The sequence below is a fragment of the Brassica napus genome, chromosome C8 (assembly GCF_020379485.1).
Source record: "Brassica napus cultivar Da-Ae chromosome C8, Da-Ae, whole genome shotgun sequence".
NCBI classification, from domain to species: Eukaryota; Viridiplantae; Streptophyta; class Magnoliopsida; order Brassicales; family Brassicaceae; genus Brassica; species Brassica napus.
Genome location: NC_063451.1, coordinates 35334189 through 35474995, shown reverse-complemented (window position 1 = coordinate 35474995; position 140807 = coordinate 35334189). Strand labels below are relative to the sequence as shown.

General features: G+C 35.1%; 16 protein-coding genes, 3 long non-coding RNA genes and 3 pseudogenes across 29 annotated transcripts; 14 read left to right on the top strand and 8 right to left on the bottom strand.

The window, feature by feature from the left end:
- Positions 1–10522: 10522 nt before the first annotated feature.
- LOC106383945 lies at positions 10523–10828 on the bottom strand. Its single transcript, XM_013823990.2, has one exon. It carries the CDS (start codon positions 10826–10828, stop codon positions 10523–10525), a length of 306 nt encoding a protein of 101 aa, XP_013679444.2.
- A 15149-nt stretch (positions 10829–25977) lies between these two features.
- On the bottom strand, positions 25978–28203 carry LOC106385428 (26S proteasome non-ATPase regulatory subunit 2 homolog A-like). The gene is made up of 3 exons (XM_048764564.1): positions 27309–28203; positions 27003–27103; positions 25978–26882 (listed from the first exon to the last, which is right to left on the bottom strand). Exons 1-3 carry the CDS (start codon positions 27423–27425, stop codon positions 26735–26737), a joined length of 366 nt encoding a protein of 121 aa, XP_048620521.1. The 5' UTR covers positions 27426–28203; the 3' UTR covers positions 25978–26734.
- Positions 28204–31712: 3509 nt separating this feature from the next.
- Positions 31713–32692, bottom strand: LOC106383947 (zinc finger BED domain-containing protein RICESLEEPER 2-like). Its single transcript, XM_013823992.2, has 2 exons — positions 32507–32692; positions 31713–32444 (listed from the first exon to the last, which is right to left on the bottom strand). Exons 1-2 carry the CDS (start codon positions 32690–32692, stop codon positions 31713–31715), a joined length of 918 nt encoding a protein of 305 aa, XP_013679446.2.
- Positions 32693–36328: 3636 nt separating this feature from the next.
- On the top strand, positions 36329–40629 carry LOC106388173 (sulfate transporter 3.1-like). Its single transcript, NM_001316188.1, is given in 12 exon segments — positions 36329–36757; positions 37007–37214; positions 37742–37913; positions 38065–38130; positions 38321–38434; positions 38725–38841; positions 39047–39173; positions 39277–39563; positions 39661–39851; positions 39949–40034; positions 40110–40186; positions 40319–40629. Coding segments are annotated over 12 exon segments (1977 nt in total). The 5' UTR covers positions 36329–36411; the 3' UTR covers positions 40505–40629.
- A 202-nt stretch (positions 40630–40831) lies between these two features.
- On the top strand, positions 40832–42622 carry LOC106388174 (high mobility group B protein 1-like). Of its 2 annotated transcripts, none has more exons than XM_013828184.3 (8): positions 40832–41055; positions 41171–41251; positions 41480–41590; positions 41682–41739; positions 41808–41852; positions 41941–42021; positions 42100–42168; positions 42277–42622. In XM_013828184.3, exons 2-8 carry the CDS (start codon positions 41184–41186, stop codon positions 42376–42378), a joined length of 534 nt encoding a protein of 177 aa, XP_013683638.1. In that variant the 5' UTR covers positions 40832–41055; positions 41171–41183; the 3' UTR covers positions 42379–42622. The 2 variants fall into 2 exon arrangements, with proteins under 2 accessions (XP_013683638.1, XP_013683639.1); XM_013828185.3 differs by having other exon boundaries at positions 40914–41055; positions 41168–41251.
- Positions 42623–43480: 858 nt separating this feature from the next.
- On the bottom strand, positions 43481–48086 carry LOC106383950 (calcium-dependent protein kinase 13-like). Its single transcript, XM_048764563.1, has 7 exons — positions 46182–48086; positions 45635–45778; positions 45312–45464; positions 45069–45184; positions 44812–44979; positions 44385–44615; positions 43481–43941 (listed from the first exon to the last, which is right to left on the bottom strand). The coding sequence occupies exons 1-7, from the start codon at positions 46804–46806 to the stop codon at positions 43792–43794; spliced, it is 1587 nt and encodes a 528-aa protein (XP_048620520.1). The 5' UTR covers positions 46807–48086; the 3' UTR covers positions 43481–43791.
- Positions 48087–52172: 4086 nt separating this feature from the next.
- On the bottom strand, positions 52173–53533 carry LOC106383954 (annotated as a pseudogene).
- A 6009-nt stretch (positions 53534–59542) lies between these two features.
- Positions 59543–62787, top strand: LOC106406258 (acyl-coenzyme A oxidase 4, peroxisomal). The gene is made up of 13 exons (XM_048764561.1): positions 59543–59789; positions 60088–60192; positions 60275–60381; positions 60475–60552; positions 60643–60766; positions 60850–60923; positions 61034–61093; positions 61174–61283; positions 61475–61634; positions 61758–61834; positions 61931–62102; positions 62291–62383; positions 62461–62787. Exons 1-13 carry the CDS (start codon positions 59762–59764, stop codon positions 62590–62592), a joined length of 1320 nt encoding a protein of 439 aa, XP_048620518.1. The 5' UTR covers positions 59543–59761; the 3' UTR covers positions 62593–62787.
- Positions 62788–63004: 217 nt separating this feature from the next.
- On the top strand, positions 63005–65927 carry LOC106402842 (chlorophyll synthase, chloroplastic). The gene is made up of 14 exons (XM_013843645.3): positions 63005–63329; positions 63400–63444; positions 63529–63620; positions 63862–63949; positions 64071–64156; positions 64228–64314; positions 64394–64459; positions 64533–64616; positions 64716–64777; positions 64861–64936; positions 65022–65166; positions 65325–65401; positions 65490–65537; positions 65672–65927. Exons 1-14 carry the CDS (start codon positions 63185–63187, stop codon positions 65732–65734), a joined length of 1164 nt encoding a protein of 387 aa, XP_013699099.1. The 5' UTR covers positions 63005–63184; the 3' UTR covers positions 65735–65927.
- Positions 65928–66234: 307 nt separating this feature from the next.
- LOC106383955 (ERBB-3 BINDING PROTEIN 1-like) lies at positions 66235–68941 on the top strand. Of its 2 annotated transcripts, none has more exons than XM_022705439.2 (9): positions 66235–66496; positions 66564–66648; positions 66731–66880; positions 66969–67122; positions 67669–67884; positions 67974–68110; positions 68199–68290; positions 68383–68559; positions 68665–68941. In XM_022705439.2, the coding sequence occupies exons 1-9, from the start codon at positions 66403–66405 to the stop codon at positions 68733–68735; spliced, it is 1176 nt and encodes a 391-aa protein (XP_022561160.2). In that variant the 5' UTR covers positions 66235–66402; the 3' UTR covers positions 68736–68941. The 2 variants fall into 2 exon arrangements, with proteins under 2 accessions (XP_022561160.2, XP_022561161.2); XM_022705440.2 differs by having other exon boundaries at positions 66241–66496; positions 68668–68941.
- Positions 68942–69427: 486 nt separating this feature from the next.
- Positions 69428–70575, top strand: LOC111206493 (cytochrome c-type biogenesis protein CcmE homolog, mitochondrial). The gene has a single exon (XM_022703495.2). It carries the CDS (start codon positions 69528–69530, stop codon positions 70284–70286), a length of 759 nt encoding a protein of 252 aa, XP_022559216.2. The 5' UTR covers positions 69428–69527; the 3' UTR covers positions 70287–70575.
- Positions 70576–71315: 740 nt separating this feature from the next.
- LOC111206492 (BAG family molecular chaperone regulator 4-like) lies at positions 71316–72778 on the top strand. Its single transcript, XM_022703494.2, has 4 exons — positions 71316–71672; positions 71770–72029; positions 72123–72269; positions 72426–72778. The coding sequence occupies exons 1-4, from the start codon at positions 71483–71485 to the stop codon at positions 72621–72623; spliced, it is 795 nt and encodes a 264-aa protein (XP_022559215.1). The 5' UTR covers positions 71316–71482; the 3' UTR covers positions 72624–72778.
- Positions 72779–80328: 7550 nt separating this feature from the next.
- Positions 80329–84451, top strand: LOC106402774 (ethylene-overproduction protein 1). Its single transcript, XM_022705423.2, has 4 exons — positions 80329–82812; positions 82907–83198; positions 83279–83588; positions 83677–84451. The coding sequence occupies exons 1-4, from the start codon at positions 80816–80818 to the stop codon at positions 83907–83909; spliced, it is 2832 nt and encodes a 943-aa protein (XP_022561144.2). The 5' UTR covers positions 80329–80815; the 3' UTR covers positions 83910–84451.
- A 210-nt stretch (positions 84452–84661) lies between these two features.
- LOC106424998 lies at positions 84662–85808 on the top strand. The gene is made up of 2 exons (XM_013865741.3): positions 84662–85038; positions 85113–85808. Exons 1-2 carry the CDS (start codon positions 84790–84792, stop codon positions 85638–85640), a joined length of 777 nt encoding a protein of 258 aa, XP_013721195.2. The 5' UTR covers positions 84662–84789; the 3' UTR covers positions 85641–85808.
- Positions 85809–87534: 1726 nt separating this feature from the next.
- LOC111206494 (putative receptor-like protein kinase At5g39000) lies at positions 87535–90467 on the top strand. 2 transcript variants are annotated; one of them, XM_048764560.1, is made up of 2 exons: positions 87535–88190; positions 88285–90467. In XM_048764560.1, the coding sequence occupies exons 1-2, from the start codon at positions 87905–87907 to the stop codon at positions 90396–90398; spliced, it is 2400 nt and encodes a 799-aa protein (XP_048620517.1). In that variant the 5' UTR covers positions 87535–87904; the 3' UTR covers positions 90399–90467. The 2 variants fall into 2 exon arrangements, with proteins under 2 accessions (XP_048620517.1, XP_048620516.1); XM_048764559.1 differs by having other exon boundaries at positions 87537–90467.
- Positions 90468–104595: 14128 nt separating this feature from the next.
- LOC125591109 lies at positions 104596–109449 on the bottom strand. The gene is made up of 2 exons (XR_007327094.1): positions 106898–109449; positions 104596–106804 (listed from the first exon to the last, which is right to left on the bottom strand). It is a non-coding gene; the product is annotated as an uncharacterized LOC125591109 (long non-coding RNA).
- Positions 109450–109916: 467 nt separating this feature from the next.
- LOC125591108 lies at positions 109917–112108 on the top strand (annotated as a pseudogene).
- A 2591-nt stretch (positions 112109–114699) lies between these two features.
- LOC125591107 lies at positions 114700–119097 on the top strand. 4 transcript variants are annotated; one of them, XM_048764555.1, is made up of 9 exons: positions 114701–115138; positions 115534–115653; positions 115830–115943; positions 116028–116110; positions 117307–117430; positions 117550–117631; positions 117727–117844; positions 117929–118077; positions 118211–119097. In XM_048764555.1, exons 5-9 carry the CDS (start codon positions 117421–117423, stop codon positions 118335–118337), a joined length of 486 nt encoding a protein of 161 aa, XP_048620512.1. In that variant the 5' UTR covers positions 114701–115138; positions 115534–115653; positions 115830–115943; positions 116028–116110; positions 117307–117420; the 3' UTR covers positions 118338–119097. The 4 variants fall into 4 exon arrangements, with proteins under 4 accessions (XP_048620511.1, XP_048620515.1, XP_048620512.1 ...); XM_048764557.1 differs by having other exon boundaries at positions 114702–115138; positions 116028–117430; positions 118211–118348; positions 118454–119097; XM_048764554.1 differs by having other exon boundaries at positions 114700–115138; positions 116028–117430.
- Positions 119098–121949: 2852 nt separating this feature from the next.
- On the top strand, positions 121950–123271 carry LOC125591106. The gene is made up of 2 exons (XR_007327093.1): positions 121950–123040; positions 123147–123271. It is a non-coding gene; the product is annotated as an uncharacterized LOC125591106 (long non-coding RNA).
- LOC106367756 (prosaposin-like) lies at positions 123242–124941 on the bottom strand. Of its 2 annotated transcripts, none has more exons than XM_048764552.1 (6): positions 124747–124941; positions 124517–124616; positions 124182–124330; positions 123862–124059; positions 123692–123751; positions 123242–123578 (listed from the first exon to the last, which is right to left on the bottom strand). In XM_048764552.1, exons 2-6 carry the CDS (start codon positions 124608–124610, stop codon positions 123435–123437), a joined length of 645 nt encoding a protein of 214 aa, XP_048620509.1. In that variant the 5' UTR covers positions 124611–124616; positions 124747–124941; the 3' UTR covers positions 123242–123434. The 2 variants fall into 2 exon arrangements, with proteins under 2 accessions (XP_048620509.1, XP_048620510.1); XM_048764553.1 differs by lacking the exon at positions 124747–124941 and adding an exon at positions 124670–124682.
- A 4315-nt stretch (positions 124942–129256) lies between these two features.
- LOC106367755 lies at positions 129257–132607 on the bottom strand (annotated as a pseudogene).
- Positions 132608–138246: 5639 nt separating this feature from the next.
- Positions 138247–140499, top strand: LOC125591105. Of its 4 annotated transcripts, none has more exons than XR_007327092.1 (7): positions 138248–138600; positions 138806–138962; positions 139066–139298; positions 139388–139508; positions 139585–139753; positions 139929–139990; positions 140082–140499. It is a non-coding gene; the product is annotated as an uncharacterized LOC125591105 (long non-coding RNA). The 4 variants fall into 4 exon arrangements; XR_007327091.1 differs by having other exon boundaries at positions 138797–138962; XR_007327090.1 differs by having other exon boundaries at positions 138247–138962; positions 139066–139322.
- The last annotated feature ends 308 nt before the right edge of the window (positions 140500–140807 follow it).

Here is a 140807-nt window from a genome sequence, read left to right as displayed (position 1 = left end):
TACATCATACTTATATCGATGAGATCGAATCAAATCTTGTAGTAAAACGGAACCCAGAAGAGTTCACGTTATGGCATGATCGCCTTGGCCATCCAGGCAGTACAATGATGCGTAGAATCATAGAGAGCTCACATGGTCATTCACTGAAAATCCAGGAGATTTCTCAAGGGAATAAAATGACATGTGTTGCATGTTCTCTAGGAAAATTGATCGTAAGGCCATCGCCAACCAAAATCGATAAAGAATCACCAAAGTTCCTTGAAAGAATTCAAGGTGATATATGTGGACCGATACATCCACCATGTGGACCATTCCACTATTTTATGGTATTAATTGACGCATCCAGTAGATGGTCACACGTTTGTCTATTATCATCTCGAAATGTGGCATTTGCGAGATTTCTAACTCAGATAATCAAACTGCGAGCACAGTTTCCTGATTATACTATTAAAAGAGTTAGACTAGACAACGCTGGTGAATTCACATCCCAAGCATTCAATGACTATTGTATGGTAATGGGAATTGAAGTTGAACATTCAGTTGCTCATGTTCATACGCAAAATGGTTTGGCTGAATCTTTAATTAAGCGTCTGCAATTGATTGCAAGACCATTGATCATGAGATCAAAACTTCCAACCTCTGTATGGGGACATGCCATTTTGCATGCAGAAGCACTCATTCGGATCAGACCGAGTGCATACCATAAGTATTCCCCACTTCAGTTAGCGTTTGGTCGAGAACCAAACATTTCCCACTTTAGAATCTTTGGTTGTGCGGTATATGTGCCTGTAGCACCACCACAACGAACAAAGATGGGACCACAAAGAAGGTTGGGAATATATGTTGGTTGTGATTCTCCATCAATTATAAGATACCTAGAACCACAGACTGGTGACGTCTTTACAGCACGTTTTGCTGATTGTCATTTTGACGAAAATGTATTCCCAGTTCTAGGGGGAGAAAACAAAAATGTTGGAAGTGATATAAAATGGAGTGTACCATCATTGTTATATCTTGATCCTCCTACTAAAGAGTCAGAACTAGAAGTTCGACGAATTATGCATTTACAGAGTATAGCTAACCAGCTACCTGATGCATTTGCAGATACCAAGACGGTAACTAAATCTCATATACCAGCTGCAAATGCTCCTGCTCGTATCAAAATGCCAAATGAACAAGAAAAGGAGGATGACACACGAGAACCAAAAACACGCCTGAAGCGTGGTAGACCTGCTGGTTCTAAGGATAAGAATCCTAGGAAACAGAAGAAAGCTGAAATATATGATGCACCCAAAATAGCAGAAAATATTTTGGAAGAAATAAATGATAAGGACTCTGATGAATCAGAGCATCATGAATCGAAAGATAATCATGAGATTTCTATTAATTACATCCACAATAAAAGGATATGGAATAGAAATGAACAAAATGATCTTGATGATGCTTTCTCATATATCGTGTCAGGTGAGGTAAATGAAGATACCGATGATCCAGAACCGAAATCCATATATGAATGTCAAAAGAGACATGATTGGAATAAATGGAAAGAAGCAATACAAATCGAACTTGATTCGCTTAACAAACGAAAAGTGTTTGGATCTATTGTACTCACACCTGAAGATGTGAGACCAGTTGGGTACAGATGGATTTTCGTTCGAAAACGAAATGAGAAAAATGAGATTACAAGGTATAAAGCTCGCCTTGTAGCCCAAGGATTTTCTCAAAGACCTGGTATTGATTATGAGGAAACATATTCTCCTGTAATGGATGCGATCACATTTAGATTCCTGATGAGTCTAGCCGCTGATAAAAATCTTGAGATGCGTCTCATGGATGTTGTTACAGCTTATCTATACGGATCATTAGATACTGATATCTACATGAAAATCCCTGATGGATTTAAAATGCCAGAAGCATTAAGTTCCAAACCTAAAGAGTTATGTGCAATAAAATTGCAAAGATCATTATATGGGTTAAAACAATCTGGACGTATGTGGTACAATCGTCTCAGTGAACATTTAACAAAAGAAGGATATGTGAATGATCCTATATGCCCATGTGTTTTCATCAAGAAAACAACATCCGGATTTGTGATAATCGCGGTATATGTTGATGATCTAAATATTATTGGAACTCAAAAAGAAATACAAAAGGCATCAGACTATCTCAAAGGAGAATTTGAGATGAAAGATCTTGGACAGACACAGTATTGTCTTGGCCTACAAATAGAACATTCACAAAATGGTATATTTGTGCATCAATCCACATACACTAAAAGAGTGTTGAAACGATTTAACATGGATAAATCAACTCCTCTTAGCACCCCGATGGTCGTTAGATCACTTAACATTGAAAGTGATCCATTTCGACCACCTGAGGAAAAAGAAGAGATACTTGGTCCGGAAGTACCATATCTAAGTGCAATTGGAGCGTTGATGTACCTTGCAAATTGTACACGGCCTGATATATCATTCGCTGTTAATCTTCTAGCAAGATTTAGCTCATCTCCAACACGAAGACATTGGAATGGAATTAAACATGTCTTTCGTTACTTACAAGGGACTATTGATTTAGGCTTATTTTACCCTAAAGATTCAAATGGTCAAATGGTTGGTTTTGCAGATGCAGGATATCTTTCAGATCCACACAAAGCCCGATCGCAAACAGGATATGTTTTTACGATCGGAGGCACTGCTATATCTTGGCGTTCTCAGAAACAAACGCTTGTGGCTACCTCTTCAAATCATGCTGAGATCATCGCACTCCATGAAGCAAGTAAAGAATGTGTATGGCTAAGATCAATAAGCCAACACATTTGTTCAAGTAGTGGGATTGACAAAAGTACGGGGCCAACTATTCTATATGAAGACAATGCAGCATGTGTTGCTCAAACGAAGGAAGGATATATCAAAAGTGATAGAACAAAACATATACATCCAAAGTTCTTCTCATACACCCAAGAGCTCGAGAAGAAGAAAGAGATTGAAGTAAGATATGTCCGATCATGCGACAATGCAGCCGACCTCTTCACAAAAGCACTTCCTACTTCGGTATTCAGAAAACATGTCCATAACATTGGAATGCGTCATCAGAAGGATCTATGACTGCTCAATCAAGGGGGAGCTTACGTAGTTGTACTCTTTTTACCTAACTATGGTTTTTCCCATTGGGTTTTCCTAGAAAGGTTTTTAACGAGGCAACAAAGACGTTATGCGAGAGCGGAGAGTGACACCGGTTCCCAAGGGGAGTGTTACGAAACTTAATTTAATACAAGATGGATGATCAAGGGGGAGTGTTATAAGATAAACTTTGAAATGATCCTCCACTCCTTTACCAACTCAAGCACTATGATCATCTACTCATCAAGCACTATGATCATCTACTCATCAAGCACTATGATCACCCACTCATTTACCAAATCAAGCACCATCTTTGATATTTTATGTATTGTTGTTCACTATAAATACCATCACTCATCTCACTATTTTGTACACCATAAACAAGAACAAGAGTTTATAAGAAAAGAACCATTACATCTTCTTCTTCTTACTTATAATAAACTCTCTCACTTATAGTAGTGTTATTTGCTTCCTACGGGTATTAAATTCTACTCTTATTTAAATTTTTCGATACTATAAATTATAAGTTATTTCATAACATTTAGTAATATGTTGTTGGACCGAAGTCAAACTAAAAAGTGTTATCACATTGGTTCGAGAACAAACAAAACTAACAAAAAAAAAATACACGAGCGTTGTGTCATGATATGTTGTTGGACCTACAAACCGCATTGAATATGAACATATGAATATAATTTACTATTAACCTCAGTTTATTTTTGAGAAATTAACCTGAGGTTTTTACTACATTCATTTTAACCGATTAATTAATTCAAATCACTTGTTATAATGGTGACACTTAAAAAGTAAGGAAAACTGATAAATAATGATTTTTTTTTTTGGTGTAAAATAAATAATGATTATAATCCATTCGGACCTGACATTTGCGATCCATGTGTATAGTTTTGCTTTAACGAGCCACCTGCTCTATCTCCCTTCCAAATATGCAGTGCATACGGAGACATCACACGACTGCTTTCTTCTCCTTTCCAAATATTTGATCCGAATAGAGCACACAAGACCAAAAGCTCAATATATTATCATATCATTCAAACCATTAACAACAAAATCGTTTTAACCAAAATGAATGAAAACCATATCCCTTATATACTAAATCGCAAGTTGCCCGGCGAATCAGAAACTGTTATGTGAAAAAACTTTAGAAAACAAAAAACAATCTCCATGTTGAAATGTTTTAAAACAATAAAAAACAATTTCTACAGATTTTATTTTTCTGTAGTCTAAGATGATGATTGTTTGGATGGTTTTCAGATTTCAGATTTTAGTTTTTGGCTTTTGATTTTTAGTTTTTGGATTTTGGTTTTTAATTTTTGGTTTTTGATTTTGCATTAGTTTTTAGATTTTGAAAAAAAAAGAATGGCGATTTTGGTTTTTAGCTTTCGATTTTTGTTTTAAAAATTAATAAAATATTTATTTTAATTTTTTGGTTTTTGATTTTACTGTAGTTTTAGTTTTTAGAAAAACACAAATGATAATTTTTCAGGTTTTAATTAATTTTAGTATATTTTAGTTAATTATTATTTTTTGAGGTTGAAATAAAAATTAATAAAAAAATATAACAATAAAATAAATTTCTGAATTTATTTCTTTGCATTTTTTTTCTAAAATTTGATAACTGATATATTTCAATTTTTCTGACATTTTTAAAATATTAACTTATAATTTAATTTATTTTTTAAACAAACTTAAAACTACTATAAGAATATATTACAGTTTTCAATAAAATAACACCAATAGATTATTAACAAAATATGCAAAATTTATATAAAATTAAATTTAAATAATTAAATTAATTTTAGTGGCAAATTTAAAAGAATGTTCTTAATATAAATTATTTTGTATTATATATGTTAAACAAATTCTTCTTACTAAAACTTATTTGCTCATACTTATAGTAGTTAGCATTTTATTTATTTATTCCTATAATAGTGCACAAATGTAACAAAACTTTTAAATTAAAAAAGAACAATCATCGTAAGATGTAAAAACCAAGGAAACTTGGATTTTGGTTTTTCTTTAGGTGATGATTGTTTCGGTAGTTTTTACCTTTAGTTTTTGGTTTTTAGATTTTAGTTTTTGGTTTTTAGATTTTGGTTTTTGGTTTTCAGCTTTTGGTTTTTGGTTTCTAGATATTGATTTTGGTTTTTTGGTTTTGCTGTAATTTTTTCAAAAATTAATTAATACATTACTGTAAAATATATAATTAAATAGCAATAAATATTTAGATTTTACAAATTTATCAAAATATTGTGATTATTATTTTAAAATAAAATACAATAACATATTTTAATTATTATATTTTTATAAAAAAATATATTATAGTAAAATATAAATAAAATATATATAAAATTACACAAAAATAAAAATATTTAAAAGTCTGAAACTACTTAGAAAATTTTATTATATAATCAATACATCATTTTAAAATAAGAAAAAAAAAATTAAAATTATAAAATATTATTTATTTTAGTGTGTCTAATAATTCTTACAGTCAAAAAAATAATAATAATAATTCTTAGAGTTATTCAATAATTTTATTTAAAGCAATTAATAACTAATGATTTAAAATTAATTAATATTATATATAAATATCAAAATTTATTTGCAGATATGAGACACAAATAAATTATTTTACATTATTGTTTAAATGATATCTTAAAAACTTGTTTGGAAAACTTCTCTTTATGAAATATTATTTATTTAATTATAAATACATAAATGCATTACTTTCTATAAAAAAAAGAAATAAAATTCGTTTTTTATCAAAAACCCACAAAAGTTAGTTTTTGGTTTTTCTTCATAAATATATTGAAATTTTGAAAAACTAGTTTCCCTAAAATTTAGGGAATCTATTTGTTAAAAATCTTGATTGTCAAATCTAATGATTTTTACAAAAAATAAAAACTAAAAACTAAAATTTGATTGGAAGAAAAGTGGGTTTTCCAAAAACAAAAGCCAAAAACTATCTATTTCCCAATTTTTCTCAACAATTTTAAGCTACGTTGATTTTTTTATTTTTCTATCAAAAAAATCCCTGGTATTTTTCCACTACTCCCATGTCTTCAAGATTTTTGGAGCAGTTTATCTTTCTTCTACAGAAGATTTAACTCATTTATTATTCTGGAAACTGTAAATTCCAATATTATTTGTAATGGCTCCGATCCTAACGCTCTTCGAAGTGTGGTGAAAATTTCAAATCCCAACCAGATAGATCGAAACTTCTATTGGCCAAAAATTGCATAACATAGTCTTCGAAGAAATCCTTTCGAAGACTTGGGAAAACACACAAATTTGTTGTGGATGGCGGAACGTATGCCAAATTTGCCAAAATGAACGATAAAGTCTAGGTTAGTCATTCTAAAACACCTAAACTCTTCTTGCCCAAATTATAATTTCCCTCATTCGATTGTTTCTAGTTTTTAGAATAGTTTTTGGTTTTTGTTTTTCCAAAAACCAATTTTCACCTAATCAAGCTTTTTGAAAAATGGTTTTCCTAAAATTTAGGAAAACTAGTTTTTTAAATAACTGTCAATTTCTAAACAAAAACTAAAAACCAGTTTTTCTTAGTTTTCTTGCCAAAAACATTTTTTACATTTATGCATTATTACAAATTTACTTACGTAAGGCATTTTGGTACCATGGAAAAAACGTAAGACACTTTACCTAAGGCATTTTTGATTGCTAATAATAATTCATGAGCACATCTATATAATACTTAAGGCACACGTAAGGCATATTACATATTCTTATTATAACACAGTTTAGTTTTAGTAAAATTATAACAATATTTGAATAATATTTTATGAAATAATAAACTGATGGTCACATTTTTTTAATATAGTAAATTACATCTATGCTAATTATAAAAAAGCTTTATTGTAATAAAAATATTATAATATTTGAATGTTATTTTTATCTGATAATAAACTGATGTAAAATAAATAACTCCTATACATATAAATAAAATATATTTTTGATTCGAAGTTAGTCATCACAAAAAAAAAATTGTTGATACATATAAGCTATATTTCCTTTTTTTTTGTTTTACTTAGTATTACCTAGGACTAGGACTAGTATTTTTTATTTCTTTTACTCTTAATAATATTTTTATTTTATTATTTTTAAAAACAAAAATAAAAAACCAAAAATTAAAATCTAAAATCACCATTCAAGTTTTTCAAAAAACTAAAATCTACTGCAAAACCAAAAACTAAAAACCAAAAGCTAAAAACCAAAAACTAAAAACCAAAAACCAAAATCTAAAAACCAATAAAACAATCATCACCCTAATCTATTTATAGATTTCTTTTTTTTTTTGCTCTTACTTTTATAGTTACAGGCAAAAGCTACATATTGCATTGTGAAAAAAGATAAGCTGTGAAGAAAACAAGTCAATAACATTTTCAAAATGGATTAAATCAAAATTTTCTTTGCTGGGATGTGCATCTTTGTGTGATGGTGATATGTTAGGGAAGGAGACTGTAAGAGAGACTTGCCATAAAGCATACATACACCCGTAGAAGGCCCTTAAGAGACATGAGACATCCCACAAGAAAAAAAAAAGCGATGATAATTAGAAGGCAGCACATGGGTCTTAAACTCTGGTAATAAGGGCAACGTCCTGTGAGAAACACTCATGTCTACTATCTATATGAAGACGTAATCTGATGAGGTTGGTAATCCTTTTTATGTGTTTATAGTTTTATATATATGTGATGTTTTTTGTTACCTTCCAATAAATATGTACACATTTTGTTATCCAATTTGTAGATTTTCTTAAAAACAAAAATGTCTGAACAAGTATAACACTGGAAATGAAGAAATATAGAAGATACAACTAAGGAAAACAAAATATAATAAAGAAAAGACTACAAAAGATATTAATGTCAATTATATACTAAAGTTGGTATTTTAATTGTATTTAAACAGTTGATAAAAAAAAATTGTATCGATACAAAAGATATGCTTTTCTTCAATTTGATTTTCAAATGTAATCTTTTATTTTCGGTTTTGGAAAAGAGATCAGAATTTTACACTCATCTTGGACTATTATAAAATATAAACAGTACACTTTTATTTATTTAAAGTTCAAAATAACATTTTCCATTAAAATTCTAAATATATTATATTTAGTACATATTTAAACTAGGCCCGTGTGTAGCCAGGAGATATACTAGTCGTTACTATATAAATCTTTAACTTTGCCGAAAACTACCAACCATGTTACAACAACAAAAAAATTAAACCTAAATAATAAAAACCATATTGTTACTATATAAATCTTTAACTTTGCAGATAACTACCCAACCATATAACCTTTAGTAGAAGTTAGTGGGTCCAATGCCTCAATCCATGTATGGGGAATCTCCTTTTAGGTTAAAGTAGATGGGTTGGGAAGAAGACTTGCCTACTTTTACAATCATGGGGATCACAATCGAAACTTTTAATCATTGTATAACCCATGATCTCGATTTTCCCATTCTTTTTTCTTTTTACCAAGAGATATTCATGTTCGTCCACTCATTTCCGCAGTGAACTAAGGATCGAATCTACTTTTCCACAACAAATTATGGATTCAACCGGTTAAAGTCGAACGATTGAGTATTTTATCTAAATATAAGTAATCAGGGCTTAGAATTTCACTATTTTCTATGTATCAAAATATACATTGGTTAGTTCTCAATAGTACTAGTGACAACTGCACATGCATATATGTAGTGTATATATCATATAGTTGGTATATGTTTCGAAAATCAACTTAATTATACTGTTTCTTGTTTGTTAACGGATGAATCATAAACCAAAGGCCAGCATAATCAATCTTTGTACGTAACTTGTGAAAATAGATTTACTTGCATACAAGCGGCGCCACAGCTTATTTAACAATTTCATTACTGTGTAGATTGATGTATTTAGGGAAAATAGCCGTTTTAAAGATCATGACAACTCAATTTCAGCTAGTGCTCAATTAAAGAAAACCAACCCATGCATTCTGAGTAGATTCTATTGATATTATTCTATCCACATCGTTTATATGCGTTGTTACCATATGAATTTGTTTTATAATATATACATATCCAGCTTATTTTTTCACAGACATACGCATATTTGTATAGTTCTGATGGCAGCAAGTGCTCCATTTATGTCCGCACAATACGTGTGACTTACAAATCATGCACCCCAGAAACAGTGGATGCAAATCACTTAAACATGCACTTTGGCATACACATGTGTAGGAGACTGTAGATCTGCGAAAGGCCAATGTCATCGTACACATTTTTTTGGTGTGATATGAGAACCCATTTACGTTGTCTGCCAGGATACCACACTTCACATTTCAGATAATTCGTTACTTCAATTTACATATGTACGCGTATAATCAACGAGTTATATATACAAAATTTTCGAGTTACTAACTTTAAATATAAGCTATATACGAATATATATAGACATATGCATGTGGTCTAATAAAAGGAGTGTAAATGTAACCACTTGATTTTTTTTTTGAATGAATGTGAAAATTATATTCAAAAAAAATACTGTATTATTTACTCCTAGTACCTAGTGCTTCTATTTTTTGAGAAATGTTTCTAAGGTTTAAATAATGAAGAACAAATTAAAGAATGTTCTAACTATTTATCCTTGAACCAAACCATGTGGCGAGTTCCTCTTCATATGCTCTGTTTCTTTGAAGGCAAATTGTGCCAAGTCTGTTTCTTATTGTCATGTCGATGAGGTGCTTTTCTAGCCTGATTGGTGGTGAAGAATCTGCTCCATATCTCCATTCTGTTTTTATTTTTGATGATTGTCTCAAATATTTTTATCATGTTACGATCAAATTCCAGTTCAAAAAAATGTTACGATCAAATTCTTAATTATTATTGATTCTCTATAGACAGATTAATTGTTTTAAAATATTTAAATTATAGATCTTATTAATTGTTATTGTCTATAGACAAATATTTAATTGTTGTGAAACAAGAAAATATAATCTGTATGTTTATGTATTATTCGTAAACATAAAGAGCTCTTTATATATAAGGAATTACACCGTCGTAGAATAATAGAAAGACTGGAGAAAAGGAAATACAAATATGTAAATAATACAAATCATAAACTAATAAAAAAAAAGGAAAGTAGGGTTGGCCGACTCTCTCTCTAGGCGCCGGCTCTCTCTCTCTCTCTCTCTCTCTCATGTATGGGCCGGTTATGGACATCCACAATATGATTTATAATACTCCCCCTTCGATGTCATAACCATACAGAGTTTGTAATACGCTTTAGATGTTGCATCATTAAAACCTTACCAGGAAAACCCAATGGGACAAAACCATGGTGAATGAAAAAGAGTACAACACGTATTACACCCCCTGTTCTGAACATCATTGAAGGTTTTTCAGTCTACGCATCCCTATCTGATGCGTGAGCTTCCTGAACGTCGAGGTAGGAAGTGACTTGGTAAATAGATCAGCTGAGTTGTCACTGGAACGCACTTGGACAACTTGGACCTCGCCGGTTTTCTGTAGTTCATGCGTGAAGAAGAACTTAGGCAAGATGTGCTTCGTCATGTCTCCTTTGATGTAGTCGTCCTTAAGCTGAGCAATGCATGCTGCATTGTCCTCATACATCACGGTTGGTGCGTCCTTGCCTTCGGACAGCCCACAATCAACTCGTACATGTTGGGTCATGGACCTCAACCAAACACACTCGCGGCTGGCCTCATGTATAACCAATATCTCCGAATGGTTTGAAGATGTGGCCGCGATTGTCTGCTTCATGGAATGCCATGATATGGCCGTTCCACCATGTGTGAAAACATAGCCTGTCTGTGATCGAGCATTGTGTGGATCCGAAAGATAACCTGCATCAGCAAAGCCAACTAAACCTTCTTTGTTTTGGTTAGTATAAAATAGATTCAATTCTTTCGTTCCTTGTAGGTAACGAAGAACATGTTTAATCCCGTTCTAGCGCCTTTGGGTCGGACAAGAGCTAAACCTAGATAGATTCACAGAAAAACATATATCTGGTCGTGTGTGACTAGCCAGATACATCAAAGCTCCTATGGCACTGAGATATGGCACTTCGGGACCTAGGAAGTAACTCGCCGAACACCACTGAAGCTCGTACCTCACCGATAACTGAAGCTCGTGCCTCTCCGATTTGGAATATACTCTCTCAGCTCTATTTCAAGCAAACCAATCGAAACTTTTCTGGTTTGTTTGTGATTTTTTTGCCATGTCTTTGTATCTTTTACTTGAGTTTTTTTTAATCATAGTTTGACTGTCATAGGTTTCGATTTTAGTTTATGTGAAGGATTTAGGCTTCTATCTTATCAAAGTTGCATACTTTTTTGATTGTTGGTTTGTGGTAACCGATCTCTTGTACCTGTTGTTGTTTCTCGTGACATTGAGGGAGAATGGATTCGTATTTGATTGGGTATTGACATCTATAAAGCATGTAAAGTATGTGGTTTGCATTTTTGTATGTCTTAGGTGATTTTGTTTGATTTATTTTCACTAGTATGTCTGTCTTTGGACTATTGTTTTATGATTAAAAGTAGCATGAATATTGATTGTTGTGATTGTATTTGTTTCCTTGTGCATTGTTCTCAGACACCTCGAGCTTTTCAAGTTTGTATAAGAACTTGTGACTTGATTTTCATGTCTTTCTTTTTAAAATTTATGTGTTTCTTTATCATAGTTTACGCTTGATATGTATCGACTTTAGTTGAGATAGTTAGTGTTAATGATTTAGATGTCTATGGTATCAAAGTTTAATTCTTTTGATGTTTTTGATCGTTAAGTAAAGTTTCATACTTTTTCTTGTTTGTCAACGCTTAAGTATTATGAACTTGTATTATGATGACTTTGTTTCATGAGTACTGACTGTGGTGATTGTATTTGTTTCATTGTTCACAGGTATGACAATGGATCAGTTGCCAAAAACCCTATTCAAAGAGGGAACGGAAACACAAGTTGAGAAGGTCAACAACACTTGTCGAACTTCCATACTTAAGAAGGTGGAGAAGTATGTTGAAGTAGAGTACAAGGAAGTGTTGGGTGATCCGCTATTTGCTCAGGTTATGGCCATTTATGTGCACAAGCTTAAGTATTCGGGGAGAGTGATCCACAGCTTCGTTTGTAAGCACCTTCTGACCACAAAGCGCCATGAGTTGTGGTTCCATTTTGCTAGGAGGGCTCTCAGATTTTCAATGCAAGAATTTCATGCGATCACTGGTCTGAAATATAAAGACGACGAGCTTGACTTGGATATTGATAACTGGAGAGGTGATAAAGGGTTTTGGAGTAAGTTGCTGCAGAGAAAAAGAAAAATTAGCCTACAACAAATCAGGAAGGTGCATCTGAAATCTTGTAATACATGGTCTCATGTTGATAGGCTGAGGATGGTGTATTTGTGTGAGATTGCTGGTCTGGTTATGGCGAAGGATGAGAGGGTGTGCATCCCACACAAGTACATCAAGCTGGTGATGGATTTCGATAATATGAGAAAATATATGTGGGGTCTTCACTCTTTTGATGCGCTTGTGACTTCCATTACCGAGGCTAAGGATAAAGTGAAGACGCAGAACAATTATGTCATAGATGGATTCTCGTATGCACTTCAAATTTGGTTGATGGAGGCTATTCCACACATCAGGTCTCTTTTGGGTAAGAAGCTTAGAGAAGGCGTCACTAGCATGAGATGCAGAAATTGGAAAGGATCTGGTAAGGTTTCCTATGAGGATATTATTAGCATTGAGTCTGATTTTGTATCTACTGTAAGTTCTGATTCCTTTAATTAATGTGATTGAATTTCATGATTCTTAATGTTTGTGTTTAACTTTTGTACTTTGTTTGTTTTGTAGGGAGTTGTGTTTCCATACATCTCTTCAACTAGAAATGGCAATATCATTGTTGATGCTGGGTTTGAACGAGACGATGAGATGAATGACGAAAAGGTCGATCTGATCATTGAGATGTACAGAAAGAAGTATGACTGGAGTAAGCATGTTTGGGGTTATCAGAAAACTGTACAACCATATACGTACATTTCTGAGGAAGATGGTTCAAAGGAAGAAGAGGCTGGAGAAACAAGTGACTGTGGAATGGAAGAAAAAATAGAAACCGCCCATGTGTCTCCTGCAAAGAAGAGAAAGAACCAGCATCAGGATATTGGAGCCGAGTCAAGGAAAAAGAGGTTACTTTGCCAAATATCAATCGACAAATACAGAGATCTTGAAGAGGGAATGAAGTCCTATATCCAGGGTATGTTTAAGTCTTCTTTTACTGCCTTAGGGCTTGAGGTACACGACTTAATTGAAGACCGGTTTACCAAATTAGAGCAGGCGATCCTTTCATCTCAGACTCAGGTTGGTGTTCCGGCTTATACTCAGACTCATGGTGTTGCTCCGGCTTATACTCATACTCCTGCTGCTGCTACGACATCTACTCAAGCTCATGGTGCTGCTCCAGCTTATACTCATACTTCTGCTACTGCTACGACATCTACTCAAGCTCCTGGGTTGGATTCTACTCTTGCTCTTACTACTACTCCGGCGTCTACTCACGCTAGTGCTCCTGCTCCTACTACTTCCCGCAGCCGAGCTTCTCGCAATAAAGCTCTGATTCCTTCTCACACTGGTGGTCCTGCAAATGTTGCTAAGACAAGGTCTCAGACAAAGGTAAACAAGAAATAGATCTTTTCTCATGTATTCGGTTACTGTTCTTGCGGTTTGTAATATTATTGTAAGGATGATGTTTTCTTAGATGTTTGTAATATTGATGTAAGGATGATGGTTTGTTTGCGGTTTGTAATTTTTTGAAGTAAGGATGATGTACTGAAATTTTATGTATTTGATGTTGTCATATATATGTTTTAAAAGTATTAATGTCATGTTTTGTGGTTTATAACCAGGATACAGAGTTGTCTGATGTGTTCGGCAGCTTATTTAACACTTTAGATGTCAATTTAAGGATCCAATAGCACTTACAAAAGACAATGGGCAACCTTACACAAGAGTCGCATGTTAACGGGTTTGATCCATCTCAAGAGAAGCAATCCAAAGAACCTTCTGCTTTCACTACGTCAATGATCTTCAACCGACCATTCTTGAATGATATAGATGATCCAAAAGTCCGTTACAAAGACAGCGACTACGAATTGGTTTTTGTTCCAGAAGACAAATTTTCCAAACTAAGTGAATGGATCCTCAAGCCCAAGTAAGTAATATTTGTATTGTTTTACTCTTTTTCTCAATTCTCCTCATAAACATCGTCACACTACTGCTTTCTCTTTACAGAGTACTTCAGATTGGGCCATCTAAATTTGATGAAGAGTTAGCTTCGCGTATAATAGGGCCTAATGAATGGTTGAAGAACTATGTGAGTTTAGCTTAGAATTGTTTTGCAGATTGAATTATGTTGTTGGTTCTCATTCCTAAAAAAATGTATTGTCTTTTTCACGACATGGACGCCATAATGTATTTGTTTCGGGAAAAAACTTCATTGCATCGGTGGAAGCCAAACCGAGTAGCATTTATGAACTATATGTTTAGTAATCAGATCATCACGGCCTACGGCAAGTTTGATGGGAACATGAGAGGGTAAAAAGTCGACAACAATCTTGTCGAGTATGGAAGACGTGAGCTTCCACATCATGGAAGTACAGGTTCAGTTTGGAGTGTTGATGTCGATCGTCTCTACATCCCTATTTGTGTTAACCAATTCCATTGGATCTCTATGTGCATCAATCTTGTGAACCGGACAGTTGAGGTCTTCGATTGTGGGGGTAAGAAGAACAACAGGACCATGGAAGATCCAAGAAGCCCAACACAAGATAGCGTTTGATCTTTGGGAAGCAGCAAATTATGAGGTCTTGCAGTATCGAATGTCCACATTTAAGCCTCCAAAGTGTGCTCCAGAGAAAACAGTAGAACTCTTTTGAGTTCATGATTGTTGTCTTTCATAGTTTTTGGTTTATCATTTCGATTCATGCACTACTGTTATTGTTTTGAAACTGATCTATTATTTCAGTTCATAATTATTGTTTATGTTTCGAAACTGATATATTAAGTGATTTAGGGTATAGGGTTTGAACCCTATCTAATTTATTTGAGTTCATGATTAATTGTTGTTGTTGGTTGTTATTATAATTTACATTTTAAATAACAAAGGGTTGAAACCCCTAAATTCTATATGGTTCAAACCCCCAAATTTGATGGTGAACCCCTAAATTCAATACGGTTCAAACCCCCAAATTCGACGGTGAACCCCTAAATTCGATGTGGTTCAAACACTATACCCAAAATCATGTTATAGGGTGTAGTATTTAACAAGAGTAAATAAGAATTCTGTGTTTAACAATTTACAATTTAGTATGTATCATGACGATTTTAATTGATTACTAAGATATGTTTTACAGATTAGTATTTTCAAATTTTATCTTCATATAGTTCTCAGATGTCGATTTTAGTGTATTAGAGTGTAGTATTTTAGCAGCCAATATAAGTGTTATAGAGTATAACCCATTTACGGTTTATCATAATGACTTCTCTTACTGTCTGAGCAAGTTCTAGTGATCGGTTGCTTGTTGTCTGAGTTTGATAGGTTCAGAATCTCTTAAGTTTGTAGTATTGTTTTCATTATGATCGACTAATATACACTCCATGGATTCTTGTTTACAATCGTTGGCTTTATAATCAGCTTCAGTTCACAATCTATTACTTATTGTTTGATTTCTGTGTTTCAAAGCTAGCTTCCATTTACCGTATAATGATTAAAGAGTAAAAGTTACAGAGAAACATGTATTGATCAGCTTCAGTTTACAACTTATTGTCAAATAGATAACATTGCAAAAATCAAGAAATGATTGCATAAAATCAAGTAAACCATATCCAAGAACAAAAAAAATCCAGAAACAAGAAAACCAAGCAAATCAAGTAACCAACACCATAATGAAAAACAAGAAAATCCAAAACAAAGACATGTCTAAATAGCTCTGTCACACGTAGCCCTGTTATGATACTCTTCGCCACATCGACTGCACATGCGCCTCTTTTTCTCTTGAGCTCTTTGCGATGAATGGAGCTTGTCTTCAACTGTCTGATACCTGCGTTTTCTTCTCCTTCCTGCTGCTTTTCTTGATTTAGGAGCTAGCACATTAGCATTCCGAACAGTATCTGGAACCACCCAACTATCCTCAGGAACACCTATTGGATTGATAGTTTCTTGATAAGCTGTTCTCCAAGAGGAAGTCGTGTACATGTCATCCGTTAGTGAGGATGGGGCTCGGCCAACTGTTAAACCAGATTGCGTGTCCAAATCAACCAGGCAATCGATTATATCTCCACGAACCAAAAAACGATGCTCGTTAACTGGCTGGACAAGAAATATTTTACCCTTGTTAATCCGTCAATCTATCTTTTTCTCGATGGCAATAGTTAATGGTTTTGTGTGCTTCCTGCTTCGTGTGTGTCGTTCTAAGAACCAACGGGTAAGCATTCCTCTGATGCTATCCAACAAAGGAATGACTGGATACTCTCTTGGTGAGCACAAACCAGAGTTTATTGATTCAGCCGGGTTTGTCGTCCTGATGTCGTACTTGTATCCTTGAAACTGACAGCGACCTGACTTTGTAACATCTGCATCTGTTAAATATTTTCTAATAGCTGGACTAATATTGCACACAGCTTGGAATCGGTTCTGAAAATCAACAACTCTATAAGCTTTAGAAGCTTTTGCAATCAATCAAACCACCCCCTTTTCTCTGTAATGTGTGACCACATTATTCAACAAATGGTAAATACAAATTCCATGTTGAGAAAGAGGATACACATTCTCAAGCGCCTTACAAAGTGAATTATTTCTGTTTGACACAAAAGCAAGAGCACGCTCGTCCGGAACAACAACCTTTAGTTGTCTGAAAAACCAATCCCATGAACGATCATTTTCTGAGTCCACAACCGCAAATGCAATAGGATAGAGTTTCCATCTAAAGCTGTCGTAACAAGTTATACCCCTTTGTATTTGCTCTTCAAAAATGTCCTATCAACAACAAGAACTTTTCGCATGGCTGTATGAAAACCTCGTACTGATTGCCCAAACGAAACGAAGTGAAATCTGACTTTACCATCAACATCGGTTTCATAAAAGGTGTGTGTTCCTAGATTAGCTTCTTTCAGCATGTGCAAGTATTTCAGAATTTTTCCAAAACTCTGCTCGGGAATGCCTCTAACCAGACTAATTGCATACTCACGAGCATCCCACACTAATGATTTAGATATCTCGCATCCATGTTCCATTCGCATAATATGTATGATATCATTAGCTTTGGGACCTTCTTTGACACCATCATACCTATGCATTATTAGACTCCCAATAGTTTTTGCAGAAGCTGTCCGACCACCATTATTCATACTTGACGCAACACATGTATGATCCACCACATATTTTTTGATGATGAAATATGTGGATCCTGAAAACCCCTCAGCACGAACACTCCACTTACACTTGTTGTCCACGCATCGGATGTACCAAAGTTTTCTATCTGAATTCACAACTTTGTAATCGAAGTTATTCTTCATTGCTGACATTTCCAATGCTGCTTTCAACTACGATTTGTTTTGAAATATTTCACCCCTCTTCACAACATACTTCAAAGAAAACCGATCACTTTTTCCCCTATTGTCTTCTTTTCCACTTAAGTCAACATCTTCATCTTCTTCTGAGGCGTTCGAGTTACATTCGTCTTCAACATCCTTGCTCGATTCAAATGAACTACCAATGCCATCTCGAGGTGAAAACGAGGAAGGCTCACCTCGCTCTCTGAAAAGCGAGTTAGATTGCTCCTTATCAAGCTCAATGTTGTTGATGTTTCCATTGACAGGTGAAATAGACACACACAACCTTGTAGAAGCTTTTCCACGTACATATGTAAGAAATTTTTTGACTTGCCGATCATTCTCAATGATAACTGGGGGACAGTCTATCGTACTGATTAACTCCATAGGTAAGTAGCTTAACTCAAGCTCGACATCGTTTTGGTCAATTCCAAAATCCTCAAAAGCCGTAGTCCTTAGATCTTCAAAGGAACTTGTAAATTCCACAACCAGTACTCTACCTCCTTTTTCCTTAATCAAAAGCAAATCCCCATCTTTTACAGGGATCAAATTTCCACACCCCACAAGAGGCATAGATATTCATGTTCTTCAACACGGGGTTCAAATTTTTGGGGTGGTTTCAAAATTAATCAAGAACTTGTGAAGAAGAAGAGAGATCACGGTTATTTAAAAAAAATAACTTTAGAAAACACGTAAAATTTGGAAAAATAAAGATTTACAGAATATTTTTCAACAGATTTTGGAGAGATTTAAGGAATATTTTCCAAAATATTACGAATTTGGCAGAACATGCATTCTGCTTCCAGTAGATTGTATATATGATGGTAGATACAACGGTAGAATGTATAATTCGGCATAGATAGGATATAGTATCTTAGTAGATAACGAAATATTACCATGGTAGATTATTAGTAACTGGCAGATTATGTAATTCCCAACCAGTATATATATAGGAAACAGTAGTTCATGAAATCTTTCGTGGTTCAGATCGTAAGCAAAACTGTAACCTTTTCTTTCTGCAGTAGTAGACAGGTTACCAAATCGTAGATTTTAAAATCTGTAAGCGCCAGATATCTATGTAGTTAACCGAAACTACGATCTACATATCCGTAGTTAGTAGATTTTGTTTTCTGCTATCCGTAGATCAAAATATGAAATTATGTTTCACTAATATTTAGTCAACCAAATTATTTTTCATATGATTGTTTCATATTTATGTACATTTTGAATAATTTTTCATATTTTTCTGACTCTTAAAATAATTGATATGAATTTTTGAAGTTGGCCAGGGGTATCTAAGTCCAAATCCGACCAAAAAAGGATTTATGGTAAATGGACAATGTAGTTGTTTTTCTGTGGTGTTTTGGCAATTTTTTCAATATTTAATCTCTATAGACAGATTAATTGTTATTGTCATATCTAGGGGTGGGCGTTCGGGTACCCGTTCGGGTTCTGGTCGGGTATTTTGGATTTTCGGGTATTTCTGTATAAGGATATAGAACCCGTTCGGGTATTTTTGTATTTCGGGTCGGGTTAAGGTATTTATAGTTCAGGTTCGGTTATTTCGGATCGGGTTCGGATATTTAGATTTTGAAATAAAAAAATACTTTTTTCATTGTTTTAAGTTTCTTGTATTTAAAAATATAATATTTACTTAACTGATTTTTTTATTTTTAATAGATTGAGTGATTGATAGATTTGGAGATAACATTGCAAAAATAAATAAACATTAATTTGGTCATTTTTAAAAAAAAAATGGATGTAACTTTTGTTAATACATAAGACAAAAAGCTTAACATATATTTTAAATGAGTATCAAATCATTTTATATGTACTTATATGTATATTATATGATTTTAAAGCATGTGTAACATCAATATAAATATTTTAAATAAAATAAAAGATTTAAATTAAAAATATAAGGTTATATATACTTATGTTCGGTTATTTTCGGGTATCCATTTGGGTTCGGATATTACCCGTTTGGGTTCGGATATCCAATCTCTCCTATATCAATATCCGTTCGGGTATTTTGCCACTTCGATTCAGATTTTGGTTCGAGTTTTTCGGATCGGGTTCGGGTGCAGCTTCGGGTATCGGGTAAAGTTCCCAGGCGTGGTCATGTCCATGAGGTGCTTTTCTAGCCTGATTAGTGGTGAAGAATCTGCTCCCTATCTCCATTTTGTTTTTATTTTTGATGATTGTCTCAAATATTTTTATCATGTTACGATCAAATTCTTAATTATTGTTGATTCTCTATAGACGGATTAATTGTTTTAAAATATTTAAATTATAGATCTTATTAATATATTGCATAATTTATCTCTTTAATTTAAAATAACAAAGATAAAAACACAATTATCTCAAATGAACATAAAATAGGTTTTTCACAAAACAATATCCAAAGAGAAAAATGACTAAAAGAGACTTCATTAAAGACGTAAAAGATCGTTCTACCATTACTTTGTAGTTATTTACCTAAATAATAAATAAATTTATTATTTTGAATAATTCGTTTTTAAAGTCGAACTTGTTTTCAATTTTTGCTTCTTAGATTTTTTCAAAATTTTATTTTGAAATCCAAAAATTCTTGTTGAAACTATTTTTTAAAAATTATTTTAAAGTTTTTGTATTTACTTCTTTATTTTTTAAAATCATAAACCACACAACCCTTCTCAAAACTCCACCCCTCAAATCTAAACCCTAAATGTATAAATATATATTTACCTATTTAATAAAATATTTTGATCATTTTGACCCTTAACGGCTATATTTGTGCTAAAAAAAATTTAAGGATCATCTTAGAAAATTTCTCTCCATAAAACTGAAACTTTATTTAATATATGCATATAAATGAAAAACTACACTTGCTATAAAAATGAAAACAAATTTTGAATGTTACATGATAGTCCATCCGTTTTTGCTATTAATGTTTTCTAGAGATTTTTTGTTCCAAATTAAATGAAGTTTAAATTTTTTAATATATTTTTAATCTCTTGATATAATCTTTTGTATTATGTAGCTTTTTATATTAGCATAATTGTAGTTAGGTTAAAAAAAATTGTTTAAAATGTAAAAAATAAATGCTTTGTTAATATATTTAAACAATCTTATAACCTCATCTAATAAAATATATTATAAAATGGAACTAATACTAAATTTACCAAAACAATATGTAGCTAAAATGTATTACCAATAATTTATTAATTATAAACATCTAAAATCAGTTTCGACTTCTAAAACTATTTGGGATGACTAAATACATCGGCGACCAATTTCCGAATAATTATTTAATTTTAATAAATAAAATATGTGGAAGCCTCCTTAGTCCAACGGTTTAACTAAGTGTTCATTAATGCTTATACACCAGGAGGTCTGAGATTCAAACCCCAGAAAACGCAAATTATGCAGCATGAAGAAAAATGGTTACAAAAGGTCTTCAACATGGTGCAAGAGCGTATCATCGAACATGGATTTCATAGGGCGGCTCGGAGCGATGCAGTCAGACATGCATTCTCATATGATGGTAGAATTGTCGGCTGTAGATTCGTCTATGTAATATTTCTCATCGTTGTAATAGCATAATTAACCAGACGTTAAAAAAAAATAAAAAAAAAATATAATATAATTAATTAGATCATGGCTGTGTTAAAAACAAATGGAACTATGAAATTCTGTTATACAATCCTTGTACACAAACACAAGTCTAATATGTCTTTTTTTAACAACTATTTTTATTTATTAATGAAAAGTACATACAATAACCAGAAATATATTGAAAAACATAATTAATCTGAAAGAACGAAAACATACAGAAAATAAAAACTGATGGTACTTCTCTAGAAAAGGCCGTATAACTTCAAACATATATATTAACCTTGTCATTTTGCTTCTGCATATTCACCGTTGATCCCATATGATTTCCATGTCCAACTATCATCCATAAGAAGAAACTGCGAACTTTGTATCGTAACATAATCACTGCAAATACCAAATCTTTTTGTTGTGTAATATTGGCCAGCTCCAAGTTTAGATCTAGAAATATCTTTTCACAAAGAACTCAATGTATTGGTTCTATTGAAAAGAATAAAATTGAAGTTGCCAATTCTAAACAACTATATATACAAACGTCGCCATACAGCAAAATTGAAGTTGCCAATTCTCAAACTGTTGTCTCGTCATCTTAAAATCATCATAGAGTTTTTCTGATGGATTATCTTCCATCAATAAAAGGAAGATGAAAGCACGATTAAGATAGTGTCTCACAAGTTTTGGAATAGATTTTTCCAAAATCTAATTCAAAAACTATAGAGACTAGCCATCGATCATGGTTATAAAGACCACGTCAGAGATAAAAGATAGGTAGGGGATGCGACCCGTGCAATATCTCACCCGGATCAAAGATTTAGCGTTTTCGATAGAAGATCAGAATAGATCTAGAATGATCTATTTACTAAAAGGAACAAAAGACATCTCCATAATCATCAATGGTGTGAGAATCAACCAAAGAAACAATGATGTATTCTTTATTGAACAATTTTTCAGTGAAGAAACAAAACGTAATAAGAAAAAATGGTTTGTACAGTATTGTTGGTGCAGACTCCCTCGCTCTTTATCTTCTTCCTCATCACTTAAGACTAGGCATTATGACACAAATGATAGAAAGCAATGAGAAAAAAGCATGAATTGGGGTAGAATAATGTAAACCTTTCCGATTGCAGAGAGAACAAAACGGTTTTTTAAGAATAATTAGGGTCCGATTGCCGGCGTTAGAACAACTGAAAGCCAAATTCTCTACGGCCATCATTCTAAAGCCAAAGCCTAAAACGAAAGTCCTTATCAATCAGATTTATAGTTTTTCAAATGATTTTTGGTTTTTGTTTTTGAAAAACTACTTTATTTGCCAATTAAGATTTTTAGTTTTTGTTTTTCAAATAACTACCCAATTCTATATTCTGTGTTTTTCAGATTTTGCGAAGTTCAACGATGATTTTTTTATTATGATTTTTGAATTTATCATTTTTATATTTTTTTGTAACTGGTCTTTCTTTTCATATTTATCTTATGTTTATGTCTCTTTCCCACTCTGGTAAGTTCCCTTCACCATCACATCACCAAATAAAAATTTTGTACTTTAATATAAAAATAAGTGATTATACATAAATATAACCATAGAATTATATGTGTAAAAATTATTTTAGAAAAAAAAATCATCAAATGTATGATATTCATTTTTTATTTATAGTCCTTAACTACTATACATTTGAGTCAAATATGAAAGGCATTCGAGATCAAATTAATATATATTTATATTGAACTTACAATAATTTTATTTTGTATTTACATTTTGTTTTAAAATAATTTTCGTAAATAAATTTATGTGTATTTTCAAGGCAGTGTTATTTTATTATTTTCAGAATAATATTTTAATATTAATAATATTTTTTATTTTATTATATTTAAAAGTAAAAACCAAAAACTAAAAATTATAATCTGAAAAAACCATTCATGTTTTTCAAAAACACCAAAATCTACTGCAAAATCAAAAACTAAAATCCAAAAACCAAAATTCAAAAACCAAAAACTAGAATTTAAAAATTAGGAAAACAATCATCACCTTGCAAGTCTAATATGCCTATTGTAGCATAAAACTTTTTCGTTTTTTTTTTGTAAAAAAGCATACAACTTTTGTTTTTCCACTTAACATTAAGACCTAAAGTTGAAAAAAAAACATCTATACTATTAAAATAGAAACATTCTGAAAAAATCTACTTAAACAAAGTTGTTGAACCTATTCAATATAATCTTAATATGTCTTTTATATTTACCTTAGTTAATCAAAATTATCAATACTAGATCCTTTCTCCGCGCTACGCGCGGATAATATATTTATATTTGTTACATTTATCATTTTTATTTGTATGTGAACTTTTTTTTATTAAATTATATATGACTAATTTTAAAATTTGATTTTTTAATATATTTTTAGTTTTGAGTAAGTATTTCTATTATATGTAACACAATTAACTCATAAAATATGTAAAATCAAGTCCGAGATTTTAGAGTTATGTAAAAAAAATATAATTATGTATAAAACATAAATTGTCTTAGTTTAAAAGATCGGAATCTCATCTCGAATAAATTCACGAAAATAAAAAGTACTCCAATAACCTACTTAAAATATAAAACCCTCCTTTCAATAAAAAGCGTACTTAATAATATATTTTTTACGTGTAATAGTTGAAAACTGACAATTGAATATCGATCGAGAATATTATTTTAATATATCTAATGGTAAATTATCAATTGTAATAAACAAATTTTGAATTTTGTAATATTACATGAATTAGAAATCTTTAAAATTTAAAGTCTATTTTGTTAACATAATATATTTTTTATCATTTATTATTTTGACGTTACAAAATATTGCTTTAGTTTTATTTGTATATTAATTTTTAATAATTTAGTTTCTTTTAAGTAATTTTAAAATTATCAAGAATCTAATATATTTAAAATTATTTATTTAAATATATCCAAATATGATGTCTCATTTTTATGTGTGTTTGCGTTGAGCATATTTAATTTGTAGTTTATATATTTAATAACACCTTGTTGCGTACCGTTCTATGGTTTTAATAAATGTGTTGTCATTTCATTTTTATTACTACTAACATGATTTTTCAGTGATCAGTGATAATATATTTTTAACGTTATGTATTATATTTTATCGTATATTTTTTAACTCTTCATGCTGCCATTTTTTTAGAATCATTTTAATTAGATAATAAGTTTAAAGATGTAAATAAAATTGTGTATGTTGTAAATTTAGACTTTTTAGTGTAATTAAGCACTATCAATTATGGAAATTATATTATGATTTTCTTTTACTAAATCTTTTTTTCTGTGAATATTTTTTGTTTTATTTTGTATTTTTACAATTTTATTGTTTTATTCTTTAATTGCAGATAATTGCTCTTTCCAATTTTTGATTCATATACTTTAAAAGTCTTTGGTTGATTTTTGTTTGTTTTCTTTCTCCAATTACAATGTACAGTTCGACCGTTTTTTTTTTTTTTGGGATCAAACTACTAAAATCATCAGATAGAAAAGCTTAAACTCCAAGAATGGAGTGAGTATTTATGCTAGAGAAAACTTATTTAACCACTAATGAGATATTATAATATTAGAAGGTATGGAAACTCTTCTATGTTGTCTTACGCTAGACATAATTAAGTTGTTGTCAATTGATTTTATATTTGTGATAACTGGAAATACATTTTTATGTCTTCCTTACATCATCGTTAATTGGTTTACGGTTCGATCATTTCTAATATATACTATGAGTAACATAATATTAGATGTTGGTTATCTCTTTCTAATTAGGAATGCACAGAATGAGAAAAATTCAATGTGAGACCACTTTACAATTGTATCCTCATATCTATATATATTTAGTTTATAGATTACTTTCATAATATTATAATATTACATCATCCTTAATTTTTTGATATGACAGCTCATGCGCGGAAATAATAAATTGTTTAATATTTATAATTTTATTATTTAAATATTTACTTTGTTTATAAGATATAAATTTTGTTATGAAAGCTAACTTATATATATGTATAAAGTGTAGGTTAAAGAATTTTAAAATAATTCAATGTTTGACTATATGACGCGTGGTCGTATATAAGGGTAACGAAGGTTATGTGGTTTGAATTACATATTTATAATTTGAGAAGAGTAATTATTAGATGTGACTCCTGTTTTTAGTAACTAATTAAATACAGTATTAAATATAATTAAATAATTAGTATTAAATAATAAATATTGTTTAGTCGGTGAGAAACATACACGACAGTGTATGGGCATATGTCGTTTTGAGCTCTTGTATAAAAGAAATTGTAGCCCTGGAATTCTGTTTTTGAGCTCTTGTATAATATAATCCGATTTAGATTTTTTTTTAAATAAAAGAAATTGTAGTTCTTCAACTCTGTTTTTCGTTTGAAGCCGCATCAGTATTAATAGTCATCTCGTATTGGTAGTGATAGTGATGACTGTGGATTGATCATGGTGTACCAGGCATGCTGTGCAAGGATTAGCTAGCAGAGGATTGTCTTTCAGTTGTGCCTCTTGTCTCTCACGAGCATCTGCAATAGCTTTGGCAAGCTCCTCTCTCTGTTGTATCAAACATGGGTTTTAACTTGCTCATCAAGAAAATTGTCTGAAAGTTTTTCTATTACGATACTGTAGGTATCATCATATTGTTATATTCACAAGGAAGACATCAATGGAAAATGAGGAAACAAACGTACAACAACAGAAACAGAATAGATAGACAACATGTGGAAAACTGAGCAACTCTCAGCTCAGAGTTGGTTAGACTTGCCGCACCAGATTCCGATACCATCACAGGGGCAGAAACTAACTTGAGGGCTCTGATACTTATCCAAGAACTCCAGTTTTGGAAAGTATAGTTCCCTCAGCTCCCTCCACTCCACTTTTAGCCTGGGAAGGAATTTCAGACGCAAAACCTTGACACTGCACTCTGTTGGCTTCTCAGGCACTGACTTCCCAAAGCCTGTAAGCTTGGTTCCTCCTTTGATGTAGAGTTTTTCCAACATACGTAGCTTACCAGGCTCAAGCAATGAGGGAAGTTCAGCATCAGGAAAACACTGCAGGTCCAGTTTCATTAACTTCTCTGGAAGGTGGCTTGGAACGGCTACCTTCTTTGGAGCCTTGTGAGGCTTTGGATCTGTAACTGGGATATTAGGAGGAAGCCGTGTCATCGACCTGATGAATTATTTTACTGCTCCAGAAGTAGATTCAGCTTTGTTGTGTTCATTAATACCTCCCCACGCCACTTTCAACTTCTCCAGATTGGAGAAGTCCTGAATATCCACAAACAGCTGAGAAACAGTGAATTCACCACCTTTGTTTATAGTAATGCTTAGCTTTCTCAGCTTCTTCAAGTGCTTCAGTTCAGCCAGTAGACACAACGTCTCCACATCAGTAGCATCACTAACCACAAAAACCTTTGAGAACCTCCAAGTTCCATCCATGACAACCTCTTTGGCATCCGGTATAACAACGTCATGGAGCTTGTTAAGGCACGGATCTCCTGCCTACAGATTAAAAAAACATAGACTAAATTAAAATTATACTATAAAATCCAAAAAAAAAGATTATATAAGTATTATCAACTAATTAAATTGACAATAGGTTAAGAGAAACACACGAATTACCTCATGCTTTCGAGAGCAGCCTTCTGCAGTTCAGGATTAGGGTCTTGAACCCTCTCAACATAGAGCTCCAGGTTCTGCTTCAGTTTCAAATCCTCTTCAGACTACAAATCACATCAGATGCCAAACATATCATATAGCAATCACTTTAGCAAGGCTTTCAAAGCCAACAAACAGCTTATCAGCTAAACCCTAAATCTCTACATTAGTGCAATATCTACAGCTTAATCGTAATCTCCACTAACTCTGATTATGAACTAACTCTTCCAGCCAAGCAAAGATTCAAAGAGAATGAGAAATCGAGCTTACCAGATCTTCCTCTTTCTTATCATCCTTCTTCTTGGGATCCTTAGAAGGAACCTTGGTCGTAGCTTCATCCCGCTTCGCACCATCACCAAAGCTGTTCGGATCTGGACCTGAAGCCATCTCAATCAATTGTGGAGGATGTATTGATTAATCATGTGGATCAGATCGTGAGATGGAAACGAAGAGGGGAAGAGCAAAGGGTTTCACGAATCATCTAGAAAATTGGGGGTTTGGAGAATTGAAAAAGGGAAACGTCGGATCTCTCCACTTTAGATCGTGAAAGGTGAAACGAAGAAGGCTAAGGGAAAAAAGAATGGGCTTCCTGGGCATTGACATTTACATTTTGTCTCAAAAAAAAACGAAGCCCATATTTTTAACTCGTGATGACGTGTCAAAAAGGGATCTCTTGATTGGTCGATTTTATTGTCTGACGTGGACGTCCTCTCTGATGCTCATATAACCCTTTTAATATAGTATAGATTGTTAAAAGGGAAACTCCAACTGTCATCACCCGATATTTTTGCATCTAACATATCCTTTTACACATCTCAATATTTTAAATGCATTAATATTCACTTCATTACGTAAGGAAAAAATCAAAACAAATTAATAATATGGAATATACATATTTTTGACCTTATATAACCAAATATATATATAAAAAAATCAAAATACTACCCATCGTGATGAAATTAGTTGGTAGGCTATTTTTAAAAAAATGTGTGTATGAATACGAAACATGTTCAAAGGTAGTATGCATATTTCCAATACAAACCAAATCCCTATACCATAAACCATATAGTATTTACTCATTTTACTCTCACCATTTTCATGTATTTTCTTGAATATATATGTATTTGTTTAACTACATATTTTCTAGAGATTTTTATCATATTTTCAGTATAAATCAAACCCTATACCCTAAACCATATTTCCTTAAAATTTTAAGCCATATATCCTAAACCCTATTTCATATATTTCTAAACTATAATCTGATTTCATATACATGTACTTCATATGACAAATCAAATAGTTTATTTAGTTTTATGTATTATTATAAAATATATAAAATGTCTAATAAATTTTTTAAAAGGTGTTATCAGATTTTTCTGGGTTTTTACCTGAACAAATCGAATATTTTATTTAGTTTTGTGTATTATTATAAAATACATGAGAACTTTAGTCAATTTAAAAAGTATTTTAATGTTTTCTGGGTTTTAATCTGGACAACATGTGTCGGTTCATATGTTTAATAGCGAGTTTTTGAATTTTATCTGATTTTTAATTAATAGGTTTTCATTAAATCCAAAATTGAAGGAAACATATCAATTGGTTTTTAATGTTTGGTTTTAGAAATTTGGGAACCGTTCATGTATTTAGAAAGTTTGGTTTGGTTTTAGTTGGATTATTTAGGTTTTGCTTTGGTTCGGTAGCGTAGTTTGAATCCGGCTAATATCTCAAAAATGGGTCCAGTTCTGTTCCGGTTTATCTGGCTTTCAAGTAATTTCAGGTTTGTAGATAAAAATTGCTAGATAATTTATATTTTCAGATTAAATATCGGGTAATTCGGTTTGTTCGAATAAAAATATCATATAATTTGGATAATTTTAAATATTTTGGATAAAAATTTGGGTTATTCAGCTTTACAGGTAATTTGGTTTATAAATAGTAATTTTAGGATATTTGGTTATTTAGAAATTAAATATAATTTATTATTTGTAGGTATATAATTTGTATTCTAAAATTCAGGCATCCATTTGATTTTCTATTCAGTTTCAGTTATTTGGCTCGCCAGATATAGAATCAACTCAGTTATTTATAAAATTCATTTTAATTTGGGTTTTGTGTGTTTTCAGTTTGATATGGTTCGGTTCAGGATTCCACATAAATGTGTCTAGAATTTTACACTATTTTATATAAAACTTTATATTAAAAAAATTATTTAATTTCGAAAACAAACCGCGCGGGTCAAATCTAGTCAAGAACTCGGAAATAAATTTGTTTCTCCATTGTGAGTTCGAGAAACTAATAACTGTTTTTCCTTTCCGTTAAAGTTAGAATTTTATTAAATCTTTTGTCAAAAAAAAAAAGTTAGAATTTTATTACTCAGCATGCGATGCCAAAATGTTGTTTATGCGAGAAATGTTAATTTAAATCGTGTAAAATAGTAACAGCCATTGAAAACCTGAAACGACAAAAATGTTGAATCCATTTTGCAACTGGTTTTTACGTTCGAAGTTAAATCGTTGGATCTTTGATAGAATTTGCTTATGTAATCAGGTTCCTATTTTTATCCCATTAAAGGTACTGTATTGTTAGTTTACAAAAAAAAAAAAAGGTACTGTATTGTGCCAGTGGTTATTAAATCTGTCCCGATTGTGTGATTGATGCGATGTTTAGTCAATTTTATTGTTCACAGTACAGTAATATGTGGTGGCTTTCGATTAATGTGATGCCATTTGTCATGAAAACACGGGCCACATTAAATGTCCTTGTAGGCAACATTCTATAACTATGATTGTGTTTTTCACCAAATTAGATAGCTTCATTATTTATCAAAAGATCACATCAACATTTCAAACCTTTGTATTTAACTTCTTAGTCGTTAGTTAAGTAATTTTTTTATTAGTAATCGTTCAAGTGTATAAAAGAGAACATTATAATTGTATGTGTAGGATACATTTTCAGGATCTATTAAACAAATCTAACACACGGCAAGCATATTCTACTTAAAGCAAACACCAAGAAAGACTTCATCAAAGAACTTGTGGGAATCCTTCACGACATCTATGAATTATCTTGTTGTTTTTTTATATATCTCCTTTAACTACATTTCTTGTAAGGACAACTATTTAGCAGACTCTCTTGCAAAGGAGGCACTTCATGCTTTTTCTTCAAGATGATTGTACTATTTACCTAGATAATATGTTTTGAAGTGTAATTACTGAAGTAACTAAATAGTTTTTTTTATTGAGAAATGTAATTAAATAGTTTATTAGCAAAATTTAGGCACAGCGTATGTCTTATTCAGTTTTGCGGTTGTACATGAGATTTCTCATATACAAGTTTAAGCGTGAAACAGAGGCCACGGTAAGTGGAGGATAAGATGAGTTGAGATGATCCATCGTTTTCAGTGAGAATAAACATTATCTTTTACGTACATATATAGGAGGGGGGCCGGGGGGAGGGGGGGGAACAGTAAACAAAAATAAGAGTACGCCGTAGGCCTGGAATTTCGGATATTCGGGTCGGTTCCGGGTAAGAACCATTCAGGTTCGGGTATTTCGGTTATTTAGAAATTGTATCCAATAGGTACATGGAAGACTTGCGGTTCGGTTTCGGATCGGTTCCGTCCGGTTCCGAGTCGGTTTGGGTTTTCGAAGAAAGTAACCATAATTAATTCGAAAAATTTGGGTCCTAACCGGTTCGGTTAAAAACATACCCGAAGTCTTATCCGAAACAATTGGGTACTGATCGGTTCGGTTAAAAAGTACCCGAAATCATAATAGTAACCGAAATAAAACCGATTCTCAAAGCAAACTCATTTGGTGAAATGTCAAAGTACTTGATGTCTTTAAACAAGAACACAATCCGAAAATGAAAATCAGAAAATAAAACAAAGGTTTCTCAAAGCAACAAGTTCACACCATAAATATAAAGTACTTGAACTCTTGAAGAGTTGAAGTCTTAAACAAGAACGACAAACATAAAATGAAAATGAGACAGTCACTCTCAGTCTCTCACTCATCCACACTCCACAGCCCACTCCTTATTCCACATTGCATCTAGCTTCAAACTCTATGAAAAAAACATAAGTCTATAAGTGTTCTAACTTCAAGTATCAAGATCATATACTAAAGAATTCAAAAGAGGTGAATCATACCTCTCATAAGATCATCTTATTGCTCCACATCTGAAAGTAGCTGCTCTATGGTATGAATGCCTTTCTCGTTTATATGAATCTCCCATTTCAACCATTACCTCCACCATAAAGTGTGTCAAGCAGCTCCTATAAAGGTCTAAGACTCTTCCACTAGTGCTAAATGCACTCTCTGATGCTACAGATGATGCTTGAACCGCAAGAATATCAGCAGCTATCTGAAACAGGATCGGGAACTTCACACTGTTTCTTCTCCACCATGATAAAACATCAAACTCGGTTCCAAGTCCAGTAACACCTTTTGTAGCCTCTACTTTCTCTCTCAAATACACTTCTAACTCATTACTAGAATCTTGTGTACATGTTTCTTGTACAAGCTCCTTGTAGAGATTATCCATTCTTTCATACCCGATACCATTGCCTATGACTTGACTCTGTAACACTGCACCACTTTCTTGTGACTATGATTGTGAAGATGATCCTCCTTGCGACTGTGAACCACCTGATCCTCCACCACTTGTGATGTATCAACTGTACTCATCATATAAGCGCTTCATGATATCCGTAATGGATTCAGAAAGCAGATTATAGTCGATGCTTTCTTTTCCATAGAGCTTCTCAAAGAAGAGGTTAGCAAAGTTCATCTTCTTTCTTGGGTCAAAAACAGTAACAACAATCAAAAGCTTATTCATCTTACAGCTCTTTGACTTAGTAGTCTCAAACTCAGATACTTCCGAAAATGGATTCCAGTACTTCCTTAGCTTCCCCATCATCGTCAAAGCTTTTAACCGTAGTGTTTCATCATCGCCTGGTGCAGAGCTTATCTTACTGACGTTCCTAGTGATGGTGACAATCTCATTGTAGATCTTGTGCGACGTAATGCCCTTTGTAGCTGAGAGCATCAAAGTTAAATTGTAAAATATGACAAGAAAGTGTACCAACCTCTCAGCTTCTTCCCAATCGGTTGTAGACGCCGGTTCAATCCTCTTTTTCCCACTTTCAAGCTCCATAAAGTAGTCAATGTATGGTTTGTCCTCAGCCTCCATCTTCTCGAATGCTGCCATGAATTTGATTGCTTGGTCTAGCATCAGATACGTCGAGTTCCATCTTGTCTTGACATCTAACGGAAGGCTTCCTCTAGTCATCTTACTTGTATCAACCTGAAACTCAAAAGACTTCAGTCTGTTGGTTGAAGACCTCACGTACTGAATACCATTCCGAATGGCAGTCACGCTATCATCAACCTCATTTAAACCTTCCTTGACAATCAGATTAAGAATATGTGTTGTACACCTAACGTGCAAGAATTCGCCATTCAAACCAATGCATCTTCTCCTTGGTTCATGAATTCTTCCTTGAACTTCTTCATAGCTGATGTGTTAGCCGTGGCATTATCAACTGTGATGCAGAAGACTCTTTTAATATCCCACTCTGCTAAACAATCCACAAGAACTCTCGCAGTTGTAGACCCTTTATGATCATCCACATTCTTGAATCCTATTATCATCTTTCTAAGCTTCCAGCTTGAATCAATAAAATGAGCAGTAATCACCATGTAACTAACCACAGTCTAGGGAGCAGTCCATATAATTGTTGTCAGAGAGAGTCTTTGCTTGTTCTGTCCAAGAACTTTCTTCATTTCTTCTTTCCTCGACGTATATATTGTTGCAATCTCCTTTGTGCATATTTTTCTACATACATGCGGATCTAACTGCACTTTGTTGCAGAAGTGTTTCCACGCCAAGCTTTCCACAAAGGCTAATGGCAACTCCGCTAAGACTATCATCTCATTGGTAGCATCTCAGAACACTTTCTCAGACACCTTGCTCAAACTCATGTTGCCTTCTTCATCTGTAGCTAACTGTGAATGGTCTTTGCACTTATTTGCAGCCTTCTATGCCATGAATGACCGACAGTTAGTGATATGCTTGTTGAGATTAGAGGTCCCAGACTTGGTTGGACAACTCATCTCTTTCTTGCATTAGCGGTATTTGCATTTGTTGTAGTTGGTTGGTAGCCTGTTGAAATGGTTCCAGACTAAAGACCTTGTCTTTTTTCTTGACCCTTCTGCAGAACCACCAGCTTTATCTCTCGTGGTCCTTTTTCGCGAACCCGTTGTTTGTACATCTTCTGAAGAAAAGTCTTCATCTATTGATGCATGATTCATTTCATCTTGTTGATGAGTTGGAGAATAATCCATCTACATACACAAGTTAACAACTATTAGAATAAGTAAATCGTGCTCAACATCAACTCATCAAGACATCAACAATATCAAAAATTCAAAATCATCAACGGTATAAAAAGACAAAAGTTATCTACGAATGACGAATCCATAATTAGTTTATCACAAATAAAGAATCAAAGATATCAAACATTCCTAATCGATATAACACAAAAAAAAAGAATCAAACAATCGAAAAGGAATCGTTGCTCACCTCCGAATGAATTCTCGGAGATGCAAACGGTGGAGAGAAAAGACGATCGAGATCGACTAATGGTTCCAGCTTTAAGGTTTATGATAACACCGGTTGCTATATTTGTATAGAGACCTTCATAATTCTCAATCGCTATAATGTAGAAGACGAATCAAAAAGCTAGGGTTCGTATTTTGGGAATTGGGGTTTTGTATCGAGTCGAGAAGCACGCGTAACAGATATGTTGTGAAACATTACTTCGGGTTATAGCGGGTATCCGATTAGGCTCGGGTAAAATCCGGATCTCACCCGTTACCCGTGAATTTTTATATTATTATTCATAGGTTAAATTTGCATGTACCGAAACCCAACCGAACCGGTCAAAATCGGATCAGATCCGGTTCGGGTAATCGGATGGGTCAAAGTCGCAGGCCTAGTACGCCAGATGTCAAGATCTGTGTGGTGAGAATAACTTCCATTGCAGGCAGATGCACCTGTGGCTGCGATTCGAGCCGCGTCAAATATCGCATGTTTATGTTCCGGGTCAATAACCGTTACTCCTTAATTTGACCAGAGTCTTTTTGGCTGGTTATTATAAGAACTAAATCTATGGTCTTTATCTAGGCGGTAACTAGTTTAATCATGTTTAGTCATACGATTAAGTCATCTCAACTTATTTGTAATAGTTAAAATTACTTTGATGTTTTGTATTTTATAATGACAGATTTAGTTATTTCACGTGTTTAATCTTCAAGCATACGTACATATTAAATTAAATTTCCCAATATACAAATAAAATTTGGTACAGACAAGTCAGATACAAATATGGAGCTAGGGATATTCGGTAGGTACAAGTTATACAAAACTTATTCAATAAATAAACAACTAAGATAAATTATCGTTTACCACGTGTCCATCCAGCTGTGATATTGCATAATTCATCTTCTGACTAAGAAACGTAAACGCATTACCACTTTCGGTCAATTAGGCAAAGCTTTTTGATCAAGGGTAAATCTAGTATATGTGTTAATTACTATGTTATGACACACATTGGGTGTAGATTAGTATTAGGGGTAGTATCTCCAAATCAAAGTATGACGCAGAAGCTTTTGTTCTGGTCAACTTTTGATTAATTTATATTTGGAACGGTTATTCCAAAGAGATTGCTGAAGCAACTTGGAGTTTCATGTGTTTATAACCGTTACTAAAACTTACCAGTTAGTTAGAAACTATCGTTAATATATATAACTAAAGTACGACCAAACAATAAAATTAATGACAGTGTAAAACGATAAATAAGTATAATATGTAACACCGGCTAAAGTATTGTGACCATTTGTTGTTGATAAACCGTCATCTTCAACTCCTAACGTTAGGCACGTTTACGATAGCTTTATGAAAAATATCCCACAACGCAACACCTTAGGAGAAAGCATCTTAAATAATGTTGGGATTTTAAAATTTTAATTAATTTATAGAGATATTAATTTACAAAAAGTTTTTTTTTAGATTTTTTTCTATTTTTGAATATTTTTTATTGATAAAATACGAAAATATTTGATTTTACCGTGTATAAATTATTTAAATTTTATAAATTTGACTTTTATATTATTTTATTATCTTATTTGGTGTATATTTTTTATGTTTCATAGAATTGTTACGTGGTTTTCGATATAATTTTACTAAATATTATCAAAATATTTTAAAATATTAAGAAAAATAGAAATATTTTCATTGTGAATATAAAACCAACAATATAATGTTTAGTTTGTACTTATTTAAAATATATATAAAAATAGATTATTAATTTATAATTTTAATGGGACTATATATTTACATGGAAATTTTAAAAATATTATTATTTTATTATTTTATCGATTTGTATCATATTTTACACCGGTCCGAACTGAAACCGACGAAATTTATTAATTTATAGAAATTATTAATTTATCGATTATTAATTTATAGAGGTTCTACTATATATATATATATATATATGAACATTTAGAAATACATAACTATCAAACATAATATAATATATAGTTTTCAAATTAGGAAAAAGGTAACATTGGCTATGTGAAGAAACTAACTAATGGCCATGTGTCGGGAGAGCCATAGATTGTAAAGTAGTTATAAATGATGAGAGAACGATGATGATCTCATCAATAGTCGTTGAGTTGGGGGTAGAATGGGGATTCAAGAAAAAAATGATTGAAAGTGGATTGGAAACGTAAGCATTCTGGCTTTTGCATCTTCTCTGTGTCGGGACAAGGCATGCATCAGAGTCATGCATCTTCTCTGTGATTTATCCATCTTCCAACTCTCTCTCTTTTTTTGTAACACATCCATCTTCCAACTCATATTTTTGTTTTCACGACTTTTACAGTTTTACTCGGTTGATGTTTAACGTCAAATATTTATATCATGAATGATATATTTGTAGTAGATCCTACACATTCTCTAGATTAGTTATTATAAGCTAGATGTAGCATAACATGTTACATGTGGCCTCATTAATTAAGAAAAATCATAAGTTAGTAACCTAGTTTCACTTAAATATTTACCTCCCCCCCCCCCCAACCTAGTTTCACTGAATGATCTATTCCGATATATAGTAAATTCAATGCTTTTTGTATTATTTTTGTAAATTAATTTATTCCTATTTACTAATGCCCACTATGCTCAAACTCCTATAAAAAGGAGAAACCACCTTGGCCATTATCTTCATTCCTCACTTTCAGCGCCAAACAGTCAATCAAAAACTTCTACAAAAAACTTACTAAACCAAACCAACCTGAGAGGTCTTCAAATGGGAACGGAGGACAACACATTCCCTCAAGGAGCGGAGGAGCCACACCGCCGCCACCATGCGGTGGAGGCTCCGGAACCTCAGCCGTTCTTGAAGTCACTTCAGTATTCAGTGAAGGAAACTCTGTTTCCAGACGATCCTTTCAGACAGTTCAAGAACCAGACGACATCAAGACAAGTTGTACTAGGCCTCAAATACTTCTTGCCAATATTGGAATGGGCTCCACTCTACAATTTCAAGCTCTTTAAATCAGATCTCATCGCTGGAATCACCATCGCTAGCCTCGCCATCCCTCAGGGCATCAGTTACGCTAAACTCGCTAACTTGCCTCCCATTCTTGGCCTTTGTAAGCGTTACATCCTTTATGTAGAGAACAATACGGTAGTAACAATATAACCTCACTTCCAGATATTTTTAAATTTGTCGCCAACTCAAATATATTAATCAAGAGAGAAAATGTTCCAACATCTAAACATATCAAACTGTTGTCTAGAGAACGAAATAATTATACAATGAAACTCTTTATTTTATTTTTTTGATTAAAATCAAAGGTCTAATTATTATTGTTGTTGTTGTCTGTTTTTGTTGCGGTTAGACTCGAGTTTTGTTCCACCATTGGTGTACGCTGTACTGGGGAGTTCAAAGGATTTGGCGGTGGGAACGGTGGCGGTTGGATCTTTGTTGACAGGTGCCATGCTGAGCAAAGAAGTTGACGCTGAGAAAGATCCTAAGCTCTACCTTCATCTTGCTTTCACTGCCACGTTTTTCGCAGGCGTTCTCGAAGCCTCCCTCGGCATTTTCAGGTTCATTTTAATGTATTTATATATGGTTTTACAGGAAACAAGCCTACCTGAATTTAGATTTGTGAGTTATACTTTGGATCCAAGCATGTGGACCAAAGATTCAGGCATTAAAAAATATCATACCAGATAGTTAACTTTTTTTTTGATCAACCAGATAGTAAATTTTTTTTTACCAATTAGCTTATACTCTTCTTTTATTTACCTTTTTGAAAGTAAACAATAGAATATAATAAATAATATAGAAAGCACTAAGCTACGAGTGAAATTTTTTCACTGCGAGTTACGTCACGTGAACTTGACATACTCCACAGGCAGTGGAATGATCGGTTTGATATATTATATATGTATATTGGTAGGTAGAATCTGTTGTTGATTCTCGACAAAAAAATATCTTAAAGCTGGGTAGAAAAGATTTAGAGGGCACTAAATGAAGCTGGCGAATTTGGTGATAATGATTTAAGCATGTTAAAAGTATATATATTAATGATACACATTTAAGGAAAAATAAACTTAAATGAATTTTGCAGGTTAGGGTTCATAGTGGATTTTCTATCGCATGCAACGATAGTGGGATTCATGGGAGGAGCAGCGACGGTGGTGAGTCTGCAACAGCTTAAGGGTATTTTTGGACTTAAACATTTCACAGAAGCCACTGACGTTATTTCTGTCATGCGTTCAGTCTTCTCTCAAACTCACCAGGTGTGTCTCTTTTCCGTTATTCCTTAAATTAAATTATTCACTAATACATCCAAAATATCATTCCCAATGACGATGATTATTCTCCTAGTTAAATTAATAAATGTATTTAGACAATAAACATGTGTGTTCTGTTTGTTTATTTGGTGTGTAGTGGAGATGGGAGAGTGGCGTTCTCGGCTGTTGTTTCCTTTTCTTCCTTCTTTCCACCAGATATTTCGTAAGAATATTTACTTTCGCATAATCTTTTTCTTTCACAGAATATAGTATTAAGACAAATTAAAATGATAAAGTGTAATTAATTACACAATAGAAACGTAATTAGTTAATGAGTTTTCTAATTTCCCTTTTCTTTCTGACACCACTCAATTAGCTAGCTAATGTGTTTAAATGACGTATTGATGATACAGAGCACGAAAAAACCAAAATTCTTTTGGGTAGCTGCGATGGCTCCTTTGACCTCAGTGATTCTTGGAAGCCTCTTGGTTTACTTCACTCACGCGGAGAGACATGGTGTTCAAGTGGTATTTTTTCAATCTCTCTATCTCACAATAAAAAAAATTAAATTCAACGAAAATCAAGTGTGTATATATTTCACTGAAAATCTACAAAGTTAGTATACATGCATTTCACCAAATCTAAAAAGGGAAATGTTAGGTAGAATATTGTGGTTAGAAAAGATACAACAAGCAAGAAGTTACAAGTTTTATAAATGATTGTGGGGAAAGAAGTGGGCTCAAGGGCATTTTTAATATCTTTATTTTGTCCTAAATGGAGAGAATGATAGAGTAAAATAAGGTGTATGATTGTGCAGATAGGGGACCTGAAGAAAGGGTTGAACCCACTCTCTGTGTCTGATCTTGTCTTCACTTCGCCTTACATGTCAACAGCTCTCAAAACTGGCCTCATCACTGGGATCATTGCTCTTGCAGTAAGTCACACTCCCAGTTACACCCTTTTATTCTCATTTTTCCAAACTGGGAAATACCGAATATACAGATTATTTATGGAACTAGAGACTAACGTTACAACAAATCCGAGAAACCTATATACAACTCATAGTGAGCAATTTTGAGACTGAATAATGAAAAATAAATATCAAAAAAGTATTAAGTAAAATTCATGTCTAAATGTAGGAAGGGATAGCTGTGGGAAGGAGCTTTGCCATGTTCAAGAACTACAACATAGACGGTAACAAAGAAATGATAGCGTTTGGAATGATGAACATCGTTGGTTCCTTCACATCTTGTTACCTCACAACTGGTACGTACACACACTCACATATATATGGCTTCTATATTGTCTCATTAACTTTTGTCTAATATGAAAACTAATTTTCTTTATTATCTATGACGTACCACACTAGGACCGTTTTCAAGATCGGCCGTGAACTTCAATGCGGGTTGCAAGACTGCCGTGTCCAACATAGTAATGGCCATTGCGGTTATGTTCACATTGCTCTTCCTCACGCCTTTTTTCTACTACACGCCCCTCGTCGTCCTCTCCTCCATCATCATGGTCGCAATGCTCGGACTCATCGACTATCAAGCTGCCATCCATCTTTGGAAGGTTGACAAATTCGATTTCCTCGTCTGCATGAGCGCCTACTTTGGGGTCGTGTTTGGTAGTGTCGAGATCGGACTTGTTGTCGCAGTAAGTGCCTACACTTCAGATTTTTTTTTGTTGTATATTTTTATAAGAAAATGTTTTTTGTATGCATTTTAAAATGTGATTTTTTTTTGTGACGAAGGTGGTAATATCGATAGCAAGGTTGTTGCTGTTCGTGTCGAGGCCGAGGACTGCGGTGAAAGGAAACATACCAAACACCATGATCTATAGGAACACTGACCAGTATCCTTACTCAAGAATTGTTCCTGGTCTTCTCATCCTGGAGATTGATGCTCCCATCTACTTTGCCAACGCTGGTTACTTGCGCGAGAGGTAACTTAAACCCTAATTCACATCACATGTATATATGTCAAAGATGGAGGATTGGTTATAAATTATGTCTTACTATTTATATATTTAACGGTAACAGAATCACAAGGTGGGTCGATGAAGAGGAAGATAGGATCAAAGCATCAGGAGGAAATAGTTTACAATATGTTATACTCGATATGTCTGGTAATTATTTTTCTTGACATTATATTGTGATGTCTTCCATGAAAGCTTACTTTCTGTGTTGGTTGAATAAAACAGCTGTTGGTAATATCGACACGAGTGGTATAAGCATGATGGAGGAAATTAAGAAAATCATGGACAGAAGAGAGTTAAAGGTAACGTAGTACGTCGTCCTATGTATAATAATAGTTCTTTAGAACATGTTACCAGTTGATTTCTTTTTTTCTTTTTTTTGAAAATTAGTTACCAGTTGATTTCTTCACGTTATTATTCTTTCTTATTCTCAGTTAGTATTGGCAAATCCAAAAGGAGAGGTCGTGAAGAAACTAACAAGATCCAAATTCATCGGTGAAAATTTGGGCAAAGAGTGGATGTTCTTAACAGTTGGAGAAGCCGTGGAAGCTTGTAGTTTCATGCTTCACACGTCAAAGACCGAACCGGCCTCCAAAGAAGAGCCTTGGAACAACGTTTAGCCGCTTATGTTTTTCATTCGTTTGAGACTGCTCGTGATCAAATAATAGTATAGTGTAACCGCATATAAAAGAAAAACGCATTATGTATAACATTGTTGTTGATAGTATGATTTCGATTTGTATTAGCTTGTTGAATTGGCCCATCTTAGATTTTAACTTTTGTCAACAACTGGCCCATCTTAATTAGCTTCCAAAAATATGTCCAAAACCAGCTCTTGAATAAAGTCTAGGCCCATATTAGAGCCGCACGTGACCTCTGTCGCATCCTTATCGTACCAAATTGATCCCATCATCCTTTTGGCGGCAACCGTTTCATCGCAACCGTTCAAATCAACAGCTTTCCTTCACTACTCTCATCTTACCGGCTATAGCAGGTAAACGCACCTGGGATTTACTTGGACTCTTCCTTTTTATTAACCGGGGGAAAGCCAATCCTAGGTGGAACAGGTAACCGGTAATAAACATCTCTCTGCTCTCTCCGATCGTCTTTACCTCTTTGATTCTTCCTCCAGCTTTCTCTCAGACAAACAGATCTTACATTCGTCTCAAAGGTACTGGCTTTTCTCTATAGTTAGATTGATTCTTCTGACAAAGTTGATTCTTTTCTCAGTTCCATGTTGAGTTTTTTGCGAAGAAATTGATTTGAGTTCATCATTGGTTCAGCAGTTTCCTTTCCGAGATGAAGACAGCAAAGGGGAAAGGTAAAGCTAAGACCACTAAGGAAGCCTTGAAGCCAGTTGATGACAGGTCAATCCATTACCTCTCTTCGAAACATGTTCTGTAATAATGGGTGTTGATAAAAGGGTTTGTCTTTCTTGCTGAATCGTACTGTAAAGTATCCTTCCGAACCTGTGTTTAGCTTTAGCTGTGTTTAAAGAGTGAAAAAATACATCATGATCGATGATGTTGTTGACTTTAGCATTGATCTCAAGTATAAAACTGAAAAAGCTTTGGATTTTGTTTTTGATATTTCAGAAGGGTGGGAAAGAGGAAGGCACCGGCTGAGAAGCCTAGCAAGCGGGAGAAGAAGGCCAAGAAGGACCCTAACAAACCCAAAAGAGCTCCTAGTGCCTTCTTTGTCTTCCTGTTAAGTACCGTTGGATGTTAAACTTCCTTCCTACTGGTTTTTGTTGTTGTTTCTGTTCTTAAGTTAACTGGGTTGTTTTCTTTGTTTCAGGGAAGATTTTAGGCAAACGTTTAAGAAAGAGAATCCAGATGTGAAGGCTGTCTCTGCTGTAAGTACATCATTATTTGGATGAAGACGTACGTCATAGTCTTATTACCTTGACTTTTCATTGTGAAGGTTGGGAAAGCTGGAGGGCAGAAATGGAAGTCAATGTCTCAGGCCGTAAGTGTTCTTCTTCAACTTTGAATTGCTTCTTGAACCAAAAAAGGGTCATTGACCATTAGTTTCACTTCTTCTTTGCTTTTTGAAGGAAAAAGCTCCATATGAAGAGCAAGCTGCAAAGAGGAAAGCTGAATACGAAAAGCAAATGGATGCATACAACAAAAGCCTGGTAAGCCCTATCTCATATATAAAAACTTTTACTTATGTGAATTCACTCTGATTTCCTCTTGCAAATTGGGGGGTGTAGGAGGAAGGGAGTGATGAATCTGAAAATTCTCTATCCGAAGTGAATGATGAAGATGAAGCTAGTGAGGAGGTAACAATTCCTATAAAAAAAAATGCAGTTTGTTCATGATCTTCTGTTGTTTGGTTGTGAGGTTTGTAGGTGTCTGAAGAATATGTTTTGGTTTATGTTTCTCTGCAGGAAGAGAAGGTGGAGAAGGGAAAGGCAGGTGAGGACGACGATGATGATGATGATGATGATGATGATGATGATGATGAAGAAGACGAGGAGGAAGAAGACTAAACTGGAGATAGAGATCAGAGTTTGGATCTTGAGCGTAACTGCAGGTCCAAAAGCAGATGTAAGTATTTTGTAATTTGTGTGGGTTGACGACAACTATAGATCGAAATGGTGTGTTGTGCTTCTTCTTTTTTTTCTTTTCCTAAGAAAGCCAAACAGTTCTTAGCGGTTCATGTAAGTTTATTTCAGCTTTCTATCCACGACGTACAGTGTACCAATATCTGCATTAGTGATCACCCCGAACCAAGACATGACTACAATGCATCTTTTGCTGAAGTCCGAATAATTTTGTCAAAACTTTGCTGAATATACAAATCGTTTCCCGAACATGAACTAGTAAAGTGAATAAAAATGAGATCAAATATGAAAATAGAACCATGATTAATCAACTAACAAAAACTGAATTCCTTAACTTTATGAGAGAACCAGCTTCTCTTTTATAGCTTTTATCAGAAACATGAAATGCAAACAAGAAAGCAAGAGAAACTAGACTTCTTTAAGAGATCAAAGAAACCAGTCTTCATCAAGCTACCTCCCTCATTCACTCGAGCTTATGGGTTCTCTCTGACAGTCTCTCTGGCTGACCAATCAATCAAATCACACTTTCTTTTTTTCATGGGAATAGTTACAGTTACTACTTACTCTGAGGAATCTGGTCAACGAAGAGACATGCAGCGATGATGACATAGCACAACAATAGAATAATGAGAAGTTCCATCCTAATAACCAAGCCCAATAAAAAACAAAACGATGATATTACTACAGTTTTGTGGTTTCTTTGTTTTCTATAAGATGAGTGTCAGTAAAGGTTTTGTGATACGATGATTGAACTTTTTGACTGCCTTGCAGGTCAATAACGTAGGGGGTTGCTGGTGATGTTTATGCCCTAACAAACGGGACCAAGGAAAGTAGGTACTAGGCAGCTTTCGTGTTGAATTTGAAAACAGCCTCATGATTGATTCATCGATGATCTCTTTCATTTTTTTTTAACGTTGACACTTACTTTTAGGTTATGAAACAAGTTTAAACTCATAATCCAAAACACTAATTATGGGTTTTAAGCAACTTATGTATCGAAATTATGTCAGCAAAACATACTTAGGAGTGATTCATATTAAAACATCATTTACCAGAAAGGTCGTTTTTCTTCTTCTACACATCAAACATTGATTCTCATGTCTTTAACCTTTCTACCACAACTCAGCCCACAAACCAATAAAGGACACAGATAGCATGAATCACCACAAATAAAGAAACGGATTAAAAAAACGAAAGATTTACAAACAAAAAAAAAAAGATTGAATTCTGAGTCCCAAGATGTTTGACTTATCTTGGCTTAATGCTTGACGTGGATGACGTAACGTGAGAGATGAACTCTAAAATAATCTAATGCAGCTGGCTTACTCACTTTGTTCACTATTCGTTGCCTAGGTTCAAAGATCCGTCCTTCATTAGCTTGATGCTTAGGCTATTGAATCTCCCTCTCGAGTAATGACGAGACGCCTTTCTCCAATCCGTTCCTGTTTTCATCATTGCCGCAAACTCTTCGTAGCTTATTCTCCCATCCTAATGTCAGTAATCCATGTATCAGGCATAATCAGAAGAAACATCATCTTTTAGCACTTACTATAGCTATAAAGGTGTTCTATTTAACGACATGATAAGTGAAACTCTCTACACAAAAGCATTTCCACCACATTCAACATATCATTCATTTTTGCTTTAGCTTATGGCCTGGGGACCGCTTACACAACAGACAAAAGGCCAGGAAAAAAAAGTGACTAAAGCTAAAACATGTTTTGTCCTCGCAGGCTTTAAGAACCTTTTGTAAAGCAAGTTCCCATTACCTATTTGCAAGTCTGTAAATTCAAATTTGTTTGATATCAAACAAATAGCGCAAAACTAGATTTAAAAAGTCAAAGTTTCCATCAAAACTTTGACTTCCTGATAGGCTTGCAAAGATCTTTTGAAAATGAGATGATGGCATGCATAGAAGATTCGAGACTTACCTTGTCCGTGTCAACTTCTTGGAATATATCATTGGCGACATCCACACAGTCATCCCCTCCATCTTCCTTTAAGGCCTCACAAAGCTCCTCGGGTAAAATGTACCCATTTCCATCCTTGTCAAAGTACGAGAATGCTTTGCGGAGATGCTCATCGTTTGCTACCTTTTGCAGGTGGAGAGAGACTGCAACAAACTCTCCATAGTCTAGTGTTCCTTTCCCTTTAGTATCCACCTATTTCATACAAATTTGAATAGCATATTTTAGTTAACTTGGATACTGTGTTAGGTGTCACAGCAAAAAATCAAAGAAACAATAAGCTTAATATAAATGCAGAATCATGCCAAAAAAGTTTGACTCTACTTGCGGTCAAGCAATCAATACTAAAAATAAATGCATGTGGAGATGTAGAAGGGAAAAGTATGTGCACCGCTTCAATAAGCATCTGCACTTCTGATTCAGCTAGCTGTGTACCAAAATCTCGAAGTCCAGCTTTCAACTCCTCGATGGTAACAATACCATCTTTATCAGTATCCATCTTGTTGAACATCTCTTTGATGTCTTCTACTTCTTGGGAAGATAAGAATTCGGCAATAACCTAGTTTGAATAAGGTAAGTAAGATAATTTTGTTCTAAGAAGCGACTCATGCAAATAACTAAAAGTGAGAGTTTTTCTGATTAACAAACCCTCAGGGCTTTTCTCTTGAATCTGTTCATCACTGAAAATTGCTTTAATCTGGACTTGACAACATCTCCAAGAGGGACATTTGGAGCTTTCTTGGCGTTTTGAATCCACGGGTGCTCTAAAAATGAGAAATGATATCAGAATTAGGAACAAGCATCAACAATCTTTTGGACAATCTCCAGGTCACTGAAGCTAGTAACAGGATGCAGAGAGTAACAGCATAGGCAAAGGTTGATTCTGTGTACCAAGCACTTGCTTTGCAGTCAGGCGGCGCTTTGGATCAGGCTCTAACATTTGTCTGACAAGACTCTTAGCAGTCTCCGAAATGTTTGGCCACGGTTCTCTCTTAAAATCAATTATCCCACGTAAAATAGCCTGAGCAACTCCCTGTTCCGACTCTGTAGTTGAAATAAACAAACATTAGCTGAAAGTAGGAATAAACTAGCTTGCTAGTACTATAAGAATCAATTAAGTAGTAGTTACTTTCTCATAGATGTGTACTATAAGAATAAAATAAAGTAAATGATCAGGAAGTGGAATAAAAAAAGAGAGGAAGATGTGAACAGACCTGCCCAGAATGGAGGAACTCCACAGAGCAGGATATAAAGAATGACTCCAGCACTCCAAATATCTATTTCTGGACCATAGCTCCGCTTTAGCACCTCAGGTGCCATGTAATATGGACTCCCAACTATCTCCGAGAACTTCTCACCTGAAAATATGTAAGCATTACAAAACTAAGAATCTGTTATAACAAATACGAGAAAGACACTGCAGAAAACAAATAAATAAACATAAGAAAATTAAACCAAATTGACCAGGTCCACGAGCAAAGAAAGGCGATTCAGATTAGAGTGAACTCGCATGCGCTGATGAACTCGCAAGCAACTCATATAGGAGTGATTCTAATGCTAGTGCTACCGAGTCATTCAAAGGCATATCAACAGCACTATTACACTAGACAAGTTGCATCTAAGGTAACTAACATTCAAGAACCACTAAAAAAAGAAGAAGCTCCCTCTATAACTCCGTATACAACTGTACTACCACTGATAATCAGTTCAAGCTTGTAGCTTGAAACTTTCAAAAGCTAGAGGACTGAAGAAACTCCACACCTGGCTTGAAGAAAATCGACAATCCAAAGTCAATAGCCTTAAGCGGCGAGTTCTCCTTCTTATTAGCAAACAAAAAGTTCTCCGGCTTCAAATCTCTATGAATCACCCCATGCTTGTGACACAACTGCACAACCTCAACGATCGTCTTCGTAACCCCCGCGGCAGCGCGCTCCGTGTAATGCCCCCTCGCCACAATCCGATCGAAAAGCTCGCCACCTTCACAAAGCTCCATCACCAAATGCACAGCGGCATCGTCCTCACAAGCCTCCTTGAGAGTAACGATACTCGAGCTCTTGGGCAGATGCTTCATAATCGCCACTTCCCTCTTCACGTCCTCGATATCCACGGCGGTCCTGAGCTTCCTCTTCGAGATCGACTTGCACGCGAGGAGGTCCCGCGTGGTTCTCTCGATGCAGAGGTAGGTGACGCCGAACTCGCCGCGTCCGAGCTCTCTGTCGAGCAAGTACCGGTCCTCGATGTTCTCCTTGGGGACGTCCGTGAGGACTCGAATCGGAGCTGATTTTTTGCCGTTGGTGGAGTCTTTACGAGGGTGATCGTGGCCGAAGTAGTTGGATTTTACGTCTTCTCTAGCTACAGCTGCGGGAGATCTGCAACAGTTCCCCATGAGTTTCCAAAATCTCTGGGAAGGTTTTAACTAGATTTGGGGTAATCTAGGGTTCCCACATTTTAGCATTTGGAGAGGAGGATCGTGACAATGGAGCTGTAGCTAGCTGGAGAGAACGCGATAGAGGGAGCCATAGATCAAAGTGAGAGAGAGATTGAGAGGTTTCTCTCCTTTTGATATTTTTTCTAATTTTTTTTCTTTATTTTTCAAGTCATATTTTTCCTCTGTTTGTAAAACTCAATCATGATGTGGTCTGCTTGCAAAAACCAAGTTTCTCTCTCGTCCTTTAGAGAGAGAAAACTCTCTCGGGACCCTCTTACCAAACTCCGATTCGAGATGTTTTATTGTTTTTTTGTTGTTTATAAAACTTTCGATCAATAGATCGAACTTTTGCTTCCGCTAGTCGGATATCTATCTTCGCTTTGGCGATTTCCATATTTCGCACGGCCAATCTTTTGTGGTGTTTTTCATTCTCAAATCGGATTTGATCTTCAAGGTTCTATATTGTTTTCCGATCTGGATTGATAGCAATAAAAATTTCGATCTCATCCTTTTGCTTGTTCTTAATGTTTCTTCTTGTTTGAAGAAAAGTTCGGAATCCTTGAGATCTTGGTTTTTGTTGGTTATGCTTAATCTTTGAATTAAGAGAGTCAAACTTCACTTAGCCGTTTAATTCTCGGGTTAGATGAGTGCAAGTTTCTCTGAAGATCAAAGATTAAGAAGAGTGGATTGTTCGATGGGTTTTGTAGAACGGGAGAAGTAGAGTTGAGGTCTGTTCAAGGCGTCTCAACAAATTCCTTGCTCTCTGGATCCAACGGAAAATTCTGGATTGAAAGACTGGTGATTATTCAGGATCTCACTGTCGATTCCGGCAACAAACCGCAAAAGGAACAAAGGAGTACAAGATTTAAGAGTCGTCGATCTCGCGGTGGTTGGATGGAAGAAGCTTTACCGGCGGTAACAGTTTCACTGGCGGTGGAGTGGAGACAACACAATTCATAAATGAAGGCCACGTAGCAGAGACTTCTCCTAGGGCTTACACGTATAACTCTTGTGTTGTATCATCCTTATCTTAGTTATGTGTGAGAGCTTTATCTTAACTTGTATTCTTTTTAAGTCCATGAAACCTAATGAAAAATAGTTGACAAAAAAAAAAAAAGATGTAGTCTGCTTGCTTTCTTTTGCTTTTTTAAAAAACTGTCTTTGCTTGTTTGGTAAATCAACACTTTTATATGGATTTAAATTTTTACAATAAAAGGAAATTAGGAATTATTTAACATCTAAATTCCCATTATTATTCGATATTAATTTATTGAGATATGTTAAACATAATTTTATTCTTATTGAACATAAAATTTTCATTGTTACAATCCTTTCTTTGATCGATAGATCGTTTGTACCTAATAATTAAATATGAGAGACTTTGAGAATTTATTAACTTTACAAAATGATCATATTCTTCAAATTTAGAAGTCTTGTAAGGCTTTATGTTCTGCACACAGATGACATATATACGGATGGTTTTACAGAAAATATTAGTATAACGCATGCATGTTATGTTTTAATTAGACCACATATACCCGGCCTAGCTAAGTGGGACGACATACTCTACTCTACACTAGACAGGCCCGGCTCAAAACCTTAATGGACCTTGTGCCATTAAAAAACAAAAAAAATCTCCTCGGTCAATGGTTGATTTTAAAAATTGGGCCTTGATTTTAGAAAACTTCGCAATTTAGGATCCTAAAGCAATAAATAAATTTTGGTGAAAAGGTGGGACCCTGTGCTTTTGCACTTTGGGCACTGCCCCAAAGCAAACACTAGCACTAGACCAATAAAATCTCAATATAGGGGTGGGCATTTTATCCGATATCCGATTCCATGCGAACCGATCCAAAAAATTCAAATCAAAATTCGAACCAAAGTAGTAAAATACCTGAACGAATATAGAATTATGAGAGATTGGATATCCGAAGCCGAAAAGATAATATCAAACCCGAATGGATATCCGAAGATAATCGAACATATGAATATTTGATTCTATATTTTTAATTTACTTCTCTAATTTTAAAAATATGTGCACATAGTTCAAAATCAGATAATATTCATATAATTATGGACAAAATCATTTGTTACTCATTTAAAATACACATCAAGCTCTTGTTTCTTACGTTAACAAAAGTTGCATCCAAAATTTTAAAATAACAACTAAATTAGTGTATTTTTATTCTTACAGTTTTATCTTCAAGCCTATTAATAGTTTAATCTATTAAAAACTAGAAAACTAGTTAAGTTAAAAACATATATTTTAAATACAAAAAAATAAACAATGAAAAATTTAATTTTTTTCCTTCGGAATCAAAATATCCGAGCCCGGTCCGAAATAACTGAACCCAAACTTAAAATACCTCAACTCGACCCGAAAAGTGGAATTATCCGAACGAGCCCTATACCTCTATACCGAAATATCTAAAAATCTGAAATACCTAATCTGAACTCGAACGGATATCCAAACGCCCACCCATGCCCAGTACACAATTCAAGTCCTTAGGTTAGCATGAATTAAATCAGTACCAAAGACACACACACACCTTTTCATCTCCAACGACCCTAGCTAAACCATAGTCCATAGACCCTTAAAGTTTCACGTGGAAATCGAAATGGTTGCTTTCGAGAGCTAACCAATGTCTATGTATCATATTTGGAAACCCACCAAGATGCATAGAGCTTTTTGCAACGACAACACATCTTATTATTTGGATGGATCACAAAAACATTGTGAAAACGTGACAAACGTGTATTTACTACATCTGAAGCGCCGATGATGCCGTTCGCGTTTGACCCAATGCTAACAAACTAAATCTCGAGATGTAGAGGTGCTGCATTCACGCCTAACTACCACAGCATACCTACTTAGCTTTGGCTAAACTGAAATGCGCTCACACATAGCACCAGGTACCTACAACATGATTAAAGAGAAGATCTACGAGATCAATTTCAAATGGCCATCTTTTTTTTTTCTTTATGTCCAAAAAATATCACATTCAACAAACTATCCGTTCATTGATTTGTTTATAAGAATTTATCTAAGAGTTCTATTCGTTTCAATTTTTGCAAAGAACCAATTCTATTACTAAATTAAATTTGATAATCTTGATACGATGAAATAAGGAATGTTTTCAACTTGTTATCGAGTGTGTTGACGAATCTCTTGCCCAACGTGCAACTTTTGAGATTATCAGCTCATCACTTTTGTGGGTAGTGTCACTGTCACACTAGCGAGTCCTCATAAATCCACTGATATTCATTGCTTCACCACGTCCGCAAGCTATTAGCTATCTACCCCAACTCTTTACATCATATTGTCTTTTGTTAATTTAAGAAGATACGTACACAACTGGTCAATGATAATTATCACAATTCTAAAAGAGTTTGGTAGTCAAACAACTAAAAAAGCAAGCCAGATCAAGCGGAACAAGTGCAGATCAAGCAGATCATGCAGAAGAGATGCAGATCAAGCAGAACAAGTTACTTTTGAAGTTATGAATGACAAAAGCAGTTCAAAGATGCAGATCATATATTTAAACAATAAAATTACACCAAAATATCAAAACACATAATAAAAAATATATAAACAAAGTTAAAATAATTTAATGATTTTTCCATAACATATCTGCAATATTGTCTCTAATGTTTGTCATACGATCTCCATCAGCCATATTTGTTGTCTCCATGTCATTTATATCACTTTCAGAATCTTCGTTGCTAGTATTTGTATGTCTCATTTCTTCAACGAAATCTTCATCAAAGTAATTTGAAATTCTGATAAAATTATGCAATCCCATTGTAGCAGTTACCACTCTTTTCTGGACTGCAATATCATATCTCGAAAAATCACTCAAAAACCTCAATTTCTTCTTCCAAACTCCAAATGTCCTTTCAATAACGGAACGTAGAGATGCATGACATCGATTAAACAGTTCTTGTTTATTCTTAAGAGGAGGACCATTGTTGAAATGAGACATGTGATACCTAATAACCCCATTCCGAGAAGATCTATAAGGAGCCAAAAAACCTTGCTTATTTGGATACTCATAATCAACTACATAATACTTGTCTCCTGGAGGCAAAGGAAAGTCAGAATCACCGTCTTGTGCCATCGTGAGAAATGTTGTATCGTGACATGATCTGGGTGCTCCATTCCAAACATATGTAAACAACATACTGAGATCACATATCGCCATGATGTTAAATGATGTCCTATCATGTCGATTCCAATACATTCCTTGTAGTTCAGGCTTCACTTTAACACATACATGAACTCCATCCATAGCTCCTACAAATCCACTAAAATATGGCCAATATCTTCTGTCCATTTGCAGCTTTTCAGGAATTCGAAGTAGTTTTCGTCTTGTTGGTGTCTTAACATAATCACAAGCAAGTAACTCTGTCGCCCTAAGAACTTCAAAAAAAATTCTATTCACTGTCTCTTGTGTCCATCCAAATCGTAATCCAACATCTCTTTGAACTTCATTGTGCCCACAAATTCGCAAAACATTGCCACACTCTCTTCAATGCTAACATTGAGAGTGGGATGTAAACCATATTTTGATTCCAATATGTCACATAAAGACCTGAAAACACCAAGAGACATTCGTAGTAACTGAAGACACGCAGCAGCATCTTCTTGTAGTCGGCGCCAAATATTTCTCCATCCTAAACCACCATCGGTTTGAAGTGGTCCTCTTTCAAAATAACGATTGTAATAACTCAATGATGGTTGAATTATTAACTCTTCAAATTGCTCATTTTCTAAATTACATAACTCAATTCTTTCATCGTGACTTAGACTGTGCGGATTTTGTGATCGCAACTGACATATACGAAAAGCCTGAAAATTTTAACCACAAAATAAAAACTAAATCAATAAAAAATATCATTAATCAAAAATACAATACATAACAGACATCACAAAAGAAATTGTGAAACAAAACATAACGACTACAAACAAAGCATGAATCTTATTAAGCTAGTTATCCGATGTGGAATCACTTTCTTGTGTTTCATTTAGATTTAGTCCTCGTTCAGTTCCCCATATATTGAATAATCCTCCTCGTCTTCGTGGACGTGATGCTTTACTTGTAGAAGCATAGTTCGTGAAACCAAATTCTGGTGATACTCCTCTGATAACATTCTCAGAAACAGGAACTTCCTTTTCATGTGTTGTAGTTTGTACTTCTGTTTCTAGGGAAAATCCATGTTGAACATTTCTCGGAGGAATATATTGTGGAGCATCTTGTGATGATCCCCATTGATGAGTGGTCGGTGATGAGCCCCATTGTGGAACAGCAGATGTTGGACCCCATTGTTGAGTACTTGGTGATGAACCTCATTGTTGAGTATTTTGAGGCGCACCCCATTGTGGAACATGTTGTGTACCCCACTGTAGAACATTTGGAGATGAACTCCATTGCGGAGCTCTTGGTGGTGTACTCCATTGTGGGGCATTTGGCGGTGTACCCCACTGCAGTGGATTTGAAGGTGAACTCTATTGCGGCGCATTTGGCGGTGTTCCCCATTGTTGAAAACCAGAATTCCATTGCCCACAAGTTGAACTACCAAACTTTTGCCCAGATTCTAACCGCTTTCCCACGAATTCGCTGTCCTGTATATATCCAGTAAGAGCTTGTAAGAACTTCAACTTATCTTCTATGGTTCTTTCAGCTCTATCAATGAAGTACTTGCGCCAAAATCGTTCTTCCTTTAATGCATGAATGCACGCCCAATAAAAATTGGTGTCATTTGGAAGCTCCATTGATTCGAATATCTTCACGGCAGTATCGAATTCATTGTATTCATCTTCGTCAAAAGAATTTGGACGTAGTTGGTGCAAACTTTGGTGCTGAAATTCTCTAAAGCCATTCATTGTATCTGTCAGGGTTATCTCGAATGATTGTTTCCTACGACTTCCTTGGGATCCACTTCTAGCAGAGCCCCGAGAGTTTCCTACACCTCTTTGTGAACTACTTCCCCGCCTTAGTCCACCTCGTTGTTGAACTCTGGACGTAGGAATTCGAAAAGGATCAACGGCAGGTGAAGAATTCTGGTGCAAATTCTCATGGGTGAACTGATTTCAAGGATGCATTTCATCATCAATATTTACGCGATAGACTTCTTCATTTTCTTGTGTCTCGGGAACCTCAGTGTGTTGCATATCACCACCATATGTTTCAGAGTACAAATGGTCTTCATCGTGATTTTGGCCATCATTCATCAACTCTTCTTTGGTGCAAAGAGTATTGAGACTGTGATTGGACGTCATATAATATGAAACATCGTTGCATCACATCCCAAAGCTCTGGCGGCTTTCGTTTAAATGATTTTACGATCCTATCTACCTGTTAATAAGATTATGTAATTTTTATCCTACAAATATTATAGCTATGTTATTTATTAATATATTTTGGGTGTAAGAAATATTGTATGTACATACTTCACGATCTTTCCACCATGAATCAGACGCGGATATCACAGATGTAATGGGATCAACCGAAATGCCCGTAGAATTTTTCATAAGATGCTTGTACTTCTTGTATTTTCTTTTTAGTTGATCAAGTTTTTCTTTGAAGAACCGGTAGTTTACGTTACAATTAAACGTTTGGTTGAACTTATCAACGAGAAACTCTCTACCAGCGGGTGTAGGATCTTTGAAACGGTAATCACCCATGGCAATTGCTCGATCGTACAACTCAATAAATACACTTTCTCGGTTAGGATTCCATCTAAAAATTTCTTCCCTCTAAATTTTTTTTTAAAAAAATTTAATCATTTTACTTTACTATTAACTATTCTACGACATTTAAAAATTTATTAACTACTTACCCGTGCCGACGTTTCTGTAGGTAAATTTACATCATCTTCATCGAAAAATGTTGTATTTTGTCGGCGATTTGACGTAATATCTACGGTTTAAAAATGACTAATATTATTTTCGTTGATTAAAAGTAATGAAATCTTTATTATTTGGTTGATTAAAAAAAATATAAATAGATAATGACGAGAAATGGATCTTTTTATCATTCCATTGACACATTAATTTAAATTAAAGTTTTGTCCTCATTCGATTGTTAGTTTATCTCGAGCATGTATTTTCTCTTTTAAGGTATTTAAGTTTTTTTTCTTGTCAACAAGCTTAATATTATTAAGTTCATAAGGCCATATCAACACGTTTATTGTTTTCAAACTAATACTTGAATAAATATATAAATTCAGTTGAATTATAAAAACTATTAATAATATGTGTCTATATCATCATAGATGATTAATACTTTAACGTTTGATTCTATTATTTTTAGTATTCTTCAGTGTTTTGAAAAGAAAGATACAACACTGTTCAATAAAATATATATACTATCCCTTTAGAAAAAACAACAAATATACATACATAATAACTAAACCATAACTATTTCCATTTCTAGCATTTATATTAAAGAGTATACTAAGTTGCTATTAGAAGTTCAAAAAGCAAAAAAATTGAAAATATTTCAAGAATACCATAATACTTGGTTAAGATCTTTTGCATCATTTTTCCTTAAGCCATTAGAAAGGTAGAGTTTGTGAATGTTCAAAAAAAAAAGGTAAAGCTTGTGATGTTAATTGTTTTGGATTCAACTAAGATTTAAAATAAAATAATATTTGTGAATCATATAAAATTCGAATTTAAATTATGTTTATGAAGGTTTTTGAATTTCAAAAATATTTTGTATCTTTTATAAAACAAAAAACGTTTCAAGATATTTTTATTATTAAATATAATATATTATTGTATAGTTTGTCACAACAGTTTTATTTTCATTTTAATGGGTTTTGTTTCATCTAATATCTCAAAGTTTAGTATTACGTATACTACATACTAAATTATTGGCACAATAATCCTGAACAAAATAGACAAAGTAGACAATACCATTTTAACTACTAATTGATGTTTAATAATAATGTATAAACTAAAAGAGATTGTTACCTTTTTTGACAGAAGTGTTCTTGATGTAGAGGAACAGTGGGGAAAAATATGGATCACTTTAATGACAACATAAAAAAAAAAGATGTTATTTACAGATGAAAATAAAGTATTTTAGTTAATTTAATAAATTACAAAACATGCTAACTGAAAAATTTGACGTACAACTATAAAAATATTTATACAATATCTACCTCTTACTATTTTAATTATTATCTGATGTTCTATCAAGTCTAAAAATAATTTATAGTGGACACATTAATTTAAATATAAACTAAAGAAGAGTGTTAGCCCTAATGTAAACAAAAAAAAAAATATTAGAGGAGAGTTTTACCTATTTGATAATGGTGTCGTGATTGTACTGAGAATAATGAAAACATATGTTGTTATTTATAGATGTAAAATAAAAGTTTTCAGTTAATTTAATAAATCGAAAAAGAAAGTATTGGATTAGAAAAAGAAGCAATCGTTGACCAGCTCCAAAAAAAAGAGTGAACTGCAGAACATGCAGGAGACCTGCATTTTAGCAGAAAAAGACAAAAAAAAAACTGTATTCATGCACTTGTACTGATTTTTAAGTTTGGAGTATAAAAAATCGTGATTAACAATTAAATATCTAAAAAAAAGCAGTTGCAGATGGTCTGCATCTCTCCTGTTTTTCCATTCACACTCTTATAGCGGCACACATGGTAGATATGGATGTATGAATCAATGATTTTTTAGAAAAAGTATACATACCTTTTTCTGTTTTATCAATATAAAAAAGTAGAGTTTGATGAGTTTTGTTAAATTAAAGTGTATTGGGCTCATCGTTTCCTTGTCATGAAGTCTATGGTATAAGGGAAAGAGAAAGCGTAGCGTGATGGGCCATTTGTATATATAAACTCACGTATGCTACAAAAACAAGGTTTCAACTAGATACTGCATATGAATTTTCAATTTTTAATTATTTATTTTATTAAATAATATATTTATAAAATTCATTCATATTATATTTATTAAGAAAATATTTTTTTTTTACATTTTAAACTATCTATTTTTTTACGAATGTGTGATATCATATAAAAAAATATTAAAAATGAGTATACATAGTTAATTAGATAATTGTAAAAACATCAATTTTTTTTTCGTTTGCGATATCACATAAATAATGATCCGCCCAGTTAACAAAAATCATGATTTTTTTTATATGTAATTTTTTTTTTATTTTTACCATTTCCTTAAAACTATATTAAATTTTACATATTTTAATTAGAATATTTTTAATATCTTTACCTTTTTATTTGAAATGCAACTCAATATTTTTTTAAAAATTATAACAGAATATTTAAAAAATATTTTTAGAATTTGTTTGAAAAATATGAAAATTACATTTTAAATTAAAATTATCCTAAAATATGATAAATTTTGATGTAAACGAAAAACTCAAATTATGTCAAAAATAATTATATTCAATGATAATAACAATTTAAATTGATTATTTTTTAAAAAAATACATTTACAAATATAAAATCAAAATATTATAATTAAATAATAAAAAATATAAATAAAAACCATATATTTAGCAAATGACAACTGAGTTATATTATGCTAAAATTTTATTTCTAACAATTTAGCAAATGACAAATGAGTTATGAGCAAATAATACCATATAATTTTTTAAAACATAGTCATTCTTAAATATCTTTTGAATAAATAAATATTTTTTAATTTAATCAACTGAAAATAATATCCGTACAATTGTGTGAGTCAAATTCTAGTTTTATTGATGCATGTTATATATTAGTGCTGTATGTTTTAGGTAACATTTTAATGATACACGTTTTTTAAAATCTCCATTATTAAAATTACTCACGTAAGGATAACTCATGAGTTTTTTTTGTTGATTAAATGACATTATGTCCAAATTTATTTAAGGATATTTCATTAAGGTAACCGAAAAAGACAAACAATAAAATAAGAAATTTAAATTCATTTAAGCATATTTCATTAATGTAACTGAAAAGACAAGTAATAAATTAGACAGTTTTATTCGTTTTAGGATATTTCATAAATGCAACTGAAAAAAACAAGCAAAAAAATAAGGAGTTTAATTAATGAAGTAAGAACATTTTCAAATGGATACTTCTGTTTTAATAATATAAATGCACTCTCATCTGTCCTATAGCATTTCTAATCTTATTATTTTCATGTGGTCCCCCATCAACTTGGCAATAAAGTTGAATTTGTGTTTTTTTTTTGTAACAAGGCTTTAATATTTAATGCATGAAAAGAAAAAAATTACAGTATTAAATTTGTTAAAAAGAATCTAAGTTAACGATTTATTTAACATAGATGATATCATATGAAACACCTAACAAGTTGAATATATTTATGTAATGGCAAAAAAAAAACAGATTGCCCAACAAAAAATGATTGTCTGCATAAATCCAAAGAACAATACTTCCTTCAAAAACAAACAAACAACAACACTTCAATCTAAATGTATTTAGCTTATCCTAAAAGTAAAAGGTGATATTGTTAAGTAAAGATATGACTATATATTATTGTATTGTGTTTTGGTGACTTATAAAAGAGCTGTATATATACATGAGAGTTAGAACTATCTAAACTACAAATAGAACTATCTAAATCTAATGATGTATATCTAAAATCATTTGATCTCTGTCACAATATAATTTATATAATATTTTTGGGCAAATCTCCAAAATAGCACATTTCTAAGTTTATATCACAAAAATAGCACTCAAAAACTAAAATGACCAAAATAACACCTTTCTAAGTTTATCCTTTGACAATTTTAATTTTTTTTATTTTTCAAAATTTGAAATCTTATCCCCAAAACCTCATTTCTCAACTCTAAACCCTAAACCCTAAACCTTAAACCCTAAACTCTAAACCCTAAACCCTAAACCCTAAACTCTAAACCCTAAACCCTAGACCCTAAATCCTAAACTCCACCATTTAACTCTAAACCCTAAGTTTGTGACTTTTGATAAAATATTAAGTGCTATTTTTGTGACTTTTGACCTTGAATGCTAGTTTGGGAACAAAAACTTGATTTAATGCTATTTTTGTCTTTTTTTTCAATATTCTTTGGTTTGAGTTTTATAGGCTTCATTAACTTCGCTTCGAATTTCAACTGTGTGTAACAGTCGGTTTCTAAGGTATAATTTGCTGCCAACATGTCTCTAATAGATATAACTCCAGTCGATAAACCATATGTGCCGCCTCATTGATAGAACAATTCAAAATTTCATTCAAACCGTATCATATCAAGATTCCCCTTATATATGTATATGAGCTCCATAATCGACTGACGTGAATCCTCCAGTTAAATGTCGAAGTGATAAAGCTAACTATTTTTTATCTTTGATTCTCTTACAGACTAGTTTGAAAGCTTCCGTAATCAGTCTATTCAAGCGATAACGACAAACGAATTGCAATAACGTGTTCATTGATGTTGAAATAAACAATGAACGTGAACGACTCATCTTGTCGAGCTTTTGATATCGTTTTGTGGCTAAAACTTTTAAGCATTTCAGTATATTGTTTATAAATACTGTTGTCACTGGGGACCGTTGTCATTGTCATAAAAAAAAAAGTCGGTGCTTGTACCTAACTATGTTTTTTTTATAACAATCTATTCTCTTGAAAAGATTCATGTAACCAAACCAATAGTTTATAATCAATATAATTTCCATGTGTTACTTCATCAAAAATACAGAAACGTCTATTTATTGATGTGTTTCAGATATATATTTACGGTTTTTTGGTTTAAAACCAAACAAACCAAAAACTTACGGTATATAAACCGAACAAAACCAAAGTAAATATAGTTTTAATATGGAAGCTATTTTTTTATAAACTGAAATACCGAGAAACAAAAAAAAAACAAAACTGAACCGATATCAGGATTAAACACATCTAACTTTACATAACATATGTAACCGTTGTTGTGATACAGAGCATTTTACGTATTTAAAAAAGATTTAAAAACAAAAAAAAAACCAACTACTATAAAGATTATTTTTGGGCTTTCGTATAGCATTACGAAATCCTGGACTTAACAACCAAACCATTCTTAGGAAATACAATAACAAGATCCAAAGCCCCCATTATTCGTAGATTCGATAATTGAATTCTATATTAATCCCACTAATTGTGATTCCTACTAAAATTTAATCTAAAAAACATAAAAAATTATGCCCAAAACAATAAAAAGAACCAAAAAAAAAATTCGTAAAAAAACACAGACACTAAAATGTAATTCACTACCCATTTGCTGTATAATATCAACACAATTATAAGTTACAAAATATACGTCAATATATTACACGTAAAGCATATTCCGCGTGTAACGCGTACCGACCCTAGTATAGTAATATTGTTAAGAGCGCTTATTTTTTCTAAAATGTTAAATAGTTTAATATTCTAAATTAATTTTAATTTATTGGAAACTGCTAGTTTTATTATATAGTTTTTAATAAATGATTGAGTTATTTTTAATTTATATGATACTTTTATAAAATATATGTTTTAGTTTTTGTTCTTGTTCTATTCACTTAAACATTATAAACAAAAGATGTATTGGGGGTAGATTATGTTAATTTTCTTTGAAAAATGTATGAGGAAAAAACTTGGGTTATATAGAAATAAATAATCTAAAACAAGTAACAGGAGGAGGCGATAAGTAAAAGAATAGCCTTTCGACGAAAAAAAAAAAAAAACAGGAGGAGGCGATAACTTCTATGAAAAAATGATAAAATATCTTATCTCGATAAAGTTTCTAAATACAGTAAGCTCCACGTAACCGGGTCTGATCCTGGATCAAAACTCGTGATTGTTATATTAATTCCACCTTTTATCTCGTCGTCTCCTACTTTTCGTTCCTATCTCGAACCCAAAGAAACGTTTTCCATCGCAATCGTCGCCACCATGACTGTGCTGTCATCTAGAGATCGAGGTTCGTTTATCGTCTCTTTTCTCTAATGGTTTTGCATGTTTCGTTCTCCTGATTCAGCTATTCTTTTGCTTGCTGCTTTGATCTTTTGTTATCTCTTCCTGTTTCATTTCTGGAGAATCGGATGAGTTTTCATTCGTCGATCACCGAATTTGTGTGTTTTTGATTCCGAGAATTTCGTAGACTGCTTTCATTTGTAGATCATCCAAAGGGACTCATGGTTGCGTAGAGTTGTGGAATCAGAAGTGTATAGGAAATGAAATCTTATTTGAGGTTTTTGATTTTGGAATTGGATTGGTAGATGAGGCTGAGAAGAAGGTGAAGAGTTCGTATTTCGATTTGCCGGCTATGGACGTATCCGTTGCATTTCCTCAAGCAACCCCAGCTTCTAAGTTCCCACCTTGCAGTAAGTACTTTTTATTTCAGAGATTATGTATGTTTTGTTGTGCTTTTGCTTCAATCTGTGTGTTTCCTATACTTGATTACAGCTTCAGACTATTACCATTTCAATGAACTGTTGACTCCGGAGGAGCAGGCTGTGCGGAAGAGAGTGAGGGAGTTCATGGAGAAAGAAGTTGCTCCCATTATGACAGAGGTGTGTCTCTCTTCTTCATGTTTGTTTGTTTACTTTGATAATATTATTGCGTGACGTCATATCCTTCTTTCTTTGATTTTTACTCATCATCAGTACTGGGAGAAGGCAGAGTTTCCATTCCATATCATTCCAAAGCTTGGAGCTTTAGGTGTTGTTGGTGGCTCTATTAAGGTTAGTTGAAATGCTTTCTTTCTGTTTCTTTTTTTTTGTATATGTGGATGGAAGATTCGTTTTTTTTTTAAATTTGGTCTGGCTACTTAGGGTTATGGCTGTCCTGGCCTCTCCATCACAGCCAACGCCATTGCAACAGCAGAGATATCTAGAGTTGATGCAAGCTGTGGGACTTTTAATTTGGTGCATACCTCTTTGGGCATGCTCACTATTGGTAAAGATGTCCTTAGCTTGTGATAAACAGATTGGTATGGTTTGCATAAGCTTAATTTCTTATGAACTTTTTTCCAAGAACAGCACTTTGTGGATCAGAAGCACAGAAGCACAAGTATTTGCCTTCTTTGGCTCAGATGAAAACTGTGACTTGTTGGGTGAGTGCGTGGTTCTTGAACTTAGAAGATTTGCATCATCTCTTGTATAAGTGTTTGCGTTATGTAAACTTGATGCTGATACCATTACATATATTTGGACATGTATAAAGGCTTTGACAGAACCTGACAATGGAAGTGATGCAAGTGCTCTACAAACAACTGCCACAAAGGTGTTTTACTGTTTCCTTCACTTGTATCCTCTTCTGCGGTTACCAGAATATTGACTTGTTTCAATTGTCTATTTCATCAGGTCGAAGGAGGTTGGGTACTTACGGGACAAAAGCGTTGGATCGGTAACAGCACCTTTGCAGATCTGTTGATCATCCTTGCTAGGAATACGACAACTAACCAAGTGAATGGGTATGTCAGATTCTTGGTTTACTAGATATCTCAAATTTTATATCTTAAGGTTGGAGGTCGTTTCTCAAAAATGAAGTTAATAAGGTGGATCTGTGACTGGATGCACTAGGGAATTAAATTTTATATGGACCATAATCAATAACATACTGGGCTGTTGTGTAAATGTTCACTACTGAGCTACCGTCTTGCAGATTCATAGTCAAGAAAGATGCGCCTGGCTTAACGGTTACTAAGATCCCAAATAAAATAGGTTTACGTATTGTTCAAAATGGAGATATTCTACTACAGAATGTCTTTGTTCCTGATGAGGAGCGGTTACCTGGACTAAATTCTTTTCAAGACACAAGCAAGGTACTGTTGTGATGAATACACATGATCCAGAAATGGTCTTCAATATTTTATCACAAACAAAACGTCATAGCTTCCTATTTTCTCCGTGATATTGAACTGTTTTTCTGTGCTTCACTTGAATAGGTCCTTGCTGTCTCACGTGTAATGGTGGCCTGGCAACCAATTGGTGTATCAATGGGAGTCTACGACATGTGTCACAGGTATTACCGGAGAAGCATTCATTTTGTAACATTGTATGAGCATTCATTTTGTTACTTACCAAAAAAACATTTCCATGGAATGCCTATTTTTTGAAGGTATCTAAAGGAGAGGAAACAGTTTGGAGCACCGTTGGCTGCATTCCAGATAAACCAACAGAAGCTTGTGAAGATGCTGGGTAATGTTCAAGCGATGTTTCTGATGGGTTGGCGCCTCTGCAAGTTATATGAGTCGGGTCAGATGACTCCTGGTCAAGCCAGTTTAGGAAAGGTATAACAACCAATCCTTTTTTTTGCTTACAGATCATTTAGTTTCCTCCTTGCTAATTAATTATTTGATACACACTCACTGAGCTATGCTATGAGCTTGAGTAAGTGGAGGAATCAAACATTAGCTCAGTAGTGAACATTTACTGATGATCATTTGTATAATATAAACCAATCATGTGCTTTCACTAGGCATGGATTTCATCAAAGGCAAGGGAAACTGCTTCGTTAGGCCGAGAATTACTCGGTGGAAATGGAATTGTAGGAGATTTTCTGGTGGCAAAGGTGCGCTAAATCTTTCATATTTGTTGATGAAAAATGTTCAGTGAGTTTAAGCTCTAAAATGTGGAAAAATATTGCAGGCTTTCTGTGACCTTGAACCCATTTATACATATGAAGGGACTTACGATATAAACACCTTAGTGACGGCGAGGGAAGTAACAGGGATTGCGAGTTTCAAACCTGCTGCTTCACGGAGCCGTAGCCGTCTTTAAGGTTGTGCAGTGTTTGTTGTTATTCTGTCTGTGAGTTTACTTTGGTAATGTACCGTGGAGAACAAAGTTCGTCAAATAAACTTGACCTCTAAAGGGACATGTACAAACCATAATTGCAGTTTGGATTCGTGCTGTATTTGTCTCCTCACATTAAATTAACTCAAGGAATAATACTAAATTATGTTTTAAAATGTCCATTGAATGGGTTTGCGACGTACTTGTCAGGACACTCAAGAAGCTCAAACTCATTGCCTTGATATCAAAGACTTCGAAAATAAAATATCCAAATTAAAAGAAAAAAATTTGACTACTACCCACACGCGTCCTCGTCCGTACTAATGGGCTTCTCATACGACATGGGCCTAAAATATCTATTATATGTCCGTTTTAGTTCAACACGATCACCCAATAGAATCTCCCCACGTGGCTGTAAGGCAAACGAAACGAGGCCGCCAAAACCCGTGACGTAGACTCTTATCGCCGGTAAGCTACAACCACTGATTTCCCCGAAACAGCAAAGCGTCCAAAAACTCATACTACTCCTTCTCCGGCTTACTGCCACCGTAGACGATTCTCTCCGCCCGCCGCTTCTATGACTTCCATTCTCCACTCCGTCTCCTCCATCCTCCCCTCCCGAGTTAACTCCGCCGAACGTCTAGGAGTTCTGTCCCTCCGAAATCCCGTCGAGTTCACTCGTCGACGCCACGGTTGGTCCACGTCGGGCTTCGAATCTTCTGGTACATTCCGTTTCCTTAATTGGATGCTGAGCTTTTGTTCCTGCGATTTCTAATTGATTTTGTTACATAGGGCGGAGATTGGTTGTGCGTGCTGCGGAGACTGATACTGATAAAGGTTTGTGTAGCTCTTTTGAATTTTTCATTTTCATTTTCTCTTAACTTTTTCGTTAAGTTTAATGATTTTGAATTTCCACGGCAGTTAAATCTCAGGTACCGGAAAAGGCACCAGGCGGTGGTGGTGGTTCGAGCATTAACCAGCTTCTTGGTATCAAAGGAGCCGCTCAAGAGACTGTAATCTTCTCCGATTATTTTCTTTAATCTATTTTTCTCCAATGCATATGAAATTAAGTTTGGATGTATCATCTTTAAATAGAAATGAGAAAAAATCGTCATAGTTGTACATAGTGTGATGTTGACTTGCATAGTGTTAGGTGTTGAGTTGGTAACTACCAAAAACATCACATTTTAGGTGGAAATTATGTGAGAATGCTGCTGCATGTTAAGTTATCTTTTCACTTATATGTGTGTTCAGAATAAATGGAAGATTCGTCTACAGCTTACAAAGCCAGTCACTTGGCCTCCATTAGTTTGGGGAGTTGTCTGTGGTGCTGCTGCTTCAGGTAACATATGAACATCTTTGAAGATGAATAAAACACTGTCTTCTTATGTTTTTTTTTTTTTACAATCTTTTTGACGTCTTCACCACATTATTCTTCCTTCATTATTTGTTTCTTCTGGTAGGGAACTTCCACTGGACTCCAGAGGATGTTGCTAAGTCGATTCTTTGCATGTTGATGTCTGGCCCGTGTCTTACTGGCTATACACAGGTCTGGTTTTGGTAGAACAAAAAGCTGAGTTGTTCTTATGCTAATACAACCTAACAAGTGTCCTTTTCTAGACAATCAACGACTGGTATGATCGAGATATTGATGCGATTAACGAGCCGTATCGTCCAATTCCATCTGGAGCAATATCAGAGCAAGAGGTACTGATATAGAACATTTTCAGCTTTTAAAAACATTAGTTTGTTTGATAATCATTTCTCCTTCTTGTTTGCAACTCAGGTTATTACACAAGTCTGGGTGCTGTTACTGGGAGGTCTTGGAATTGCTGGAACTTTAGATGTGTGGGTAAGTTGGTGGTTTTTATGTATGTAGTGCAGTTAAAAGTGCACATCAGAATGACTAAACCTTCCTTTTTCAGGCCGGGCATACAACTCCTACTTTGTTCTATCTTGCTTTGGGAGGATCCTTGCTCTCTTATATATACTCTGCTCCACCTTTGAAGGTATGTTCTACACCTAAGTTCAATTGTTGTAGTGTCAAGACATTTTGTGTCTGTATTTGGATTTAGAACTTATCAATACATGAACTGGTCTCTTTGCAGCTAAAACAAAATGGATGGGTTGGAAATTTTGCACTTGGAGCAAGCTATATCAGTTTGCCATGGTAAGAAAATATAGCGCATCAATATTTACCGTGTTCTCATCTCATTGATTCTTTTTTTTTTTGTGTGGTCATTTGATTGATAGGTGGGCTGGACAAGCATTGTTTGGCACTCTTACACCAGACGTCGTCGTTCTAACACTCTTGTACAGCATAGCTGGGGTACTCTTCTTGGGACCTTTTTATGATGCTTTTGTGCTATCTTTAACAGCCTGATTTTGCTTCATGTAACTGTGTAATACTGCAGTTGGGAATAGCCATTGTTAATGACTTCAAAAGTGTTGAAGGAGACAGAGCAATGGGCCTTCAGTCTCTCCCTGTAGCTTTTGGCACTGAAGCTGCAAAATGGATATGCGTTGGTGCTATAGACGTTACTCAGCTCTCAGTTGCCGGTATGTAGAATTTCGTTCAGCTGTGGCTTCTATATACTTGATCTTATCAACTAGATATTTTATACCGGTTAAAAACACAGTCCAATGAAGCTGAAGGAATATCCTTGGTTTCTAGGGATCGCAGATAAATGAGCTAATAATTCTGTATCTGGTTGCAGGATATCTATTAGCATCTGGCAAACCTTATTACGCGTTGGCGCTGCTTGCTTTGATTATTCCACAGATTGTGTTCCAGGTAAAGACATATTACAGTATCATATCCAAACTAGCTACTACACGTTCTTGTCACTCGTCTGACTATTACACTCTTGTTGAAACTGCAGTTTAAATACTTTCTCAAGGACCCTGTCAAATACGACGTCAAGTATCAGGTAAGTCATCATCTAGTGCGCATAGTAATAAAACTCAGATTGGTGACATGTAGAGTTTGTTTTATTTTGAAATATCTAAAGAACTTGAAAGCTGATAGGTCTTTTGATGATAATACGCTGCTTGATTACTACAGGCTAGCGCACAGCCGTTCTTGGTGCTTGGTATATTCGTGACGGCATTAGCATCAAGTCACTAGTGGAGTTTTGGCCACAAAGTAAATGCGCTATATTGCGAACCATAAATTTGGTTAAAGTGGTGGCATCGACTAGTCTTAAGACGCTGTAAAATATAATGTATGTACCAACCATCACTAGAAACAAGTCAACTCTGGTTGTATCAAGGCTATGTAAGTGCTTCCGCGGCAATGCGTTTCTTTGTGTCTTCTACGATTCGGATTTTTCAATCTTCAAACCACATTTCAAACCACGACCGCATATAAACCTCAAAAAACTTCAAGACCGGTGCAACTCTGCCGCAAGTAACTTATAACTTATTATATCCACGCACACATAGACTCGAAAGAAAGTAAAGTAGAAGAGTTAGTATTCAACTTTACTCTTTAGTGGGCTGGTCTACGTACATGTTAAGTGACCACAACCCTTTCATTCGGCCCCTCCTAGACTCAAAAGACAGTAACGCGAGGTCGCAATTCAGAAACGTATAAACAAAAAGAGGGGGACTTACACCCAAAACGGCGTCGTTAACAAGAGATGACATAACAAACAAGCGCAACCCTAGTGCTATTTGAGCCACCACCCACCTTCATTGCGCTTCTCGCCAATTTCATTTTACCCAAAATCACACCTCTCTCTCTCTAAACCCTAACCTTTTCCTTCCTGTTTCAATCCTCGAGAGCCGCTAAAGATGAGTTCAGACGATGAGAGAGACGAGAAGGAGCTGGATCTCACCTCCCCTGAAGTCGTCACCAAGTACAAGAGCGCCGCTGAGATCGTCAACAGTAAGAACGCATACTCTCTCTCTCTTTCGGTCAGGTTACTCACGGTTTTTTTATTTGGAAATTGAAGAGGCGTTGCAGGTGGTCTTAGCTGAATGCAAGCCAAAAGCTAAGATTGTCGATATCTGCGAGAAGGGAGACGCCTTTATCAATGAGTTAGTATTTATTTTCATAGTCTTTTTAAGATGTCATTACTCTCATATGTGTGTGTGTTTTTTCTATGTGAAAAAAAAAAAGGCAAGCAGGGAGCATGTACAAGAATGTCAAGAAGAAGATTGATCGAGGCGTCGCTTTTCCCACGTGTGTTTCCGTTAACAACACTGTTGGTCATTTCTCTCCCCTCGCCAGCGACGAGACTGTGTTGGAAGAGGGTGATATGGTCAAAATGTAAGTTTTGTCTCTATCCCTTTTAGATGTTTCTCTGCGAATCAACTGTTTTATGTCTGTTTGCTGTTTTTGCTTTGTCCATTTACAGTGATATGGGATGTCATATTGATGGGTTCATTGCTCTTGTTGCCCACACACATGTTATCCAAGAAGGGCCCGTTACTGGACGCAAAGCTGATGTTATTGCAGCTGCTAATACTGCCGCTGAAGTTGCCTTGAGGCTCGTACGTCCTGGGAAGAAGGTAACCAGTAGTTATCTATATGGTGCTACTCTTACATGAAAGTTTGAAACTATAAGCTGGTTGTTGGTTTTTTAAATGATTGATAACGTTTTGCAAACCCCCAGATGATGAAACTCTTATTTTTGGCTATGGATATTTTGTCATAGTTACTCTGATGGGAACCTTTTTTTTAATTCTAGTTTTTAGTAGGTTTAGTGATAGCAACTTTTCTCAACACATCTTACTGTTTTTGTTTTCTTTTTCACTCGTGTTTCTAGAATAAGATATTGGTTTTGCTGAGTCTGGTTAGTTTTCTCATTTACATTTCCCCAAGGATGAATATTTACTAAGAATGCTATGGATTCACATCCACATGAGGCTTTTATGTCATAGTTACTCTGATATTGGGATTAGTAAAAATCCACATGAGGCTCTTATGTCGTAGTTACTCTGATATTGGGATTAGTAAAATGTTACTGCCTTTGAGTTTGGTTGTTTCTTATTTATTCCTACAACGCGCTGCAAGCAAGACAATTGAATATATATTTTTTTATATTCTTGTGGCAGAACCATGCTGTCACTGAAGCTATTCAGAAGGTGGCTGAAGCTTATGACTGCAAAATTGTGGAAGGGGTTATCTCCCACCAGATGAAACAGAACGTGATAGATGCAAGCAAGAGTTTCCTAAGTGTATCCACTCCAGAAACAAGAGTCGATGATGCTGAGTTTGAAGAGAATGAAGTCTATGCAATAGATATTGTGGCAAGCACTGGTGATGGCAAGGTAAATTTGCTTTTTGTTGATTACATCTTGCTGACCAATTTGCAAAGCTTCTTCAGTTGCCATAGTTCTCATACACTTTCAATTTGCAGCCAAAGCTTTTAGACGAGAAGCAAACAACTGTTTACAAGAAGGATGCAGCTGTTAACTATCAGTTGAAGATGAAGGCCTCCAGATTCATAATCAGCGAGATTAAAGAGAAGTTCCCCCATATGCCATTCACTGCAAGGTGTCTTTTGTACTTTGTTAAGCCGTTTATATCTTTTTAATATAATTGCAGCTTTTTAATGTTGTTTGAGTGTATACGATCAATACAGGTCACTTGAGGAGAAGAGGGCACGTCTTGGACTTGTGGAGTGTGTGAACCATGGTCATCTACAGCCATATCCTGTTCTCTACGAGAAGCCTGGTAAGGATGATAAAAGGTTTTGCTCCATTAAATACTTACAACGTGATAAATCTTGGCAACGTGACTCATGGTGTATTTTGTTTCTTCAACAGGTGATTTTGTTGCCCAGATTAAATTCACAGTTTTGCTGATGCCAAATGGATCAGACAGGATCACTTCACATACTCTTCAAGAGATTCAACCTACGAAGACCATCGATGACCCTGAGATCAAAGGGTGGTTAGCCTTGGGTATCAAGAAGAAGAAGGGTGGTGGAAAGAAGAAGAAAGGTATGAAACTAAGAACATAAATTTTGCAGACTCAATGAAATCAACATTACTTGATGGTTGAGATAAAAAAAAGATTCATGACGGCTTATGATTGTGTTTTTGCAGCAGCGAAGAAGGCAGGAGAGGCCTCAACTGAGGCTGAGCCAGTGGAAGCAAGTAGCACTGCTCAAGAATGAAGGAGATCTATCTCTCTTTTGTTTCTTTCGTAAGAATTTTGGGAAGTTTCAGGTCTTTGTAATGTTTGAGTTTCGGAGAGTTTCTTCGTAGAGAAAAAAAAAACAGAGCAGGACAATACTTGATCAATTTGTGTCCTTTTGCACAAAACCCATGTCTGAATGTTCATCATCATTGTTCTGGTCGACTTAGGTCATGACCGTGCCAATCTCAGTCTCGAATCAAAGATTCCTAGGGATTTCAGTTATAGTTTAGCGTAGCCAACAAAGTAGATCTAATTCATTTAGGTTTAAGTTGGCAACAAGTCACCCAGCTTTACATTAATATTGAACTGATTGTACCTGATGCCTCTTTATTTGCAAGTTTGCATATAAGTAACTAACATTATTCCTACGGCCGTTATTGATTCGTTTGGTAGTTGGCTAGTTCAATAAAAGGCCCAACTAAATCATAAATCATACCAATTTATACCAAATCAAACCAAAATTATGTATGAATTAAAAGAACTAACTGAATTAACCGAAAACCAAATTTAACAAAGATTATCTGAATTTTGAAGAAAATTAAATCATAATCTAACCGAAAACTAAAACTAATGAAAAAATAAATTACTTGAACCAAACAACTGGGCTGTGCTTATGTTAACCAAATATATCAAATATTGGTCAAAATAAGTCGATACAAGCAACCCTCTAAACCACGCAGAGGTTTCGTGACGTGGACCATAGTCAGTGGCGGCCACTTTCTCCATAAACCTCACGAACTTTCTCGGAATCTGATTCCCCCACGAGAACATGGCGGCCAGATTCATGCTCCGTCGGAGTTCTCAGATCCTCCGATCTGCTCAAAGACATCCTCAAATCTTCGAATCTCCGCCGACGATCCTCCACTCGTTGACCACCGCCTCACCAGATCTCTCGCGACTCTCTTCCCACACCCTCCTCCGATCTCTCTCCACCCTCCGCCGCGGCCCAGCCCGCCCCAAGAAGATCGACATAGGAGCGAAAGCGCGCCAGATGCAGAACCGCCGCCTATGGACCTACGCGCTAACGTTCAGCTGCATCGCGGGCTTCGTGGTGATCGTCCTCAACCAGTTCCAAGACCAGCTCGTCTTCTACCTAACCCCCTCCGACGCCATGGAGAAATTCGCGGCGAATCCGACGAAGAACAAGTTCAGGCTCGGGGGCCTGGTCCTCGAAGGCAGCGTGGCTCAGCCCGCGGCGTCTCAGGAGATGGAGTTCGTGATCACCGATCTGATTACGGATATTCTGGTGAGGTACAAAGGCTCCTTGCCTGATCTGTTCAGGGAAGGCCACTCTGTTGTGGTTGAAGGTTTTATCAAGCCGTTTAGTGATGAGGTGAGGAAGGAGGTGTCGACGAAGCCTGTCTCCGGGAAGGCGAGGGGGCTTGATTGTTTCTTCTCGGCGACGGAGGTTTTGGCTAAGCATGATGAGAAGTATATGCCTCAGGAGGTTGCGGCGGCGATTGAGAAGAATAAGAAGATTATTGAAGCTAACCACGCGAGTGAAGAGGCTGCTAAAGTTGCTTCTTAGATGTTGAAACCTCAAATTGTTTTCAGGTTATTGAAAGGTGTTCCAAGTTCGAGTATTTTTTGGGTGGTTATTGTTCGTTTTAAGATATATAATTTTGATTATAGTTCGTGGAAAATCAGGGATGTTTATATTCCTGGAAAAACAGTGATTTGAGTTTAAGTCTTTTGAAGAGTTAGGAGGAGAAAGGAGATTACACTAAACTAGAGCTTTGTTTGATTCCACAAGGCTTGAGCTAATCTGTTTTCTTGTTATATTTGATCAAATAAAGATTAAACTCTTTTGTGTGTGACTGCTTGGGCTCTTCGTGTTGTATATTTTTGTTATTTCGCACAGAGAATAGATTTATCTAGACGCCTGTGTGACCTTGGTCTTATTTTCTAGAGTTTTCCGTTTAGTTCAATTCGACGAACTTGTTGTTACACACTCTTTTGATGCATCTATTTTTCCAACTACGGGATTCTGGCTATGAAGATTTCAAGTGGTGTGATTTTGAAACGACTGGTGACACTTTAGCCTCTTTTAAGAGTTGCCTTTTTAAAATCTTTTAGCCTCAGTATTCGTGTGGCATTGGCCCTCTCAGCACTTCTCCCTTGGCGTGGTACTTGATCACCAGCTAGTATCAATTGTTACTCATATTTGCATATCATGGCTTGGAATGGTCTTTCAGTGCCTGATATGATTCAAGACTATCGAATGGGATCGAAACCATTTTAGAGTTTGGTCGCTGCTGTTTCCAACTTCCGTCAGCTCCAGAGCGTTTGATCCATGTTAAAATATGGGACAAACCACCCACTACACTACGTGCTCAATGAACTATGTTCGGTTACAAAACTAGTCCTTTTCAGTTGAATTCTTTTATGGTAAACAATTAGTCCATTTCAGTTGATATATTTGAAGTCATGACCTTTTCCATTATGTTTGCTCTCTTATTGCTCGTGAATCATGATGAATCTTGGCCCAGCAAAGTCCTGACTAAGAGCCGCTCCTTTTTCTTCAAATTTCAAATCAACCAACAATCAGTTTTAAGTGTACGACCAATAAACCGACCGTCCCGTTCCATCTGGTCCGGTTTACTAAATTTAGAACCGGGTTCTGGTTTGTGGTCCAAAGTTGAGCAAAAAGTTGAAAACCCCTAACCTCGTCCTCGAAAAGGGAGGGGGGGGTTAATCCCATTTCTACTTGCTCCGACGACGGCGATGAATAATAACTCAACCGACGATTCGGAGTGGGAAGTGAGACCTGGTGGTATGCTCGTCCAACGAAGAGACGACTCTGCCTCCTCCTCCGACCCTCAACATCCCGCCGTTTTCGGCCAGGCCATCAGGATCAACGTTTCCCATGGCTCCTCGCACCACGATCTTCACGTCTCTGCTCACGCCACTTTCGGTAAAACCTCAAATGAACAAACGAGAAAACTCCTTATCTGGGTTGTGTTAGTGTAATTGAAAGTTGTGATCTTTAGACTCTGGATGTGGTTAAACAGGGGATGTGAAGAAAGCCCTTGTCCAGAAAACTGGATTAGAGGCTGCTGATCTGAAGATCTTGTTCAGGGGAGTTGAGAAAGATGACGCTGAGCAACTGCAAGCTTCTGGTGTTAAGGATGGGTCTAAGGTTGTCCTCGTGGAGGAACCTATGAAGAGAGTGGAACAAGTTGAACAGCCTCCAGTGATGACTGAAGAGATGGCTAAGTCTATTGCTGCAGTTAAAGCTGTCTCAGGAGAGATCGATAAGCTCTCCGATAAGGTGAGCGTTTTAGAGATTCAATATATTTTTGTTGGTTTTGCTATTTGTAGGAGGAAAAGGGGAATGAATGATTGTGCTTTGAAAAAAAATTAGGTTGTTGCTTTGGAAGTTTCTGTTAATGGAGGGACGAAAGTTGCGGTGGAGGAGTTTGACATGACTGTTGAGCTTCTCATGAGGCAGTTGCTCAAGTTGGATGGTATAGAGGCAGAAGGGGAAGCTAGAGTACTGCGAAAGGCAGAGGTTACTTTTATATCTCTTACTGAGGCCTTGGAATGAGTTTTATATGTGACGTTCATGCTGTTGCTCCACTGAATCACTTGAGATGTTTCTTCTTTCTATATTTAGTTGTAAACTGGCAGGGATATAGATTTGATTAGTGGGATTTTCGTGTTGCAGGTACGTAGAGTGCAAAAGTTGCAGGAGGCAGTGGATACGTTGAAGGGAAGATGTTCAAACCCATTTGTGGATCAGAGCAAAGCTGCAGCCGTAAGCACAGAGTGGGAAACATTCGGAAGCGGTGTTGGAAGTTTGAACCCTCCTCCTCCAGCTTCTCCTTCTGCTAATGTAACTCAAGACTGGGAGAAATTTGACTGACCGTTTTATTATTGTTACGTATCCCAAATAAAAAAAAAAAAAAATTCTCTTGTTCCTTTTTGTTACTGTTGTTAAATGAGAAAATGTTTTAAGAAAAAATATTGGTTTTATCCTTTGAATGTTATTATAAATCTCTCAGTGTCTGAGTCTGAATACATGTTTTGTACGCCTGCGAGGTTTGTATGAATTAGGGCTGGGCATTCGGGTTACCGATTGGATATTTTAAAATTCTGGATCAGATATGGTTCGGTACCTGTAGGATCCGGTTCGGATCCGGTTATATCCGAAATAACCAAAATATTAACGATTTTGGTTTGGTTCCTTAAGTATTAACAAAAAAATTAATTCAATAGAATCCGTACATATCCGACTTTAAAAACAGACTTACACAAAATAACAGCATCAAAACTCAAACAAATACCAAAATCATACAACAAATCAAACTAAACTGAATCATCTTAAGATTCTTAACATGATGAAGAAGATGAACCGGTGCCTTTGTCGGCGACGGTTTGCAATGAAGCAAGAAGGGTCAATCAATTTTCACTGGTGGGGCGCCCAACAATTTAACGAAAGCAGAACATTCGTGCTCTCATGACATCCCTACCTAGAATGTGGGGTCTCTCTGGGATCATCTCGGGCCGATTGGTGGAAAGGAGGAAGTTCCAGTTTGTGTTCCCGTCTGAGGAATTGTTGCAGTCAGTTCTCAATCGGGGTCTTTGGGCTTTCAATGATCGTATGGTGGTTATTAAGCGGTGGACGCCTGCTATGGATGATAATGATCTGATGCAGATTCCGTTCTGGGTCCAGATAAGGGGTATTCCTATGGAGTATCTCACTGAGGGTGTCATCAGAAACATTGGTGATATCATGGGCGAGGTCATGCTGGTTGACTTTAACCCGGAGGCTAATGCATCGGTTGAGTACGTTAGGGTTCAACTGAATTGGAATCTTGCTCAACCCTTAAGATTCCAGAAGAATTTTCAGTTCTCTCCTGGCGTGAATACTCTCTTAAAGTTCCGGTATGAAAGACCAAGGGGCTTCTGTGAAACGTGTGGAATGATAATTCATGACTCAGGGGAGTGTGTTCCGAATGGTGAGGATCTTCAAGATGACAGTGAGCCAGATGATGAGGACAATGAAGGTGGAGGTATGGATGAGGGTGGGGCTGAACCGGTTCTGGATGGTAATGATAACATGGAACATGATATCAATGTGGCAGATCAGTCTCCACCGGGAGGGTCTCCTCAACAAGGTGAGATGGCAGCGGTTGAGCACGATGAGAATCTTCATGAAGACAGTGATCATGCTGAAGTTGATGGGGAAGAAAAATGGAGGTTTGATAGAAGTATCTCGCTGTATGGAACTTCTGTCGAAACTGGTGAAACTAGCGGCCAAAGGTTGAAAAAAGAAAGAGATCAAAGGAGCTAGTATACACTCGTAAGCATGGAGTCTCAAATGATAGTGGGAGTAAGAAATTGCGGGTTGGAGTGGTGATTGTTGACAAGTTTGATGTGGAGGATTATGGTGCTAACTCTGCGGCTGATACTCTCAACAAGATCCAGAGGGACTATGGTGAAGAAACAGACCATGAGATCGACCCAACTATTGACAGAGGCGCGGTGGGCCCGGTTCCACCAAAGGTCCCATGAGAGTTGAGGTGTGGAACTGTCGAGGCATGGGGAAACGCCTGACAGTTCGACGTCTAAAGGAGATGCAGCGGTTGTATCTCCCAGACTTGTTGTTCCTAATAGAAACAAAGCAGAAGAATGATTATATTCGTGACATTGGGGTGTATTTGGGTTTTGATCAGATGATTCTGGTTCCTCCTGAAGGTCTTAGTGGTGGTTTGGCTGTTTTCTGGAAAAATTATGTATTTGTTTCTTGTATTTCAAGTGATGTACGTATGGTTGATCTTCATGTGCAATATAAAGCTTTTCAGTTTTACTTGTCGTGTATATATGGTCATCCTAATCCTCAGTATAGACATCATCTTTGGGAACGTTTACAGAGGATTGCGGTTAACAGAACAGGTGCGTGGATGATGTGTGGTGATTATAATGAAATCACGAAGCCAGAGGAGAAGAAAGGGGGTCGTTTACGTACCCTTAACAGCTCTTATAACTTCAATACAATGTTACAGATTTGTGGTATGGAAGATTTGCGGTTTAAGGGAAATCAGTTTAGTTGGGTTGGGCGAAGAAGAACAGAGATTATTGAATGCTGTCTCGATAGAGTTCTGGTTAATTCGGCATGGCAACAAAACTATCCAGTGTCTGATACTGAATACTTGGAGTTAGCGGAATCCGACCATAGGCCAATGATAATTTCTATTGATTATCAGAAGAGGATTAAGAAAGGATGGTTCAAATATGACAAGAGATTGTTTGATGAAAGGGATTTTGTGGAAACAATATCAGAAGCTTGGAACAATTTTGGCTCAATTAGAGGTTGGTCAAAGAAGCTTGATCACTGTAGAAGATTGATTATTCAATGGAAGCGTAATAATGAGACTAATTCTGCGGTGAGGATTACAGAGATTAGTGGACGTATTGATCAAGCACTCCGTGATAGCGCAATCTCAATGGAATATATCCAAGAGTTAAGAGTTCAGTTGAATAAAGCGTTCACTGATGAGGAAGAATATTGGCGTTTAAAGAGTAGAAACATATGGTTAAATCTTGGAGATCGGAATACTCGGTTCTATCACGGCTTGACTAAGATGAAGAAAAATCAAAATAAGCTCAAGGATATGTATGATAGAAATGGTGTTCTTCATACTCAGGATGAAACTATTGCGAAAATTGCTGAGGAGTATTTTGTTGAGATGTTTACTTGCTCTGATACGGTTCCTTTGTCAGAGGTGCTTCCTAATATCAACAAAAAGGTTACTGAGGTGATGAATAGAGAGCTTCTCCGAGATGTAACTGATGCTGAGATCAAAAATGCCCTTCTACTTATTGGTTCTGCTAGAGCTCCTGGTCCTGATGGGTTCACAGCTTCTTTTTATCAGCAATTTTGGGATGTTATATGTGGAGATGTCTGCGAGATGGTGCACAAGTTCTTTCAGACGGGTGTTCTTGAGCCTAATATAAATCACACAAACATTTGTTTGATACCCAAGTTTGTGGATGCCAATCACATGAGCGATTTTAGGCCAATCAGTTTGTGTTCCGTGGCGTATAAGTTGATTTCCAAAGTCCTATGTCTGAGACTTCAAGGTTGTTTAGAAACTATAATTTCAGATTCTCAAGCAGCTTTTGTCCCAAACCGTCAGATATCAGACAACATTCTTGTGGCACATGAGTTAATGCATGCTTTAAGAACCAAGAAGGATTGCTCAGAGCAATACATGGGAATCAAGACGGACATTAGTAAGGCTTATGATAGAGTTGAGTGGGGATTTTTGGAATCGACTATGGAGTCCCTGGGTTTTGATACGAAGTGGATCCAACTTATCATGACATGTGTTCAATCAGTGTCATATTCAGTTGTTATTAATGGTGTCCCTTACGACCAGTTTCGACCTTTTCGTGGGATTAGACAAGGGGATGCGCTATCTCCATATCTGTTTCTACTTTGTGCGGAGGTGCTAAGTCAAATGTTGGTAACAGCACAACAGATGGAATGTTTTCATGGTATGAAACTAGCCAGAAATTTCCCAACGGTCAGCCACCTTCTGTTTGCAGATGACTCTCTGTTTTTCTGCAAGGCAACTGTGAGAGATGCTCAGTGTATGGCTCTGATTCTTCAACGATATGAACAGGTATCAGGTCAGAAAGTTAATTTGGAGAAGTCTTTAGTGGTTTTTGGAATGAAAATTGATCATTCTGTTCGAGATCATATTAAGAATATCTTAAAAATTCATACGATCGGGGGGGGGGGGGAGGTAAATATCTGGGTCTTCCAGAACAAATGGGACGCAGTAAAGTTTCTGAGTTTGAAGGGGTGGTCAGTCAGGTTAAAGCTCAAATTCAACCTTGGTATAATCAGTTTTTGTCTCCGGCTGGAAAGGAAACATTAATAAAGTCAGTTCTTCAGGCAAAACCAGTGTATCCTATGAGCTGCTTCCTTCTCCCTAAAACAACGTGTGATGAGATAAATTCTTTGCTAACAGAATTTTGGTGGGGTCATAATGGTGAAAAAAGGAAAATACCGTGGGTGGCTTGGAAGAGGATGTGCTTACCTAAGAAAGAGGGAGGTATGGGTTTTAGGGATTTGTATTCTTTCAATATAGCATTGTTAGCTAAGCAAACATGGAGGATTTATCAGAAACTGGATTCTTTGCTAAGTAAAATCTAAATGGGTAGGTATTACTATTCGTCGTCGTTCTTACAGACGTCGAATATAACTAATGCATCATACGGCTGGAAGTCAATTCAAGCTGGTAAAAAGTTACTTTGCAAAGGTTCAAGGGTGTTGATAGCTGATGGAAAAGATACTAGTGTCTGGTTTGATAATTGGGTACCTACACTACCTCCGCGGAAGATTGGTAATATTACTGGTTCAGAGAATTTAAAAGTTTCGGATCTTATCATTCAGAGTTCGAGATCGTAGAATATCCCCCTTCTGGAGAGCCTATTCAGCCAAGAGGACATGGAGATGATCAAAGGAATCACTCTTTCCAAATATGCTATTAAGGATAAGTTGATATGGCCTTATACTAAAGATATGAAGTACACCGTAAAGTCGGGTTATTGGGCGGCTTTCCATGATCTAAGAGAAGAGGAGGCAATTGAGCGATCTCAAGGCTCAATTACTCTGAAAAACGAGGTGTGGAAACTACAAATCCTTCCTAAGATTAAGCAATTCCTTTGGAATGTTATCTCGGGTGCTGTTCCTTCTTATGTTGCTTTGTGTACTAGAGGAGTGAGGTTGGACCCGACGTGTCAAAGGTGTTGTTATGATGAAGAAGATATCAATCATGTTCTGTTCCTTTGTCCTCATGCTTCAGCAATTTGGAGATGTGCTAATAGTCCTTTAGCTAATCAGTTCACTAATAATTTGGAGGTGAACATTACTATGCTTTTGCAGCTTGCGAGTGATATGAAAGACGATAAGTTTTATCAGTATCAATCTTTCTGGATACTGTGGTATGTTTGGAAGTCACGGAATGAGTTTTTATTCAATCATAGAAACGTACATCCTTCTGAAGATGCTAGAAGGGCAAAAGAAGCTAATGGTGAATGGGTTCAGTGTGTGAGAATGTCAGCAAACAGAAGGGTCGAGAGACACATAGATATCAGGTAGGAACCGCCTCCAGAGGGATGGCTTAAGTGCAATTTTGATTGCAGTTATAAAAATGGAGAACTGTTTTCTGGAATGGGTTGGATAATACGTGATCATCAAGGCAAATATGTGTTGGCTGGTGGAGCTAAAATTAAAGGTATTCGTTCGTCTTTGGAGGGAGAAGCATCTTGCTTCTTATATGTACTACAACAGATATGGATAAAAGGATGGAGGAATGTCTGGTTTGAAGGAGATAATAAGGAACTGGTTCAGATTGTGAACGGATCTGAAGATAATATGGAATTGGGAAATCTAACATTTGATATCAGACATTGGATTGGATTGTTGCCCTTATGCTCGTTGGAGCAGGTTAACAGAGAGAAGAATCAAGCTGCTGATTGTATTGCAAAACGTGTTTTGGAGGAGTCTGAAATTTCTGTAGTGTTTAATATGCCTCCTAATTGGCTAATTGACTATTTCTATCAACCTTTCACAATTTGATTCAATACAATAACCGTTGGAAAAAAAAAAACCCAACTTAACAAGAACAAAACTGTAACAAAATCAAAGATCAAACCAAAAAAAAAAAAAACTGAAACAAAAATATGAAAATGATGCTTAATTGAGATATGTTTCTATTGGCCACATGTTGTTAACAAACGTGAAAAAAAAAAGCAACAAAACTTAATACGAAACTTGATAGAAGCAAATACTCATTTTGGGGTTTATATATGATATATATAGATCGAAGTCTCAGAAAGTGAAGCAAGAGCTGGACTGGAACTGCTTCAGGGCTTTCATGGCATCTACTTGTTATACCCGCATGAATCAAGCTTTTGAAATCATAATAGTCGGAAGTGGAAGCGTTGGTGACGATAATCTAGGAGTAATTGGGAATAGAAATAGTATTTAGGGTTACAAAGTAACTTTACTAATATGTATACCGGATCTGTTCGGATACTTTTACGGATCCTGGGTATAATCCGATCCGACCTGGTACCCGGTTTAGTTTAACATCCCTATCCAATCGGGTATTTTTAATTATCTGTATCCGATCCGAAACCCGATTTTTCGGATCGGTACCGGTTCGGATCTTCGGATTTTCGGATCCAGGAAATATTGCCTAGTATGAATTTATAAGTTTCGATTTTAGATTTTCTGATTGTCTTCCGATGCTATAACTTTCATTGTAAAATTTAATCATGATGACACACTGTCAGAAATGAAAACGAGTATTGACTATTGAGTGATTGGGTTAACCATTTGAATTTTATTCGGTTAGGTTCAATAGACTTTCTTCAATCCGATTAAACCGAACCAAAATATTAACCGTATCCGCAGCCTACCTTAAATTATAGAAGGTGGGGGACATAGGGGAATAGACAAGTGATTTTGGTGGTGGTAATGTACAAAACTGTGTAAATAGTACGATCCGTGCTTTTGGATGAAAAGTTTCCTCTTTAACTAAAACGACATTCTGAGCTGTCTCACCCACATGACCTTATGTGTTTTCTTCATTCTCATCTCATCTCAATTATAGATGTTCCAAGGAATTATATTTATGTATATAATAATAATTCTTATGCCAAATCAAACCAGCAATATCAGACTTAATCATAGCTTCTTATTATGAAGATTTCAATACGCTTACTTCCTTAATCATAAACTAAACAGTAAAACGTGTTGACATGACTTCGCCGCTCGCTCAATGTGGTTGGCATAATCTATTTGCCGGCTATCAAACAGCACATATAATAATTCCTTTTTATTTATATGTTCTGTCAGAAAAAAATATTTTATTTTAAAATCCTCGATGATAGTAAATCATACGGTTGGCTTTGAGAAAACTTTTAAAAGTAAAATCATATGGTCTTGTTTTATGGACACCCACACCACACCAGTATGTGGTAGCGTCAAACAAATGAACACTGGGGATAAAAGACTAGATTATGTGTTCATATGATAACAAGGAATCTCTGCGGATAAATTGTCATATGGAAGATACTGACAGATTTATGATGGCTCTTTTTCAAGAATTTAATACAGGTATGGCCAACTAGTAGACAAACTACAAGGATTATGTGGTAGAAGATTGAAAAAACTATACAACGGATTATAACTGATAACTGATAACTGATTTATGGATTTGTTTGTTGTATTTATTGGACAATCAAAACAGTTCCTGGCCTTTTCTACAATTTTAATTTGTTGGTAAAATATCCTGCAAATAAACTAGTCAAAGTAAATATTTTAGTAATTAATATTTTACAACTTTTTGGAGAAGTAAAAAAAGCGCCGCGAAATCTAGGAAAGAAAATAAAGAAAACGGCAGTAGATAAGGTCTATATATAAGCAAAGATTAAAATTGAGTAAATGGAAATAAACTAATCAATTACTTTCACAAAAGTTAACAAGAGGACAAAAGTAAAAAGCGAAAACCACAAATTAATTTTAGAACGCATGACTATCTTCTGAAACGAAGGGTAAAAATAAAATAAAGAATAAACCAACAGAGAGAAGAAGAAGAGAGCCAAGGATCGAACGGAGGAGGAAGATTCTTCCTCCAATTACACATCTCTATTTTTACGGAAATTTTCGTAATTTTAGTGTCAACAAACCCAAAAAAAAACGAACCCGATCAACGAAACTTGCACTGCAAAAAAAAAAAAAACACCATCTCCGAGAAGAAGAAGAAGAAGAAGAAGAAGGAGAGCTCCGTTAATTTTTCATCTTTTCGTGAAAATTAGTGAAGACGAATTAATTTTTCTTTATTTCCTTTTTTGTTTCTCGAATAGAGGTTTCACGGACTTGGGGGGGTCTCCGTGATCCAATCTTGGCGTAATTGTAAATCTTTGATTTCAATTGTTGTGATCGAATCCCTCATTTATCAGATCCTCAAAAATTAAGGGGTTATGAAATCGAATTTGTGTTCGTTTCGATCTGGGTTTAGGCTTAATTGAAGGATGCAGCATCAGCATAATCTATTCACCACAATGCGAAGTTTAAATCTTGCAGAAGGTTGCAAAGGCACACAAGTCTATGCACCTCCTCCTCCTCCTCCTCCACAACAGCCCGGTAACAACGCGACCGGAGGAGTCGGTGACAAGTTCCTCCAACACCTCCAAGACCACCTCCGCGTCAACTCAATCCGATCCAAATCAAGCCGAACCTACCCCCAAGCAAACGTCGTCGTTTCACCTGAATCCCTCCTCCCTTTCGGCCTCCCTTTAACAGATCTCCTCGAGCCTCGGATCGATCCTTCCTTGAAGTTCCCCGACTTGGTCGACCAGATGGCTCAAGTCTACCGTCGCATCGACAACTGCGACCAGTCGGAGAGATCCGGAGCTTACTTAGAGCAGTGCGCTGTCTTCAAAGGCTTATCCGATCCGAAGCTTTTCCGGCGGAGTCTCCGATCGTCTCGGCAGCACGCGATTGACGTTCACGCGAAGGTCGTGCTCTCTTCCTGGCTTCGTTTCGAGAGGAGGGAGGACGAGCTCATCGGAACAACCTCTATGGACTGCTGCGGGAGAATCTTGGAGTGCCCTAAGGCGACTCTTGTTTCCGGGTACGACCCGGACACGGTTTACGATCCATGCCTCTGCTCCGGAGCCTCCTCCGATGTTCAAGAATGCTCCACTTCCGATGAAGCGTTGGACTACGACATGTCCTTCTGTATCGGCGACGAGGAGGTTCGTTGCGTGAGGTACAAGATTGCTTCTTTATCAAGACCTTTCAAGGCGATGTTGTACGGAGGGTTTAACGAAATGAAGCGAGGGACGATCAACTTCACGCACAATGGAATCTCCGTTGAAGGGATGAGAGCTGCTGAGATCTTCAGCAGGACCAACAGGTTCGATAACTTCCCTCCTCACCTAGTCTTGGAGCTCCTCAAGCTCGCGAATAGGTTCTGCTGCGATGAGATGAAGTCATCTTGCGATGAGCATCTGGCGCATCTCGTTGGAACTCTTGACGAGGCGATGCTGTTGATTGAGTATGGTTTAGAAGAGTCTGCGTACCTTCTTGTGGCGGCTTGTCTCCAGGTTTTTCTGAGAGAGTTGCCGAGCTCGATGCATAATCCGAACGTTATAAAGATCTTCTGCAGCGTCGAGGGAAGGGAGAGGCTGGCCTCTCTTGGACACGCTTCTTTTAAGCTGTACTTCTTCTTGAGCCAGATTGCTATGGAAGACGATATGAAGTCTAACACCACTGTGATGATTCTGGAGCGTTTGGTTGAATGCGCGGTGGAGAGTTGGGAGAAGCAGCTCGCGTGTCACCAGTTAGGGGTGGTGATGCTGGAGAGGAAAGAGTATAAAGATGCTCAGAGATGGTTTAACACAGCGGTCGAGGCTGGTCATCTTTACTCGCTGGTGGGAGTTGCTAGGTCTAAGTTCAAGCGTGACCATAGATACTCGGCTTATAAGATCATCAACTCGCTCATCTCGGATCACGTACCTACTGGGTGGATGCACCAGGAGAGGTCTTTGTATTGCAGCGGGAAAGAAAAGCTGCTTGATTTGGATACAGCTACCGAGTTAGACCCGACTTTGACGTTCCCTTACAAGTTCAGGGCGGTGGCTTTGGTGGAGGAGAATCAGTTTGGTGCTGCCATCTCGGAGCTGAACAAGATTCTTGGATTCAAGGCCTCTCCTGACTGTCTGGAGATGAGGGCGTGGATCTCTATAGGTAAGGAGGATTACGAGGGGGCTTTGAAAGATATTCGTGCGCTTTTGACACTGGAGCCGAACTTTATGATGTTTAACGGGAAAATCCATGCTGATCATATGGTGGAGCTGCTAAGTCCGCTGGCTCAGCAGAGGAGCCAGGCTGATTGCTGGATGCAGCTGTTTGATCATTGGTCTACTGTTGATGATATTGGTTCTCTAGCAGTTGTTCATGATATGCTTGCAAATGATCCAGGGAATAGTCTTTTGCGTTTCAGACAGTCTCTTCTTCTGCTACGGTATTATAACCCTCTCTCATTGCTAATGATCTATAGTAGTTGTCTTAGAGATCGTTATTGTTTTTATAACAAATGCTTGTTTTGATAATGACAGGCTAAATTGTCAAAAGGCAGCCATGCGTTGTCTAAGGCTGGCTCGAAACCATTCGAAGCTGAAGCATGAGAGGCTTGTGTATGAAGGATGGATATTGTATGATACAGGGCACCGCGAGGAAGCTCTGGCCAAGGCTGAGGAGTCTATTTCCACGCAAAGATCTTTCGAAGCGTTTTTCCTCAAAGCTTATGCTCTTGCTGACTCTACGCTCGACCCAAAGTCCGCAGAGTACGTTATCCAGCTCCTTGGAGAAGCACTTCGTTGCCCCTCAGATGCTCTCCGTAAGGGACAAGTAAGTATAAAAAAGCTCATCCAACTAAGTCTTATGGTATATGAATGGTTTAGTATCATGAACTTTTGTTTGTTTTGCAGGCTTTGAACAATCTGGGGAGCGTGTATGTGGATTGTGAGAAGCTAGATCTTGCAGGTGATTGCTATACGAACGCGCTCAACATCAAGCACACACGAGCACACCAAGGTCTTGCACGTGTTTATCATCTGAAAAACCAGCGTAAAGCTGCTTACGACGAGATGACAAAGCTAATAGAGAAAGCTCAGAACAATGCGTCGGCATATGAGAAGCGGTCTGAATATTGTGACCGTGAGATGGCACAGAGCGACCTTAGCCTAGCAACACAACTAGACCCTCTCCGTACCTATCCTTATAGATACAGAGCTGCAGGTATGCTAATAAAAATCTCAGTGCCGGAACTGATACTTCTACGGTTTATCTGATGGTTTTAGTTTAATGTGTGAAATCTTGGTTGCAGTTCTTATGGATGACCATAAAGAAAATGAAGCCATAGAGGAGCTTTCGAGGGCGATATCATTTAAACCAGATCTGCAGCTGTTACATCTACGGGCAGCGTTCTATGATTCAATGGGAGAAGGAGCATCTGCCATCAAAGACTGTGAAGCAGCGTTGTGTATTGATCCAGGTCATACAGATACACTCGAGCTCTACCACAAAGCTCGTGAAGCAAATACTACCGACCAAAAGTAGAACAAAACTATTGTTTTGTTTGGTGGGCAAATCTCTTCTTTATTTCCCTCCTGGTATGCTTCTACACTGTTTCATTTCCTACTGCAAACAGAGAAATCAACAAAGGTTTGGTTTGAGTGAACAGAGAACAAACATAAAAAAGCAAAGCATAGCCATGTAAATAGAAACTTTTATACTGTTTTTTTTTTTAACTTTAATTTTTGGTTATTGGGGTGGTGAGGATACTACAGTAGTGCAGAGAGTGTTTCTTGCTGCTACAGGTAAAACGTTTTCTGCCCAAAGAGGAAACCATGAAGAAGAGAACTTACCTCTGGTGAAATTGGACTTCTTCTTCTGTCCTGTTTCTGAGATGTGTTTATTGGTTCTTTCTTTGATTTTTATTTTTATTTTTACTGGGATTATGTAATTGTATCTGTAACTTTCTCAACTTTTTCTTTTACATATTTCTTGTATTGATTCTCTAAGCATCCAGGGATGTGTTTTTTATCCTCTTGAAACAAGAAAACAGAGACTATTCGTTCAATATACATTTTACAAGATCATTTCCTTGGTTCTAATCCTCAGTTTTAGTTTTAGCTTTAGCTTTAGCTTTTTGTGTAAAAGACTAAAAGCCAATGTTTAGTTTCATGGTAGATTAGATAACCACATGATTGGAGTACCAGACTTAACTTTCTCAACCTCCGAGCTTTCTCGCTTGTGAGCACAATAAAGAGGCCACAAATATCGGTTTTGAACACACGAGAAAGCTTCAAAACTTATAACAACTTCACATTAAATCTCAACTTTCAGCTAACAAAATAAAAAGATAAGTGTGTCAAGACAGCTTTGTCTTTTGTCCTTCTGGGATTTGCAAACAAGAAACATCATTGCCCAACTCCAGATGATATTGTTTCTTACTATTGAAGAAATGATGGATATGAACCGATCTCGGAGGCTAAACTTCAATGCTCCCTTCTTGTCGACCAAACGCCATGATGTCAACCAAGAGAAGGTACCAGGGCAGTGTCCTGAAGCCTCTGTTCCTTTTTGTTGGGAAACCACTCCTGGAATGCCCAAAAACTTGTCTCACTTGAAACATGACCCTGAATCCGAGACACCACGTCTCAAACTTCCTCCAGGAAGATTGAAGGTTTGTTACTCTCTTGACCATATAAACTTTTCATGTTTTATCATCTTAATCAACTTTATCTCAAATGGTTTTAGATGCACGTTGATGGTGAAAACAACGATTATGATGGTGCCAGTGAAGGCCTAACACCAGCTAGATTGTTGCGTTTGAAGAAACGCGACAATCATGAACATTTTCATCATAGGGACCAAGACATGGTCGATGTCTTGTCGCTCACGCAAGCTATAGACATGGTCGAACAACCAAAAGATAGCGTAACGGAATCGGATGATGGAACCAGTGGAGGAGGTGACTCGAACGGCTACTTAACTATGGAGAGCACAGAGAGAAGCGAAGAGATGTCACCGAGCTACATAATAGAGCGGTTTCTGCCTGATGCAGCGGCTCTAGCGGCCGTGACATCAGCGGCTAGCCAAAGGAGGAAGAATCGACTCTCTTATTTGAGTACAACGGTGAGGCAATCTTGTTTTTCACCAAAGGCTTGTGGGTTACATGTGTTGCTGCCTTGGAGCTCTAAGCATAGGATTTGTGGCGTCAAAGACACATTTTCTCCCTCTTCCCACATTAACTTGCAAACCAAGTTTATTACAAAAGATAACTAGTTGAAGTTGTTGTTAGACTATATTGTTGTGACAGTGTGATGGTTATTAACACTAAACAAAAAGCATTATGTACAAAAATAAGGCTTTTTAAGCCAAAATTGATGCATCTACATTTAGAAAATTTATGTATTACTATTTATAAATAATCAAAGCTATACTTTTAAGTTCTTTAGAAGAAAAAGAATCATATATCTAATATTTGATGTTTTCTTGAAATAGGCTTACAGATCAGTTCAGTTTTGATTGATTGGATTTTTTTTGTTTTGTTTTGGTTGTTTTGTTCATGTTCAATGATTCGGTAAGACGTGCACCTATCCAAAGATAGCTAAGACTAAACATTCCTTTGCATTCTATTTTGATTTCAGATACACCGAAAATAAAATTATAGTTTTTATTTATCAAAAAGTAGGTCTCATACATGAATTGTATCTTAGATCCACTAAGATGTTTAACAGTTTAAGAGACATATAGTCGTTGTAACTTGCAAAAATAATATGGTGAATTCTACTGCCCTGAGAGATTGAGTACTGGCTAAGGATTCACTCAAGTAATAAAAGCACATATTAACCGAAAAAATGTCTTTAAAAGCAGCTACATAGAGATGTCATAAAATATAAACCGTCTACGTAAAAGAGAGAGATGATATATATGCTAGACATTGTATATTTAAATTTTGACGTAACATAACATATGATATGAGAACTTATTGTGTAAACATTTTTTCATATGTCAAGCTTCAATGATAAATGAAATCGTATTTACAAACAATATGTACGCATGTATATATATATAAAAAAAAATATATATATATATATATATATATATATATATTATTTAAGTTAAAATGATTGTTATATTATACTTTATGTTTCTAGTTTCTGTATCATCTAATACAATACCATTTTTGCATTGTTTTCTTTATGTTTTGTTTTCCATTTCCATATATTATTCCTAATATACATGCATGCACTAACTGAGAATACACCTGTTTGTCTCATATTATTTACAGAAATTCTCTAAGATATCATAAATATACCCCACAAAGATTAAAATTTTCAAAATGTTTCACTAAAAAGAGAAATATACATTTATACTCATAGGATTAACTAATTTAGATTTAATGTTTAGATTTTAGGGGTTGAATTTTAGGAATGTGGTTTAAAATATTTTTTAAATAATTAATATTTACTATTTAAATAATTTTTTTGTAAAATAATTTTAAAAAGGATTTTTGGATTTTAAAATTAATTTTTTTTATCATATATTCAAAATAAAAAAGTTTAAATTGAAAAATGTGTTATACAAAATAATATTCTTTTTAATTATTTTTTAAAATAATTATTTATATTTATATTTCTATAAAATAAGAGTAGAAGAGTTTTTTTAATTCTTGAATGAAATTTATTTTGATCAGTTTCCCATTTTGTGTCTTCTTGTTGGAATTTTTTTATTTTAGTGTATTTGGGAGAATTATAGTTTTGGTGATGATTGGTTTGGTTTTAACTTATGACTTTAACTTTATTTATTTTTAAAGCTTTAATCTTAACCATGATGTAGCTTTGATTTTAAAATTAAAGTCTTGCTACATTGTCTACATCCTTTTTTTTGTTCATGTTTTAATTTTTTTTATTAAAACAACTATTAAAATGATTTATAAATTGTAGTTTTTTTCTACAGCAAAAAAATATAAATCTAGAACAATAAAAACTACAGCCTAAATTTTACGGCTACATTTCTACATCTATATTCCAACCAATCATCTATATATATATAATAATTATTAATTTATGGTTTAACAAGATTATATGATTTTATATAAGAATTTTTTTAATCAGTTATTTTGTTATTTTATCAAATTGTGTCGTGTATGTCGAACCGAACCAATTTAGAATTTGATAAATTTAGTAATTTTTTGTATTATTATAATGAGTATTGCTTGGATTTTGCTAACAATCAAGGTAGAAAGTTCATCGAACCTTTTGCTTAAAAAGAACTTTTGCTTGAAAAGTCAGTCAACGGTTGACCCGTAGACTTACTCACCACCAATGGCTTGACTTCAATTATATACTCATCATCTCTTATCTTCGTCTCCCTCAATCCTCCAATAATTCAACTCCGATGTCACGTCAAGCCTTCTTAATTCTCCCCATTCTACTCTCCCTCGCCGTCTTCGGAGAAGGAGCAACGGCGGCGTACGATCCCACGGATCTATTTCTCTTCAACTGCGGCGCCACCTCCGATAACCCAGACAACACTGGCCGGAAATGGACGGCGGAGAATCGTCAAACTCTGCCGTCGAACGCAGTCGACGCGTCTTTCTCTTCAGATGCCTCTTCCCAAGAATCTGGTGTTCCTCAAGTGCCTTACCTGAAAGCTCGGATTTTCCGATCGGACTTCACTTACAGTTTTCCGGTCTCTCCCGGCTGGAAATATCTCCGGCTGTACTTTTACCCGACCCGGTACGAATCGGGCTTCGACGCCGCCGCTTCCTTCTTCTCCGTCACCGTCAACGGTTTCACTCTTTTGAAAAACTTCAGCGCTGGTTTAACGGTAACTGCTTCCGAACATGTTTTGATCAAAGAGTTTATCGTTCCTGTTCACCACAAGTTAAATCTCACGTTCACGCCGTCTCCTGCTTCGCCAGCTTTCGTTAACGGAATCGAGATTGTCTCCATGCCTGATGGGTTTTACTCCAAGGGAGGATTTGACGATAGAGTAATCAACGTCGGCAGCGACGTTGAATACCAAATCGACAACACGACGTCGTTCGAGACCGTTTACCGGTTAAACGTAGCCGGACAAGACGTGGGCGACACGGGAATGTTCCGACGTTGGCTCTCCGATGACGGTTTCTTCCTCAGCGAGAATTCAGGAATCAAACCGGTGGTAGAACATGTGAAGATAAACTACACGGACAAAACTCCCGCGTACGTCGCCCCCGAAGACGTGTACGAGACGTATCGTACGATGGGGAACGTCGACAACGCTATACTCAACCTGAGTTTCAACTTGACGTGGCTCTTCACGGTCGATGCTGGGTTTACCTACCTCGTTAGGCTTCATTTCTGTGAGACTCTACCTGAAGTAAACGAACCGGGACAACGTGTCTTCTCCATCTTCTTGAGAAAGCAGATGGCTAAGATTGAGATGGATGTGATTCAGCTGAGCGGCGCTTCTCGGGCTCCGGTGTATCTAGACTTCGTTCTAGTACACGTGGGCTCCGAAAATGAGCTGAGAACTGATTTACAAGTTGACTTGCATCCTTTCAGAGCCATTGTTCCAAAATATCTCGACGCTATTCTGAACGGTTTAGAGATTCTCAAGCTTAATGATTCTGACGGTAATCTCGCTGGACCTAATACGAATTCAAGTCCCCCACCAAACTCGGTCACGCAGGATTTACAAAAAGGAAAAAAGAAGTCACATAGTTTGGTAATAATAGCATTGGCAGTGGTTGGTTCTGCGATTTTGCTAGCAATGTTTGTTGTTGCTATCATCATCATCATAAAGAAGAAGAAGAAAATCGAGTTTAGTGTAGATAACACGAGCAAGCCTACGGACTCGTCGTGGACTCTTCTCCCACTTGTCACCGGGTCCTCGCATACCAGATCGGCCGGATCTCTCCCATCTGATCTCTGCCGTAGATTCTCAATCCAGGAAATCAAATCCGCCACAAACAATTTCGAGAAAGAGCTAATCGTAGGAGTGGGCGGGTTTGGTCCCGTCTACAAAGGGAGAATCGACGGCGGAGCCACGCTTGTGGCTGTTAAAAGGTTAGAAATTTCATCGAACCAAGGCGCTAAAGAGTTCGACACCGAGCTCGAGATGCTCACGATGCTCCGCCACATACATCTCGTCTCCTTAATTGGATATTGCGACGACGAGGAAGAGATGGTTCTCGTCTACGAGTATATGCCACATGGCACACTCAGAGACCATCTCTACAAGAGAAACAAGGTTTCTGATCGCCCGTTGTCGTGGAAACGGAGGTTAGAGATATGCATCGGAGCGGCTCGTGGACTACAGTATCTCCATACAGGCGCGAAGCACATGATCATACATAGAGACATCAAAACGACCAACATACTTCTTGATGAGAACTACGTAGCTAAAGTCTCTGACTTTGGGTTGTCTAAAGTGGGACCTACTAGTGCCTCTCAAACGCACGTCTCGACCGTCGTTAAAGGTTCGTTTGGTTACTTGGACCCCGAGTATTACCGCCGTCAAGTCTTGACGGAAAAATCTGACGTGTACTCCTTCGGAGTAGTTCTCTTCGAAGTTGTGTGTTGTAGACCGGTGAAACTCGAAAATGTCCCACGGGAAGAAACAGATCTGGTACGATGGGCAAAGTCAAATTACAAAAACGGAAACGTTGACCAGATCGTTGACTCAGATCTGACGGCTGATATTACTCCTGTATCGCTGGAGAAGTTCTGCGAGATTGCCGTGAGATGTGTTCAAGATCGTGGTATCGAACGGCCATCGATGAACGACGTCGTGTGGGCGCTTGAGTTTGCGCTTCAACTTCACGAGACTGCTAAGAATAATAAGAACGGCGTGGACTTTCTGGACCTACCGACACGTGGCGAGGTAGGTGCGACGACTGAAGGAGAAGATGATTTGTTTAGTAAGACTACAGGACGTGTGTCGAAATCTACGACGACGACCGACGATGATTCTGCTCGTCTTGCTGGTGATGAGAAGAGCGGATCGAGTTGGGGAGTGTTTTCAGAGATCAAAGAACCCAAAGCACGGTAGATTGTTGACTATGTTTTTTTTTTTTCCGTCAAAGTTATTTATTTAAAAAGGCCCAAAGCCCAACGGATATAGATACAGCCCAGATAAAAAACACATAAAAACCAGAAGCCCAAGAACGAAAGGACCCAGGCCCAAGAGAGCAGATGATGACGGCCGGATGCTATCCCGTGGCACCGCATCACCTCAGACTCGACTTCCAACCGATGAACCACCCCCGGATTCACCAAACCATACCGGAGCCCATCGACTCCACATCTTCTTCACCGCGACCACCTACCCTCCCAAGTACGCCTAATCTCGGAGAGAATCAATCGTGACCGAGATCTCATCCGCCACAGTTCAAAACAGGGACCAAGGAGGGGGTTTCGCTCGAAACATCGACCTACCATCATAGATCCATCGTCCTCCGACGAGAGCTCAGCCAAAAAGGCCGAGCCAAACTTAACGCAACAATAGAAAAACACAAAATTAAAATAAACCAAACCGAAGAAAGAAGCCGGCAACAATGGAACTGTCGGAGCCTCCATGTTCCGGAAGCTTAGCCGGCGCTGCAGGACTGACGAAGCCACCACAACCCGGGAACGATAGCGGCGATGCAAGAGCTATGGGAGCCTCTACATCCCGGGACCAAAAACGACGCTGAAACGATGATCTACCTGTCCTACCTCCTCGCCGCGAATCCAGAGGAAGAAGAGTCGCAGCGAGCCGAAATCTTCCCGGAGCAACCCCCTGACCCAGATCCTCATGCATGTCGGAGATACCAGACAGATCTGAACAATCACACGAGGGTTAAAACGGATTGACAAGAAAAGGAGCCAACGGCGCCGGCACGCGCTCAGACGCGCCACCGGACGCCGTGGCTGCCTTCCCCGCTTTCTCTCTCCTTTTTTGCTCACTCTCTTTTCGAAATTCCTTTTTTTTAGATTGTTGACTATGTAATATCTACCTTATTTTTGAATATGTAATATGTGTTACAAAAGTCAATAAGGTAATGTCAAGAAATGAAAATGGAACCCATGCCATTCATATTTACAGTAAAATTTGTCAATTCATTCGCCTATATAAAGAATTGTGTTACGAAAAAAAACTGAATTTATTGTATCGTAAAAATTTAAATAAGGGTAGAATTGTATACCTGTAGAAAGAAATAACATTTATATATGAAAGAGAGAGTTTATTATCAAGAGAAAGAAGATAGATGAGGTGTGATTTATAAACGATCGAATCGATCGTTTATATAAAAGTTAAAAAGTAGAATTCACTGTGCAAATAGTGCAACGGCTCCACATCTATTATATTTTAACATCCCCTTTTTGACTTTCATAATACTCCCCCTTGGGGATCGGTGTCACTATCCGCCATCGCTTAACGTCTTTGTTGCCTCGTTAAAAACCTTTCTCGTAAAACCCAATGGAAAAAACCATAGTAAGGTAAAAAGAGTACAACCACGTAAGCTCCCCCTCGAATAAGCAGTCATAGATCCTTCTGATGACGCATTTCAATGTTATGGACGTGTTTTCTGAATACCGAGGTAGGGAGTGATTTTGTGAAGAGGTCGGCTGCATTGTCTCATGATCGAGCATATCTTACTTCAATCTCTTTATTTTTCTCAAGCTCTTGAGTGTATGAGAATAACTTCGGAGGTATATGTTTGGTTCTATCGCTTTTGATATATCCTTCCTTCGTTTGAGCAACACATGCCGCGTTATCTTCATATAGAATAGTTGGTTCCATATTTTCATCAATCCCACTGCTTGAACAGATGTGTCAGCTTATTGATCTTAGCCATACACATTATCTACTTGCTTCATGGAGTGCAATGATCTCAGCGTGATTTGAAGAAGTAGCAACAAATGTCTGCTTCTGAGAACGCCAAGATATGGCGGTGCCTCCAATTGTAAAAACGTATCCTGTTTGGGATCGAGCTTTGTGTGGATCTGACAAATAACTTGCATCTGCAAAACCAATCATTTGACCTTTCGAATTTTTAGGATAAAACAAACCTAAATCAATTGTTCCTTGAAGATAACGAAAGACATGTTTAATTCAATTCCAATATCTTCGTGTAGGAGACGAACTGAATCTCGCTAAAAGATTGATGACAAAAGATATGTCAGGTCGAGTACAATTTGCAAGATACATAAGAGCTCCAATTGCATTTAAATATGGAACTTCGGGACCAAGTATTTCTTCATTTTCCTCAGATGGTCGAAACGGATTACTTTCAACATTAAGTGATCTAATGACCATCGGGGTGCTAAGAGGAGTTGCTTTATCCATGTTAAAGCGTTTCAATACTCGTTTGGTATATGTAGACTGGTGTACAAATATATCCTTTTGAGAATGCTCAATTTGTAACCCTAGACAATATTTTGTCTTTCCGAGATCTTTCATCTCAAATTCTCCTTTTAAATAATCTGATGCCTTTTGTATTTCTTGTTGAGTTCAGATAATGTTAAGATCATCAACGTACACCGCGATTACCACAAATCCTGATGTTGTTTTCTTTATGAAAACACAAGGGCATATAGGATCATTCGTGTATCCTTCTTTTGTTAAGTGTTCACTGAGACGATTATACCACATTCGTCCAGATTGTTTTAACCCATATAATGATCTTTGCAATTTTATTGCACTTTGCAATTTTATTGCACATAACTCTTTAGGTTTGGAACTTAACGTTTCTGGCATTTTAAATCCATCTGGGATTCTCATATAGATATCATTATCTAATGATCCACATAAATATGCTGTAACGACATCCATGAGACGCATTTCTAAATTTTCATCGCCCCCTAGGCTCATCAGGAATCGAAATGTGATTGCGTCTATAACAGGAGAATAAGTTTCCTCATAATCAATTCCAGGCCTTTGAGAGAAACCTTGGGCTACGAGACGAGCTTTGTATCTTGTAATCTCATTTTTCTCATTTCGTTTTTCGGACAAACACCCATTTGTATCCAACAGGTTTCACATCTTTCGGTGTGAGCACAATAGGTCCGAATAAGTTTCGTTTGTTAAGCGAAGCTAGTTCGACTTGAATTGCATCTTTCTATTTTATCCAGTCATGTCTCTTTTGACATTCATATACAGACTTTGGTTCTGGATCTTCATTTTCTTCATTTATTTCCTTTGCTAAAAGGTATGAGAAAACGTCATCAATATCATCCATCTCATTTCGTTTCCATATCTTTCAATTATGGATGTAATTGATATAAATCTCATGATTTCCTTCAGATTCAAGATGCTTTATATTATCGTTAGATTCACAATTTTCTTCTTCCAAAATATTTTCTGTTATTTTGGGAGTATCATGTTTTTCACATTCCTTACGTTTTCTAGGAAATTTATCATTTGAACCAATAGGTCTACCGCGCTTTAAACGTGTTCCTGATTCACGTGTATCAACTGCCGTTCCACCGTTTTGTGGTATTTTAATACGAACAGGAGTATTTGCAGCGGGTATATGTGATTTGGTTACCGTTTTAGTATCAGCAAATGCATCAGGTAACTGATTTGCTATATTTTGTAAATACATGATACGTCCAACTTCTAGTTCTGACTGTTTCGCAGGAGGATCAAGGTGTAATAACGATGTTACACTCCATTTGATTTCTTTTCCTATTTGTTTATTTTCTCCCCCTAGATTTGGGAATTCTTTCTCAATGAAATGACAATCGGCAAATCATGCCGTAAACACATCACCAGTTTGTGGTTCTAGGTATCTGATTATTGATGGAGAATCATAGCCAATATATATTCCCAACCGTCTTTGCGGTCCCATCTTTGTACGTTGCGGTGGTGCTATTGGGATATAAACCGCATAACCAAAGATTTTTAAATGGGAGATATTTGGTTCTTTTCCAAATGTTAACTGTAATAGGGAATATCTATGGTATGCACTTGGTCTTATCCGAATTAGTGCTTCTGTATGCAAAATAGCATGTCACCATACAGAGGTTGGGAGTTTTGATCTCATGATCAATGGCCTTGCAATTAATTGCAACCGTTTGATTAACGATTCTGCCAATCCGTTTTGTGTATGAACATGAGCAACTGAATGCTCTACTTCAATCCCTGATACCATACAATAATCATTAAAAGCTTGGGATGTGAATTCACCAGCATTATCTAATCTAACTCTTTTAATTGGATAATCTGAGAACTGTGCTCTTAATTTGATTATCTGAGTTAAAAATCTCGCAAATGCCATATTTCGAGATGATAACAAACAAGCATGTGACCATCTACTCGATGCATCGATTAATACCATAAAGTAGTAGAATGGTCCACATGGTGGATGCATTGGTCCACAAATATCACCTTGGATTCTATCCAAAAACTTTGGTGATTCTTTGTCAATTTTGGTTGGTGATGGTCTTATGATTAATTTCCCAAGAGCACACGCATCACATGTCATTTTATTACTTTAGTATATATCTTGGATTTTTATTGAATGACCATGTGAACTTTCAATGATTTTTCGCATCATTGTAGTGCCCGGGTGACCAAGACGATCATGCTATAATGTAACATTTTCTGGATTTCTTTTGATCACAAGATGCGATTCTATAGCATCAATATAAGTGTGATGTAATCCAGAAGGAAGTTCTGGAAATTTTCCCAGTACAAGGCCTTTACCTGATTTTTCAGAAGTTATATACAAATACTTCTTTCCATTCTCAGTTGCAGACTGAGTGTCATACCCTTGACGGTATATATCTTTGAAACTCAACAAATTTCTCTTAGAATTTGGAGAATATAAGGCATTGTCTATGGAAAACTTTGTTCCATTAGGCAACATAAAGTCTGCCTTGCCAATTCCTTCGATCAGGTCTGTAGGACCTGATATTGTGTTTACAGTCATTTTTACTGACTTTAGAGTTGAGAAATATCTCTTATCTTTCAGTATAGTGTGTGTTGTGCCACTATCTGGTATGAAAACTTCTCTACCAATTTGCTTAGTTGTTGTTCCATTTGCTTTCTTATCCATTTCTGTAACACACAATTAATATCAATAAAGAAAATAAACTTTCATAAGTAAACATGTTATACATCAATAACTAGTACACAATAATTATACATTAGTTATTTTGAAATACAACATTATTCTGAAAGAGAAAAACATAATAATATTTTATGGCATCACTGGGCATTATTAAGCTTGATCAGTACAAGCATTTCAATTATTTTGATGAGTGGCCTCGTCAAAATCTCCCATAAAGTCAGAGGATTCGAGGTATGTCGACGTTGTACCCACAAGGTGTTCATTGAGATTTACTTCCTTTGCCTTGCCTTTAATAGATTCTTGGTACAACTGGCATAGATGCCGAGGAGTTTGGCACACTTGAGACCAGTGTCCCTTCGATCCACATCTGTAACAGATGTTCTCATTTTTATGGGTAGGGTTTTCTTGGGTTTCTTTCCCTTTTACCCGATCAGATCGATTCCATGTGTTGGATCCCCTTCCTCTTGGGTTGTTAATCATTTCAGGGTGGCGATTAAATCGATGACCACGACCACGACCATAACCACGATTGTGACCACGACCACGACCACGATAAGAATAATTTCCTTTTTTTGGATTTTTTACATCCATTGCATGCACCTCAGGAAATGCTTTGGTTCCCGTGGGTCGGACATTGTGGTTTTTAATGAGGAGTTCATTGTTTCTCTCCGCTATTATAAGCGCCACAGCGAGTTCAGAGAACCGCGTATATCCACAATTTCTGTATTGTTCCTGTAGAACAAAATGATTTTTATGGAACGTTTGGTAAGTTTTTTCGAGCATTTCTGCTTCCGTGACAGGTTTACCGCAATAATCTAATTTCGCTGATATCCTTAATATAGCGGAATTGTACGTTTCCAGTTTTCAAAGTCTTGAAAACGTAGATTTCCACTCATCGAGTGCATGGGGGAGAGTAATTTTCTTTTGGTTATCAAACCTCCCCTTCAGAGCTTTCCAAAGATCTAATGGATCTTTGGTTCTCGCATAATCATGCGTAATATTTTCATCTAGATGTCTTCTCAAAAATATCATGGCCTTGGCCTTTTCATGAGAAGTTGATATATTCTCTTCTTTTATTGTTTCGAGAATGTTTTCAGAATCTAGATGAAGCTCCATGTTTGTAACCCATGCCGTGTAGTTTCCCCCAGTTACTTCCAAGGCCAGAAACTGAAGTTTCTCGATTTTTGCCTTTTGTATTTCTAAAGCACATAAATAAAAATTATTAGAATATTATTAATATTAAAAAGAACCGTTTACATTAATCATGCAAACAATTACAAGGATAAGCGATGTAAAGAAAAGCAAATCGATATTCATCTTAAATTCACCCGGAGCAAATTCTCAAACGGATAAACCGTAAATAGAAACACAAATAAAAATTGCACATAAGATCAAAAATGTGCGAATCATCTTTCTTGAAATGAAAAAATCGGAGGAGAGCGATTTGAAATTTTTTGGATGAGAAAATGGAGCGAAAATGAGTTGTATTTATAGATAAAAATGACTGTTCATGACCGTTGGAGAAAGGAAATTTTTTTTGAAAATTTTCTTTGTGACCGTTGAGGTTAAATCAAGTGCACCAAAAATCAGTCAGAAAATATCGTATTAAACAGTCAATCAAATCTATAAAATTTCATAAAAAGTAAAATTATGGCAATTGAATATTTATTTTATGACTACAAATCAAGCGACTGCTCAGCTGGTTAATGCAGAGTAATAAATAAATTATAAGGCGGCTCGGCCGACCAATTAATAATAAACAGAATATAAGGCGGCTCGGTCGACCAATAATTAATAAACAGAATATAAGGCGGCTCGGCCGACCAATAAATAATAAACAGAATATAAGGCGGCTCTACCGACCAATAAATTAATTAAATTACTAATAAATAATATTGGCGGTATTCCGGCCATTATAACATGATATAAATAATAGTTGAGGCGGTATACCGACCGTTATAGCAGGGTATAAATGGTACAAATAAATTTTACCAAATTAGAGAACGATCGTGCTGATAACGTGTTATGAAAAAAAAACTGAATTTTATTGTATCGCAGGAATTTAAATAAGGGTAGAATTTTATATCCGTAAAAAGAAATAATTCTGATATATGAAAGAAATAGTTTATTATCGAGAGGGAGAAGAGAGATGAGGTGTGATTTATAAACGATGAATCATTTATACAGAAGTTAAAAAATAAAATTCACTCTGTAAATAGTACAACGGTCCGACATCTATTATATTTTAACATCATAGTGTGTCTCCCTTTTTTACTTTCATAACAAATTGTATATAACTTTGTTCAGTTTTACACACTGCATAGTAATAACTTTTTCCTTTGGTATATAACTCTCTCTCATTTTATTCTTCCTTCTTCTTTTTTTTTTTTCAATTGAATTATATTATACGGTTGTTCAAAAAAAAATTTATATTATACCACCAATAGACGTTCGAAATTTACAAAGATTCATCATCATCAGTCATAGCACAACTACACTATGATTAGTAACCCCAAAGCTCCAAGGAAAGAGACTAAACTACTATAATGCTTTGTCAACAAAAAAATAGCCAGACCAATTGGCCAAAGAAACCCATGATCAAGACCAAAAAATTAGGATCACAATTCCTGTTAGGCGATCCAAAGTGCAAATATAATCAGAGGGAGATTCTCCCTGATTGACAAAAATATCATTCATTCAATCAGGGGATCCTGCAGCATCATAAGATTGAAACACGCCAAGCCTAGTCACACTGTGGACAATGAGGAAGGCCCTTTTATTGTTTATCTTTTGTTCTTTTTTTTCACCATTTCAATCTAGATAGTCTTCCAAAAGTTCAGTACTTTGATATTTGAAGGATCGCCAGGTTTTTGGTCTCAGAACAATACCAACAATAATTATTTTTAAGTGTATTCAAAGTTTTGCTCATCAATAGAATTTGATCTGCTCTCTACAAATATTTTTTTTAACTCAAACCATAAAATTTAAATTTAAAGAATGATCCATAAAAATTGCAATTGTAAAACTATAAACTCTAACCCGGTCATATAATCATATAATATAAAATACTATGCGACTCACCCCCATCCTTCGCTGGCATGAATATGATGTATAATTTTTGAGTATTTTTTATTAATATTTTTATTTGTTTGTGTATTTTTATGTTATTTTAATTACAGTTTTTATTTATGAGTTATTTAGTTGCGGCTGTGTTTTAGTTTTTCAAAATATTCAATTTGGCCATAATATTTTGTTTCTAATTTTACTGTGGTTTAAATTTGGTTTAGTGATTATTTTTAGTTTATGTTACTATTTATGTTTGTAATATCATTTGACTATTTGTTTAATAAAAATTATTTCTCTGATTTTATTTAAACCTACTAATCATTTAATAGTTTATAAAGTAAATAAATTCTATAAATGAGAATATTTTTCCACGTTTAATTGTTGGTGGAAATTTGCATAACACAAAGCGACATCACATAAAAACAAAATATTTAAACTGGTTTTTCATCGATATAGACTACACTCAAAGATAAAGAAAGGCAGCGGCCAAGAGATAGAGAGAGAGAGGGCGATTGGCCGGCGCGTCTGCGCGTGTGCCATCGCCGGAGTCCCTCATATCACCGGAGAAGTTGGGGGTCGCCGTCTCCACTCGCCTTCTCTTTCCCCCGCCTTGTCTGAGCTCTGGTGGTCCGGGATCCATCATCAGCGTCTTTACCGCTGGAGGGAAGACGCAGTCGCAAGAGGAGTAGGTGTGGTGGCCCTGTCGTATGGTCAGTTGTGATCCGCCGGGAGACAGAGGTTTGTACAGATCTGTCGACGCCGGTTTTATCTCCGAGGGGTGGGGGCTTTGACAGCTCCGCCGTCGTCGGTCAAGTTTCCGGGATGTGAAGGTATGTTCTTCCTTACGTCGCCGGCTATGGTGGTCCGGTACTTTGGACTTTGGTTCTTTTATGTGTGTGAGCTTTTTGGCTCAAGGTTAAGTGGTATGATTGGATCTTGGATCTCAATCGGATCTCTGTCGGGAGCTCTGCATGTTTTGAGTTCCGGCGAATCTAAGGGTAAAGTGTGGTGTTTCTCCGCCGCCTGTCCAAAGTGTTTGGTGGTGCAAAGTCGGAGATGATCTCGCGTGGTCGATGAACTCTCCGGCGTGAAGACTTGGCTGCGGAGAAAAATTACGGAGGTGTGGAGGCTCTGCAGTTAGGAGCTCCGCCTAAAAATGGTGTCGGTGGCCGTCTCGATTCGGCGAGACTAGGGCGAGCTGCCGCGCGTTTGTGTTTTGGACCGATTGGGCCGGTTGGGTCGGTTTGGGATGTGCGTTCCATTTTGGCTTCGGCCTTTTGGTGTAGTTGCCCGGTTTGTTTTTTGGGCTTTTGTTTCAGGCCGCTTGTACTTTGGCTTTGGCCATGGGCTTGGCCCGTTTCCTTTTTAATAAAATTATCGACGGAAAAAAAAGACTACACTCAAAGAAACAAAATGATCTTACGTCTTTTAGAAGTTGGAGGTTGTCGGCAGATATTTTTTTTTATTGATGAATTTCGACCCTTTATTATGATTTTTATTAGAAACCATAGAAGTTATTTATCTACGCAGAAAATACATGGTTTTTATGAATGAAAAATGTTTTTCTAATGATGGACGATAGTATGATAATTTTGATTTGTACCTGTGATAGATTGATAGTCTAGATTTAGGAACAATATTTTTTTTTTTATTTATAGAGATTTGAGGGTATTCAAATAGTATTAGGATTAAGAATTTATATAAAAAAATGGAGTTTTTTTTTTTGCAAAATTGATCTAAAACTCAAAGTCAAATACAAAACTAACTTCTTTTTTTCCACAAGTTCATATAATTCACGAAAATGCCATCAATTTTTTTATCTTTTCGAAAATGACATTTTTACTCTCTCACATTCATCATCTTCAAGTAATTACAAGATTGTCATTGTCATCAATAACTCAACCACCATGAACAACCAATTTGAAACTCTTAATGCTCCCAAAATCGATTTACACTTCTTCTTTCTCCGTTCTTATGAACTAAACAGATCAACTCTCTCACTTTCTCTCCACATTCAACTAAAAAAACCTAAGATTTTGATTCTATATTTTTTATGGTTCATAGAATCATAGAAGTTAACGATTCTGGGTGGATCACTTTCGTTTGAGATTATGTGTGCTTGGAGAAACCTTATGTGTGCTAAGGAAGTTATCTCACCAATTTAAGGTATGAAATCAATTTTTTTTTCAGATCTGTTCGTCCAGACGACCAGGCGACTTACCTGGAAGTCGTCCGGTCAATGCAGAAGTTATTTTTACAATTGACTTTGAAATATGTTTTCTGATACGATTGAAAGTTAAGTCGCCTGCTTTTGTTTGGTTACAAAAAATCTCCAAAGAACCTAGACGACTTACATGTAAGTCGTCATATGTTAGTTTTGCATTTGACTGGATTTTATCGGACTTTTGACTTTCCTGGACGAGTTATTTTTCAGTCACCGGGTGGAAAATTGAAATATCAATATTTTATTAAAACGAAGTCGTCGTAGATTAGTTTTGCCATTGAAAAAGAACATCAATACTTAATTATACTCAGATAACTTACAATTCAGTCATCCGCCCTACGACTTACATGTAAGTCATCCATAATTTTATTCTGAGATTCTGGTCAAACCTCTTAAATCCTAGATGACTTACATGTAAGTCATCGGACGGATGACTGAATTGTAAGTCGTCTATATATAATTAAATATTGAAGTTTTTTTTTCAATTGCAAAACTAACCTATGACGACTTAATTGTAAGTCGTCGAGTCTTAATAAAATATTGATATTTCAATTTTTCACCATACAACTAAAATGTAAGTTGTCGAGGAAAGTCAAACTTCTGAAATAATCCAGTCAAATGCAAAACTAACTATGACGACTGAAATGTAAGTCGTTTAGCATTTTTTGGAGTTTTTGTTTTTAACCAAACAAAAGTAGACGACTTATTTTTCAGTCGTCTCAGATAACATATTTCAAAAGTCAATTGCAAAAATAATCTATGCGTTGACCAGACGACTTATATTTTAGTAGTCTGGAAGACTTATATTGAAGTAGTCCGCGTCGATCTTTAATAAACTTTCGTTTTCTTTGTTCTATGTTTGCTAATTTGTTTTATTTTGACTTTTTCAGATGATGCGTCAGTTACATGCAGTGTATGGAGAATGATTGTTGAAAGATGGATGTTGGAATATACAAGTCAACGAAAACTCTCTTTGTGGCAACATGTCGTGTTAGTAGTTGTCAATGGAAGGTCAGAGCAAGTGTGAAACATGGGACTAAAACGTTTTTGGTAACCAAGTTTTACTAAATTTGACTAAGTTTTTCAACACAAACTTGTAAAAAATGTGATATGCTTTAACTAGTTACTATTGTTTGTTTCCATCTTTTAAGTACTATTATTATAGAAACCAATGATGATTATTGTTATGAGTTGGAAAAATGATTAAAATGCTTCTTAAAATGTTATATCAATATGAGACTACCAACATTCTTGTTTATTAAGATGAGAAGAAGACCATTGGAGTTTATTATTGCATATGGGAGATCCAAAGATAAAAAAAAGCTATTGAAGTATATTATTTCATTGATTTGTAAACGTGTAAACACATTGTTAGCACATATATTACATCTTGGGAAACATTATTACTGATTTTACAAAAAAATCACAAATAAAAGAGTAGACATGCAAATCACAAAACAAACCACAAACAAAACTATTATAGATCATTCCTCTACAAAGACAAGCTTGGACTCCACTTGATATAGAAGAGGACTTTCTGGAAGTCGTCTGGAAGACTTCCTGGAAGTCGTCTGGAAGACTTCCTGGAAGTCGTCTGGAAGACTTCCTGGAAGTCGTCTGGAAGACTTCCTGGAAGTCGTCTAGCGCATTGTATTTTAGACGACTAATAGGTAAGTCGTCCCAGAAGTCTTCCAGATCTGAAAAACCTGCATATCAAATCCAGATACGAAAAACCTGCATATAAAAAAACGTTCAAATGGCTTAAAAACATAGAAAATGAGTGGAAGATTAGATAAATTTACCTTTATAGAACACACAAAAATACATATCTAAAATTAATAGATCTACCTTTAAATGAGTGGAAGATGAGAGCCATTTGATTAAAAACCTGCAAAAAAGATAGATTAGTGAGAAAGACATGAGACAAAACTGAAAAATTTATATAAAGTTTGGTGTTTTCAAGTCAAAGAGATTAGAGTGGGTTTGAAGAGTTTTAGTTTGAGAAAAAAGCAACAACTTTATACAACAAAAAGTTAGCAAATGAAGAAAAATCAGACATAAAAACTTACCAAAACGCTCAGATCTGTTATGAAAGGGAGAGACATGATCGTCTAGGGCATTGTATTTTAGACGACTAACAGGTAAGTCGTCTCAGACGTCTTCCAGATCTAAAAAACCTGCATATCCAAATCCAGATCTGAAAAACCTGCATTTCCAAAAACGTTCAAATGGCTTAAAACAAAGAAAATTAGTGGAAGATTAGATAAATCTACCATTATAGAACACACAAAAATACATATCTAAAATTGATAGATCTACCTTTAAATGAGTGCAAGATGAGAACCATCTGATTAAAAACATGCAAAAACAAGATAAATTAGTGAGATAGACATGAGACAAAAACAATAAATTAATATAAAACTTAGTGTTTATAAGTTCAAAGAGATTAGATAGAGGTTGAAGAGTTTTAGAATGATGAACATTACATTTTTGTTCCAGCCATCTGAGAGATTGTGTAATGTTTCTTTATATATGGACACAAAAAATCCAATTAGGTTACATATTTTTGATTCAGACGACTTCATATACGACTTATTTGTAAGTCACCCAGAAGACTTTAATATTTTTAGCGGGAAACTAAAATAAAAAATTTCCTAAACGACTTACAAGTAAGACGTCCGGTTTAAATTATTTAAGCGGGAAAATAATTTTTTAAAAAATTTTAGGCGGGAATATTTGGACGACTGAAATATAAGTCGTCTCGGTAAAATTATTCACCAGACGACTGAAATATAAGTCGTACACACCCTAAACATAACTCCTAAACTTAATTATCCAATTAAACACTTCATAAAATTAAATCAAACTTGAAAAATGTTTACTATACACAAAAATAAAACATATAGGTGAAAATTAATTTTTGAAAAAAACATTTCAGCTTTCCAAAATCTAACCCTAAGAATACGTACAATACTACAACATATGTTTGCTAAACTCCTAAACCAAAGAATATCATGATTCACTACTTTCCCTCATCTATCTTGAAAACAAATCAATTTTATCATATCTTAATTTATATCACTTAAAACTGTTTATAATTACATGATTTTTATTTTTCACTCATCAAAATACTTTTTACAAAATTTATAAATTATTTTTATGAAAAACTGGTACCAAACGACTTACAACATCTTAGACGACTTACTCGGTCTATATTTGTAAAAATGACTTCTGTTTTTTGTTTGGTCACAAGTGACTTGGCTGTAATTTCACAAGACTTTTAGGTTAGTTTTGCATTTGATTCAAGTTTAGGTATATGTTTGGGGTTAAAATCAAGTTGTAAGTTAGTTTTGGCAAATTTTCCTTAAAAAAAATTTGCATAAAATGTTAGGATATTTTTTAGAAATTGTATATTGATATACTTATCAAAAGTTACTATAATCTTAAATTATGTAGGATTTTGCCTTTCTAACGTAAGATTGGATTCTAGCAAATATCAAAAAATTATAAATACGGAAAAAAGGAAAATACTTAAAAATAAGAAAATTGCATGTAAATTTCATTAAGGTGACCCACATATGTATTGATTATAATAATTCATTTTTATAATAATGGTAATTATTATAATTTATTCAATTCATTATGGATATGAGTGTAATCAACCACCATAGAAGTTAAAAATGACACGTTGAAAACTGATTTCTCAGATAATATTATTTTACTAATTTTTTTATTTTAATTTTTTTATTTTAATTTTATTGTTAAAAATATTATTTAATAAAATAATTTAATTTATTCGTACTTATTTATACAATAAAAGATATCTAAACAAAAAAACTAATAATTTTTTTATATTATATATTAATTTTCAATTATTTACTTTCTTGCGTTCCAGCACATGATAATTCAATCATTAAGTTCATATTAAATATGGACCACCCAAAGTTTTCAGTCTATCATTATATCTATCTTCCCTATCCCTTCTCCCACCAAAGATAAAAAAAGCCAGACAAATAGTTGGACAAATGAAGTCAATAGCTTTTTCCGTCCTTCTGCTCCTTGCCGTCGCAACCTCAGGTAATATGCTAAATGGCTGGCAAAATCTCACGGGTGTTCATGAAGATGGTGAAGAAGTAATTTGGGTCTCCCTTGTGCTGGATGAGAAGAACTATTTAACCTATCCCAACTTGAAGCCTCAGCCGGTATGTAAGTCTTCAATGAATCGTCTCTGCACCCCAATCTATAGTCAGAAGAACAGCGAATGTACCATCTACAACCGATGCAAACATGGGAATACGGGCAGCTCATAAGTCATAACAGACATGAAATATATGTTTATGTCAGCTTTAAAAAATAATATGTCGCTTAGAAGTGTTTGGGAAGGGAATTCTTGTAATAAAGGTGTGTGTTTGTAATCGGTTTAGCGTGTTTTTTTTTCCTTCTTTTTAGAATTAGCCTGTTGTTCCTTACTAGTTTCTCTTTGATGTTGGGAAGTCATATTCTATCAAATAATGGCTATTGTATCTAGATTGTTGACTTAAGCTTTACTAGGGCGATGAATGGTAGCTACGGTTATTTGCCCAAGAAAAAAAAACTCAGACAACAAGAATTAAGAAAATTATTTTAAATTAATTAGCTAAATTTTTATTTCTGTTAATCTACATTGCAACAATACACATAATGAAAAAGTAATAATATTATATATAATTAGTTCACCGATTCTTTTTTTTTTTTTGAAAAAATAGTTCACCGATTCTTACTCTTCTCTTAATCTCTCAGTGCAAATCTCGCATCAAAATTCTCTAACCTGGATGGACCATTAAGCGTGGTGAATTAAAATAGAAAATTTTAATGTATTATTTTGGGTAAAAAAATTGGTAGGCATAAGCGTTTGAGTGTCTAATCAGTTCAGTTCGGAGTTAATTATTTGAATTCAGATTTTCTGGGAGCACAAATTTAATCTTATTAGGATATTATAAAAGTTTGGTTTGGGTTTACTCTCTGCGGTTCGGATATATAGTAACACACTGATAACCCGGTTGAACCCGTTTTAAATTCGATTTCGGTTCTAATTTGGGTTTTAATTATATATACCTATTATGACTCGAAAATACATATTTAAGTTTTCATCAATTTCAAAAATTGACATTAACAAAGGCTTGATGGCATAATTATAAAGTGGTGGTTAGGAATGGAGAAACATAAAAAAGTTATAATTAAGAGCATGATTATCTCTATCACACTTAATGAGTTTCTTAATAATTTTTCATGAATAAATTGTAACTAAGTGTTCTTAGTTAAGAAACTCCCATTTTAAGTGGTTCAATGGGAGTTTCTTAATTTAGGATTCTTAAAAAAAATTAAGTTTTAAAAAAAAATATTTATTAAATAAAACATATTAAAAATAACATTTAAAACATAAATTTAAAAAACACATAAAATAAAGATTAGTATAATAAACATGAAAATCTTCGTCAAATGATCCCTCAAAAGTGTTTTGAAAAGAAGATGCCATATGTGTGTTTATATGTGTTTTACTTAGACTTTGTGATGAAAAATTTGATTAGTTGAAGAAAGGAAGGAGAATGCAATGAGACATAAGCTGAATACGGAGGTTTTGAGTAAAATTTTGTAAAAAGAAAAACAAGAATGACAATTGGAATAAGAGAGAAGCTGATGAATGGTTCAAGAATGACACACGAGCCTTTAAAAGGGAAGCTGATATTTTATTACCAAATCTGTTAACACATAAAATTACAAAGAGGCACACGAGACTTTCTAGTCCGTGACACATAAAAATACAAAACATTACAAGACTTCCACTCCCAAGTCCGTGACTCGCTATCTCACCTCTGTCAATCAAACATGCAAAATTTCAGTCCATGATCAAACAACACTTCCACTCCCAAGTCCACTACCTGCTGAGACATAAACAGAAGGCTCTAGCTCAATAACATACACCACAAACAACACTAACTAACCAAAATGAAACCAAACCATAACATTCTTTTAAAGTAATGACCTTTCCACTTACGCTCTGAATTGACTGGCCATATTGACTACCTTTGAGTCAATTTCATCCATCAGAGGAACTTGACGGTCCAGCTCCTGCATTTATCAGTGTCACGTGACATGGTTCATCAGCTCAAATACTGAATAAGTTGGAAGTCTGTTATAATAGATGTAGTTCAAGAAACTCACCTCGTTCATATCAGATGCCATGTTCTTCAAAGCATCTAAACCTGTGATGTAGCGCATCCTTACTCTGTGGTGCTTTGGTTTTCGTATTTCCTTTTCCTAATTATCTTTGCTTTCCTTTTCTAAGTATGTTAGATTTCCTTTTCTTTGATGGCTTTGAGTCTTTAGTTCTCTATATAATGTGATTTCTTGATTTGTAAGAAGACACAACTTTGATTATTGATTTATAAAAACTTAAGGGCTTTGTTTTAAACAACTCTTGAAACCTTAGTTTCTGGGCATTCTCTAAGAATTCAACAGATCTTAAGAAGGCAAGTTAGCGGGCATTCTTAGAATTCAACGTTATCTTTGCGTTATCGGTTACTATCGTTACTTCCGCTCTATTAGTTGGTATCAGAGATCTTAGACTGCGATTTTAATCGTAGTTTTACGATCTTAGATTTCAATGGCTCCTCGTCCAACCAACGAGTCGGCACAGATGCAACAATTCCTGGAGGACTTTCAGGAAAACTTTCAAGACAATATACGTCGAACGATGACTGATGCAATTCAGGCTGGTGTACAGGCTGGTGTGCAAGCGGCCTTCGCAGCCAACGCCGCAAACGCTGAAGCTCCCTGCGCACAGGCACCGCAACGACAACAACGCCACAACAACCCCGTCTTTGACGACCTAGATGAGGCCGACGATGAAGACAATCCCTTCGCCGATAACAATCACCGACATGATCACCGTCAGGAGCAACACAACCGCAACAACGACGATCGATGTTGGAATTCGGGTATTAAAATTGATATCCTCGAGTTCCATGGAGGCGCAGAGGATTTACTCGACTGGTTTGTTACTGTCGACGAATTTATCGAATTCAAGGACGTTCCAGAACAGAAGCGAGTACCTCTTGTTACAACTCGTTTCCGCGGCCACGCTGCCTCATGGTGGCATCAATTAAAGTTAACACGAACTAGCCGTGGGAAGGAAAAAACCACTTCGTGGGACAAGCTTAAGAAACATATGCGGAAATCTTTTATCCCGCATAATTTTGAGCGTCTCCTGTTCCAGAAGTTTCATAATATCCGGTAAGCATCACGCTCTGTCGAGGATTATTCTAACGAATTTTATCAACTCCTTACAAGAGTCGACATTCAGGATTCGGAAGATCAACTAGTAGCACGTTACATCGCGGGTTTGCGACCTCAACTACAAAATATTCTCCATCAGTTTGATCCTTGCTCTGTTTCGGAAGCTCGCCAAAGAGCACTGCTTGTCGAACAACAAACACGTGTAGGAGCTAATCAATGGACCGGAAACTCCCGACCGCGAAACACGCCGGTCAATGACGACACCAGGTCTTCGACGGCACGCGACACAACTACAACGAACAATGGACAACACGCCAAAACCGGCGAGCAAGTAGCCCCCGCAGCAATAGAAGCACGTCCATCGCGTCCCAACACTCTGCGATGTTTTACTTGTGGAGAACGGGGCCATATTCAGCTTGTCCAACGCTTGGGCGACGAGGCTTACTTGCAAGTGACAAAGATATCATAGGCGACCCTGTGTATGATGATGACAAAGACTATGAGGAAGAAGTAGAAGAAGAAGAGGTAACTGGCGACACAGGAACGTTCCTCATGCTCCGTCGTAAATGCTTGGCTCCCAAGACTAGCGAACCATGGCAACGAACAGCACTGTTTAGCTCGACATGTACAGTTAAAGGAAAGATTTGTCGTTTTATTTTCGACTCAGGTTGTTCCGCAAACGTCGTTTCCACTGAAGCGGTTCGAAAATTAGCACTGCCAATTGAAGCACACCCGCACCCGTGCCATCTCTTATGGATGCAAACTGGTGCCGAGGTTTACGTCTCGCAACGTACCCCAATAACTCTCTCGATCGGGTCTTTTTACAAAGATACCTTCTACTGCGACAACGCTCCAATGGATGTGTCACATATCATTCTTGGTCGACCATGGCAATATGATCGAGAAGTTACTCACAACGGCAAAACCAATACTCACTCTTTCTTATTCCAAGGACGAAAGATTACTTTGCTACCTTCACCGGAGAAAGATCTAACCGCCACCAACTCTCCCCAATCGGAAACTAAGCAAAATCTTTTGATCATCTCAAAAGCACAATTCGAACTCGAGCTTCATGATTCTCCTCCGATTTTTGCTTTGGTCGCGACATCTCTACCTCCTCCACAACTTCAACCTACGCCAGCAGCCTTTGTGCCAATTTTAGATGAGTTCAGTGACCTCTTTCCGGATGAACTTCCGGCAGGGTTACCACCTCTTCGTGATATTCAACACCATATCGACCTTATCCCCAATGTAGTGTTACCAAATCTAGCACACTATAGGATAAGCCCAGAAGAACACGAAGAACTACGGCGCCAAGTTGAGAACTTACTAGTCAAAGGTTACTACGGCCCACTATTTTGTTTCTCAAACTAAACCATGATTTATTTAGGGCTTCTTTCAATACATGTTCGAAGAGGCATCGCTGTGCCCCTTCGGGACTGACCATATCCCAACGTTTCTGTGACGTTTCCAGTTTCCGTTTTCATTTACATTAATCCAATCATCTTATATAATAAAAGAGACTTGGGTAAGCCACATCATCAATACGCATGGGGCATTTTTTGCGTCTCTTAATCCGTTCATATCCAAGCTTTGTCATCGTAAACCCAGTTTCTAGATCCTCTATACCAACAAGAAAGTCCAAAAGACTTTTCTTTCAGGCCTTGAAGCTAAAGCTTGAAGCTAATATATAGATTACGATTAAGAATGTAGAGTGAGGCCCTGGGATGACCTTTCATACTTACAGGGAGTTGGTACCAGATGGGTTCAAGAGAGTCGAGTACGATGTGTTCGTCTCAAGTTATCCGAAACAGCTCTATCTATGTTTTTGCATGTGTTCTGATCGCTGCTCTTGGTTATATTCAATTCGGTTTCACTGTAAGAAGAAAATCAACCCTTTCAACTTATTTATTTTCCATTTGTAGAAAGTTGTGACTGATTTGTATCGCTTGGGGTCCAGTGTGATTATTCTTCTCCAACAGAAGCTGCAATCACGAAAGATCTCAGTTTAACTGTATGTGAGGCAATTAACCGATCTTTCTGTCTAGAACTGTCTGGTTTATTATTTTTCTGACTTCGATCTCTTGTCCATGTGTTAGTACTTTATGTTTGGTTCTCTATCTAAATAGGGTGCTATGGTTGTTGCAATTGCCAGTGGTCAGATTGTATAATATATTGGACGAAAAGGGGTATTGTTTAGTTTTCGAGTATTAAATTACTCTGTTTTGAATCTTGATCAGTGACATCTTCCTTGCTTTACTCAACCCTTTAACTGTGTGTTTTCTTGGACAGTCTCTGATGATTGCTGGTTGGCTTTGCATATCATTTGCAAAAGTGAGTGTCTGTTGTTTTCCAGTATCTTTATTTGACCTCATTCTGAAAATGTTAGATTGGCCTTACATCATACTGGTTTTGTAGGATACTTCTTTCCTTTACAGGGAAGGCTTTTAGAAGGCTTTGGTGTTGGGATCATTTAGTGGATATTATTCCTTAGATCTGGCTTACTTAGATCTCAGTGGAACATCTATCACTGGCTATATCATTTGTACTGCTCTATGTTATGTCCGGTTATTAGTTATTACACAGGAGAGAGGTTTAAATAAGCATATGAAGAGGCTCAATGCTCCTAAACATTGGATGCTTGACAAACTTGGTGGTGCATTTGTATATCTTCTGCTACGAGAACTTCCGTCTTCTCTATAATACCAAGGGACGTTTCCGTGTTCACTCCATCAGGGACGAGGAAGCTAAGGTTTTGATCTCTCTTGCTCTTGTCATAATTTAGAGTAATGCTTGACATGTATGTGTACCAACAAGATTTGTTTCTTTTCTTACAATTTAAGCTCTGTTAAGGTTCGAACTATACAGTTCGAACAAAAGGGCATCCCTTTCATCAACACATACGATGGTCGCACATTAGTAATGACACCATTAAAATCGACATGGAAGAGAACAAGATTGTTGAGTTCATCAAGTTTGCTGTCGGCAATGTTGTCATGGTGGCTGGAGGTACAAATAGAGGGCGTGTTAGTGTGATTAAAAACAGTGTGAAGCATAAGTGAAGCTTTGAAACTATTCACATCCGAGACTCAACAGGACATGAGTTTGCAACAAGGTTGAGGAATTCACGCTAGGCAAAGGGTCAAAGCCGTGGGTGTTTTCGCAAGGTTAAGGTGTTAAGCTTACCATCAATGAAGAAGCCATGAAGAGTCTCGCTGGCCAACATGCTGCTTAAGTTTGCTTATCAGTTCTCAAACTTATGTTTTTTTTTAAATCTATTTCAAGAGTTAAAAATGGATCCATGGAAAATCTCCACATTGAGCGACTCTGCATATGTTTGCTGCTCAATTTTGATTTTTACTTTATTTTTATCAAGAGTTTAAGGGTGTCAATCATTTATGCAATTTAATTGATTTGCAAATTTTATATATATTTACAAGTCTAATTAAATTTTACTCATTTTCAAATAGAATATATAGATTCTAATTAATATTTATAATTTTTTACTTTTCTTTGGGATTGTTGGTACATTGCTATTGTTTCAGTTTTCCCTAGAAATTTTTATTTTTTTTTACTTGAGTTTTTGCTTCTGTTTTCACTTCAACTACTATCGCAACTTTTTTTATTGGTCTGTCAAAAAAAAAAACCAACCTAAGCAAAGCCATAACTAAGACCCCCCAAATGACATACGAAGCCACACATAGTACCTATAATACATAAGTAGCCGGTATAAACTGTCTGAGTGCAACATGAATCCCAAAAAACTACACTAATCATATTCCTTAAAAAACAAAAAAAAACCCTAATTTATAACAACATTCTTAGTATCACATGCACATAACATAGAAAAATCCAGCTAAATACAAATGCATAAAACAGTAGCTTAATTTTTAAATAAAACCTACAAATAACCAAACAAATAAAATAAAATAGTTAAAATTAATAAACAGCACAAACGTAATGATAAATTAGTTTGGCGAACGGAACCCCAAGTTTATCCCCCAAACTTAATTACTAAACATCAAGAATATATACAAAAACTGTTATTTCTATAAGCAAATGATTAAATTCACCTACTTCAACTGATACGTGGTGAATCACTTTTTATTGCTTAGCATTTGAACATTAGATGGCAATTAATTTTATGTACTTCAAGAATAAAAATTATTTGTAGATTTATTTGGCCACAAATATAAAAATATTAGTACTCTTTCAGAATTACTTTTTGTCTAACTTTCTTTTCTCAAATATATATACTACATAAAATAAAATTTTATACAATACACTAAAAACTCAAAATTTTAACCGAAAATCAAATAAATATCTATTAAGGAAAATTTATATGACTCCAAAAGAATAAATCCACCACACTATTACAATTCAGTTCTAAAGGCATCAATAACAAACATGTCAAAAAAACAAATAACATATGTGAATAACACAAACAGCAAACAACCATCGTGTAGCAAACACATGCATTTACATATTTTTTTCTTTTGGAACATTAATTTAATTTATGTTTTAAGTTCAACTATATTTAATTTGGTACAATTATCAGCTATTAATTCTATTTTTATTAAATCGATCAATAAAAATCACTTACACTCATGTCATTAACCACTATAAAATAGATCACAAAAAATGGAATTCATTAAAAAAAAAAATATGAATTAGAATACCACTAGTATATATCCTACTATATAAAAATACTAAATTTGAGGTTTTTGGGACTATCCACCTCAGTCAAAATATTCTCATCAAAAAAAAATTAGAAATAGACGTCATTTAGAAGATAATTAACTAACATATGACTTTTGATATTTCTAAAAATTTCAAATTTGTAACTGCTAATTTATTAATAGAATCATATATCTATATTGAATTATGTTCTATTTTTAATCGTTAGACTTCAAGGGTAAATAAATTATTAATTTATAATATATATAGTTTATAACTTTATATTGTAGTTATAAATAAAGAGAAAATAACCGGGGAGGGTGAAGAAGCTCATGTAAAATTATGTAATTAAAATGGTAAAATAGTGAGTATGATGAGGTGAATCTAAGAAAATTTGTTGTACAAATTATGGTGATTTCTTCGTCCACTGAAATGATTTAAAATAAAATATATATTCACATAAATAAGTCAATATTTGTTGTTTTTTTTGTAAGATGTTAAGATTATCATTTTTTGAAAGGTTACACTGTTGTTTTTAAACAACTTATTACACCAAGGAAACAAAAACAACCAACAACAACTTAAGGTAAAAAAAAAAGCCTTAAAGAGGTCTTATACAAGAAAGATAAAAAAGAAGTAGAGAAGAGGAGAAAGAAGAATTTGCCGGGTAAGAGATGAGACGGTCACGCATCATACGGTCGAGAGAGGCAAGGATGACTGACGAAGGTGAGGAGACAGCTGTGAACACACGAGCATTACGCTTTTTCCACAGCAGGTAGATGGCTGACTGAAAGTAGAGCTTGATGACTGGAGTAGCATGCGCATCTGCATTGACGCGAGGTTGATTGGTCCATGCTGCAACAAAGTGTAGATCAGCCGGAGGAGAAATCCAAACTTCAGCAGCAAAAGGCTCTCATATCAAGCGAGAGAAAGAGCACTCAAAGAAGAGATGATGGTGAGTCTCTATTTCCATATTACAAAGGACGCACGTTCCTGAGACATTTAACCTCCAACGCCTCAAGCGATCATTGGTTGTCAGTCTTCTCCGCAAAGCCAACCAAGATATAAATACATTACGTGGAATATGTTCCTTGAACCAAATAGTCTTGTGCCAATATTTGTTGTTGATAGTTTTTATATTCTTTTTTGATATTAGTATCCATATTTTTTAGTAAACTAATCCAAAGAGATTAGTTTGTGGAGTTAACCAAATGAGGATTATAGTGTTTACTTTGAAAAAAGTAATAGGTTGAATGATAGATGGCGTGCGTGCTTTTTCACTTGGAAATCTGCACATATATTAAAATTGTAAGATTTGAATCATAGAGAAAATATAGTGTATATGACTGAAGTTGGTCCATTTCGAAACTAAAGATGGCTAAAATTCTTCTTTGTCCAAATGCATAGATGTGAATCTTATATGAATAGAGTTCTCCATTGCTTATAGCAATGTAATAAACTCTGTGTGTAAAGGAGAAGAAATATTATATAAGTGAAAACAAAAATTATGATTTTTTTCTTGAGCCTATAGGCTCTTCGCAATTTGAAGAAGAAAGAACATATTGTGTGAAAATCTTTGGCTCGGTCAAATTTTATCCAGTTGTTTATAAAACTGTTGTTATCTGATTCATGTAATTTCTCAGTGTTGATTTAAAAGTCCAAAAAATCCATCTATACTGACTTTTTGTTATTTTTTTTTGTGATTTGAATTTAAAAAGAGATAAAACTTTCGATAAGTTATGTAAACTTAGAACAAATATTTAGCTTTAGAATGCATTTACATGTTTCAAACTTATAATATATACATATATAATGCTTAAAACTATGCATGTGCCTTAATATGTTTATCTTCTTGAATGTGCTAATCGTACTATATATAATATTATTTAAAATTTTCAAAAAATTTATGTCAAATACAAAAAACCATCAATAAAAAATATAATTCTCCATCTACAACAAGAAAAATGAAAAATTATAAATATATAAATTTAAATTAAGAAAATCTAACATTGAAAAAAATAAGAAGTTAATGTAAAAGAAAAAAACGATAAATAATATTATAAATAAAATAAATTTATAAGACAGGAAAAAATCTCTAGTTAGAATAAAGTTGGATGAAGCCACCTCCTTCCTTCTTTGAACACGTGCCCTTTTCATTAAAAGCATGTGAACTTCAATAAAGTTGTAATTGTTTAATGTAATGGGGTCCAACGCAGATGTTGATGATTTTTGCCCGACCGTCTTCTCTGTGTGAAACGCTCGCGGTCCAGCTTCTCGTCCTCATTGATGCTTCTGAGAAACGTATACAGCAGTTATGGCATTCATTCAATCTTGAACTGCTATGCCTCTTTAGTTCTCTTAAATTCATCGATCTCATCGTCGTCTTTAATAAGCTACGAACTTGAGAAAGACAATCTTTCGAGACTCCCTCTTGTTACCGTCGAGTCTCCCCTTCGAGATGCCAAGTCTGTACTTCGTGGAGATTTACAGGTAAATTTTCTCATTTGATTTAAATGAAAGGATGAAATAATCTTTAGAATTCTGGGTATAGAAAAAGAATATGTTATTTGAACTCTCTTTGTGTATATTTCTTAACGAAGTCAGATTTTTTTCTACTCTGATTTAACACATTCAGTGGATCAAGACCTACAAGTTTATCTTTTGGGCACTCATATTCGATGGAAAGATGTATTTTCCGCAGATATTTCCCTTGGAAAGAGCCTCCCTTCAATATAACATCTATAATATTCTCGCCGACGATCACTGAATCCCTGTCGCAACCTCCCCTCTTGCTCATGATCCTTTTTTTTTTTTGTTTGGCTTGAGAAATTATTTGTTTTTGAGTTGTTCAATAGATTGTAGGTAATAGCTTTGTCACTGAACAGTTGCAGATTTGGACCTCACTAGAACTCTTCATCATAAAAAGACGACCGCAAACATCTACTCGTGCAAAAACAATCAGCCATTCAGAATCAGTTTCATTTACTACAAGAAACAATCCTTAGGTGACTCGATCTCTTACCTTCTCTCATTGCTGCCATCATGTTTGCTTCTCTTGAAATGACTTCTTCACCTTGACTTAAAGCCTTCTTAACATCAGTTCCTTCTTTGACTAAATATCTATGTTTTTACTTAATGATCTAGAGCAAGTATATTTATTTGGTCATTCACTTTTTCTTAGGTGATTTGGCAAGTAACAGCCTTAATACTCACGGTTTGAAAGATGGAGAGCTAAGAAACAGATGATGTACACCATTGGCACAAGAAGAGATTTGTTCACTCCTTTCAGCTTGAGGTTTCTCCTAGATGTGTCCTTTGTTAAAATATAGATATTATTGTCAAGCTTTGGGTTGCTTTTGATTGTTCTTCTTATTAATAGAGACGTGCTGTGGAGATATAGGGTCCTCAAGCATCTGGAGAAAAAAATAACCCCTGCTGAAGCATAAAGGCCAAGAGGTTATTGTATGTCTTCAAAATCTCTGGCTCCCCCTCGCTATCCTATACCTGATGAAATGTTTAGGCTTCTCAACCATGACTAAATATTATCATTGGCTAACACGAGCACTCACCTCCTGTTTTTTTTTTAACCTAAATAGACTAACTATAGTTTTCCAATATCTGAGCGTAATCAACTTGAATTTTCATAAACATTATTGGAGACTTGACTGTTAAGCTAGATGGGCTTTCAACCTAAAACCAATTGGTGATAAGTGGAGTGGCCTATCTATCTTATATATTACTAAAGATCCCTTCCAACTACCGATGTGAGACCTTTGTCCCTAATACGCCCCCTCGAGATGATGGTTCTTTAAGCGTCAATCTCGGAATGTTTGGGCAAAGATCGAGGGCCAACTTTGGGCCGGGTCGATATGGATCGGGTTGGACTGCGTGGATCGGGCTCTGATACCATGTTAAGCTAGATGGGCTTCCAACCTAAAACCAATTGGTGATAAGTGGAGTGGCCCATCTATCTTATATATTACTAAAGATCCCTTCCAACTACCGATGTGGGACCTTTGTCCCTAATACTGTTAAGCTAGATGGGCTTCCAACCTAAAACCAATTGGTGATAAGTGGAGTGGCCCATCTATCTTATATATTACTAACGATCCCTTCCAACTACCGATGTGGGACCTTTGTCCCTAATACGCCCCCTCGAGATGATGGTTCTTTAAGCGTCAATCTCGGAATGTTTGGGCAAGGATCGAGGGCCAACTTTGGGCCGGGTCGATATGGATCGGGTTGGACTGCGTGGATCGGTCTCTGATACCATGTTAAGCTAGATGGGCTTTCAACCTAAAACCAATAGGTGATAAGTGGAGTGGCCTATCTATCTTATATATTACTAAAGATCCCTTCCAACTACCGATGTGAGACCTTTGTCCCTAATATATAAGATAATTAGGGGGCGTATTAGGGACAAAGGTCCTACATCGGTAATTGGAAAGGATCTTTAGTAATATATAAGATAGATGGACCACTCCACTTATCACCAATTGGTTTTAGGTTGGAAGCCCATCTACCTTAACATTGACAGCATCAGAAGCTCTTTTAATGACGACTTGCAAGACAACAGTTCAGATGGAAGGGTGATTTTAACTCCTATGAAACAAGAATAGGCGCACCGCATTACCACTCACCCACTTTGTATTTTGCAGGGATGTCTCTATCTGCCTAAGTTTATTTGACGACCTAGCCTACAAATTTCATAAAAGTTTACAAGTTTTGATACCGAACCAAGGGTTGTTGTAGCTACATACGTCAATCCTGAAATGGTTGGAGGTTAGGTTTTCTTATTTCAAACTTTATCTACTGCTTAAGTAAACAATAGGTGTGCATAGGTTGGTATAATAGATATATAGTTGAGCCCCAATCATCTTCATTTGCGCTTTTTCTCTCAGGGTGGTTATTCGCAAACGCAACATCTGAGACTCATATCTACTTAGACTTGGAAACAGCTGCAAAACAGTGTTATTATGAGAGGTAAATTATCTCCAACAATTCATTTGATTATTCTACTGTGTATAATTATTCCCAGTACTCATAGTGAACTTACTAAACGCTATGAAACACATTAGATTGGCTACTGATGGCTCAGCAGCGCCAACAAGCCCAACAAAGTTACCTCATGGGAAGAAATTTGAAACCCTCACCGTCTCAGAGCTGAATGAATATGTCACCACAACACAATTTCACGTGTCATACTACTCTAATTATTAACTTACCTGCAGCACATGCTTGATCCTTAATGATATTCTGTTGTTGTGATATGTGATCTAGGCAATCGACTTCCTTTGTATTGGCAAAGTTATGGGAATTCAAACTGACAAAGGCTGGTGTTACATTGGTTGCTCTAAGAAGCTTCTGCAGGGTGAATCTTCATTCACACGCACTGTTTGCGCTAACCCAAATGTTGTTGCTTCCCTCAGGTAACTAATGTTTGGCTTAACAAACTGTGAAACGAACATATGGCTTAACAAACAGTTACCATTCTCTACACCAGCCTAGACAGTAAATTTTAACTCTTTTTTCTGTGCCATGTCTCATGGTAATGTTCGTCAGGTACCGTGTGGAGTTGACCATTTCAGATGAAACCGAGGAAGCTATCTTCGCAGCTTTTTCCGAGATGATCAAGCTGACAACGTCCACGCTTCTGAAGTTGGGTAACACATGGTTCAATTTCAACTAATCCTCCTATAAGTTAATAAATTTCACCTTTTCCTACTTAACATATTTACCAAAATAAATAAATTTCATCTTTTCCGGTGGTAATTTTTTTGAAAAAACATTATTTCCCATGTTCAGGGTGGAGGTTTTGCTGAGCAGCAGGATAACAAGTACCCATCTTTAATCATTGAGATTATCATGAATACTTACATTTTCAGCTGAAATTGTTTTCATTTTAATTTTACATCAAAGCGTCAGACCTTAGCGTCTTGATTTTGGTGTTGATGTATATTTTTTTCTAATTGGAATATACATTAATTCGCTGACTGATTAAGCGTTTGCAAATATCATTAGCAAGGAAGAGATGATGGGCCCAAAGACAATATGCCTGAAGCCATCTCAGTTGCCTCAGCTTCTGCTAAGCTAGGCAACAACAATGCGAAGGAGAAACCGTGAGTTACATACTGCACACTGGGGAACCTCCCTGAAGTTGATGGCTTCATATCTGAGAATCCAAAGCTCAAGACAATTGAGCCTGCTGCTAAGAAGTCCCGTACGGAAAAGATGAATATGGAAGCCTTTTTTTATCATGTTGCTGTCGTTTTTCTAAATCAAATAATGCTTTGGCATTTTGCCATTTGCAAACTGTTACGTATGTAACATTGAGCAGTTTTTCAGGTCGCCGCTCCCGTAAAGAGAAAAAAAGAGCGATCTTGAAGAAGAAACATCGAGCACCGGCGTTCGGCCTTTCTGGTCGCCGCTGACTGCTTCTCTTCTCTCTTCTCTCTTCTCCTTTTATTTTTGCTCTCCTCCTCCTCTTAGTTAATGGCGTCAATATGTCTGGTGTCTCTGGTTGGGGTCTGTTCGGCGTTGGATTTTAGATCTGCTCCGGGAGAGCTAGATTTGGCTGTCTGGGGCTTCTTGTTGGAGCATCGACAAGACGTCTTCGGTTTGAAGGGTAAGGGAGTCGGCTTTTAAGATATATCTGTGTCAGATTTCGTTTTTCTCTTTGTAGATCTGGGCTCTGTTTGTTTCGATGTCGGCATGGATGATTTGGAAGCAGCATTGGTCTTTGTGGAGGGGTTTGTGAGCTTTAGATGCGGTTGTGGGTTGGCGACTTACCTAGGCTTGGGAGTGTCTCCCCTTTCTCTGGAGTTATCTCTGGTGGTTGTTAATCTTTATTGGTCAGAGCCTTGTTGCAAGCTCAATTCTAGTTTTGTGAGGATAGGATGGAGATACCTGTGTATTTGGAGTTAATGCTTCTTTGCTGGTCGATTTCCGCCGTTCTGTTAGTAATAGTCCTGGTGTTGGAGTGGTTTTCATCAGGTTACCGGCTGTGTGAATAAGACGTGTGTTCGGGAAGCTTTTATAGGCTTTGCCGTGGGGTGTTTGGTGCGTATGAGGCGCGTAGAGAACCTACTCAAGGTCCAATGGCAAGTCTTAGTTAGGATTGAAAGGTGTTCATAGCGACGGTTAAGGATTCAAACCTCTCTCGACCCAGTTTATGTTTGGTGATGTTCGTGTGCTTCCAGGTTATCTCGCTGCTCTTCTTATTTTGAGGTTATTGTTGATGAGTTCTCGCCAGGTAACCTCGTCTTTGGATACAAGGTTGAAGCCTCCTCTCCTGTTGTTTTATTCTATTATCCTGTTTCTCGACATCTTTCTTTTTCTTTGTTGTTGTTAGCTTTGGGGGTTGTGTTTTGTTCATCTATTGGCTCTGGGAGGTATATATTACCTCGCCGGCTCTTAGCTTCAGACAATGTCTTTATTGTATGTGTGTAACCGAATGTTTGATCTAATCTTAATTTTCCAAATGACAAAAAAAAACTGTTACGTATGTTGGTTGAGTTCTTTGCACTACTAATATAAGAATATTTCGAAATATTTCTCTTTAAGCCAACCATGTATTTAGTAACACAATCCACCAGCAGTTACATATTTAAGTGTCTAAAATATTATAGATCCATCAGACGTCTGTCTGCTTTTGTAGTAGATTAAATCAAATTAACAGAAGTGAAACATGAAGTGGTGGGCATCTGAGATTACTTAACAATATAAATACAGTAGAACTTCTATAATACTCAATAAATTAATAATTTCTATAAATTAATAAATTTTTTTGGTTTTAACTTTGAGCGATTCAAAATTTGACATAAATCAACAAAATAATAAGATAATAACTTTTTAGAAAATTTTATGTAAATATATGTTCCCATTAAAATTATAAATTAATCATTTACATATTTTATATAAATAAAAACTTATTATTATATTGTTTGTTTTATATTCACAATGGAATTATTTTTAAATTTTGTTAACACTTAATATATTTTTGATGATATTTAGTAATATTATATCTATAACCACATTTAAATTCTATACAATATATATTATATACACCAAATAATATAATAAAATTAATAAAAATGTCAAATATAAAAATAACAATTAATGTCTTAAAATATTTTTCTTATATTAAAATAAATATATCTTAAAATAAAAAATTTAAATAAAATTTTTATTTGTAAATTAATATCTCTATAAATTAATAAAATTTCAAAAGCCCAACATAATTAATTTATAGACGTTATACTGTATAGAATTAACACAAATGCAACACGAAGTGGTAGGCATCTGAGGTTACTTAACAATATAAATATAGGAAATGTTTGGTTTCCTTAACCTTATGCAATGTTTTAATGCTGTTGATCTTTTCTCATACCTAATTGGGAGTTTAAAAATTCAATCCTCAGCCAAACCCTTTTGTGGCTTACTCTACTTCTTTTACAAATGTTCATTCCACTAACTAATCTTGCCATAATATGTTAATCTATCACTCTATAACTTTCGAATATTTAAGACTGTTATCCCCTATATTATATTTGCGAAGTGATTTTGACACGTGTCATTTTTACAATTAATTTCACAAAACAAATATGACATGATTACTGAAATTGATGACATGTCTTATAAATGTTGACAATTGCATTTAATGTTAATTTATTTTTTTGGTAAACATTTTAAATATGGTAATAACTCATATATTAAATTTAATGTTAATGTATATTTTTGGTAAACATTTTAAATATCTTAATAACTCATACATTACATTTAATGTTAATTTATATTTTTGAATTTTTTTTTTAGAATATGGAAATAACTCATAAATCATCATTAAAATAAATATATTCAAATATGGCATTATAAAATTCGAAATATAATTTAATTATATTTATCATTTTCAGTAAACAAAATCCTGGGACTTATTATCCGAGATCCGGATTCGATCCGAGATCCGCTCCGGATCCGCTCCGAAAATAGGATATCCGGGGTGCCCGGATCCGAATCCGGATAGTAAAATCTTGGATCCGTGCAAACCGAATCCGGATCCGGATATCTTAATTTTTAGGTCCGGATATCCGGATCCGGATCCGTATTTTTAAAATACATTAAATTTTTATATTTTATTAATATTTATATTTGATATATTAATATTTATACATGAATTAATTTTATAATATTATATTTTAGTTTTTACAATATTATAAACATATATAAATATATTTATAAATATTTAATTTATGTATTATATTAAAAAAAATTATTTTTAATTATTTTGACGGATCCGGATCCGGATATCCGCGGATAATAGAATATCGAGACGGATATCCGAAACCCGGATATCCGTAAACCACGAATCCGGATCCGGATATTAAATCCACGGATCCGATGGATCCGGATCCGGATACCCTAAATTTCCCGGATATCCGGATCCGTCGCAGGGCTACCGATCTTGTCTTGATTTAATAATTTTGTAATGTAATTTTGTCTCTGTGTTTTTTTGAGACCGGCATTGTTTGTTGGGCAGCACATGGGGTAGGTGAACAGTAATCGCACCTTCTATGAGTAAAAGATCTGAGAAGCTCGAGGAAAACAACTATAGCCGCCGAGAAGGAGGCCCTTTAATTGCTCTGGAAACTTAGCTTGGCCAACTGGAGGTCACCGAGAAGATCAAAGATGAGAAGATCAAAGAGAACCCGTCAAGTGGTGGTTGAGAAGTACAAGCTTTGTTTTGACAAGATCATGAGGGCTCTGGTCGACTCCGAGGTTGTTCAGAAGAGCGCCTTGTTGATGTCCCTGATGGTTTCTCAGACTGGTCTGATTGACGAGCTATCAGCAAGGGGGATAGAGTTGGTTTCGAGGCAGATCAGGAGATATGGTTTCAAGCTCATAAGGAATTCCAGGCGGACATCGATGCAATGGATATAGATCGATTTGATTCAGAGAGAGAGAGAGAGGTTGAAGGTTTCAGGCGGTTTTGGTCAAGATAAGATTTTTTTATCCAAATGGATACTATGTTTATGTATTCCAAGGCTTTTGATTGATATGTAAAAGTGACAACACCGGTCGCGGGAAGGCCTGGCTTATTGATGGGTTAAATAAGATGCGAACGTGCTTCGACTTATCATGTTTCAGAATCCATATTAGGTCCGAGTGATTTTGTTTATCATTAACCAATTTGAGTGTTTTTAGGATGCTTGGTAGTTTTTGTGCTTCTCAAGTGTTTGCGGGAAGGACCCGACATTCGATCCAAAAAGGTCGTGCTTAAGGTCACATAAGGCACAACGAGTGAACTCAAAAGATGCTTCTTTCGGCAAAAGGTGTCGTCTCACCAAGGCACCTATAGAAGTTCTACAATACAGATCGGCTACAGCCTGGTCAGAGGTCCGATATAAAGAACTAAAGAAGAATATAGAAGTATTGAGAATAAAGTCTAGTATGGAAGAAAATCGGATGCCCTTCTTCTTTCTCATGATCTCTTTTTTTATAGGTGTCGACGAGGGAGATCGAAACGGTGGAGTATGAAGTTGGATAAAACCCTGTCTCCAACAAATGTACTCTCTCACATTGTTCTTAACATGTCAATAACCTGAATAGGATACAATTAATTTATTATAGAGGTGCAATTGTAGCAATCATCATATACACAAACGTAAAGAAACGTTTACGGAATAGAACGTGTGTCTAAGTCCATACATGCAGACAGTTCACAAAGTCTCCAACTGTTCTTATGCACAACACACAGCGGTTGGATTTCCTGCAACCATCATTTTAACATTCAAGAATCTGCCGTCCCGGGCTGCGTTAGAACCGTTTTCTCGTCTGGACATGCGCGTAAGAGTTTGCAGACGTCATTTTTCACTAAGAAATCGTTTGCATTTACTAGGATCAGAGGTCCATACTCGAACACCAACTTCTTGCACTGTAATATAACATATACACAACATGGTAAAAATGAGAAAATCAGAAAGGAAACACATCCAGGCAGGGTTATTAAGTTGAATTGTTATATATTGAAACTTGATTAATTCTAACCTTCTTCTCATGGTTCTTGAACGATTTGCATCCCTTGAGAAGTAGCTCAACTATATCCAGCTGGATAATCAAAGCGAAAACAATGTCAGTATATCAACTATGATGAGTCTATGACACAGAACGCATAGATAATGTTCATCATCTTGTAGTTATTACTACTAAGTCCTAACCTGTGTGTCGGGATCTTGGAGTTTGATGAGAATATCTGAAACAGTCTTGTGGCATACAGCGCAGCTATCCTGACGGGCTTCTTCTACAAGAGCAGCCACTTTGTCACAAAGATTCATCCTCTTGCAGAAATCTTCAGGTTGAAACGACTCCAGTTGTATAAAGAAAAGAGGGACATAATAGTCAACCAAAGTTACGCACTGCATCATTAAAAAACATATCATCATTCAGTTCAAGACAGTTGTTATGATATATTAATACACAGAAGCAACAGAGACGGTCTGAGGCAAAAAAAAAAAACAAATGCAAAAGTTTATCAAACCTGCTGTGCAAAACCGCGCATACGGGAACACCGATCATGAAGGTCCTCGATTATCTGTGCTTGTGTTTGGTTATTCTCAAGGTAGCTGATAGCAACGTTAACATATTCCTCACACAGAGTGCAAACCTTTTCATTCTTTATAACTTTCTCTGCACAAAAGTCAAAAAGAAAAAGGTTGAAAAGTCTTGAACCATCTGACTATCTGAGCCATACTTTGAGGGGATCGAAGCCAAACTATTTCATTAAAACGGAACTCTTAAGTGGAAGCAGCTTCTATAGCATCAATCAGATAGAGGTGGTGTTTTCACCCGAAATATTGGTCTTAGTATTGGTACCTGAGTCTAGGGAAGAGTGAAGGAAAGATCTAGCGTCGGAAAGCAAGGTCAACCCCAGCAAGAAAATAACCAACGTTCCAGCTTTTGGTCCCATTGATTCCTGTGGTCCAGAAGATGAGAAGGTTAGAAAAGATTCAAGCAAAAACTCTTTACCTGAGATTATCTGCGCGGAACTAGAGTCAACATGGTAAGAAAATTCAACCTGAGATAAAAAAAGACAGAGTTTTTACCTTTCCAGAAAAATGAAGACAAACTAATGATTAGCAGACTCTGGCTTGGGAGAAGAAGAAGAAGGTTTCAATCACAAGCAGATCCGTTCGAATTGGTTGTTTGCGTCTGAATATAAATAATTGAGAGAGGTTTTCTCAAACCACAAGCAATCAATCATCCGTTCACGTTATCATCACCTTGTTGCTATTATTATATTCGAATACATATATGCCGACAAACTATTATTTATTTCTTTTAGGTTTTATCTACTAGGCGAGGTGTTATTAATGTTTCGAATGGGAAAAGTAAAGCAGATCATTCGAATCAAACAGATTATATTATGCGGGAGAAAATCAGATCAAACAGTCTATTACAGTTAAGGGGATGTATTCAATTTAACGTGATTTGATTTTTAATGGGATTTTAGATGATTTTAATAAGTTGCAGAGATTTACGGGGATGTATTCAACTAAGAGTTTCAAGTGATTTGTATTAAAATGAAAAATCTGCTGTTATACAAACGTGGATTTTAAAAAACACTTTAAAATCCAATGTTATTTAACTTGTCATTTCATAAAATACTCTGAAATCCACTGTTATTGAATAAAATTTAAGTTGGAAATTCTAGAGTATTTTAATTGTTTCCAGAGTGTTTGAGAAGAGTTCTTTAGTTATAAAAATAAAAATCTAAATCTCACTGTTTTAGATGAGATTCTAGAATGTTTTAACAAAAATCACACCAAATTCTCTAATTCTTCTGCAATCATCTACAATCTCGTTAAAAATCAAATTACTTCAAATTTCAGATTCAATACACTCTCCTTAAGTGATTTTTGTTAAACTACTCTAGAATATCACCTAAAACTATGAGATTTGGGTTTTAATTTTTTTAACTAAGAAATCCTACCCAAACATCCTAAAATCACCTGAAAACTTTAAAACTCCACAACTTCAAATATTTTCAATAACAGTGGATTGCAGAGTACTTTAAGAAATGTCAAATTCAATAACATTGGATTTTAAATGAGTTTTTAAAATTTATGTTTCAATAACAGTGGATTTGTCATTTTAATATAAATCATCTGAAACTCTCAGTTGAATACATCCCCCTTAATGTTTTGAATATCGGACTGAACATTGACTCGGCATTATAGCTGAGTCAATGGTCGGACCAGTCCAACCGATCCAACAGTAGTTTAATTTAATTTTAAGTTAAATTGAAGAAAACCAAGTTCTAATAACGAACCGAATCACCGGTTTTACCAAATTTGACCAGTTATTGATTGGATTTACCAATTTTACTCAAATCAGATTCTTAACACAACTCATAACCGGTTATACAAGCGAGACACAGTCCGATCGGTTCGACCGGAAAGTCCGATCCGGTTTGACCGGCAAGTCCGATCCGGTTTGACCGGCAAATCCGATCTGGTTTTCAAAACACTGATTAAAATTTATAATGATGAAAACATTAAATAAAATAGATTACATATTTAAATAATAAAAATTACAAAGATAAAATAAAATATATAAGAATATAAATACAATACATAAATAGTAATAAATATTGCACTATAGTTATGTTAATGTAATTTTGTAGATCAAAATATAAAAATCATCTATATATTAATTGAGAAATGTTACAACTTATTTTTGTAGCCATGTGTCATCACTATGATGATTCTTAAAATCACTAGAGAAATAAGTTGGTCCATCTAATTATATAATAATATTTTTATTAAACTAACCATAAATTCATTATTAATGTTCTTTATCATTTTCTTAAATAAATGTTACGGAATTGTCTAATGTGGCTAAAGTATATATGACAATTAATGATTTTAGATAATAAAGATTTGATAAAAATTAGTTTATCTTCTATCATATATTTTTAATTTTAAACTAATTAAAATAAATTAAACAACCACACTAACCATATAATACAAAAATTAGATTTTTCTGTATATGTTATATTTTGAATTTTAAAAAACGAATATAAATTACTAAAACTTTTAAAAGTCTCAAATTCAAATTATGTGATCTATGGTTTAAAAATTTTGTTATGACAAAATACAAATGATTATAAAATCATATAAGTAAAAAATCTAATTTAATTAATTATTAAGATAAAAGATATATATATCATTTTAAATTAAACTATATACCATATACAATAAATAAATATTTTAGTTTTGAAATTTACTTTTAATTATGTTTTTTGATAAAAGCTTTGAACAAACATTGACAACTTAATTTTTTTAAAATTAAAAATTACTAAAACTATTAATCTCACAATGAAAATTTTGTTATCAGTAATTTAAATTTTTTGCTATAAATGATACAAATGATAAAAAAAAACATTGAAGAGAAAGCATTATTTAATAGATATTAATATTAAAAATAGTAATACTATGTATATTAACATCATTTAAATTTAATTATATATCCTATCAAAAAAATATTGTTTGGATTTATTTATATGTTATATATGTAATAGTTACTGACTTTTAATTATTCAATATATATTTATTAATTCATAATATGTAAAAACATATAATACATAAAATAATTTTTATATATAATGTTCATTTCGCACAAGACGCAGATCTTAATTTAGTATTAGTAATAAACCAAATACATCTATCTTCCATTAATATATACATCTACTTAATTAAAAACACAGCATCATATCAATATTACAGATAAATGTTAAATTTATATGACATAAATAAAATAAAAAAATTGAAGTTTTTTTGTATTGTTAAAACTGTAAATAAAATTGAATGAAAATATGTTATTTATAGAAGAATATTAAATATATTAATAATTTGTAACAAAATCATTTATTAGTCAAAAAGAAAAGAATGGGTGAGCATCTCCAAAATGGTAGTGGACAAAATTGTATGTAAGAGATCTGCTTTTTTCAGAAAAGACAAAAAAAAAATTGAACTGCATGCAGTTCTCCTGTAATTAAATTTTAAAAACAGAAAAAAAAATACGAATAGTGTCTTAAATATAGTTCTCCTGCAACAGCATTGATCTGTCTCGCAACTTCCATTCATAACCTAAGACTGCATTTTTCTTGATTTTCCTTTTGATATAGTCAAAAAGCAATTTGCACTAGAGCCCCAAACGAAAAAAGAAATTTGTGACCAATGTTTTCATTTCCGACCGGGTTCAGCATCGAACCGATAAAACCAATAACTCCTATATAATTTGGTTTGGATTTCATGAAAAATAAAAATTGATAAAAAGTTAAAAACTCACAAACCCATCATTAACATGTGATTTTGATATTGACTGATCCGATAAAAATCCAAGAATGTATTAAAAACAAACTTTGATATATATTTTTAATAATACATAAAATTAAACTGTTTGATTTTTTAAAAAAATAATAATTTTGTAATCCGTTTTACTAGGTTAAAGAAAACGAAGAGAATAATCTTATAGAAAACCAAAAATTGTTGATTTGATTTAGTATTAGTTTGTTAAAAACTAAATTTATATTTCCATTTATTATGGATTTAAAGTTAGCTTTATAATAATCGTTATTTCTTATTTTAATATTTGGCCAAATTTTTTATTTGGTATAAAAATGAACAAATTTCCTTTAAAACCTTAGAAAAACTTTTATAACCAAAATAGTCCACAAAATGATGAAAATAACTTTCATCATAAATAAAATTCATTAAAGAGCAAAATGACTAAGGTATTTTTAATGAATAAAACATTTAATATAAATAAATATTTTAAAATATTATTTTTAAAGAAATTATACACTAAATCCTAAAAGCTAGATCCTAAATTCTAATTTCTAAACCTACACCTCACCTCCTAAAACTAAATCTTAATTTTAGACCAATTAACTGAATGATATATGTGTATTAAAAATTTTACTGAAAGTTATTTTGATATTTTTTCTTTAAAATTATTTTTGTGATAATAAATTTTTAGGACTATTCAAAAGTATTCCCTCGTCAGTTCAATCTAACACACAACTTTATCAACCGCAAGGAGCATCCTCCCCTGTTTTACTAATCTCCAACGCTTCGTAACTTAAGTCTCTCAATCTCCTTGGAGATATCTGCCAATAGGAGTTCAGCCTTTCTCCACAACAACAAAAAGCTAACAAAAAGCACACACAGCACAGCTGCACAAGAGCTCCTTTTTTGCCTCATACAATTGATCAAAAACCTTTTGACTGTCGCGCATCCAGCGTCCATACGATCCAAGTATATGCACCTACTATGTTAGACTTAAGTATTTAATTTGTTTTTGAAAAATTGGTTAGGTTGAGCCATCTGGAGATAAAAGAGAGCTGTAGATTGAAATCAAATCTAATGGTCTCACCATGTGACAAAACTTATGCAACATATCGATTGGTCCGTTATTTTTATTTGTTCTCCAGTGATATTTCAAGCTACGTACACAAATATATACGACCGCAAAATCTCCTTGCTAACTCTTATGTTGAAAATATAAGAAACAAAATCTGAAGGCATAATAGGAAAATAAAAAAAAACTCTATTGTAAAGCTAGTAACATAACATTCATCTTTTGTCTAAAAATAACAAGCACTTATTAACAATATTCTGCAACCATATAAGTGTATAGAAGAAGAAAACCACACATTATGGAAATGGTATTTTAGAGGTATCATAATAGGCTTTTAAGTAAGTTTAAAAGTTTGTAGAGTAAACCATAAACACTTCAACCTCCGTCTGTTCATCTGGCTTTAAAGAACCTCTGTCTGATTGAGATTAACTCTTTTTTAGCTTCACTCATTTCCAGCCGGTTTGTCGGTGATTCTTCAGAACACCTAAGTCCCACATCCAAAACCAGTGTCAAGCACTCAGCAATAGGAAAACCAACTATCAGACCACTGTCAAAAAACGATTTGTCTGCAATTTCCAACACTTGCTCTAGCAACACAGATTTGATGTAGCTGTGGAGAGTAAAGTTTCCCCCAAATAACTCATCAGTTGGTCGTTTTCCGGTGAGCATTTCCAAAACCAGAACTCCAAAGCTATACACATCACCCTGTATTGATGGTTGCCCTCCCATTCCATATTCTGCACCATAATTCACATAAACAAGATTGTAATGAAGAAAGAATACTTAATTTTTTTTATAAAACTTTACACACGTGTGATATTTTTACCTGGTGCGGCATAGCCAATGGTTCCTCTAACACCAGCTGAGCTTAGTTGATTGAAGAAGGACTCTTGATCGAACTTGAGGAGAAGACGAGCCAGACCAAAGTCGCTAACATGGGCAGTCAAATCATTATCTAGGAGGACATTGCTTGGCTTAATATCACAATGCGCTATAGGTTCATAACAATGAACATGAAGATAGTCCAAAACAGAAGCCACGTCAATGGCAATGTTGAGCCTTTCAAGAAGTGTCAAGATTTTCGAGGGCATACGAATCTCTTCCACTTCCTCTGGGTGCAGCCACGTATCAAGGCTTCCATTAGGCATGAACTCATAGACGAGAGCTCTGAACATATTTCCTTGAAAATCAATACTCGAACAAGCCGTCAATAATTTCACAAGATTACGATGTCTTGTTTCCTTAAGAGATTCACATTCTGCCATAAAGCTCTTCATTGCTCCATGTCTCTGCATGTTGAGAACTTTCACAGCAACAACCTTGTTCTCAGCAGGGAGAAATGCTCTAAACACGGTACCAAAACTTCCTGACCCAATCATATTCCTCGAAGAGAAGCCATCAGTCGCATTCCGGATCTCTCCATAACTCATCTTTGGGAAGAAGACTTCCAATGTGGAAGGAGATTGGTTATTGGTCTTCTGGGTCTTCTTTCTTTTTCTGATCAAAAGTAAAAAAACGAAGAGCAGAAAAAGCAAAGTTATTCCTACGCTGACCCCGATCACAACTTTCTTTAAAAGAGAGGAACGCTTTGACCCCTTCGATGGTGGTGCTACTTCAGTAGTAAAGCATGGCTTTAGTTTGAATTCCCTGATGCCTCCACAGAGATTTTTGTTACCAAACACTGAAACTATAGTAGCATTCCGAAATGCCCCGTCTGTTGGCACACTTCCCACAAAATTATTAACAGATAGATTGAGATACTCCAGCGAAGAAAAGTTTGCAAGATATCTAGGTATACTTCCAGAGAGATTATTGTTAGAGAAATCAAGTTCTTTAAGACCTTCCAGCCCTTTAATATCAGGAATGACTCCATCAAAATAGTTCCCTTGCAGAGAGAGAGTAATTCAATCGTGAGACAATTTCCCAATGAAGGTGGGATTTGTCCGAATAATCTATTATTCTCAACAGCTAGATGAACAAGATGGTCAAGTCGTCCAACATCTTTGGGAAGAGAGCCAGTCAAATAATTACCTGCCACATCGAGTTCAACAAGGGATTGAATTTGCATAATCTCCTGAGGTATAGTCCCATTCAGCTTATTAAGCTCAACAATTAAATAGCGTAGAGAAGTACAATTGCAAAGACTCGGTGGAATTGTTCCTTCAAAGCTATTATTGGCCAAGACTAGTGCGTCTAAACGAGTGAGGTTTCCTATAAAAGATGGTATCTCTCCAGATATACCATTTGAAACGAGATCAAGCACCTCTAATTGTAAGAGCTTGCCAATAGACGTGGGGACTAGACCTGTTAAGTGATTTCCGTCTAGCGCAAGTGATTGTAGGTTTATCAGATTCCCAATGTCGTGAGGAATGCTTCCAAAGATGAAATTTGTTCCAAGGTCTAAAACTCGGAGGTTTGTTGACAGATTTGCGATGGTGGTTGGCAAGTGACCACCGAGACGATTTCCGAAAACATATAAAGTTTTTAGTTGGGTGCAGTTAGTTAAAGCGCCAAGGAATTCAAGATCTACAGACGAGTGACTTCCCAAACTATTTTTAAAAAGAGACAAAAGTTGCAAACTCTGCAATTTTCCAAAGCTCGAAGGAATACTTCCAGTCAGGTTGTTGGCATTTAGTGACAGCATCAGAAGATTCGAGATATTGGCAAGTGATGCTGGAATGGCTCCTTTGAAATAGTTACCTCCCATATTTAAAAAACGTAAGTTTGGTAGCAGCTTATTCTCAAGAAACCCGATAAATGATTATCGCGGATGGTTAATAACTCAAGTGAGGATAAGTTGTATATTTCGGAAGGAAAAACACCAGAAAACTTGTTCACTGCTAACATAAGTTCGACCACTTGATTTAATCTACCTATATCGCCCGGAATTTCTCCTTCTAAACTATTATCCCTTAAACTAACTCTCATTAGCGATGTCAAGTTTCCAAGAGATGCAGGGAGCCTCCCTTTCAACTTGTTTCTTTCAAGATCCAAGTTGACAAGCTTCGTCAATGACCCTAACTCTGAAGGAACACCTCCTCCAAGAGGATTTGAATTTAGATAGAGTTCCAACAATCTAGAGCAGTTAAATAGGCTGATTGGAATCGCTCCTACCAGAGAATTGTAGCTCATATCTAAGTAATCAAGTCTAAGCAAGTTTCCCACTTCGTGAGGTATGGTTCCGCCAAAAGTGTTATTAGAGAGATCGAGTGATATGAGAAACGAAAGATTACCGATATATTGTGATATCACTCCCCCTAACTGCAACCCTCCTAGGTCCAAACGAGTGACTCTCTTGTGTCTGACGCCGCATGTAACTCCTTTCCAGTTGCAGACATGGACTGAGTTATTCCATGAGGACAAAACAACTTGTTTGTCTCCAGAAACTTGAGATTTGAAATCCTGCAGTGCTTTCCTATCAGTTTCAACGGTCAAACCATATGCTTCAAGTAACATTATGAGAGCAATGAAAAGAAACAATCTTATGTTTCTCATTTTTTGTATTTGCAGGGAAGTGAATATATGAGACCAAGCAAGTGCAAAATTTATTTATACAAAAGTATTGTGGTAGTACGACATTGGCTCACAACTACATATACCAAAGTGGAACACTCCCAAAATCACCATGGACTTGTAAGCCAACTGTCATGTCGTCTGAGTCAATAATCCCCACCATGGACTTGAAGTCAACCGTCATGTCGTCTAAGTCAATAATCCCATCCACTAGCCTCGTGATTTATTATATTCCTCACATGGTTTATTAGTAGAAATGGTAAATGCAAAAATTAACTATGATACAAAATACACCAAAATATATCTTTACAAAGATACACACACACACACACACATATATATATATATATATACTAGGATTTGATTTTGTTTTATTTATTTAGTCTCATACCACGTCTTAATATTGAATACAACATCTTTCTTTAATCTTTTGTGCTTTCACTCACTTTACAAATTTATAAAAAAAAAAACTCAAAAGAATACAATTCAAGTGATGACCCTATTACCATTTACAAATTTATAATAAAAAAAAACTCTAAGAATACAATTCAAGTGATGACCCTAATACATAGCATCAAATCCGCTAAACATAGCTTCATAAGAGATATTCTCCAAATCTCCAAATATGGAAAATTCCCTAAAACATTTACTAAGTTTTTATAAAACTTTTTTGATGAGATTTCTCTTCTCCAATGTTTGAATCTCCAAATGCTGATTTTGCAATTTACTGTTGACTTTCATGCTGTGAGTATCGTTTTTTGTCGTTCAAATGCAATTCTGATTCGACTTTTTGCTCTCATTTTAGATTTAGAATCCATTTGAGCAACAAGAGTTCAGAGACACCACTTTTCTGATTGCTTAAGTGAGGGTTATTCTTTAATTTCTCGCACACGACCTAAAACTTCAAAAAATATAATTTAGTTCTAATATATATGTTTAGTTTTCTTTGGAGTCTGCTTAATATAGTTATAGTTTTTTTTTGCTTAAAACGGATATAACATTTAGATGATTCAACCTTGATTGTTTCATTTATAACTGATATACATAGTTATGTATTAAGAGATGTAAGATTATTAGCCAGATATATAGACATACTTCTGTAGACCGGATGTATACATTGTGGTGGATGATGCGGCCAACTTAAGTCGACATGTTGAGTCATAGCCTAGAGGTCGATAAAGTGTCTTTGGGCGATGTATGTAGGCACTAGTCTTATACATGAATCATCCATAGGGGCCTCTATTGAAGGGTGTACGAGCACTTATCTCGTAAGTAGGATCATTGCTTAATGACTCGGTACTTTAGGTGTCGTGTTTGTAACGTGTTAGGATTAAATTATATTTATTCAGAGTGCTATATTCGAGTCTATGAACTTTGGTTTTAGCATCACATAACTCTCTGAGTGACTCCATTGTTATTCACTCATTTTTCCCTTTTGTAGATGGACAGGTAGAGTACTGATTGCATACATGGATGTTTTAGTCGTTTTTTCTTTCTTTTTCAGAATTTTGTTTTATGATTTCACCGACTGTTATTTCAGTTATTTTAGTTATTGGATTTAAGGATTTATTATGTTATTAATATAAATGTCGAATTTTTGCATTTTATCTTTTTGAGGTATAAGTTGTTGCTTGGCGACATGTCGTTTTCAAGTGAGGATGAGACGGGTATTACACAGTTTTTTATAACGACGGTTTTTGAAATAATTTTGACTAGGTTAAGACCCAACCTTGCGCAGGATCAACATTACATATATAAATTATTTTATATATTAAATATTTTTACATATTATAAAATAATAAATATATATTAAATAATTAAAAATCAGTAACTATTAAAAATATAATTAAATTAGTGCGAACATATAAATCAATTGTATTAATCCAAATTTTTTTTTTATTTGATATGATATGTTATTAAATTTAAATGATACTAACATAGATAATATATTTTAGTATATTTTTAATATTAATGTCTATTAAATGATGATTTCTACTCATATAGTTTTTTGATCATTTGTATGTTTTATAGAAAAAAATTTAAATTACTGATAAAAAAATTTTCATTGTGGGATTAATAGTTTTAATAATTTATAATTTAAAAAAATAAGTTGTCAATGATTGTTCAAAATTTTTATCAAAAAAATTGTTCAAAGTAAATTTTGAAACTAAAATATTGTATTTTATATGGTTTATAGTTTAATTTAAAACGATATATATATTAATCTTATTAATTAATTAAATTATACTTTTTACTTATATAATTTTTGTAATCATTTGTATTTTGTCATAACAAAAATTTTAAACCATGGATCATAAAATTTGAATGTGAGACTTTTAACAGTTTTAGTAATTTATAGCCGTTTGTAAAAATTCAAAATATAACATATACATAAAAATCTAAATTTTTATTATATGGTTATTGTGGTTGTTTAATTTATTTAATAGCTTAAAATTAAACAAATATGATAGACGATACACTATTTTTTATCAAATCTTTATTATTCAAAATCATTAATTGCCATATATACTTTAGCCACATTAGGCAATTCCGTAAATTTTATTTAAGGAAATAATAAAGTACATTAATGATGAATTTATTGTTAGTTTAATAAAAAGCTTATTATATAATTAGATGGACCAACATATTTCTCTAATGATTCTAAAAATTATTCTAGTGATGACATGTGGCTACAAAAAGAAGTTGTAATGCTTCTCAAATAATATATAGGGGATTCTAAAAGAATGTCCGAGGAACGTTTTGATGTTAAGAGAATTTTATTTTTTGAATGCTGTAACACTTGTAATCGTTTAAGAAAAAAAATTAAAATAACATTTTTCTTTAAGTATTAAATGTTTCTGGTTAACTGAAAACAACATTGACCTGGAACTAAGTTATGGCAAACTGACCATGGAACAAACGGTCTAAGTAAAGAAAGACAGAGCCGCAAATCCAATTAAAGAAAATTTGGGTCTGCAGAATCAGAAAAGAAAATTATTGTAGAGAATAAGTCATGTAATTGATGGTAGGATTTGACCAAGCCAAATAAGTCACGACATTATGTGCCTGGACTAGTGAGAAACCAGTCGATGTGTTCCATACCTGTTTAGTGATTTACACATTTCACTGTAAATACTAAACTAAACCAACTTTCACCAACACATCAAAATCGTGTGCCTACTTTAAAACATTATCTTTTCATCTTGCGTTTGAAAAAATGACATCTACTAAAGGTGTAACATCTCTCAAAGATGTTAAATTCTCACCAATATTTTACATTGTATAGTATAAACATATTTAATAATAAAAAATTAACTGCATACTTTACATTAGTTTAAAACTTATAATACAATTAAAGACCAAAACTCTACTTTTGATTTTTTAAACCTATAACCAAAGACAAATTTATTTATAAACTACGCAAAAACAATCTATCTCTATTATATAAAAGCAACTAAATTAGAGGTTTCTAAAGGGTGACACGTTAGCATAAATATTTCTATCCAATCAAAGTGTCACATCACCTTTATTTCTGTTGCAAATAGTATGCCATTTCAATATGTTGTTTGGCTTGAACAAGACTTATGTAATTGGCCTGAAAATATTGAAACTCTTTAGCCCAAATACATCATATTCACCTTAGATCATACAATAGAGAAGCTGTTCATGTTCTCTTTTCTACATATCTTCCAATTCAATTTCTATTGGTATTTTGCCTCATTTCCCACTCTTATCTTGATAAAAATAGCAAGACATTACCAACTGTCTTCAGCTTATTAAGTTGTTGGGTTGTGTTAAATTGTGGCACAGGAATATGGTTATGGTTTCAAATTCTCATGAAAATATGCTCCGAGATTCGAAAGTGCTTCTAAATGAATGGAATTCTGCAAACACATAGCCTTAACATTTGCATAAAGACATATAACAATGGTGTGCATGGTTCATAAATTCTTTGGGCTTTTTGGATTTAACTATCTATTTTATTTGTGTCGACTGTTTTCTTCTTTGATTTTTAAAAATCATTTAGCTTGCTGGATTGAGTATTTAATTTCTCAAGATTTTGAATCCTCTCATATATTGCAGGATCTATTGGAGTCAGCACAAGAAGAGATCAAAATTCTCGGAAGCATTAATATATCTCAAGCAGATAGTATTTACATAGATTATGTAATTGTCTAGAATTTTAATGAAAAAAACTGGCGAAGAAGACGAGTGTTGAAGGTGTAAGGCATACACATTGTCCACAGTCCAAACTGTTTTATGTTTGTTGGTACTTTTTAAATTTTCTTGGTAAACGTTTTGTTAGTACCTTATATTTTGGAATCATATTTTCAGTAATATACTGACAAAAAAAAATAATAATTGGGATTTAATGAAACTCATCTTAGAACAAACAGTACAAAAAAAGACTGGATTGTATCACTTAATTTAAATCATATAAATAAATGATATTATTTTAAATTACATATTTTTAAACGAAATAATATTCATTATTTGAAATCAATTATAATAATTAATTGTATTATTAATTAATATTACATCAGTTCACTAGAATGATATATTTTATATTAATTTGTATCACTTTTGATAAAATTGATTCTATTTTCATATTACATTTCCAGTAGGTGTTTTGCCCGCATTTGCAGATTTAATAGTTTTACCAAAAATTATAAATAGATATATTATCAATTGCTTGGAATGAACTGAATCAGCTTTGTCACCCCAAAGACACCTTCGGTATACAGGGGTGCACATAGGATCAAAGGTAAAGCAGGGCTTTCTTGGCAGAGTTTTAGGCGCATCCCCCTATATAGGCCCTAAACTGAGCAAGTTAGCTTCCATCGAGTGAAAAATTATTTTCATGATCTTAAAATATTTAATAATACGTTAAATATTAAATTTTTATTATACAATAAATTTATTTTAATAAAAATTATTTTATTATATAAAATAAACTTGAAATTTTATATATATATATATATATATATATAACTATATACAAGGATTTATATTTATTTTTAAAATATAATGATGTAAAATATTTTTGGATTACATAATATTTAATCTTTCTAGATAATGATGATTATCAAATTAATGAAATTCATTTTTAATTGATGGGTAATTGTATATTAACAAATCTAATCTAATTAATTATTAAGGGTAATAACACTTTCAAACCTCTAACTTTTAACGTGGGATCAAAAAAATTAATTCGCAAATAAACGTATAAATATTTTTGGAATTTTTATCCATCTTTCAGAAATTATCACTATCAGTGATTTTGATTATCCTAAAAAAAGCATCTTACAAGATATATTCATTCTATCTTAGGTGATATATATATTGAAATAGAGCCAGTTTAATATTACAAATAAAATATAATATATACATATATATACTACAATATAATCTTTAAATTAATATTCTATAAATTAATATACACTAAAAATCTCTATAAAATAATATAGTTTTATAGTCCCAAATTGAGTTTTTTGTTCAATTAGTATATCGATAAATTAATATCTCTATAAATTAATAAAAAATTATATTTTTGGTGTAGTCTCAACATCTACCAAAGTTAAACCACGAATGGAAATTCTACGCCAGGATAACTGATTTACGTAGATGTTAAAAATGAAAACTAAGATTTATCGTCATTTTTTTCTTCATCAAATATAATACACGGACCTATGTGGGTGTGGAGTGAAAGAATTTCTATTGAGGGCAGCTAGAACTCAGCTTCATACGATCTCATCCCAGAAAACAAATTTGCAGAGAGATTTCAAGCGAAGATTCAACAACACACATCACTGATGTCTTCTTAGCTTACTCTTCCACCTCTTCTGGTATGTCTCTCCTGCTCTCCAAGGCTCCCGCTGGTATTGAGGCAAAAGGTCTGCCTTTCTCTTTTTGATCTGCCAAGAAAAAGGCCACCGTTCTAGAGAATTGTTACAGTGATTTGAGCAAGGCTGAGACAGAAAGTCACTCCGGCAACACATCAATGAAGAAATTGGAGTTTGATCGTATCCAAAGTCTCAATTTTTATTTTTCTTCAGGAAAATTGATTTTCATTTAATTTTCTAGGTTATTTTTTATTTTTAATAAAAATCTAGGTTATATTGGTGTTGTTTTAGTTGTTTTTAAACTCTGTTTCATGTTGTAATTTTCTGTATTTTCAAAAGCCTTGAGAAAGAAGAAGCGTTTCTTTTTAGCTGCTAGAGCTTCCAGAACAGAGAATAAAGATGCTATATGGTTGGAATAATTGCTGACCCTAAAGGTGCAAGATTTGCTATTAGAGAGATTCACTACTTCCAATTTCGTCGAGTCCGTTTTATCGATAGTAATGGAGACTGACACCGAGTAAACAAAAGGAGCTCCAGCGCAGGTACCTGCGAACCGATTTTGTTTTACTGCACTTCAAGTTTTAGTACTGTTTCTTCTCTTCAATGATTTAACCTGTACAACCTTTTTCTTTTGATGATATTCAGATCCTTGGTCTGTGCAACACAAGAGCTGATCTGAGGAACATAATCCATTTAGCAATCGACAAGTACACTGAGCATGGACTGAGTTTATTAGCTGTTGCAAGACGGACTCTACCTGAGAAAACAAAAAATAAGCTCGAGTGGTCTTGGTCCATGTGAATTCATTGGTGTGTTGCCTTTGTTTGGTCCTCCAAAACATGATAGTGCATACACCATTAGAAGAGCTTCAGGCCTAGGTGTCAACATCCAGATGATCATTGGTTAATATCTTTGTATTTGCTTCTATTTTTGGCTTTAATCTTATATTGTATTGGTTTTCTTATAGTTGATCAAGCTATTGCCAAATAGACTCGACGTAGGCTCGGTATGGGATCAGACATGTATCCATCAGCATCAACTTCTCTACTTGATAATCACAAAGACAAAAGCTGAGCAGCTTTCCCAAGGTTAGTTAAGAAAGGTTTTTTTTTGTTCATGAACTTGCATTTTTTCTCTACACAGATGTTTTGGTTTATCTTTCAGCCAGAGCACAAGTACAAGATTGTGAAGAAGTTTCCTGAGTTGAAGCATGTATGTAGAATGGCTGGTGATGAATGCTCATGCTTTGAAAGGAGCCAATATTGGTATCGATGTTGTTGATGCTACAGACGCTGCACAAGGCGCTTCTGATATTGTTCTCACCGAATCTTGAGTCAGTGTTATCATTAGCGCAATTTTAACCACTCGACATATTTGATAAAGAATGAAAAACTATACAGCCAGTGCTCTATTTTAAGTTATAGTTTAATACAGTATCTTTTCTCTCTCCAATCTCACTTTCAGCTGGAAAATCAAATAAATCTTTACAACTGGCATTGTCTTTGCAGGCTACATGACTTTAGTGACCATCGTTTTCTTCTGCTCAGCTTACAGCACCAACTTCTTCCAGGTATATATCTAACATATTAACAATCTCTCTCTTTTTTTCAATCAACTTGTCCATCACACAAGCATAACTCTCTTTGTTCTTTTTTTCTTAGATAACTTTCCATATGAGAGACTTGAGAGGCAATGAACATGAAATGATGTGTGCTTTGTAATTCAGCAGTATTGTGTGCCGGGCTCTTATATTCATCACTTGATCAAGAGGCATGTTTCCAGAGCGACCTTCTGATAGCATAAGCAGTAAAGCATAAAACATGGTTTCGTTTCTTTAGAGGAGTATTCTAAATTCGCTATTGACCAGATGCATGAGTGACTATCTATGTATCTCTGGCGACTCTACATCAGGAACTTGCAAGTCGGATTTCAATACAAGTCAGTTTATTTGTAAATAATATATGTGAAATACTCAAGAGTATTATACATGTAACAATGGGTCATTGTTTGTTATTATGTTGTCCAGAATTTGAGTGTCATTTCTTCGGTGCCTACTTCTGAAAATATTTTACATCTGTATGATTACTGCATTTGCTTCTTTAGTTACAAATATTCATATCTTTTTTAATAAATTCAACTTTATATAGTCTGATTTTTTTTATAAAAAACAGGTAGTAAGCTATAAACTTAAGATACCCTTAGACTCATACCTTAAGTGTTTTAAACAAATTCAACTTTGTGTTCACCAGGAAAAGTTTATATATTTTCTAATTTACTCTTTGACTTTTTATTACATTTATGTTCACAAAAATAAAGTAAAGTTTAAAAATCAATAGTATATGAAGTTTAACAAAAAAATATTAGTCCTTCAAATCATAAAAAAAAAA

Bases quoted from the DNA above. Each gene is read 5' to 3' on its own strand.
- LOC106367756 (XM_048764552.1), bottom strand. From the start codon at position 124,610: ATGGGACCAAAAGCTGGAACGTTGGTTATTTTCTTGCTGGGGTTGACC. The intron at 124,060-124,181 runs GTTTGATAAACT...TTAATGATGCAG, and splicing joins TGCGCGGTTTTGCACAGCAG to TGCGTAACTTTGGTTGACTA. The intron at 123,579-123,691 runs GTTAGAATTAAT...GTTATATTACAG, and splicing joins TCAAGAACCATGAGAAGAAG to TGCAAGAAGTTGGTGTTCGA.
- LOC111206492 (XM_022703494.2), top strand. From the start codon at position 71,483: ATGAATAATAACTCAACCGACGATTCGGAGTGGGAAGTGAGACCTGGT. The intron at 71,673-71,769 runs GTAAAACCTCAA...GTGGTTAAACAG, and splicing joins CTCTGCTCACGCCACTTTCG to GGGATGTGAAGAAAGCCCTT. The intron at 72,270-72,425 runs GTTACTTTTATA...TTCGTGTTGCAG, and splicing joins GAGTACTGCGAAAGGCAGAG to GTACGTAGAGTGCAAAAGTT.
- LOC106383950 (XM_048764563.1), bottom strand. From the start codon at position 46,806: ATGGGGAACTGTTGCAGATCTCCCGCAGCTGTAGCTAGAGAAGACGTA. The intron at 45,779-46,181 runs GTGTGGAGTTTC...ACATATTTTCAG, and splicing joins GTCGATTTTCTTCAAGCCAG to GTGAGAAGTTCTCGGAGATA. The intron at 44,616-44,811 runs GTGCACATACTT...TGTATGAAATAG, and splicing joins TGCAGATGCTTATTGAAGCG to GTGGATACTAAAGGGAAAGG.
- LOC106383947 (XM_013823992.2), bottom strand. From the start codon at position 32,692: ATGATAATAGGATTCAAGAATGTGGATGATCATAAAGGGTCTACAACT. The intron at 32,445-32,506 runs GTTTGAATGGCG...CTGATTGTCAAG, and splicing joins ACCAAGGAGAAGATGCATTG to GAAGGTTTAAATGAGGTTGA.
- LOC106385428 (XM_048764564.1), bottom strand. From the start codon at position 27,425: ATGGCTTCAGGTCCAGATCCGAACAGCTTTGGTGATGGTGCGAAGCGG. The intron at 27,104-27,308 runs GTAAGCTCGATT...TGTGATTTGTAG, and splicing joins ATAAGAAAGAGGAAGATCTG to TCTGAAGAGGATTTGAAACT. The intron at 26,883-27,002 runs GTAATTCGTGTG...TTTAATCTGTAG, and splicing joins GCTGCTCTCGAAAGCATGAG to GCAGGAGATCCGTGCCTTAA.
- LOC106383945 (XM_013823990.2), bottom strand. From the start codon at position 10,828: ATGACCCAACATGTACGAGTTGATTGTGGGCTGTCCGAAGGCAAGGAC.
- LOC106406258 (XM_048764561.1), top strand. From the start codon at position 59,762: ATGACTGTGCTGTCATCTAGAGATCGAG. The intron at 61,284-61,474 runs GTATGTCAGATT...ACCGTCTTGCAG, and splicing joins ACAACTAACCAAGTGAATGG to ATTCATAGTCAAGAAAGATG. The intron at 62,103-62,290 runs GTATAACAACCA...TGCTTTCACTAG, and splicing joins GTCAAGCCAGTTTAGGAAAG to GCATGGATTTCATCAAAGGC.
- LOC125591107 (XM_048764554.1), top strand. The intron at 117,632-117,726 runs GTAAATTATCTC...GAAACACATTAG, and splicing joins AAACAGTGTTATTATGAGAG to ATTGGCTACTGATGGCTCAG. The intron at 118,078-118,210 runs GTAACTAATGTT...AATGTTCGTCAG, and splicing joins AATGTTGTTGCTTCCCTCAG to GTACCGTGTGGAGTTGACCA.
- LOC111206493 (XM_022703495.2), top strand. From the start codon at position 69,528: ATGGCGGCCAGATTCATGCTCCGTCGGAGTTCTCAGATCCTCCGATCT.
- LOC106402774 (XM_022705423.2), top strand. From the start codon at position 80,816: ATGCAGCATCAGCATAATCTATTCACCACAATGCGAAGTTTAAATCTT. The intron at 83,199-83,278 runs GTAAGTATAAAA...TTTGTTTTGCAG, and splicing joins ATGCTCTCCGTAAGGGACAA to GCTTTGAACAATCTGGGGAG. The intron at 83,589-83,676 runs GTATGCTAATAA...TCTTGGTTGCAG, and splicing joins TTATAGATACAGAGCTGCAG to TTCTTATGGATGACCATAAA.
- LOC106388174 (XM_013828184.3), top strand. From the start codon at position 41,184: ATGAAGACAGCAAAGGGGAAAGGTAAAGCTAAGACCACTAAGGAAGCC. The intron at 41,740-41,807 runs GTAAGTACATCA...TTCATTGTGAAG, and splicing joins ATGTGAAGGCTGTCTCTGCT to GTTGGGAAAGCTGGAGGGCA. The intron at 42,022-42,099 runs GTAAGCCCTATC...TGGGGGGTGTAG, and splicing joins ATGCATACAACAAAAGCCTG to GAGGAAGGGAGTGATGAATC.
- LOC106424998 (XM_013865741.3), top strand. From the start codon at position 84,790: ATGATATTGTTTCTTACTATTGAAGAAATGATGGATATGAACCGATCT. The intron at 85,039-85,112 runs GTTTGTTACTCT...AAATGGTTTTAG, and splicing joins TTCCTCCAGGAAGATTGAAG to ATGCACGTTGATGGTGAAAA.
- LOC106402842 (XM_013843645.3), top strand. From the start codon at position 63,185: ATGACTTCCATTCTCCACTCCGTCTCCTCCATCCTCCCCTCCCGAGTT. The intron at 63,621-63,861 runs GTAATCTTCTCC...ATGTGTGTTCAG, and splicing joins AAGGAGCCGCTCAAGAGACT to AATAAATGGAAGATTCGTCT. The intron at 64,937-65,021 runs GTACTCTTCTTG...GTAATACTGCAG, and splicing joins TCTTGTACAGCATAGCTGGG to TTGGGAATAGCCATTGTTAA.
- LOC111206494 (XM_048764559.1), top strand. From the start codon at position 87,759: ATGTCACGTCAAGCCTTCTTAATTCTCCCCATTCTACTCTCCCTCGCC.
- LOC106383955 (XM_022705439.2), top strand. From the start codon at position 66,403: ATGAGTTCAGACGATGAGAGAGACGAGAAGGAGCTGGATCTCACCTCC. The intron at 66,497-66,563 runs GTAAGAACGCAT...TGGAAATTGAAG, and splicing joins CGCCGCTGAGATCGTCAACA to AGGCGTTGCAGGTGGTCTTA. The intron at 66,881-66,968 runs GTAAGTTTTGTC...GTCCATTTACAG, and splicing joins GAGGGTGATATGGTCAAAAT to TGATATGGGATGTCATATTG.